The 143,286-nt window shown below is 37.9% G+C and overlaps 12 protein-coding genes and 1 long non-coding RNA gene across 24 annotated transcripts in view; 9 read left to right on the top strand and 4 right to left on the bottom strand.

Moving 5' to 3' along the window:
* The window catches only part of LOC112193364 (DNA-directed RNA polymerase I subunit 2-like), a 28,470-nt gene extending 1,085 nt beyond the window's left edge, over positions 1-27,385 (top strand). Inside the window, exons 4-6 of one of the 5 annotated variants that reach the window (XM_024333533.2) lie at positions 1-24; positions 153-227; positions 27,312-27,385. The exon at positions 1-24 is cut by the window's left edge and continues 29 nt beyond it. In XM_024333533.2, coding sequence (XP_024189301.1) covers positions 1-24; positions 153-197 — 69 coding nt within the window. In that variant the 3' untranslated portion in view covers positions 198-227; positions 27,312-27,385. Of the gene's footprint in view, positions 25-152; positions 228-936; positions 1,505-22,921; positions 23,065-27,311 lie in introns of those variants that run through there. The other 4 variants (XM_024333518.2, XM_024333510.2, XM_024333527.2 and 1 more) reach the window with 4 other exon arrangements.
* On the top strand, positions 3,297-4,492 carry LOC112193359 (probable glutathione S-transferase). Its single transcript, XM_024333468.2, has 2 exons — positions 3,297-3,634; positions 3,802-4,492. Exons 1-2 carry the CDS (start codon positions 3,305-3,307, stop codon positions 4,162-4,164), a joined length of 693 nt encoding a protein of 230 aa, XP_024189236.1. The 5' UTR covers positions 3,297-3,304; the 3' UTR covers positions 4,165-4,492.
* Positions 27,386-27,559: 174 nt separating the features above from the next.
* Positions 27,560-28,642, top strand: LOC112193352 (probable glutathione S-transferase). The gene is made up of 2 exons (XM_024333456.2): positions 27,560-27,908; positions 28,076-28,642. The coding sequence occupies exons 1-2, from the start codon at positions 27,579-27,581 to the stop codon at positions 28,436-28,438; spliced, it is 693 nt and encodes a 230-aa protein (XP_024189224.1). The 5' UTR covers positions 27,560-27,578; the 3' UTR covers positions 28,439-28,642.
* Positions 28,643-45,205: 16,563 nt separating this feature from the next.
* On the top strand, positions 45,206-45,577 carry LOC112165013 (CBL-interacting serine/threonine-protein kinase 7). Its single transcript, XM_024301388.1, has one exon. It carries the CDS (start codon positions 45,206-45,208, stop codon positions 45,575-45,577), a length of 372 nt encoding a protein of 123 aa, XP_024157156.1.
* A 1,821-nt stretch (positions 45,578-47,398) lies between these two features.
* Positions 47,399-63,522, top strand: LOC112173721 (DNA-directed RNA polymerase I subunit 2). Of its 2 annotated transcripts, XM_024311404.2 has the most exons (27): positions 47,399-47,675; positions 47,770-47,843; positions 47,931-48,050; positions 48,878-48,954; positions 49,055-49,118; positions 49,481-49,551; positions 50,238-50,315; positions 50,410-50,455; positions 50,837-51,017; positions 51,103-51,155; positions 51,284-51,357; positions 51,992-52,109; positions 53,344-53,431; positions 53,563-53,678; positions 54,634-54,761; positions 54,832-54,911; positions 57,277-57,518; positions 57,611-57,775; positions 57,913-58,077; positions 58,193-58,267; positions 58,871-58,974; positions 59,050-59,125; positions 59,430-59,552; positions 59,686-59,820; positions 61,278-61,490; positions 62,493-62,750; positions 62,857-63,522. In XM_024311404.2, exons 1-27 carry the CDS (start codon positions 47,507-47,509, stop codon positions 63,265-63,267), a joined length of 3,504 nt encoding a protein of 1,167 aa, XP_024167172.1. In that variant the 5' UTR covers positions 47,399-47,506; the 3' UTR covers positions 63,268-63,522. The 2 variants fall into 2 exon arrangements, with proteins under 2 accessions (XP_024167172.1, XP_024167179.1); XM_024311411.2 differs by lacking the exons at positions 47,399-47,675; positions 47,770-47,843 and having other exon boundaries at positions 48,003-48,050; positions 48,878-48,950.
* Positions 63,523-64,321: 799 nt separating this feature from the next.
* On the top strand, positions 64,322-75,106 carry LOC112165002 (putative F-box protein At4g17565). 2 transcript variants are annotated; one of them, XM_040507179.1, is made up of 3 exons: positions 64,322-65,021; positions 65,114-65,618; positions 74,979-75,106. In XM_040507179.1, the coding sequence occupies exons 1-2, from the start codon at positions 64,380-64,382 to the stop codon at positions 65,126-65,128; spliced, it is 657 nt and encodes a 218-aa protein (XP_040363113.1). In that variant the 5' UTR covers positions 64,322-64,379; the 3' UTR covers positions 65,129-65,618; positions 74,979-75,106. The 2 variants fall into 2 exon arrangements, with proteins under 2 accessions (XP_040363113.1, XP_024157149.2); XM_024301381.2 differs by having other exon boundaries at positions 64,322-65,618.
* Positions 75,107-80,934: 5,828 nt separating this feature from the next.
* On the top strand, positions 80,935-83,123 carry LOC112177033. The gene is made up of 5 exons (XR_002927266.2): positions 80,935-80,985; positions 81,097-81,208; positions 81,301-81,369; positions 82,307-82,564; positions 82,671-83,123. It is a non-coding gene; the product is annotated as an uncharacterized LOC112177033 (long non-coding RNA).
* A 1,593-nt stretch (positions 83,124-84,716) lies between these two features.
* Positions 84,717-85,362, bottom strand: LOC112182567. Its single transcript, XM_024321077.2, has 2 exons — positions 85,141-85,362; positions 84,717-85,005 (listed from the first exon to the last, which is right to left on the bottom strand). Exons 1-2 carry the CDS (start codon positions 85,218-85,220, stop codon positions 84,732-84,734), a joined length of 354 nt encoding a protein of 117 aa, XP_024176845.1. The 5' UTR covers positions 85,221-85,362; the 3' UTR covers positions 84,717-84,731.
* Positions 85,363-93,491: 8,129 nt separating this feature from the next.
* Positions 93,492-95,397, bottom strand: LOC112182166 ((R)-mandelonitrile lyase-like). Its single transcript, XM_024320615.2, has 2 exons — positions 94,624-95,397; positions 93,492-94,536 (listed from the first exon to the last, which is right to left on the bottom strand). Exons 1-2 carry the CDS (start codon positions 95,327-95,329, stop codon positions 93,662-93,664), a joined length of 1,581 nt encoding a protein of 526 aa, XP_024176383.1. The 5' UTR covers positions 95,330-95,397; the 3' UTR covers positions 93,492-93,661.
* Positions 95,398-104,425: 9,028 nt separating this feature from the next.
* Positions 104,426-108,400, bottom strand: LOC112193342 (stromal 70 kDa heat shock-related protein, chloroplastic). Its single transcript, XM_024333447.2, has 8 exons — positions 107,772-108,400; positions 106,861-107,113; positions 106,682-106,761; positions 106,426-106,568; positions 106,216-106,314; positions 105,879-106,068; positions 105,337-105,735; positions 104,426-105,176 (listed from the first exon to the last, which is right to left on the bottom strand). Exons 1-8 carry the CDS (start codon positions 108,285-108,287, stop codon positions 104,763-104,765), a joined length of 2,094 nt encoding a protein of 697 aa, XP_024189215.1. The 5' UTR covers positions 108,288-108,400; the 3' UTR covers positions 104,426-104,762.
* Positions 108,401-111,871: 3,471 nt separating this feature from the next.
* LOC112194233 (trafficking protein particle complex subunit 2) lies at positions 111,872-117,305 on the top strand. Of its 6 annotated transcripts, none has more exons than XM_024334479.2 (7): positions 111,872-112,022; positions 113,836-113,882; positions 114,538-114,660; positions 114,894-114,979; positions 115,082-115,143; positions 115,446-115,531; positions 116,897-117,305. In XM_024334479.2, the coding sequence occupies exons 3-7, from the start codon at positions 114,580-114,582 to the stop codon at positions 116,987-116,989; spliced, it is 408 nt and encodes a 135-aa protein (XP_024190247.1). In that variant the 5' UTR covers positions 111,872-112,022; positions 113,836-113,882; positions 114,538-114,579; the 3' UTR covers positions 116,990-117,305. The 6 variants fall into 6 exon arrangements, with proteins under 6 accessions (XP_024190247.1, XP_024190254.1, XP_024190267.1 ...); XM_024334486.2 differs by having other exon boundaries at positions 114,500-114,660; XM_024334499.2 differs by having other exon boundaries at positions 114,440-114,660.
* Positions 117,306-117,741: 436 nt separating this feature from the next.
* LOC112194223 lies at positions 117,742-122,394 on the bottom strand. The gene is made up of 6 exons (XM_024334470.2): positions 121,850-122,394; positions 121,405-121,497; positions 120,949-121,179; positions 120,308-120,410; positions 119,192-119,421; positions 117,742-118,437 (listed from the first exon to the last, which is right to left on the bottom strand). Exons 1-6 carry the CDS (start codon positions 122,167-122,169, stop codon positions 118,215-118,217), a joined length of 1,200 nt encoding a protein of 399 aa, XP_024190238.1. The 5' UTR covers positions 122,170-122,394; the 3' UTR covers positions 117,742-118,214.
* Positions 122,395-142,207: 19,813 nt separating this feature from the next.
* The window catches only part of LOC112164972 (protein transport protein SEC31-like), a 2,111-nt gene continuing 1,032 nt past the window's right edge, over positions 142,208-143,286 (top strand). The window contains exon 1 of the mRNA XM_024301347.1: positions 142,208-142,654. Coding sequence (XP_024157115.1) covers positions 142,208-142,654 — 447 coding nt within the window. The remainder of the gene's footprint in view (positions 142,655-143,286) is intronic.

The raw sequence follows: 143,286 nt of genomic DNA, 5'->3' as shown, positions 1-143,286 counted from the left end.
CTGGAGAATGAACCTTATTCAGTTGTAAGTCATGATCTGCAACCTTTTCCTTTCCCTATGTTCCTATTAAGGAATTTGAAACAGACAAGCTACTTTTGATTTGTTTGGGTTCCCATAGAGTTCAGTCCTGCTAATTTTTTCTGTTTTGGTAGGTTGGAGATGCCGTTCTCAAGGACTACATATATTTGTTCACCTAGATAAGAATGAAGACAAATCAATCTGCTCATGTTAGCTACTCTCTCTCTCTCTCTCTCTCTCTCTCTCTATATATATATATATATATATATGTGTGTGTGTGTGTGTGTGTGTGTGTGTGTGTGTGTGTGCCTGTAAGAAAAACTACAAAATCTCTTATACATAAATTAATCTCTTATACAAAATCTCTTATACATATGGCATCTAAGTTATAACCTCGGATGCCTTATATATGTAGTTTTCTGAGCATTGAGCATCAACTCTTAGTATCATTGATCATCAAACAAATGGTGTTTTAGCTAATTGCAAAAAAGTTTTGCCGGTGGCCATTAAAAGCAGTAGCTATTTCAGAATTATACTCTAAATAGAATCTACTAGCTCAAGTGCCTAGAAAGGGGAAAATAAATTAATGTGTAATTCGAACCGGTTAGAGAGGGAACATCAATCTCAAACTCAGGGCAATATGCATAGAGTAATAATCGAACAGGGCATACATTGCTTATTACAAAAATCATGCCAACACAATGGGTAATGTGATTGATCTCAATCTTCTCCAACTAGCTCCAAATGTGTTGCTTTTACTCTACCTTTCACATATAGGTTCCTTCTTTCTGAAAACCTCATGTGATACTAATATGGTATTAAGGCGTTGAGGCTACAATGGTTCATGACAATGAAGATCACATGCTCCGATATTCTGATAATTTTGCAATTAGTGTTGAAACATTCTAAGTTGTTCAGGTATGAGAATGGGGAGTCGAGTAGCCATTTCTACTGGACTTGAAAAACAGATCACGTCCATTGTTGCATTTTACTTTTCTGCACAATTCCGGGGTGTTTGAGAATAGTGTCTGATTTAGACTACGTACTATCTTGTTGCGGCTTTGCTTGTTATGATCTTAGAGATTAAATCCTCTGGACCCCGAACTGTGACGGTTACCAAAATGGGAGCAGCTGAAAGGGCATCATATCAAGAACTTGAGGGCATCATATCAAGAACTTGAGGCGCCATGTCAACTAGTACAGTAAAGGCAGCTCAACACAACAAATTCTGGTGCATTCTCCCCACTTCACTATGCAACAAAGAAAGTCTAAGTTTGAAGTAGCTTGGTTCATGAGAGCAAGCTCGGTAGTTTTTGTTTTCCTTGAAAGACTTTAATCTGAAGTACACTTTTATAGCTAGGTTTTCTGAAGGTATGTAACTTGTTTGCCTTCCAGCTAGTCTTGGTTTGAAGTAGCAGCTACATGTGCACATCGAACTACATGTAGTTGTAATGGAATTAAAGCTTAATGGGATTCATATAACATATGCATGTGATGTCAGCAGGATTTCCTAATTTCTTTGCCGCTACGATATCATAGTTTGCTCTACTAGGCTGCCTATACAAATCCTGAAAACAACCAAGATATGTACTCTCTTAACATAATTAATAGAGCCATATCTTGGGTTTTTCTGATCTAAAAGATATAAACTCAAATGCAGTCTTTCAAGACTTTCAACCGATTACGTGACACTAATATGGAATGCCATATGAACCCAGCTAGAGCTCTTCCTAACTAACTACAAAAGCCAGAAACAGAGTCATCATGTCAAATACTTGCCAGCCAAAATTTTCACACATATTTCTTCTCAAATAAAAAGATAATGGAGGACCCAGCCACTAAATGTTGCAACTTGAATTCAAAGTTTTAAGCGCACAGAGGGAAATCAATACTCAAACCAGAGAAAGGCATTGAACACAGCAAGAATTGCTAAAGAAAGAAGTGAAAAAAAAAATGTCCATTTTTCAATTTATGCAGTTCATCTTCTCCGTATGTTTCCAATTTTATCGAAAGGAACGAGAATAGGTGTCAATCGACGCAATATAGACTTAAAGAGCCTGCAAACTCTCAGGGTTCTCGATGTGGGATTCCTTTAAGTAGGCTTTCAGTCTTCCAAAGATGAGACCAGATAAGAGCATAATGTTGTAAACCACATGCCACAAATTCACTGCTTTGGAGCTTGGACAATACCATCATGGATATGAAACTCTTTGTGATTGTCAGTTTTTTTTTATCATAAAGTCAACTACTGTTGTATATTCATCTTAGATGTCTACATATATCATTTATTCTAGATATTTGAGCTATGCTAATAGCCTAATCTTAGGATAGTAACTACTGAACTATAATTGATGTAGATTGCATAGACTAATTAGGATCTCAATTGCTTAAACTTAATCTTAGCATGATATACATAATGTGCAATCTAAATGAGAAATATATCTAGAAATTCATCAACTTTTCAGTTACCGTTGACACCCTAGAAATTGTACACAAGTACTTGACTATAAGTACAAAAATTATGTGAGGACAGTAAAATCATTTCTGGTGTTTATTAATTTGTAACACCAATATGTATGCATTGATCATTCAGATATCACCATCTCAATCTCTCATGAAAAAAAAAAATGTAGAAGACATTGTCCGGTCAAGTAGTTTAGGCTATCAATACCATATGTTATATGACTAGAAGTACCTTGTAGATATTGACAAGAGAATATGGTACCAGAGCCGCCTGCACAGTATGTCTAAATTTCAAAGGGAACGAACAGAACCCTTTCTTCTAGTTACATCACACCTACCATCCAAACACTATTTACATACCCTAATCCTTTCATTTTCTCAAAACTCACTTTCACCCGCATATATTTCCCAATTGTCAATCATTTTGGAGCTTCTTAACTATCTCTTTCGTTTCAAAAAAAAAAAAAAAAGCTATTTCTCTTTCTCTCTGGTGCTGTAAAATTATGAATAGCTAGTAAAAACCAAACTAAATACTGGTTTTCACAACAATTAACAGAAAACAAGTCACAGGACGAAAGAAGATGTCAACGAAGGTGTGCTCCCTATTAATCCTCTGCCGACTTATAGCTGTTGAAGCTGAACTCTTTTCTTAGCATGTTACTTGTACCTTAAGCTATCAAACTTTATATGAGCATTTCCCATTTCTATGGCCCAAGTCGTATATGGCAACATAGAAGGTCAGAATAATAAATACAATGATGTATAGGGAGACAACAGCAAAGTTCCCTAGTCAAAGTTCTGCATAAAAAGGCCTTCAGCTGCTATGGAAACTCATTCGAAGAAAATGGCAGAAGTCAAGCTCTTCAGAACATGGTCTAGCCGTTTTGCTTTGAGAATAGTCTGGGCACTGAAGCTCAAAGATGTCCAATATGATACCATCTTTGAAGATCTCTCAAACAAAAGCCCTCTGCTTCTTCAATACAACCCTGTTCATAAGAAGGTTCCAGTGCTTGGGCACAATGGAAAATCAGTTGCTGAATCACTTGTGATCCTTGAATACATTGAAGAAACATGGAAACAGAACCCTTTGCTATCCGAAGATCCTCACGAAAGAGCCGTTGCACGCTTTTGGGCAAAATTTGGTGATGAAAAGGTAACCCAGCTGAACTACTACTATTTCTTAGCATAATCAGAATTTACTTGAACACTAGTATCGTATGGAGTTTTGAGATCAATGATATTCTATACAAGAGATGAGTAATTTTGATGGAGAATTCAATTTGTTTCATTATCTAATTATGTTTGTGATTTTACATGAAGGTATTGCCATCTATTTGGGAAGCCTTCAACAGTGAAGGGAAAGAGCAAGAGGAAGGTATTGTGAAGGCCAAGGAGAACTTGAAGTACTTGGAAGAGGAGCTAAAGGGGAAGAAATTCTTTGGGGGAGAGCATATTGGATTTGCAGATATTGCACTTGGATGGCTTGCAGAGTATGAGAATGTGTTTGAAGAGGTAGCTAGCATGAAAGTGATAGCAGAAGATGAGTTTCCATTGTTATCAGAATGGAAAAGGACTTTTGCAGATGCTCCTATAATCAAAGAGAATTGGCCTCCCAGAGACAAACTTGTCACCAGATATCAGGCTTTTCGAGAGACCAACCTCTTGAACAAGGCACCTAAATGAAATGGTTTGTGACACCAGAGAAGATTAGCAGCAGAAGACTACATGAAAATCTGTGTTTCCAAATGCAGGTCAAACTCCAGTATCAAGTACTCAAAAGGCATATAAAATTTTCTTTTTGCCAGATGGCATTAGTATGAACTAAATAAAACGTTCTTAGCAACTACTTTTCAATTATCAAACACGAAACAGAGAATGTTCTGTCAATGATTATTGTCCTAGAACTCATTTGCTAGCCAAACTAGTAGGTACTGAAGAGATTAGGAACTAGATTCAAATTCAGAAGAAGTATCCTGAAACATGATAAGCAATCAAATACATTTGCATGAAACAAGGTGTGGTACAGTAAGCTAAAAGTTACCATGAATAATCAGTCATATATATTCATTATAAACTGTGAAAACTATGGAGCCATATATGTAGAATCGCTGTAAATCTGTATGCAATTAGGATTTTATTTAATTAGGATATCCTGTAATTATGGAAAGATTGTTTCCTATTACAGTTAGACTACTCCTTTGTACTTGTATATATACCCTCATTGTGGGATGAATAGAATTATCGAATTAACCTTGAATTGAAGTATTCTTTTCTACTTGGTATCAGAGCAGGTTCAATCCTTTGAACTTGCCTGCATCCTTTGAATCCTAAATCCTGAATCCTGAATCCTGAATCCCAAAGCACACCACAAACCGCTGCGTACCACCACCATTAAAATCAAGCCATCCCTGAATTTTTGAAACCCTAGAAAAACCAAACCTAAAAAAAAAAAACAAACAAACCCCAAATTCCTCAATGGCCGTTCAACGCCGACCAGGTCCTCCTCCAGGCTTCTCAGGTCCTTCTCCACGCCGTCCTCATGACAAACCAAACCCATACGCAAACAAAAAATGTGTTGTCTGTGGGGAAGTAGGTCATACCAAGGAGCGGTGCTATGAAGTGATTGGCTACCCTGATTGGTGGGACTTCACCAGGAAACCGCGAAAGAATCCGGGCAAGGCGGCTATTGCTACTACAGAGGAAGAGCATCTCGACAATGCCTCCGCTAATGTAGCGCAGTCAGGTATGAAGGGTAAGGCTACTTTGAATAATACATGGATAATTGATACAGGTGCATCTGACCATATGACCAATGACCCAAGTCTTGTGAAAAACCTTAGACGTTCCCCTCAAGACATTGTCTCTACTGCTGATGGTACTCCAACTCCGGTCACCGAAGAAGGTTCTATTGCTTTATCTGATACCTTAACCCTTGAATCTGTCTTAGTTGTTCCATCACTAGCTTATAATCTCTTGTCTGTTGGTCAAGTTATTTTAGCTCTTGCATGTATTGTGACCTTCTATCCGTCTTTCTGTGTGTTTCAAGACATTCTGACTCGACGGATTCTTGGTTATGGTGTTAGAAGGGGGAAATTATACTATCTGGATTTGACAGAGACTGGAAAGAAACAGAAGCATCTTTTGGGACATGCTAATCATATCAATGGGGTAGAGAATGCGAAGGAAGCTGTATGGTTATGGCATCGCCGTTTAGGTCATCTATCCTTTCGTTATCTTAAGAAGCTGCAACCTCAATTGTTTTCAGTTGTTAGTGATTTGGATTTCCACTGTGACATCTGCGAACTGGCCAAGAGTCACCGTATTTCATATTCACCAAGTCTTAATAAAAGTCCTGTTCCTTTTATGAAGATTCACTCCGATGTCTGGGGTCCTGCGAAAATTCCTTCTATTTCTGGAGCTCGGTATTTTGTAACGTTTATTGATGATTGCACTCGCATGACATGGGTGTCAATACTGAAGAATAAGAGTGATGTATTTGGAATGTTTACCGAATTTCACAAAATGGTGGCAACTCAGTATCAACAATCCATCAGAGTGTTTCAGTCTGACAATGGTGGAGAGTTTGTGAATGGCCCTATGATTGAGTTTTGCCGGTCACATGGAATTGGTCATCAAACCTCCAATTCTTATACTCCTCAACAGAATGGTTTGGCAGAACGGAAGAACAGGCAGTTGATGGAAGTTGTTCGTGCTTCCTTGTTTGGTATGAATGTACCTCGATCCTATTGGGGAGAAGCAGTAAAATCAGCAGCATATCTTATCAACCGTACTCCTTCACGGGTGATTGAGTTTCAGAATCCTCATCAGAAGCTTCATACACTTTTGACCATCCCTTCTATGCCTAATTTGGAGCCCCGGGTGTTTGGGTGCACAGCCTATGTTCATATTCCCAAGCCTCAACGCAGCAAGCTTGATCCATGTGCCCGTAAGTGTATCTTTGTTGGTTATGCTGACTTCCAGAAGGGTTATCGATGTTATGATCCTCTTACTGGCACTATACATGTCTCTCTTGATGTTGCTTTTCGTGAATCCGAGCCTTACTACTCAGGGGGAGCTTCTCAGTCTTCCCTTCAGGGGGAGAGAGGTTGTGAAGGGAATCCTCGTTCTCGTTCTATTATTGATTTTGATGTCTTTGAAGACTTGGAAAATTTGGAGGATAGATTTGAAGGTAGAAATTCGGAAACAGACAATGTGACTGCCGAACAGAGCATTGTAAATTCCGAAATAGACAATGCGACTGCTGAACGAAGTGTTGCGAATTCCGAAACAGAAAATGTGACTGCCGAACAGAATGCGACTGCCGAACGAAGTGTCGCGAATTCCGAAATAGAAAATGTAACTGCCGAACAGAGTGTTGTGAATTCCAAGACGGAAGAGACAACTTTTTTGGATAGTTTAAATCAAAATCAAGACATATCTGAAGCTCACACACAAGATATTTCCCCTTCTGCATCACCAACTGAAGATCCCGGTCAGAATGATCCACCTCAGGTACCCCTAAACTGTAATGAGTCTTCTGGGTTAGAAAGTGTCGAACCTAGGAAATCACAAAGGGTTACCAAGGGAATTCCTAAGAAACAATATGAACCAGATATCAAAGCCAAAGCTAAATACCCTATAGCTAATTTTATGTCTAACCATAGGATTTCTGGGTCACATGCACTTGTTGTTGATCAATTATCTACTGTATCTATTCCTAGTAACGTGCAGGATGCATTGGCGGATCCAAAATGGACAAAGGCGATGAATGAAGAATTGGAAGCTCTTCAAAAGAATGCAACATGGGAGCTAGTACCTATGCCGGTTGGAAAGAAGACTGTAGGATGTCGTTGGGTATTTACTGTGAAGCTTAATGCAGATGGAACTATTAATAGATACAAGGCGAGGTTGGTTGCCAAAGGATATACACAACGCTATGGGATTGATTATGAGGAGACTTTTGCACCTGTGGCAAAGATTAATACTATCCGGATTCTAATCTCACTTGCAGCAAACAAAGATTGGCCCTTGCACCAGTTTGATGTGAAGAATGCGTTTCTTAATGGGAATTTGGAAGAAGAAGTGTACATGGATGTGCCCCCAGGTGTTAAGAATTACCTAAGTGACGTTGGCAAGGTGTGTAAATTGAAGAAGTCTTTGTATGGCCTGAAGCAGTCTCCAAGAGCTTGGTTTGGAAGATTTTCAAAGTCCATGAAAGCCTTTGGATACAGACAAAGCAATTCTGACCATACCTTGTTCATCAAGCGCAAGAGTGGTAAGATTACAGCTCTTATTGTGTATGTTGATGACATGATTGTTACAGGGGATGATCCGAAAGAGATAAATGAATTACAAAAGTATTTGTCAAAGGAGTTTGAAATGAAGGATCTGGGACAACTGAAGTATTTTTTGGGTATTGAAGTTGCAAGGTCTAAGAAGGGGATTTCACTTTCACAGAGGAAATATGTTCTTGATTTACTTGCTGAAACGGGGATGCTGGACTGCAGACCCATCGAGACACCCATTGAGATGAATCACGGACTTGCTATCTATCCTGATCAAGTGCCAACTGATAAAGGGAGGTATCAACGTCTTGTAGGAAGGTTGATTTATCTTTCACATACTAGACCTGATATTGCTTATGCTGTGAGTGTTGTTAGTCAATTTATGCATTGTCCTAGTGAAGAGCATATGGATGCAGTATTTCGTATTTTGAGGGACTTGAAGAGGGCGCCAGGTAAAGGGTTACTGTTTCAGAAAAAAGATGAATTGGAAGTTGTTGGGTACACAGATGCAGATTGGGCTGGTGATAAAACGGACAGACGTTCTACATCTGGGTACTTCACTTTTGTTGGAGGGAACCTTGTCACTTGGAGTAGCAAAAAGCAAAAAGTCGTTGCCAGATCAAGTGCAGAAGCTGAGTTCCGAGGTATGGCACATGGAGTATGTGAAATATTGTGGATTCGTAATGTCTTGAAGGACCTAGGTTACAAGCTTAAAAAGCCTATGGATTTGCATTGTGATAATACAGCTGCCATTGAGATTGCACATAATCCAGTTCAGCATGATAGAACAAAGCATGTGGAGGTTGACCGTCATTTTATTAAAGAAAATCTTGACAGAAAGGTTATTCGCTTTCCATTTGTAAACTCAGAGGAGCAATTAGCTGATGTTCTTACTAAAGGAGTGTCCAGGAAGGTATTTGACAGCTCAGTTGACAAGTTGGGCATGATAGATATCTATGCACCAACTTGAGGGGGAGTGTAGAATCGCTGTAAATCTGTATGCAATTAGGATTTTATTTAATTAGGATATCCTGTAATTATGGAAAGATTGTTTCCTATTACAGTTAGACTACTCCTTTGTACTTGTATATATACCCTCATTGTGGGATGAATAGAATTATCGAATTAACCTTGAATTGAAGTATTCTTTTCTACTTAATAAAAAAAAAAAAGGCGTCTTAGCTCAAAGCTAGAAACTTTTCTAGGTGGCCATTACAAATATGAATGTTATATCATAATATTGTCCTGGAATAGGACTTAATAACTTAAGTGACTAGAAAGGGTTGATATATTCATGTGTGTTGCTAGAAGTGGTCAGAGAGGGCAAACAAAATCTCCAACTTAAGGCAATACCAGTGGACATGAAAACCATCCATGTCCATTGTTGCTTTTCACTCTCTGCATGCATCATTTGCACATTCACTCCAAGGTTTTTAAAAATATAGCCTCAGATTCAGAGTGCTTTCTTGTTCGGGGTTTGCCTTTTCTCGGCAGTAATCCAATTTAGAAAGAGTGAAAGAGTTGCCGGCAGCCATTTTGTTTTTTCAGTGGGAAGCTTTTGAGCCTCTTCATAGTGAAGTGATGTGGTAAACATGATTCTGTCATGAATAGCATATAATATCAAACTCTAGTACCACATAACTTGAGGGCTCACAAAATATATTTTGTGCCACTCCCACTATCAACTAATTCAAAGGTTCGATACTATAGAAACTAAATCAAAGTTCTTGCAAATGCATTTTGATTAGGAAACATGAATCTCTAAGAAACAAAGAGTAAATATGAATACTTACCATATCAATTAAGTCATCTGTCCCGAACCTAGATTTCAGAGCCAACCAGCAGTTCCTCATTAAGCTATAACCTGCCAGAAGAAACAACATGAAACAATGGGAGGGATGAAACTAATAATCTGCATGATATATCTCAAAAACACACATGTTTTCATCTTTAAAGAAGACAATGCAGAGAACATATGCCCCAGAAGAATGTAACCGACTGAGGGTTTTCTGCAGGGAATATACTCTGGGAGTGTATCCAAGTCCAGATGAGGAAGCAGGGTCCTGTGACTGCCAAACTAGTCCGTCCTGGTCTTGATGTTACATCATAATCACCGAGGAGAGCCTTAACCTCTGGACATAGTTTGCCCAGACTCTGTAGTAGCAGTGATAAGTACATGAAATAATTCTAGGACAAGCAGAAATGAGCGTCAGTAATTTTGCAGAAACAACCACACACAAACATATATATCTTAAAGAAAGATCAAAATGCTGTAACAAATTTTATTATATGCTACATATTACAAACTTTAGCAAAATACCATGTGTTTGTGATGAGGGTAACATGAAAATTCAAAACCACATGTCAAATTCAGCTATTTGTTTTTACTCAAAATCAATAAGAAAGGGAAGTACTTGTTTCTCTTTACTCAAAATCATGTGTGTGACACACAGTGTGTCTCTCATACTAGTATACTTCCCAGATGGTATAACAGGGCAAGTTGGTAGGGAAAAGTCAGGTAAATCAGCAACGCAGGCAGCAAACAAAGACATTGAGAGGCCATATAAACTGTAATTACTTCAAATCATACTTTAAACAGCATCCATCAAGTGACTAGACAGTATTATTCATATGAATCCCAACTAAAATTCCAGCTTTCATAAAATAGTGACTGACATGGTGAAAAGTGAAAACTAGTCTCTGAATTGCTGAATATGCTCGCTGCATCCAAATACCTCAAAATCAAGTGGCTCAAAAAGCAGGTAGAAAGATCGATTTTGTGGATGATTTATTTAATTCGTGTCATGTGGAAGCATTGCTTAATATCTCTGTTGACATTAAGGGGAGAAAGGAGTTGGGCAAAATTATAGCACTGTAGTGGTATTGATTCTTGCAGTCCTTGAACCTATATCAAGGCATCAAATATTGGGGTCCAACTAAGGAATACAACAAATACAATCTAAATAAACTTGAGGCAGAGCTATTACTTTCAACCAAGTGAAACCATTCAGTTGTATATGAATCCAGATCAATTGTGTTTTGAGAGACCTATGTTTAGTTTAAAAAAAAAACATAACGAAAAGCATAGTTAGTTTTTTCTGAGGCACTACTGGCAATATATAATAAGATCGATCAAGGTAGGCAAAACTAGAGCAAGACAATTTTTCTCCCTACTGCATTTTCCCCATAGTGATGGTTTGTTTTTGCATTTTCTCACTCAGCTTTAGTATAGGATCAGTTGATTCAAACTCAGAATCAGTGGGTTCTTGGTTGCAAGTTGATTCAAACTCAGATAGCAGAGAATAAAGCCAGATTGAAGTAGTCTGGCGTAGATCATAAACCAGTGGAATCCATTACAACAGAACAAAACTGTAACGCAAAGGACTATCTAATAAAAGCATCATCGAATTATCCAATCTACTACATAAATAGTAGAGAATGAAAGCTCTCCTGAACTCTGCATCCTATTTGCATCAGTGCTTAAAATGCGACTGAAAGGTAACAATGTGCAGGAACTTTAATTTGTACTATCATGAAAAGTTACCAAGAAAAATATATATGTAAAAGGAGAAAACAAAACATCTCCCAGCAAAGCCAGATATTCAGCCTCAAAACCCAGAAACTCAGCCACACGTGACATGCAAGCAAAGCAAATAGTTCAATTCAACCATTGCATACCCACACAAAATAAATGTGTGAAAGAAATTCTCTATATCTCATCCATATCATTTCTGAAATGACAATCACAATAGGGGGAAATGATGAATAAGAAAAGAAAACCCTCAGGAATGACTGAATTCCACCAGTACACGAACACAGTCAAAAATTGTTCTTCAACCCCCCAAAAATGTCTGACAATTTTACAAAAGAGAGCACCAATCTTTCAATTGTAGTTTCCTGCATGTCTCTCAGAAAGTCAGAATAGAAAATTTTTATCATAGATGTCCGTTCTAAATATGAACTGGAATGATCAGAATGGTGCAATACTGGTTTCACTTTCAAACTTGCAGAATTATGAACTTACAAGGCAACAATCTCAGAGGTTCCATGCCCAACACTATAGCCTTGATGAGTTCTCTGTTGGAACTCTAACTTGGTTAAGATCACTTGAATGGTTCAATACCAGCTCCAATTTCAAACTTGCAGAATCATGAACTTTCAAGGCAACAATCTCAGAGGTTCAATAGGCCTAATCTTTGGACGCAAATAAGGCATCATTAGTGTACACGACAGAAATAGTTTATGGAACCCAATGAAAATGCACCCGTAATCTGACATTTATTGAAATGAATACCAGGACAGACCTTAGCAATCAAGTTAAGACTTCGGAATGCGCCAAATAAACTACATTTTAATAAACATAAGTCAGAAGGAGGCTTTTTCCATATCAGCCATCAACATTGAGTTTAACATATCCTGAAGCAGGCTTTTTCCATATTAGCATATTAAAAATAAAACTGCTAGTCACAGAAGGCTTAGATTGGACAACCCTGCATTCCTCAGCAGCATCGGAAATGATTTTCACAGGATTCCAAGATTTGTGGAAGTTTGGCTCAAAAATATATCAATTTCTCCATTTCCAAACGTACCGCAAAACAACAACAAAGAAGATGCACCATTTCATATCATTTCCAACCGGGTTTTTATCAGAGGTGGGGTCTGAACTATGTCTGACCGGACTGAATGGTACCTGGACTTTTAAAATGATCAAATAGGTACCTGAACTTCCAAAACCACATTATTAAGGTACTTCCGTCTATATTCCGTTAATCCTCCGTTAATTGCAGGGATAAATCAGACATTTCACCCAAATTGACCACTAAAATGACTGTTATAACCTTATCTGACATTTTGTCCATTTCCCTCCTTTCTATCCTAATTTCCCTCAAAAAAAATTGACTCTTCCCCCAACACTATTCATGTAAAACTTTTCATCAAATTTTACCTCCAATTATTGTCTTTCGATAAATAATAATCAACATCTCAACATCAAGTTTTCTTGAATAATTTTTATTGTTCTTCAAAAATTAGCCTAACATAATGAAATACCAAAATAATTTTATTGTCTTTCGATAAATAATAATCAACATCTCAACATCAAGTTTTCTTGAATAATTTTTATTGTTCTTCAAAAATTAGCCTAACATAAAAATTATTTTGGTATTTCATTATGTTAGGCTAATTTTTGAAGAACAATAAAAATTATTCAAGAAAACTTGATGTTGAGATGTTGATTATTATTTATCGAAAGACAATAATTGGAGGTAAAATTTGATGAAAAGTTTTATTATGTTAGGCTAATTTTGGTATTTCATTATGTTAGGCTAATTTTATTATCAAAAGACAATAATTGGAGGTAAAACTTGAATAATTTGGTATTTCATTATGTTAGGCTAATTTTTGAAGAACAATAAAAATTATTCAAGAAAACTTGATGTTGAGATGTTGATTATTATTTATCGAAAGACAATAATTGGAGGTAAAATTTGATGAAAAGTTTTACATGAATAATGTTGGGGGAAAAGTCAATTTTTTGGGAGGAAAATTAAGATAGAAAGGAGGGAAATGGACAAAATGTCAGATGAGGTTATAACAGTCATTTTAGTGGTTAATTTGGGTGAATTGTCTGATTTATCCCTGCAATTAACGGAGGATTAACGGAATATAGACGGAAGTACCTTAATGATGTGGTTTTGGAAGTTCAGGTACCTATTTGATCATTTTAAAAGTCCAGGTACCATTCAGTCCGGTTAGACATAGTTCAGACCCCACCTATGATAAAAACCCTTTCCAACCAGACAAGACCAATGAAGTTCCAAGAAAGGTTAAAAGTTCTACTAATGCTACCAGGCTTGCTAATGGAACTCCAAGTGTTAGCAGAGTAAGGACAATCTCTGAAGAGGTGAAGGAGAGGTTCAGAAGCATTATGACACAGAGGACAAACATCACAATCAGTAAAATTTCTTCTAATGCGCTGAACATTAATGAGAAGTCAGTTACCCAAATGAAAGCCTTTTGCTTTGGGGGGATATTAAGTGTCCAGAGCATCTTCCATGGAGAATTTTGAGTACTGGTAAAGTCAAAAGAAGAGCAATAAGCAGCTTGAACACAAAATAAACCATTGCAGAGGGCCCCCCCCCCAGATTTGAACATCACTGTCAGCTCCATCAAAACCAGCTGGAATATTAATAATATGTTCATTCAAATCAGAAGGAACAACACTTTTAAGTAAATCAATATTCCAACCACAATCATCCCAAAAATTCAGAAATGGTAGCATTGTTATTAATAACAGCAGGGGGCAGAGCATAGCTAACTATGCTGTGAGGCAAAATCCAATGATCCAGCCAAAACTTGATGGTTTTTCCATCACCAAAGTGCCAAACTAAACCATCTCTCAATAAGTCAGAACCAAAAACAATACTCCTCCATTGGGCAATCAGAATGAGCTATATAATTAGCGCCAGTTAATCTGCAGTCTTGCAAATATTTTTCTTGATAGATAAAAGCCCGGCCAAAGACCATTATCATTTTGAAATAATCTCCATCCAGCCTTAGCCAACATGGCTTTATTCATATCAGCGGTTTTCACAGTTTTCTTAATACCAAGGCCACCTAAGCTCTTAGGTTGACAGACCAAATCCCAATTCACTAAATGAACATATATGTTTTTTTTCTTCAGTATCTCCCCACAAGAAACTTCTATTCAACTTTGTCTAAATTATCACAAAGGAGCACAGGAAGCTTTGCAGTTTGCTTGGCATAAATTGGTATGGAAGATGTAATAGATTGAATTAGAGTGAGTCTATCTGCCATAGATAAAACTCTACTTTTCCAGCTGGCTTGTCTGCTCTGCACCTTATCAAGGATGCCAGCATAAGTGTGTTTACTGATCCTGTTATGGACAATAGGCATGCCAAGGTAGTTCCCCAGATTGTTGGTAAGAGGTGAACCACAAATTCTGCTGATCTCAAATGCAAGCTGACTGTTAGTATTTGGAGAACAAAAAACAAGAGACTTCTCAAAACTAACTGCTTGTCCAGAGAGAGAACAAAAAATATCAAGGCATTTTTCAGAGTTCTAGCTTGAGACTTAAAAGTTTCAGCAAAAACCATAAGATCATCAGCAAAAAACAAATGTGAAACTTTAGGGCCTGATTGAGAAGTGCGTACAGCCTTCCACTGATTCACATTGACAGCAGATTGGATTAAGTGGGACCGCAAGGAGATAAAGGATCTCCCAGTCTTATCCCCCTTTGGGCTTTGAAGGATCTTGTGAGCTCCCCATTAAAACATATTTGAAAGCTGGTTGATCGAAGTGATACAATGCATTATGAGCTTAACAATGGTATGAGGCAACTGAATTTCATAGAGGGCCATTTCGATAGAACTCCAACTTAGTCAATCGTAGGCTTTGGAGAGATCAACTTTCCAGGCAAAAAAAAAAAAAACCATGCTTTCCTTCAAATTTTCTGAACTTAAACAATAATTCTTCAGCAATCATGACATTATCAGAGCTTTGTCTACCAGTGACATAGCTAAACTGATTCGGACTGATCAAGTTTTCATAAGAGGTCTGATTATAACCACAATGATCTTGGAGATGACTTTATATATGGTTGTATACAAACTAATAGGCCGGAATTGAGTCATACTCTAGGGACCAGTGACTTTAGGAATCAAAGAAATGATAGAATGATTCAGACCATGAGGAATTGTAGAACTCTGAAAAGCCAATTGAACCAAGTTGAAAACCTCAGTAGCATATAAGTGCCACAGTGGTTTTGATAAAATATGGCTGGAAAACCGTCATGCCCAGGAATCTTGAGTCCTCCAATAGAAAATATAGCATTTTGCCTTCAAGCATATCTACAGGTTTATTGGGAGTGGAAATCTTGACAGTGATAGACTGGAAATAAGGGATCCGGCTCCTCTAAAGTGAGGAGGGTGTGAATTTACTTCAATTTCATAAAATCTGGATTCTCTATCTAATCTAAAGGTTCTAACAAGTGACACATCACTCTTTCACCAATTTTCTGTTTTTCGTCTAAACCACCGTTAACTTGCCGTTAATCAAAAAAAAAAAAAAGGGATTTGGCTTGGACTTGCTACGCGCATTTGCTTCTCTGTTCTTCCATGGCAACTCATCCATGGTATTGAAGAAAAGAAAGAAAAAAAAAATCGTGCTAGCTGTTATTGACTTACCATTCAATTGTTCAATTCTTTCTAGAAAGCATGAAGACATTAAAATAGTAGTTGACAAGGTGTCAAGGTCCTTATGTGCTCGCAAAGAAAGAGCCACTGAGAGATTATGTAAGATTCTTATCCAATTATGCAGGTAGTCATCAGCTTTCCCTCATCATGCATTGTACACTAAAAAACATAAAATTATGCATGTAATGCATTATCTGAAGTTGTGAACCATCACGGCCTCGGTCTAGATTCAATGCAAGTCAGTTTTTTTCTTCTTCTTCTTGCAACCATGAATTGCCATGGAAGCACCAAGAGAGCAAACGCGAAATCCCTAATTTATTTTTTTCTAGGGTTAACGGCAAGTTAACTGTGGTTTAGACTAAAAACAAAAAATTGGTGGAAGAGTGACGTGTCACTTGTTAGAACCTTTAGATTAGACATAGAGTCCAGATTTTATTAAATTGAAGTAAATTCACACCCTCCTCACTTTAGAGGAGTCGGATCCGGAGATTAGAATCAATAGAACCAACCTGTCCCTTGCTAGAATCCCAAAGAAGCCAAAGACCACCAGAAAACCCATTAGCCTCCATTATTTTAGAAATTAGGAAAACCAAGATTTCTCAAAGTAGTACTTGCTTTATTGAACTGAACCCGAGGTTCACAAATAGCAACAATATCCACAAAATGGAACATGATTAAATCAACAATAGCATTTTTAAAGTTGTCACTTCCTGCACCTCTTGCATTCCAGAATGGGACTTTCATTATTAAAGAGGATTAAAGGGAGAGAAAAACTCTCAGATTAAACATCCACTTCATCCTCAGCATTGGAGGATATGTGGTGATTATTGTCAATAGACACATCAACATTATTGTTGTCAACGGACACAACATCATTGGATTTATCGTCAGCAATGTCAGATCAAACCTAATTAACAACCACCATAGCTTCCCCATTGGAGCTATCAGCAATACTATCCTTTGGTGGGCATGCAGTGACCAAACAAAGCAAATTTATTGACCGTTGTGGACATATATTGGACGTAGTTGACCAAAGAGCTTAAAGTTGGAAATTGGGGCTTGATAAATGGATCAGTACTGGCAAGGGTTCTTCTTCTAGTTTCATAAGTCCTGCCAAAAGTGACTTTAGAAGTACCAACAACACTAGATTTCAAGCCAGGTTAGATGGTATTATATTGGTCATTGGTAATGTCAGCGAGAGGCTTTTTCAAAGTCTGGTTTTAACATTAGAAGGAGATGCAGAGCTAGAGCCAACATACTTCTTCCCTTTTTCAGTAACCGGCTTCCAAATCTTAGCAGCTAGAACTTCTACATTTTTCTTAGTATATATGGTCTTCGGTAATAGTAGGCAAGTCCTTTTTCAGACCATCTTAACCCTCATTAGTGAAATTTTGAAGTGAAGCATATTGAACCTGATTGAGTCTGCACTTTATTGTTAGGGAGTTTTATAAGCAGGCAATTTTTTGTTCTCATAAGACATCAGCCAGTATCTAGTGATCCAGGGTCCATGCCCTCCACAACTATTAGGAGTCTTCATATTGATATCAACATAAGAACCACTAGTATCCATATTATTTCTAAAATTACAATCACAAGAGGGAGGGAGGGGAGGGAGGGAGAAGCGGAATGATGAATTAAAAAAATAAAAAATATATTAAAAAAAAAACCGTCAGGAACGCCTGAATTCCACCTGGACAACACTAACACAATCAAAAATGGTTCCTCAACCCCCCAAAAATTTATGGCAATAAGCTTTACAAAAGAGAGCACCGATCTTTCAGTCTCTCAGAATACAAAATCTTTATCATAGATGTCCATTCTAAATATGAGCTGGAATGATGAGAATGGTGCAATACTAGTTTCACTTTCAAACTTGCAGAATCATGAACTTACAAGGCAACAATCTCAGGGGTTCCATGCCCAACAAGGTAGCCTCAAAGAGTTCTCTGTTGGAACTCTAGCTTGGGCAAGATCAATTGAATGGTTCAAAACCAGCTCCAGTTTCAAATTTTCAGAATCATGAACTTTCAAGGCAACAATCTCAAAGGTTCCATTCCCAACACTATAGCCTCAATCAAGAAAGATGACATAATTTCAAAAGAAATCCCTCAGGAATATCAGATTCCAGCCTAGACAGCACGAACACAATTAAAAATGGTTAACCCCAATGGAAGAGGGAGCACCAATCTTTCTATTGTCCCAAGGGAGACGACTCTCAAATCAAAACCCCATGACCTTCAACACCATCTTCCAACACCCTATTAGGAGATACAGTGATTTTTTTTTTTTATCAGATAAACAATTCAAATGCTACAACTAATATTTCGTGAGTCGAACTCACAACCTCCCACTTTCAAAGGGGAGACTATGTCACTAGAGCAAATGGTACTGGGCTGAGATACAATGATTAAGACCAAAATTTTACGTCCTTAAACAATTTGTTTTTATTTAATTTGGGAAGATGAGCGGAATTATTTTTTTATTTTTTTTATTTTCGATTTGTAGTCACTAAATAAAGTGTATTTTTATGGATGTATTAAGTACTACATGCTGGAAGGGGCTTTTGTATGATATCTCGCGCTTGACTTTGAAGCTTACTTGACTCTGTTTTCTTAATCTTTCTAGTTTCTCACTGAGTTTTTGTTTTGCTCATCACCCATTCATCTCACAGATCCTTAAGTGTTTTTTTTTTTTTTGGAAAATAGGGTCAGAACAGCTGCCCTCAAGCCTTGAATATTAATGAAACCACATATATAACATATTGTTTCAGTTGTATCAAGAGAGGTCTGATCCAGCTGAACATGGGGTATATTGGTCCGCTACTATCGCTATCGGTCTCGCTTAACTGCAAAACAAACTAAGGTTAGAGGGAAGACCTGGTGTACCGGCCTTCAACACTCCGATGCCTAAGTCAATATCGTTATAAGATAATGATAATGGAAAGCGATAGTAAACAGTTACCTTCTTTGAGTTGTTAGGGATGACCTTAATATAGGAGATTCGTAGAAGCTGGGTTCTGTTTCTTTCGGTGTGGGACGCTCGGGGTTCCCGATATTGCCCCAAAGGGTATCGGGACCCTCAACTAGGAGCTTCCTTTGCCTGTGTACTGGCGATACGAGTCTTGTGCCTCCGATACTTGTGTCTGAGAGGTATGTGTATACCAACACACGTTGTTTGGAGGGGGGCACAAACCCCAAAATACAATAAGCATAAAAAAACATCCCGAGATAATAACAGGAGTATCAACTAAACTTATGTATTCTAACAAGCACTAGTTAGCGAATAATGCATTTTTGGCTACTCTATTTGCTTTATAATTGTGTCGACACACTGAAAAGATATTGCTCACGTGAAGCCATAATTTACTAATACTATCAATTTTCCCACTATGTTGCCACCGGAAAGAATATCCGATAGCATTTAGCTAGTTTTATCCTGCCACTGGAAGGTTGCGACTATTTGACGAAGCAAGGAACTCACTGCCAGACAAGAGCAGATAAGGCACACAAAGTGTGCAGTCTGGGACAAAGCCCATGTCGCCCTACCACAATTAGGTAAGGACTTATTGCCCGCATAAAGCCACATCCCACTAAAAGTACATATCAAAATAAATAAATAAACAATTAAATAAGGGGATAACTATCAGCCCAATCTTAGAGATAGAGTTTTATTTTCTATAATTTTTTTTTGAGCTAAAATTTACACTTAAAATCAGTTGCACTTCCAAACTTCTAATTTGATCGCATGTGCCCTTGTACTCTCCAATTTGATCAATTATGGCCAATCTTTGGATCACTAATCTATCAATTTATTCATATATTGTTGTCCACTCAAACTAGTTTTTAGCCTTTAATCATGCAAGAAACACACAATTTACATGATCAAGGCTAAAAATTGACCCTAAGTGGGAATGCATTGTCACTAATTTATGAAGAAATTAAGGAATTAGTTTACTAATGATTATGATTGATCATATTAGAGAGTAACCACGTGGTGTGGTGTGGTGGACGAGCGGCCTAGTCTGGAACCCCCAGGTCTAGCGTTCGATTCCCAGCTCCACCCTGTGGCCAGCAGATTTGAGGGACCTGGGTTTGTTAACACTCAAGGTTCGTGCATCTGCGGTGCAGTGATTAGTCTGGCAATGCTGGGATACACTGCATGGGTGCGTGTGTAAAGGCTCTACTGTCGTCTTGCCCCTCAAAAAAAAAATCATATTAGAGAGTATAAGGGCATATATGATTAAATTAAAAGTGAGGGCACAGACGATTTTAGGCATAAAGTTGTAAATCTGTAGTTCTTTTTGTTTTCTTTTCTCTAGAAAATTTTCTAATTGTTTGACTTTAATTCAATAAGAAATTTGTGCCAGTGACATTGTTAATTTCGATCTTTGTTTTTGGGATCAGTCAATTCATTCTGGTTTGGCTGTGTGTGGCTTTGACATCATGATGAAGACTCTTTGTAACAAACCTAATTTTCTAACTTTACCTTGTAAGTGAAAATTCAATCAAGGAATTTATTCATTACCCTTAAACAAAGGGGTACATTTGAGATGAAATAATTATTAAATGATGAACTTAACAATTTTATCACATAAGTTTTCGTAAATTGGAACTTATATTCTTGATAGAACTACATACAGTTAAGAATATAACTGTACAATGTTCGACCGTGGCAATTCTCGTAGCACAATTACGACGGCGATAGCTTAGATCTTCCTTCTGGTCGGTGACGAAGATAAGAGTTGGTCTTGTTTTTGATTTTAGGCTCACCAAATATAGGATTGGAGTGGTGGGGGACAAGTGTTGCCGGTTCCTTGTCGGCAATGGCGGTCAGGTCTGATAGCAGCGGTGGCGCTTCAGTGATGGAAGGGTGATGGTGGTGCTGGGCGTGCAGATGTAGTCGTAGGCTGGGAGTAAGGGTTGGAGCTTCTCTACCCTTGTTCAGTTATGGGCCTATTCTGGGCCTTGTGGGTCTTGGGCCTGGGGTTTCACTCTAGGGCCAAGATGGGTTGTTGTTTATTCTTATGTTGTTTTGTTTGTTGGGTTAATAAGTTTCTACTTTATTTGGTAGGACGAGGTGGGCTTGGTCCCGGTTTATGCAACTTATGTGCCTTGTTTGCTCTAGGTAGGCGGCGAGTTCCTTGGTTGGTCAAATGGTTGCTGCCTTCTAGTAGTATGGTGAAACTAAGTGTCATTGGATTTATATTCCGGTGGCAATATAGTGGGAAAGCTGTGCTATTTGTAATAATGTTTCTTCGTAATAGAGTTATCTTTCTGGTATATCACTACAATTGTAAAGCGAATGGAGTAGTCAGTAGATCACTCTTTGCTAGTTGGTGCTTGCTAGAATACATTGTTTTAGTTGAGACTCTTGTTATTATGTTATGACGTTCTCTTGATGCATATTGTAATCCGAGGTTTAGGCACCATGTCTCTCCATATATTATGTAGTTTCATTAATCAAAATTTGATAGCAACCAAAAAAAAAAAGAATGTAAAATAAATTAATAAAAACAAAAGACACTATTTTTAAACAAACTAAACTGATAAATTAATTTAAATTAATAAAAACCAAAAAGACAAATTAAATTTAAAAAAGGCAACAAAGCTTCAGCAGCATGCTCAATTTTTCAGAGTTTAGTAAAACTAAACCAGTAGCTCCCTCACACGTGTCCCATCGTCTCTTTCTATTTTCATTTTTCTTTCTCCCTTCCATTTTCTAAACCCCCTAAACCATAAACCCCTGTTTCCCAAAAAAAAAAAAAAGCTTAACCTCTCTTCGCTCCTCCCTGCGCCGTTTTTGAGCATCAGAACGGAGAAGAGAACCAAGGCCACGATGCAGCAGAAGAGGAGAACTTCCGCCGGAGACTTAACCCACTTGCGGGAGCTGTTCCGGCACCACATAGAGTCCTTCGACAGTTCGACTACCTCATCACCGCCGGTCCCGGCGTCACGCTCCGTGACATCAAGCCCGTCCAAGTCCACAATCCTCACACCAGAGAAACCCTAAGGAATATCCTTTCTTTCATGATTCTATGCTCTTTGTTCAAATCTCTCATTCCATTACTATCACTATGATTCTGTAATTCCTTGACTTAGTATATTACTCTGGTTCGCTGATGATCCTATTCTAGGCCGACCTCAGAAGGATCGGAGTAGCGAGCCTCTCTATTCTTTTGAAGTAAGTGACGACTTCGCTTTCTTTCTCTTTTAGGATAGTATTGTATGGGTGTTTTGTATTGAGTGGTGTGTTTGTGTATCAATGTAGTGTCGACAGACTCGAATTTCCGACACGGGTAAATTGTTGGCAGACATTTACTTTCAGCGTGATGATAAGGCTCCGGTCAGAGATATATGTTTTGTACTTTTGCTTAACCCCTGCTTAATCACATGTATTTGTTCTAATTTTCGTTGTGCAATTTAAATTCGCTATATCTACTTTCATGTTACTATGCACTAGACTGGAGTCTCCTAGTCATGGTCAAAGGTCTATGTTTGAAATTTCTGGTTGCTTTCCCTCTCAGATGCATATCCAAATAGAAATATATCTTTCCCTTAAGCTATTCTGTTATATCCATCATTTTTTGTTCTGTTCTATTTGTGCAGTCTGAACTAGTTGTATACTGCATACTCCTGTTCATGTTTTCCTTGAACAAAATTTTGACTCCGAGTTTTTGTTAATAGGCTTTTATTGACACTCCTGATCGTGAAATTTTTGCGAGTTTGACATGCTGTTGTAACGAGAAATTTGAGAAAGAAAAAGGTGCTGTCGCCACTCAGCTTGTGGGTGAGAGGGTGCAAATTATTATAAATGAAGTGGCAGACTTGGCACCCATCTTCAATGTCTAGAGCACATTGGTAACATACTATTCTCTTCCCATGGTCTTCCAATGATAGGGTTTATAATGTTAGATGTATGTAGTAATCCCTTTATCTTTATCAGGCGAGGACTTTCAACCTCTAATGGGTGGACTGGAGAATGAACCTTATTCATTTGTAAGTCATGATCTGCAACCTTTTCCTTTCCCTATGTTCCTATTAAGGAATTTGAAACAGACAAGCTACTTTTGATTTGTTTGGGTTCCCATAGAGTTCAGTCCTGCTAATTTTTTCTGTTTTGGTAGGTTGGAGATGCCGTTCTCAAGGACTACATATATTTTATTTGTTCACCTAGATAAGAATGAAGACAAATCAATCTGCTCATGTTAGCTACTCTCTCTCTCTCTCTCTCTCTCTCTCTCTCTATATATATATATATATATATGTGTGTGTGTGTGTGTGTGTGTGTGTGTGCGCCTGTAAGAAAAACTACAAAATCTCTTATACATAAATTAATCTCTTATACATATGGCATCTAAGTTATAACCTCGGATGCCCTATATATGTAGTTTTCTGAGCATTGAGCATCAACTCTTAGTATCATTGATCATCAAACAAATGGTGTTTTAGCTAATTGCAAAAAAGTTTTGCCGGTGGCCATTAAAAGCAGTAGCTATTTCAGAATTATACTCTAAATAGAATCTACTAGCTCAAGTGCCTAGAAAGGGGAAAATAAATTAATGTGTAATTCGAACCGGTTAGAGAGGGAACATCAATCTCAAACTCAGGGCAATATGCATAGAGTAATAATCGAACAGGGCATACATTGCTTATTGCAAAAATCATGCCAAAACAATGGGTAATGTGATTGATCTCAATCTTCTCCAACTGGCTCCAAATGTGTTGCTTTTACTCTACCTTTCACATATAGGTTCCTTCTTTCTGAAAACCTCATGTGATACTAATATGGTATTAAGGCGTTGAGGCTACAATGGTTCATGACAATGAAGATCATATGCTCCGATATTCTGATAATTTTGCAACTAGTGTTGAAACATTCTAAGTTGTTCAGGTATGAGAATGGGGAGTTGAGTAGCCATTTCTACTGGACTTGAAAAACAGATCACGTCCATTGTTGGTTTTCACTTTTCTGCACAATTCCGGGGTGTTTGAGAATAGTATCTGATTTAGACTACGTACTATCTTGTTGCGGCTTTGCTTGTTATGATCTTAGAGATTAAATCCTCTGGACCCCAAACTGTGAAGGTTACCAAAATGGGAGCAGCTGAAAGGGCATCATATCAAGAACTTGAGGCGCCATGTCAACTAGTAAAGTAAAGGCAGCTCAACACAACAAATTCTAGTGCATTCGCCCCACTTCACTATGCAACAAAGAAAGTCTAAGTTTGAAGTAGCTTGGTTCATGAGAGCGAGCTCGGTAGTTTTTGTTTTCCTTGAAAGACTTTAATCTGAAGTACACTTTTATAGCTAGGTTTTCTGAAGGTATGTAACTTGTTTGCCTTCCAGCTAGTCTTGGTTTGAAGTAGCAGCTACGTGTGCATATCGAACTACATGTAGTTGTAATGGAATTAAAGCTTAATGGGCTTCATATAACATATGCATGTGATGTCAGCAGGATTTCCTAATTTCTTTGCCGCTACGATATCATAGTTTGCTCTACTAGGCTGCCTATACAAATCCTGAAAACAACCAAGATATGCACTCAACTAACATTGAAATAAATTAAAACTTAGGATATCCATAAAAAACCCTAACGCGCTTGGTTTTCTCCAGTGTGCCGTCTGGCCTTGTCCGACGGCACGCCCTCGTGGTGGCGTCATCGGACGGGCTTTTCAAGGTGGATGGGTCGTTTGATGGTCCTCTAGTATGCCCAGTCTGTGTGGAGATCAGATGTTGCCGGGATCAGGTGTTGGTTCGCTAGGTTCCGGACGCTATGGATGGGAAGGCCGGTGGGGATTCAGTGGTTTGTAGCGGCGGTCGTGGTCTTCAGGGTGCGATCTGGTAGGTCTCCGCCTCGGGGTCTTGATAGTGGGGATAGATCCGAGCGGTCGGATTGGCTGGGAAGTGGATTTGGATTCGACTCGCCGTTGGTTTGGCCTGGTTGTAGGTCACGGTGAAGCGCTTGTGCTGGGTTTGGTCTATCTTGTGCTGGGTTGGTTGGCACAGGTCGTGGAATGTAGAGGTAGGGGTGTGGATGGCGGAAGGCGGAAGGCGGGCGACAGGATTCCAAGGGAGCAACCGGTGTGGTGGCTGCAGATCTAGGCATGGGCTTGGGTTAAGAACTTTGTGGGACTGGGCATATGCTTTGGGCCCAAACTATTTTAATTTATATTTATGTTCTTTGTTTTTTTAATTAGAATTGGCTTGGGTCGGGTTATATGTGTTGGGCCCGTGTTGGTGGGAAGTTATTATTAGTATTCAGGGCTGGGTTTTTTTGTTTTTGTTTTTCGGTTTTTAAGTTAGCTATTGAGTCGGTGCACTGCAACTTTTGGCATAGACAATCTTCTCTTCGGCGGTCTAGAGGGTCGTTCCTGTTCTGGAGTTAGGTCAGCAGTGGTGGCGAAAATGTCTGGCTGTGGCATACTAGCATAGACAATCATCCTTGGCCTTCTAGGGGGTCGTTCCTTTCTGGTCTCGGGTTGGAGGTGATGGCGATTTGGAGCATTTGTGGATTGCTGGTGTTGACATTAAGGTAGCAATGGAGTTGGGTTTAGTTTAGTCTCAGGTCTGATGGTCCAGCATTTCACTTTGGTCGGATTCGAAGTCACAACGAGTGTAGACTTGGTCAATCAAAGGCAGGTCAGGAGGACTCTGGGTGGCGAGTTAGTGTCGACGAAGTTGTGAGTTTGGCATTCACTGCTCCTGCGCAAGTTGTCTCTGCCTTTTAGTTGTTGTGTAAGTTTTAGTTTGTAGTTGAGTCAGTCAGTCAGTATGGATTTCTAGTGTGAATTCCAGTGGCCATTTCTGTGCTAGAGATGTTGCCCAAACTCATTGTAACCAGTTCATTATTAATGAAGTCTCTTCTTGATCAAAAAAAAAAAAAGATATGCACTCTCTTAACATAATTAATAGAGCCATATCTTGGGTTTTTCTGATCTAAAAGATATAAAGTCAAATGCAGTATTTCAAGACTTTCAACCGATTACGTGACACTAATATGGAATGCCATATGAACCCAGCTAGAGCTCTTCCTAACTAACTACAAAAGCCAGAAACAGAGTCATCATGTCAAATACTTGACAGCCAAAATTTTCACACGTATTTCTTCTCAAATAAAAAGATAATGGAGGACCCAGCCACTAAATGTTGCAACTTGAATTCAAAGTTTTAAGCGCACCTGGGAGAGGGAAATCAATACTCAAACCAGAGAAAAGCATTGAACACAGCAAGAGTTGCTAAAGAAAGAAGTGAAAAAAAAAATGTCCATTTTTCAATTTATGCAGTTCATCTTCTCCGTATGTTTCCAATTTTATCGAAAGGAACGAGTCGACGCAATATCGACTTAAAGAGCCTGCAAACTCTCAGGGTTCTCGATGTGGGATTCCTTTAAGTAGGCTTTCAGTCTTCCAAAGATGAGACCAGATAAAAGATAGAGCAAGCATAATGTTGTAAACCACATGCCACAAATTCACTGCTTTGGAGCTTGGACAATACCATCATGGATATGAAACTCTTTGTGATTGTCAGTTTTTTTTTATCATAAAGTCAACTACTGTTGTATATTCATCTTAGATGTCTACATATATCATTTATTCTAGATATTTGAGCTATGCTAATAGCCTAATCTTAGGATAGTAACTACTGAACTATAATTGATGTAGATTGCATAGACTAATTAGGATCTAAATTGCTTAAACTTAATCTTAGCATGATATACATAATCTGTAATCTAAATGAGAAATATATCTAGAAATTCATCAACTTTTCAGTTACCGTTGACACCCTAGAAATTATACACAAGTACTTGACTATAAGTACAAAAATTATGTGTGGACAGTAAAATCATTTCTGGTGTTTATTAATTTGTAAGACCAATATGTATGCATTGATCAGTCAGATATGATCACCATCCCAATCTCTCATGGAAAAAAAAAATTGTAAAAGACATTGTCCCGTCAAGTAGTTTAGGCTGTCAATACCATATGTTATATGACTAGAAGTACCTTGTAGATATTGACAAGAGAATATGGGACCAGAGCCGCCTGCACAGTATGTCTAAATTTCAAAGGGAACGAACAGATCCCTTTCTTCTAGTTACATCACACCTACCATCCAAACACTATTTACATACCCTAATCCTTTCATTTTCTCAAAACTCACTTTCACCCCCATATATTTCCCAATTGTCAATCATTTTGGAGCTTCTTAACTATCTCTTTCGTTTCAAAAAAAAAAAAAAAAAAAAAAAGCTATTTCTCTTTCTCTCTGGTGCTGTAAAATTATGTATAGCTAGTAAAAACCAACTAAATACAGGTTTTCACAAAAATTAACAGAAAACAAGTCCCAGGACGAAAGAAGATGTCAACGAAGGTGTGCTCCCTATTAATCCTCTGCCGACTTATGGCTGTTGAAGCTGAACTCTTGTCTTAGCATGTTACTTGTACCTTAAGCTATCAAACTTTATATGAGCACTTCCCATTTCTATGGCCCAAGTCGTATATGGCAACATAGAAGGTCAGAATAATAAATACAATGATGTATAGGGAGACAACAGCAAAGTTCCCTAGTCAAAGTTCTGCATAAAAAGGCCTTAAGCTGCTATGGAAACTCATTCGAAGAAAATGGCAGAAGTCAAGCTCTTCAGAACATGGTCTAGCGTTTTTGCTTTGAGAATAGTCTGGGCACTGAAGCTCAAAGATGTCCAATATGATACCATCTTTGAAGATCTCTCAAACAAAAGCCCTCTGCTTCTTCAATACAACCCTGTTCATAAGAAGGTTCCAGTGCTTGTGCACAATGGAAAATCAGTTGCTGAATCACTTGTGATCCTTGAATACATTGAAGAAACATGGAAACAGAACCCTTTGCTATCCGAAGATCCTCACGAAAGAGCCGTTGCACGCTTTTGGGCAAAATTTGGTGATGAAAAGGTAACCCAGCTGAACTACTACTATTTCATAGCATAATCAGAATTTACTTGAACACTAGTATCGTATGGAGTTTTGAGATCAATGATATTCTATACAAGAGATGAGTAATTTTGATGGAGAATTCAATTTGTTTCATTATCTAATTATGTTTGTGATTTTACATGAAGGTATTGCCATCTATTTGGGAAGCCTGTAACAGTGAAGGGAAAGAGCAAGAGGAAGGTATTGTGAAGGCCAAGGAGAACTTGAAGTACTTGGAAGAGGAGCTAAAGGGGAAGAAATTCTTTGGGGGAGAGCATATTGGATTTGCAGATATTGCACTTGGATGGCTTGCAGAGTATAAGAATGTGTTTGAAGAGGTAGCTAGCATGAAAGTGATAGCAGAAGATGAGTTTCCATTGTTATCAGAATGGAAAAGGACTTTTGCAGATGCTCCTATAATCAAAGAGAATTGGCCTCCCAGAGACAAACTTGTCACCAGATATCAGGCTTTTCGAGAGACCAACCTCTTGAACAAGGCACCTAAATGAAATGGTTTGTGACACCAGAGAAGATTAGCAGCAGAAGACTACATGAAAATCTGTGTTTCCAAATGCAGGTCAAACTCCAGTATCAAGTACTCAAAAGGCATATAAAATTTTCTTTTTGTCAGATGGCATTAGTATGAACTAAATAAAACGTTCTTACCAACTACTTTTCAATTATCAAACACGAAACAGAGAATGTTCTGTCAATGATTATTGTCCTAGAACTCATTTGCTAGCCAAACTAGTAGGTACTGAAGAGATTAGGAACTAGATGCAAATTCAGAAGAAGTATCCTGAAACATGATAAGCAATCAAATACATTTGCATGAAACAAGGTGTGGTACAGTAAGCTAAAAGTTACCATGAATAATCAGTCATATATATTCATTATAAACTGTGAAAACTATGGAGACATATATAATAAAAAAAAAAAAGGCGTCTTAGCTCAAAGCTAGAAGCTTTTCTAGGTGGCCATTACAAATATGAATGTTATATCATAATATTGTCCTGGAATAGGACTTAATAACTTAAGTGACTAGAAAGGGTTGATATATTCATGTGTGTTGTTAGAAGTGGTCAGAGAGGGCAAACAAAATCTCCAACTTAAAGCAATACCAGTGGACATGAAAACCATCCATGTCCATTGTTGCTTTTCACTCTCTGCATGCATCATTTGCACATTCACTCCAAGGTTTTTAAAAATATAGCCTCAGATTCAGAGTGCTTTCTTGTTCGGGGTTTGCCTTTTCTCGGCAGTAATCAAATTTAGAAAGAGTGAAAGAGTTGCCGGCAGCCATTTTGTTTTTTCAGTGGGAAGCTTTTGAGCCTCTTCATAGTGAAGTGATGTGGTAAACATGATTCTGTCATGAATAGCATATAATATCAAACTCTAGTACCACATAACTTGAGGGCTCACAAAATATATTTTGTGCCACTCCCACTATCAACTAATTCAAAGGTTCGATACTATAGAAACTAAATCAAAGTTCTTGCAAATGCATTTTGATTAGGAAACATGAATCTCTAAGAAACAAAGAGTAAATATGAATACTTACCATATCAATTAAGTCATCTGTCCCGAACCTAGATTTCAGAGCCAACCAGCAGTTCCTCATTAAGTTATAACCTGCCAGAAGAAACAACATGAAACAATGGGAGGGATGAAACTAATAATCTGCATGATATATCTCAAAAACACACATGTTTTCATCTTTAAAGAAGACAATGCAGAGAACATATGCCCCAGAAGAATGTATCCGACTGAGGGTTTTCTGCAGGGAATATACTCTGGGCGTGTATCCAAGTCCAGATGAGGAAGCAGGGTCCTGCAGTCAATGCCAAACTAGTTCGTCCTGGTCTTGATGTTACATCATAATCACCAAGGAGAGCCTTAACCTCTGGACATAGTTTGGCCAGACTCTGTAGTAGCAGTGATAAGTACATGAAATAATTCTAGGACAAGCAGAAATGAGCTTCAGTAATTTTGCAGAAACAACCACACACAAACATATATATCTTAAAGAAAGATCAAAATGCTGTAACAAATTTTATTATATGCTACAATATTACAAACTTTAGCAAAATACCATGTGTTTGTGATGAGGGTAACATGAAAATTCAAAACCACATGTCAAATTCAGCTATTTGGCCATAATAAGAAAGGGAAGTACTTGTTTCTTTATACTCAAAATCATGTGTGTCTCTCATACTAGTATACTTCCAGATGGTATAACAGGGCAAGTTGGTAGGGAAAAGTCAGGTAAATCAGCAACGCAGGCAGCAAACAAAGACATTGAGAGGCCATATAAACTGTAATTACTTCAAATCATACTTTAAACAGTATCCATCAAGTGACTAGACAGTATTATTCATATGAATCCCAACTAAAATTCCAGCTTTCATAAAATAGTGACTGACATGGTGAAAAGTGAAAACTAGTCTCTGAATTGCTGAATATGCTCACAGCATCCAAATACCTCAAAATCAAGTGGCTCAAAAAGCAGGTAGAAAGATCGATTTTGTGGATGATTTATTTAATTCGCGTCATGTGGAAGCATTGCTTAATATCTCTGTTGACATTAAGGGGAGAAAGGAGTTGGGCAAAATTATAGCACTGTAGTGGTATTGATTCTTGCAGTCCTTGAACCTATATCAAGGCATCAAATATTGGGGTCCAACTAAGGAATACAACAAATACAATCTAAATAAACTTGAGGCAGAGCTATTACTTTCAACCAAGTGAAACCATTCAGTTGTATATGAATCCAGATCAATTGTGTTTTGAGAGAACTATGTTTAGTTTTAAAAAAAAAAACATAACCAAAAGCATAGTTAGTTTTTTCTGAGGCACTACTGGCAATATATAATAAGATCGATCAAGGTAGGCAAAACTAGAGCAAGACAATTTTTCTCCCTACTGCATTTTCCCCATAGTGATGGTTTGTTTTTGCATTTTCTCACTCAGCTTTAGTATAGGATCAGTTGATTCAAACTCAGAATCAGTGGGTTCTTGGTTGCAAGTTGAGTCAAACTCAGATAGCAGAGAATAAAGCCAGATTGAAGTAATCTGGCGTAGATCATAAACCAGTGGAGTCCATTACAACAAAACAAATTAAACTGTAACGCAAAGGACTATCTAATAAAAGCATCATCGAATTATCCAATCTACTACATAAATAGTAGAGAATGAAAGCTCTCCTGAACTCTGCAGCCTATTTGCATCAGTGCTTAAAATGCGACTGAAAGGTAACAATGTGCAGGAACTTTAATTTGTACTATCATGAAAAGTTACCAAGAAAAATATATATGTAAAAGGAGAAAACAAAACATCTCCCAGCAAAGCCAGATATTCAGCCTCAAAACCCAGAAACTCAGCCACACGTGACATGCAAGCAAAGCAAATAGTTCAATTCAACCATTGCATACCCACACAAAATATATGTGTGGAAGAAATTCTCTATATCTCATCCATATCATTTCTGAAATGACAATCACAATAGGGGGAAATGATTGTTAGAGCAAATCACTCTCCTACATTGATTTCCTCCCTCTCCACAATCAAAACTGATTGTGTAACCTCTCCACAATCAAAACTGATTGTGTAACTGTAGATTAGTTTTGAATATTTGTATTTATAGCATTGAATTCTGTTGGTAACAGTAGAGCAGATCTTAGCTATATAATTGTACAATTGTAGACATACAGATCAAGGAAAATCGATTTCAACATGGTATCAGCCTAGGTCTAGGATCCTTACATGTGTCTCATCTTCTTCTCACATCGTGTTCTTTACTCTTGCGTCATGTTTTATTTAACGAAACCAATTTTCCCTACAAAAATTTGCAGGCACACACTAATTCAGCTTCAGATCACTTCGAGTTCACTCTTCTCTCCAATCGAGTTAACATTGCACCTCCGCACACTACAAGAGAAAATGTCATCGGCGACAACCCAAAGTTGTCGTAAAAAGTCAAAATTTCTCGCTGAATTGAAAATGCGACGACTTTGGGTTGTCGCAACCAGTTGTCGCCTTATGTGTTTTACTGATTGTCAAAAGCGACGAAATTACACGGTTGTCGCTTTTCCAATATGTGACGCAATTGGTTCCTCGCATATCACAAATTGTGACACTCACAAATGTGTTACCAAAAACTATATGCGAGACTTTATATTTGTCACTGTTTTTAATATACGAGGCTTTGTTTACGTCGCATATTCCATATGCGAGGTTTGGATGTTTGTTGCATTTTCAATTGGCGACGCAATTCGTTCCTCGCATATGACATCTTGCAAGACAAGAGAGTGCGTTACAGAATGCTATAAGCGAGACTTTATATTTGTTACAATTTCCAATATAGGAGACCTTGTTTACGTTGCATATTCCATCTGCGAGGTTTATATGTTTGATCGAAAATTTATATGCGAGACTTTTTTTTGAGCAATCTGCCCAAGCCCACCTGATCACCAAATTGAGCAATCTGCCCTTCCTTTTCGCGCAGACCAACCCAATGACCTAAGTCCAAGTCTACAGCACAATGACCCAAGTTCACACTCTGGTGAAAATCCACCCTTGGCGTCTCTCGAATCAGACAGGCACTCCATCAATCTCGTGCTTCCGCTTCCTTCATCGCCAGCCCAGCTGCCCTCATCGCCGCCCACTGGTCGTGCTCCTCCAGTCTTGACTTACCGCCGCCGTCACCGACCGGTGGTTGCACCCGAGCCGCCTGCTCAGTCCACCCTCGATCAGCAACCGAACGATGACGCTCCTCCGGTCATCACCGATTCTCCTATCGTTGCAGAACCTCTGATCGCCTCTGACCCTCCATCGCCTGTTGTTGTACCTCCCCCTCCTCTACCAATTCCGGCACCAGCTCCTCCACCGATCCCGGCGGAGGAGGCGCCGCCCCAACACACCCCATGCTGACTCGGCTCCGAGATGGAATCATCCAGCCCAGAATTCGCACGGATGGCATTGTAAAGTATCCCATTCCAAAAGCTCTTTTATCTGTTATTAATTCCATGGAACCCACTTGTTATACTCAGGCTTCCAAAGAAGTGAATTGGAGAGCTGCCATGACCGAGGAGATTAATGCTTTGTTGAAAAACCATACTTGGTCCCTTGTTCCTCCCTCTCCATCTCAGCATATTGTAGGTTGCAAATGGGTGTTCCGCATTAAGCGGAACCCGGATGGCTCAGTTGAGCGTTACAAGGCTCGCCTTGTTGCCAAAGGATTCCATCAACAACACGGGATCAACTATGGTGAAACCTATAGTCCTGTTATCAAGCCCGCGACCATTCGAACTGTTCTCTGTGTTGCTGTGTCTAGGGGTTGGCCTCTCCGTCAGCTGGATGTCAAAAATGCATTCCTCCATGGCTATCTTCAGGAAGACGTTTACATGACTCAGCCTCCTGGCTTCGTCGATTCCTCTCGGCCCTCCTATGTCTGTAAGCTTCACAAGGCACTTTATGGCCTCAAACAAGCACCCCGTGCCTGGTTTCAACGCATGAGCTCTTTTCTGCTTTCTGTTGGCTTTCGACATAGTAAAGCTGACTCATCTTTATTCATCTATCAACATGGACTGCATACAATTTTCTTTTTACTCTATGTTGATGACATTGTCATTACGGGCAGCAGTGATCAGCTTCTTCACAGTTTTATTGATGCCTTGGGCCGTGGATTTGACAGTAAGGATCTTGGTCCCCTTCGCTATTTCCTTGGTTTACAAGCCTCATTCCAACGGCCTTCACATCAATCAACTCAAGTATGCTCATGATATTTTAAAGAAGCATGATCTATTACTCAGTCAACCAGTGAGCACCCCAATGTCGGCAAAGGTTGTCCTCATCACACATGATGGTGATCTTCTTAACAATCCAACTGCCTTTCGTGAGATGGTTGGCTCCTTGCAGTACCTAACCATTACACGCCCTGACATCGCCTTTGCGGTCAATTCTGTGTCACAATTCAGGAGTCAACCTCGTGCTCCACATCTCATTGCAGCCAAACGTATTCTCCGCTATGTCAAAGGCACACTAGGCCATGGTCTCCATTTTAGTCCTCAACGCCAACCTGCCCACCTTTCTGCTTACTCTGATGCCGATTGGGCTGGCTGCCCAGAATCTTGACGTTCCACTTCCGGCTATCTCATTTACCTTGGCAATACCCTTGTCTCTTGGTGTTCCAACAAGCAACCTGCCATTGCTCGCTCCAGTGCCGAATCTGAATATCGATCCCTTGCTCATTCCAGTGCCGAGACAACTTGGTTAGGCTTCTTACTATATGAATTTGGTGTCCATATTCAGTACCCCATTCGGCTTTACTGTGATAACCTAAGTGCCACGTACATGGCTTCTAATCCGGTCTTTCACGCTCGCACCAAGCACATCGAGTTAGATTATCACTTTGTTCGTGAAAAGGTAGCACTTGGGAGTCATCAGGTTCATTTTGTCCCTTCCGTCAATCAACCAGCTGATCTTCTTACTAAACCACTTCACAAGCAGCGGCATAATCTCCTGTGTACCAAACTTGTGCGTCCTAAGCCGCCCAGTTTGAAGGGGGGTGTTAGAGCAAATCACTCTCCTACATTGATTTCCTCCCTCTCCACAATCAAAACTGATTGTGTAACTGTAGATTAGTTTTGAATATTTGTATTTATAGCATTGAATTCTGTTGGTAACAGTAGAGCAGATCTTAGCTATATAATTGTACAATTGTAGACATACAGATCAAGGAAAATCAATTTCAACAATGATGAATAAAAAAAGAAAACCCTCAGGAATGACTGAATTCCACCAGTACAACACGAACACAATCAAAAATCGTTCTTCAACCCCCCAAAAATGTATGGCAATTTTACAAAAGAGAGCACCAATCTTTCAATTGTAGTTTCATGCATGTCTCTCAGAATAGAAAATTTTTATCATAGATGTCCGTTCTAAATATGAACTGGAATGATCAGAATGGTGCAATACTAGTTTCACTTTCAAACTTGCAGAATCATGAACTTACAAGGCAACAATCTCAGAGGTTCCATGCCCAACACTATAGCCTTGATGAGTTCTCTGTTGGAACTCTAACTTGGTTAAGATCACTTGAATGGTTCAATACCAGCTCCAGTTTCAAACTTGCAGAATCATGAACTTTCAAGGCAACAATCTCAGAGGTTCAATAGGCCTAATCTTTGGACGCAAATAAGGCATCATAGAGTAGTTCTTCCATTACAACTCTTCCAAAACAACTTTAGTAAATAGTCAAGGTTTAACTAGTCCCATTATTGTCATTCATCCATCATTCCAAGAAACAAAATGCAAAAACAAAGCCATCAACACACACCCACATGTGTAAACACAGAAACACAAGCACACTGGCTATTTTTTTTATATTATGCAGATTAGTGTACACGACAGAAATAGTTTATGGAACCCAATGAAAATGCACCCGTAATCTGACATTTATTGAAATGAATACCAGGAAAGACCTTAGCAATCAAGTTCAGACTTCGGAATGCGCCAAATAAACTACATTTTAATAAACATAAGTCAGAAGGAGGCTTTTTCCATATCAGCCATCAACATTGAGTTTAACATATCCTGAAGCAGGCTTTTTCCATAGTAGCATATTAAAAAGTAAAACTGCTAGTCACAGAGGGCTTAGATTGGACAACCCTGCATTCCTCAGCAACATCAGAAATGATTTTCACAGGATTCCAAGATTTGTGGAAGTTTGGCTCAAAAATATATCAATTTGTCCATTTCCAAACGTACCGCAAAACAACAACAAAGAAGATGCACCATTTCATATCATTTCCAACCAGACAAGACCAATGAAGTTCCAAGAAAGGTTAAAAGTTCTACTAATGCTACCAGGCTTGCTAATGGAACTCCAAGTGTTAGCAGAGTAAGGACAATCTCTGAAGAGGTGAAGGAGAGGTTCAGAAGCATTATGACACAGAGGACAAACATCACAATCAGTAAAATTTCTTCTAATGCGCTGAACATTAGTGAGAAGTTTTTTTGTGAGCAGTTACCCAAATGAAAGCCTTTTGCTTTGGGGGGATATTAAGTGTCCAGAGCATCTTCCATGGAGAATTTTGAGTACTGGTAAAGTCAAAAGAAGAGCAATAAGTAGCTTGAACACAAAATAAACCATTGCAGAAGCCCCCCCCAGATATGAACATCACTGTCAGCTCCATCAAAACCAGCTGGAATATTAATAATATGTTCATTCAAATCAGAGGGAACAACACTTTTAAGTAAATCAATATTCCAACCACAATCATCCCAAAAATTCAGAAATGGTAGCATTGTTATTAATAACAGCAGGGGGCAGAGCATAGCTAACTATGCTGTGAGGCAAAATCCAATGATCCAGCCAAAACTTGATAGTTTTTCCATCACCAATGTGCCAAACTAAACCATCTCTCAATAAGTCAGAACCAAAAACAATACTCCTCCATTGAGCAATCAGAATGAGCTATATAATTAGCTCCAGTTAATCTGCAGTCTTGCAAATATTTTTCTTGATAGATAGAAGCCCTGCCAAAGACCATTATCATTTTGAAATAATCTCCATCCAGGCTTAGCCAACATGGCTTTATTCATATCAGCGGTTTTCACAGTTTTCTTAATACCAAGGCCACCTAAGCTCTTAGGTTGACAGACCAAATCCCAATTCACTAAATGAACATGCTTTTTTTCTTCAGTATCTCCCCACAAGAAACTTCTATTCAACTTTGTCTAAATTATCACAAGGGAGCACAGGAAGCTTTGCAGTTTGCTTGGCATAAATTGGTATGGAAGATGTGATAGATTGAATTAGAGTGAGTCTATCTGCCATAGATAAAACTCTACTTTTCCATCTGGCAAGTCTGCTCTGCACCTTATCAAGGATGCCAGCATAAGTGTGTTTATTGATCCTGTTATGGACAACAGGCATGCCAAGGTAGTTCCCCAGATTGTTGGTAAGAGGTGAACCACAAATTCTGCTGATCTCAAATGCAAGCTGACTGTTAGTATTTGGGGAACAAAAAACAAGAGACTTCTCAACACTAACTGCTTGTCCAGAGAGAGAACAAAAAATATCAAGGCATTTTTCAGAGTTCTAGCTTGAGACTTAAAAGTTTCAGCAAAAAGCATAAGATCATCAGCAAAAAACAAATGTGAAACTTTAGGGCCTGATTGAGAAGTGCGTACAGCCTTCCACTGATTCACATTGACAGCAGATTGGATTAAGTGGGACAGCAAGGAGATAAAGGATCTCCCAGTCTTATCCCACTTTGGGCTTTGAAGGATCTTGTGAGCTCCCCATTAAAACATATTTGAAAGCTGGTTGATCGAAGTGATACGATGCATTATGAGCTTAACAATGGAATGAGGCAACTGAATTTCATAGAGGACCATTTCGATAGAACTCCAACTTAGCCAATCGTAGGCTTTGGAGAGATCAACTTTCCAGGCAAAAAAAACCATGCTTTCCTTCCGATTTTCTGAACTTAAACAATAATTCTTGAGCAATCATGACATTATCAGAGCTTTGTCTACTGGTGACATAGCTAAACTGATTCTGACTGATCAAGTTTTCATAAGAGGTCTGATTATAACCACAATGATCTTGGAGTTGACTTGATATATAGTTGTATACAAACTAATAGGCCGGAATTGAGTCATACTCTGAGGACCAGTGACTTTAGGAATCAAAGAAATGATAGAATGATTCAGACCATGAGGAATTGTAGAACTCTGAAAAGCCAATTGAACCAAGTTGAAAACCTCAGTAGCATATAAGTGCCGGTGGTTTTGATAAAATATGGCTGGAAAACCGTCATGCCCAGGAATCTTGAGTCCTCCAATAGAAAATATAGCATTTTGCCTTCAAGCATATCTACAGGTTTCCAACATTCTCCAAGCTAGTAGGATCAACATCAGGATAACCAAGATATTTTGAATCTGATATCAGTATCCCCCCTGCACAGAAAATAATTCAACGAAAAAAGTAGCAATGTCTTTCATTGATCGATATAGTAGCAGTAGACCATTGCCCAGTATTGTCGAAAAGTCCCTCAATTTTATTTCTTCTGCACCTGGTAAGAGTAGTGAGGTGAAAAAATTTAGTATTTTTATCACCATCCTGCAGCCACTTGTCTCTTGATTTCTGTCTCCAAAATAAGTTCTCCTGCTCTCTAATAACATCACACTCATTGATTAGCCGAGCCTCAAGATTCACCAGAAAGGATTATCATACCTATCACAAGCTTTGGATACCACCAATTCTAGCAAGGACTCTTTTTCTTTTTTTTTTCTCTGAAACAAATGACCAAACACTTTTTTTTTCCCAGTCTTTCAAGACAGTAGACAGCTGATTAGTTTTACGAACAAAGTCTCCAGAGGTAGATTCCCAGGTTTGAGTAACAACATTAGAAAATCAGAATGAGTTAACCACATAGCCTGGAACTTAAAAGGAACCTCAAGCCTATTCAGAGTATTGTTGGAGTCCAACTGATCGAAGAAGAATACGGGAATGGTCAGGTCTTGTCTTGGGCAGATGTCTGATAAAAGCCTCAGGGAAAGAAGCTCTCCACCTACAATTACAGAAGCCTCTGTCCAGTCTCTCCTTAATCCAATTATTAGACCAAGTGAAACAAGAACCATGAAAGCCCAAATCAATCATGGCATTTCGATTAATCCAATCTCTGAGACCTCCAAATAGACCAATCAAAGGACCACAATTTTTATCATTACTAGAAACAATCTAATTAGAGCCCACGGTAAATCATAAACATGCCCAAAAGCTTCCACATAATTCCAAAGAGAGCTTTTGATAGAGTGAGTATGGCTGCCATAGATAATAGCTAAGAAGCACGGAAACGGGTACGAGTTTCCGGATACGATACGATCGGAAACGTGGAAACGGCAAATCTTAAATGTAATAGGAAACGGAAACGTGAAGGAAACGGCAATTAAATATATATATATATATATATATAATTAGAAAAAAAATTATACTGTATTCTAATCCTCATTCTCAGCCAAAACAATAAAGAAATATTGCTTTTAATTTTTAAATAGATCGATCGAGAAGAGGAACGACCCGAAGCAGAAGAAACCCGAAGCAGGAAGAGGAATGAGCGACCCGAGCAGAAGAACGACCGACCGACAGAACTGGGTCTGGGTCTCCTCCGAGCAGAAGAGGAACGTCGGTCTGAAGACTGGGCGTCTGGGTCTCCTCCGAGTAGAAGAGGAACGTCGATCTGAAGTACGAACTAGGTCTGGCGTTTGGGTCTTCTCCGAGCAGAAGAGGAACGTCAGTCTGAAGTCCGAACTAGGTCTGGCGTCTGGGTCTCCTCCGAGCAGAAGAGGAACGACTGAAATAGACGAGAGAGAGGTCGCGTTGGTCTCCTCCGAGCAGAAGCGGAACAACAGAAAGAGACGAGAGAGAGGTCGCGATCTAGATTCCTTTTTTTTTTTTTTTTTTTTTTTTCAATTTTTCCAAGTAAAAAGTCATTTTTACCCCCACGTTTCCTATTTATTTACATTCTGGCGTTTCCACATTGGATACAGACGTTTCCAAACCGTTTCCAAATTAGGATACGCGTTTCCGGCCGTTTCCGGGCGTTTCCAACCCGTTTCCGACCCGTTTCCGCTTCCGAAACGAGAAACGCGAGCATTTTCGCGTTTCCGTGCATCATAGGATAATAGAGAGCATCCAAACAGGTTTATTTGGAATGGAAATCTTGACAGTGATAGACTGGAAATTAGAGTCAATAGAATCAACCTGTATCTTACTAGAATCCCAAAGAAGCCAAAGACCACCAGAGAAACCACATTAACATCCAAACAGGTTTATTGGGAGTGGAAATCTTGACAGTGATAGACTGGAAATTAGAGTCAATAGAACCAACCTGTATCCTGCTAGAATCCCAAAGAAGCCAAAGACCACTAGAAAACCCATTAGCCTCCATTATTTTAGAATTAGGAAAACCATGGATTTCTCAAAGTAGTACTTGCTTTATTGAACTGAACCCGAGGTTCACAAATAGCAACAATATCCACAAAATGGAACATGACTAAATCAGCAATAGCATTTTTAAAGTTGTCACTTCCTGCACCTCTTGCATTCCAGAATAGGAATTTCATTATCAAAGAGGATTAATGACGCAGTCGGATTGATAACTAGGTTTACCAGCAATAAATCTAACAAAAGGGTTATGGAGTCCACCAGAGATAAAAGAGAAAACTCTCAATTTTGATTGATAATATGATAAAATATAATTCTGTAGCCGTTTAAGGTTGCTTATATATGGGAAAGAAACCCTAGGGCGACTAACAATGAAACCCTAAAGCCCACGGATTAAAACAAAACAAATCCAAAATAAACTAGAAAATCTAAAATAAAAAGAATGTAAAACTAGCCTAAAAATATGAAATCATGAATCGGATAATTAAGACAATATATTTTGGCCTAAATCTGATAGGGCTCACTAAAGTGAGTCTTGAAGATCTCGTCGTTCCCATTCTGGAAAGCTATCATGCGTCTCAAACGGACATTCTGGCCAAAAGTTAGTCAAATCTGATTTAAAATCAAAACCTGACTTTTTGTACGAGTAACTCGAAAGGTCCAAAACCAAATCTTCTTGAATATTCTAGCGGCTAATAATCTCATTACGCGTGAGTTACCTATTTTCCAATCACTCTTCTTGATTCTACGCCGCTTCTTTGCTTTTATGGTTTTTTGGCTAAACTGGACACATTCTCATCCTACATCATTCTCCTCCACTATGAAAGAACTCGCCCTCGAGTTCATCTTGAATAAAGGACAAGAATAGGTAGACAAAAGACCTGAGAAAGAATTAGACAATTGAACCTGTGGATTATTGGCCTGATCCTCTGCAAATTTTGATGGCACAATCATGAACCCAACGCCAAAGATGAGTCTGTCATATGCATTTTGGCTCTCATACGCAACCTTCGTAGATTCGTCTCGGCTCTCAAGGTTGCATTCTTGAATGATATCCGGTTCTGAGTGATTTATTTCAAGCTCCAAGACTTCTTCATTATTAATAACCATGTCTACATGAACAATTTCATCTTTAACCTCTTCTTGGTCATGATGGATGATTTCTTGTGGAGCATCTTCCATTAGAAATTCTTCTGACTTTTCTTCAAATAAACTATTAATGTCAACAGGCAAAGAAAACTCTTTGGACTTTAACTTCTTCTCAAAAACCTTAGGAGGGTAATTCTTGATTGAAAAATCTCTAGGCAAAAATTTTTCGTTAAGAAGACCTTTCATCTTCCTCCATGTTTGAACAAGCTCTTTTCCTTGCCTCTGACGAGAACTCTGCAATTGATCCCACCAATAAGCAACATCTTTTTTTAGCTTCCGAGAAACCATCTTAGCCTGCTTGTGTTTTGGAACCTCCATGATCTCAAAGAAGTTATCCACTTCAACCTGCCAATCCAGAAAATCTTCTACACCCAAGTTGCCTGAAAAGAAAGGAATCTCAGCCTTGACTTTGTAATCCTGGTCAGCTTGTCCTTGGTGTTCATGTTGCACAATTTCTTCTTCAGACTCAGACTCTGAAGTATTAGCAACAACTTCACCACGTGGAGCCCTAACTCGCTGGCCTCCTTCCCCGCCTCTATTCTGATTATTGTTGTTGTTGTTGTTGTTCCTCTCACCCAACAATCCACGAATTTCTCCAATCTGATTATTCATGGAATTGATGGCACCGGTAAACGCTGTTGTAAGAGCTTCAATATCTGATTTCGTAACTTCACCCATTGCTACTAAAGCAAATAAAAGAGACAGGGAAGACCTGCTCTGATACCACCTGACGCAGTCGGATTGATAACTAGGTTTACTAGCAATAAACTTAACAAAAGGGTTCTGGAGTCCACCAGAGATAAAAGAGAAAACTCTCAATTTTGATTGATAATATGATAAAAGATAGTTTTGTAGCCGTTTAAGGTTGCTTATATATGGGAAAGAAACCCTAGGGCGACTAACAATGAAACCCTAAAGCCCACGGATTAAAACAAAACAAATCCAAAATAAACTAGAAAATCTAAAATAAAAAGAATGTAAAACTAGCTTAAAAATATGAAATCACGAATCGGATAATTAAGACGATATATTTTGGCCTAAATCTGATAGGGCTCACTAAAGTGAGTCTTGAAGATCTCGTCGTTCCCATTCTGGAAAGCTATCATGCGTCTCAAACGGACATTTTAGCCAAAAGTTAGTCAAATCTGATTCAAAATCAAAACCTGACTTTTTGTACGAGTAACTCGAAAGGTCCAAAACCAAATCTTCTTGAATATTCTAGCGGCTAATAATCTCATTACGGGTGAGTTACCTATTTTCCAATCACTCTTCTTGATTCTACGCCGCTTCTTTGCTTTTATGGTTTTCTGGCTAAATTGGGCACATTCTCGTCCTACATCAATTAAAGGGAGAGAAAGACTCTTTGATTAAACATCCACTTCATCCTCAGGATTGGAGGATATGCGGTGATTATTGTTAACACACATCAACATTATTGTTGTCTACAGACACATCAAAATTATTGTTGTCAACAGACACAACATCATTGGATTTATCATCAGCAATGTCAGATCAAACCTAATTAACAACCTCCATAGCTTCCCCATTGGAGCTATCAATAATAGTATTAACAACCTCTTGCAATAGTGCAATACTATCCTCTGGTGGGCAGTGTCCAAACGAAGCAGATTTATTGACCGTTGTGGACATATATTGGACATAGTTGACCAAAGAGCTTAAAGTTGGAAATTGGGGCTTAATAAATGGATCAGTACTGGCAAGGGTTCTTCTTCTAGTTTCATAATTCCTGCCAAAAGTGACTGTAGAAAGTGATTTTCATTGAGTTGATGTTTACAATTGTACACATATATAGCAGTAATAAACTGCTGTTACAATGCAGGCAATAAACTATATTTACAGCTAGAATAAAAACTGATAAGCAATTATAGCTTAGTATCAAAACAGCCTATGAACAAATCAGTGGAGAAGAATTAGATGACTTGATTTCAGGAGAAGATTTAGTCTCTCTAACAATGACTTTAGAAGTACCAACAACACTAGATTTCAAGGCAGGTTAGATGGAATTAGACTAGTCATTGGTAATGTCAGCGAGAGGCTTCTTCAAAGTCTGGTTTTAACATCAGAAGGAGATGCAGAGCTAGAGCCAACATACTTCTTCGTTTTTTCAGTAACCGGCTTCCAAATCTTAATAGCTGGAACTTCTAGTCAAAGGAAAGAAGCTGTCAAAGGAAGGAATCCCACCATGCATATCAGTTAACTGATTCTGTAAAATAGCAATGAGTTAATTGTGTATATATATTAGAACTTGATCCTAGGCCATAATAGTGGATCGAGTATGTAAATGAGATGTATAAAGCATGTAAACTGATTCATCATCAATCAAGAAATCAATTTCTTCTCATTCGATCAATTTCTCTTTAAAGTGAAGCATATATATTGAACTTGATTGAGTTTGCACTTGATTGTTGGGGAGTTTTATGAGCAGGCAATTTCTTGTTCTTATAAGACATCAGGCAGCATCCAGGGTCCATGCCCGCCACAACTATTAGGAGTCTTCATATTGGTATCAACATAAGAACCACTAGTATCCATATTATTTCTGAAATTTACAATCACGAGGGAGGGGGGCGGGGTGTACTGATGAATTTTAAAAAAATAAAAAAAACCCTCAGGAATGCCTGAATTCCACATGGACAACACTAACACAATAAAAAATGGTTCCTCAACCCCCCAAAAATTTATGGCAATAAGCTTTACAAAAGAGAACACCGATCTTTCAATTGTAATTTCACGCATGTCTCTCATAATACAATTTTTTTATCATAGATGTCCGTTCTAAATATCAACTGGAATGATCAGAATGGTGCAATACTAGTTTCACTTTCAAACTTGCAGAATCATGAACTTACAAGGCAACGTACAATCTCAAAGGTTCCATGCCCAACAATATAGCCTCAAAGAGTTCTCTGTTGGAACTCTAGCTTGGGCAAGATCAATTGAATGGTTCAAAACAGCTCCAGTTTCAAATTTGTAGAATCATGAACTTTCAAGGCAACAATCTCAGAGGTTCCATTCCCAACACTATAGCCTCAATCAAGAAAGATGACATAATTTCAAAAGAAATCCCTCAAGAATATCTGATTTCAGCCTGGACAGCACGAACACAATTAAAAATGGTTCCTCACCAATAGAAAAGGGAGCACCAATCTTTCAATTGCAATTTCATGTATGTCAACATCTTTGTAGATTGCTTTAAATCTCTGCAGCAACTGGTGCCTAACTAACTATTGAGCTATATCAATATTCTCGAATAATTTAGGATTGAAAGTTCAATGTCCCAAGGGAGACGACTCTCAAATCAAAACCCCATAACCTTCAACACCATCTTCCAACACCCTATGAGGAGATATAGCGACAGAAATTTTATGCTCTTAAACGATTTTGTTTTTATACAATTTGGGAAGATGAGCGGGATTTTATTTTTATTTTTTTGATTTTCGATTTGTAGTCACTAAATAAAGTGCATTTTTATGGATGTATTAAGTAAGTACTACATGTTGGAAGGGGCTTTTGTATGATATCTCGCGCTCGGCTTTGAAGCTTACTTGACTCTTTATTCTTAATCTTTTTAGTTACTCACTGAGTTTTTGTTTTGCTCATCACCCATTCATCTCACAGATCCTTAAGAGATATTTTTTTTTTGAAATAGAGTCAGAACGGCTGCCCTCAAGCCTCGATCATTAATAAAACGGCATAACACATTGGGCGTGAGGGGAGAGATACACAAACCCCAAAATTCAATAAGTATCAAAAGAACATCCCGAGATAATAACAGTTCAGGGGCACAAACAATTAAATTAAAAGGGCATGTGCGATTAAATTAAAAGTTCAAGAGCACAGATGATTTTAGGCATAAAGTTTAAGGCGATAAAATGAATTTATCTTTTTTTTTTTTTATTCTTTTTGTAAGAACCAATTTAACCTGTATTAAACAATTTTAGTGTGAACTAGTTGTTGTAAATTTGTAGCCACATGCACAATTTAACACAAAATGACCATATCGCCCTCAAACCAATTAAAGAGTTACAATGACTGCCATCAACATCAATCTCTCTCGTTTCGATCTCTCTCTCTCTCTCTCCCTTCTCTCTCCTCCCAACCTGAAACTCTCTCTCTCTCTCTCGGTGAAAGCTCAGTAACCCACCGCATGGCTCTTCTATTTGTCTCCGCCCTCTGCTTCTGCCACGAAAACGGCTTCGGTCACCGCAACGTCAAGCCTCAGAATCTCCTCCTCGAAGGCACCGGAAACCTGAAGGTCTCCGATTTCGAACCCTCTGACCTGCCGAAGCAGCTCAAGGACGGCCTCCTCCACACGGCTTGCAGGACGCCGGAGGTTTTGTACAGGGTCGGGTGCGACAGATCCAAGGCCGACGCGTGGTCCTGCGGCGTCATCCTCTCCGTTTTCCTTGCGCACGACGCCGACTCTCTCTCTCCCCCGTCACCGCCTGGCTCTGCCACCATCGCCGTCTTCATGCTCTCCGCAGCTAGGCTCGTCGCAGAGGAGAAAGGAGAAAGATGATTTGGTGCCCAGAGCTATTCTTTGGGTGCCCAAATCAATTTCTTTGATTGTTTTTTTTTTTTTTAAGTAATGGGGCAAAAGAGGAAAGAAAAAAGGAAAAAAAAAAGTTTTGAATGGTTATTGGGGGGCGGGGAGGGGGGGGGGAGCCCATATAGACGTCTATTGGAGGGCAATAGACATCTATTGGAGAGAAATAGACGTTTTAAATTGATATAACCTCTTCGTTTTTTTTTCTTTAATCAAAGTTTTATTTGTTTAATTTTAGAAAGATTAGTTCTCATTATGGCAACCGAAAAACCTATTGGGGGGCAATAAAAGTCTATTGGGGGGGCAATACATGGCTGATAGACGTCTATTGGGGGCAATACATGGCTGATAGACGTCTATTAGGAGGCAATAGACGTCTATTAGAGGCAATAGACTATTGGGGCATGCAATAGACGTCTATTGGGGGAAATAAACATTTCCAGTAAAAGTTCGGTGGGCGGCGGCCTGTAACCTGAATCTGGCGAAAGTTGGCCGGATTCCGACTGCGGTGATCGGGTTCCGGCGAAGTCTTCTATGGTTTCTCTCTCTTCCATTTCTCTCTCTCTCTCTCTCTCTCTAAGTTTCAAAGGGGTGAGCGTAAAATGGTATTAAAAAAAATTTAAAAACAAAAAAAAATGTTAATGGGGTATTAGGGAAGACCTCTTTAGAGTGTTTTGGGTAAGAAAAAAATTTAAAAAACTTAGTGGGATAAGAGGGAAAAAAATCTCTAAAAATGGGGTAAATAGACAAAAACCCTTCTTTCTTCTAGCAGAATTTTCTAATTGTTTGGCTTTATTTCAATAAGAAATCGTGCCAGTGACATTGTTAATTTCGATCTTTATTTTTGGGGAACAAAGGGGTACATTTGAGGTGAAATAATTACAGTTTTTGTAACAATTGTAACAATTATTAAATGATGAACTTAACAATTTTATCACATAAGTTTTCGTAAATTGCAACCAATATTCTTGATAGAACTACATATAGTTAAGAATGTAAATGTACAAAGTTCGACTGCGGCGATTCTCGTAGCACAATGTTCGACGGCGACGATAACTGGGATCTTCCTTCTGGTGGGCGCGTGACGAAGATAAGTGTTGGTCTTCTTTCTGGTTTTAGGCTCACCAAATACGGGATTGGAGTGGTGGGGGACAAGTGCTGCTGGTTTCTTGTCAGCGATGGTGGTTGGGTTCGACAGCAACAATGGCGCTTCAGTGATGGAAGTGTGATGGCGGTGCTGCCCGTGCAGATGTAGTTGTGGGCTGGGAGTAAGGGTTGGAGCCTCTCTGCCCTTGTTCAGTTGTGGGCCTATTCTGGGCCTTGTGGGTCTTAGGCCTGGGGTTTCACTCTAGGCCCAAGATGGGCTGATGTTTATTTTTATGTTGTTTTGTTAGTTGAGTCAATAAGTTTCTACTTTATTTGGTAGGATAGGGTGGGCCTGGTCGCAGTTTATGCACCTTATGTGCCTTGTCTGCTCTAGATAGGCGGCAAGTTTCTTGATTGGTCAAATGGTCGCTACCTTTTAGTAGCAGGGTAAAACTAAGTGTCACTGGATTTATATTTAAAAACAAAAGACACTATTTTTGAACAAACTAAACTAATAAATTAATTTAAATTAATAAAAACCAAAAAAAATTAAATTTAAAAATAAACCAGTAGCTCAATTTTTCAGAGATAATTAAACTAAACCAGTAGCTCCCTCACACGTGTCCCATCCTCTCTTTCTATTTTCATTTTTCTTTCTCTTCCAATTTTCAAAACCCCCTAAAACCCTAAAGTCCCAAACCATAAACCCCTGTTTCCCAAAAAAAAAAAAAAAACAGAAAACAAAGCTTAACCTCTCTTCCCTCCTCCCCCGCGCCGTTTTTGAGCATCAGAACGGAGAAGAGAACCAAGGCCACGATGCAGCAGAAGAGGAGAACTTCCGCCGGAGACTTAAGCCACTTGCGTGAGCTGTTCCGGCACCACATAGAGTCATTCGATTACCTCATCACCGCCGGTCTCGGCGTCATGCTCCGTGACATCAAGCCCGTCCAAGTCCACAATCCTCACACCGGAGAAACCCTAAGGAATATCCTTTCTTTCATGATTCTATTCTCTTTGTTCAAATCTCTCATTCCATTACCATCACTATGATTCTGTAATTCCTTGACTTAGTATATTACTCTGGTTCGCTGACGATCCTATTCTAGGCCGACCTCAGAAGGATCGGAGTAGCGAGCCTCTCTATCCTTTTGAAGTAAGTGACGACTTTGCTTTCTTTCTCTTTTAGGATAGTATTGTATGGGTGTTTTGTATTGAGTGGTGTGTTTGTGTATCAATGTAGTGTCGACAGACTCGAATTTCCTACACGGGCAAATTGTTGGCAGACATTTACTTTCAGCGTGACGATAAGGCTCCTGTCAGAGAGCAGTTAAATTTTGGCCAGTTTCCCATCATGCTCATGGTAACTGTTCTTTTCGTATATTTATCAGTGTAATTTTTTTATTGATTTAATTGTGCAAGTTTTCGTATTCCTTGAACTGGCGGTGGGTTTTCGCATTGAATCACTTTCACAATGTCCTACTGATTGCATATGCTGTGTTTCACATTTCTCCTCAACATCTGTCATTTGATGTTTCTTTTAAGTTTATTTCAAATCAATTTCAGCATCTCCAATCCCTAGTCTCATACCTCAGTCCCAAGTCTCAACACTATTCATAAGGACCATCCATCTCCAATCCCTAATCTCATATATAGGTCTTCTCTCTGTTTTTTATTTTATTTTTTATTTTTTTAATTAATCCGGGATACCGTTTACTACAATATGAATTGATGTATTATTTATTTGAATATTATCTAGTCATTAAAATTTTTATGTACATGTATCTCCTCCTCAAAATTACTCCTTTGGAATTGTATGCTTTTGGGCTTTGTGTTTGAGACGGGTTTTGAGCCTGGTCTCATTTTGAGACTGTTCCTGATTGCTTGTTGGAGAAGGGCTTTTTGGAAAACCAGTCTCAATTTGAGAGTTAGGACTGGGCTTGGAGATGACCTAATTTTTTGTTTCAGGAAGACCTTTGACATTGATTGGTGTCTAATCATTCTATGAAATAATTTGATAAATGGGTATAATGTAGGGGGGTAGGGCAAGTGAAGGAAGGGAATAACAAAGATCAGGATGGTTAGCTCATTAGGACATGCTAATTATCAACTGATATGTTGTTTCGGAGTCTTCAGCTTTAATTTTTCTTCTTGATTGGTGACAATTGATATGTTGCTTGTGCAATGCAGTCAAAGTGTTGCAACTTAAGAGGTCATGATCCTCAGCAGCTAGTTTCTTGCAAAGAAGAGTCATCAGAAATGGGTGGGTAAGTAATTTGATTTCTCTTTTGTCTTCACTAGCTGCTCTATCCTTTCTTTTGGGTTTATTTTCTGCTAATTTTTATGCTTTTTTTCTTGTGGTTATAGCTACTTCATTTTGAATGGGCTCGAGAGAGTTATTCGACCTGTTATATTGCCGAAGCGGAACTATGTAAGTGAGCCTTTCGACGTTATGCAATGTAACAACTCTTGCGATAGACCAAGTGACCAAAGTGGTATTTCACTCCTTGAAGGGTGCCCTAGTCAGGAAGTGTGGGAGAGCTAATCCCCATTTTCTCGTAAATACTTTTGTTCTGCTCCAACATTGTCCTAAAATATTTTCTGCTTTTTGTCCAGCCAAATGACCCAAATAACAGCAACCAACAAGCATCCCCATAAAACTTAGGCCTTCTTCCGCCCCCTAAGCTTTCATCTTAATGTGCTAACTAACTGAGCTAGTCGGTTACCTAATTTTTAAAGTTACCAGGGAAGTAGAATGACTTGATCAGTTTGATATTTCTATTTGTATTTCAGCCAATGAGTACGGTGCGCAATTCATTTCGTGATCGAAAGGAAGGATATACAGATAAAGCAGTTGTGATAAGGTTTTATCTCTAAGTTATACACATGTAAATTTTATTTTTATTTTTATTTTTTAATGCTGTTATATTCATCCCTGTGCTGGTGTTGGTAGTAAACATTGTGAGGCGTCGTATTTAAGATGCTATATTGATCAGACCTCTTGGCATAAATTATAAGTTGGCTTGCATGCAGATTGAATTCAAGTTGACTATTTTTATCAAATCAATATGCTAAATAATCAAGCCAATCCAGTCCAATGCAATCCAAGTAGCCATTGGATTTCTATTAAAAAGAGTATTATCTGACTGTTTGTAATGGTACAAAGTAAAGTCTTAGTAATTTGGATATCCCATCCAACTTTTCCCTCGTCAATGGATGTTTTGGTTATATATATATATATATATATATATATATATATATATTTACAGTAATATATACTGGCATATAGAAAAACGTTAATAAATTTGATATGGTTGATAATTCAGTTGAGTTAGAACATCCCTCTGCAGATTGTTTTAGTTGCTGGTCTAATGAACAGATTAGAATAGAATTGCCTTACCATCTCCCAGTCTTTTAGTCAAATTTGGTTAGGATTTGGATTAAAATTTGATCATTTGCCTTGGTTATAATGAATTGGAGTTTCAGCTTCTTTTTGGAAAGGTGTAATGTTGTTTATTTGGTTTTGATTCTCCTTTTATTGTCATGTTAGATGTGTAAGAGATGATCAGTCTTCAGTAACAGTCAAATTGTATTACCTGCAAAACGGAAGTGCAAGACTTGGTGTTTGGTAAGCAGTTTTAGCTTTAACTCTACAACTGAATTTCGGTTTGCATTTTTGAGACTTAACTAGTAATATATGTATATATAACATGATTTTGCAGGATACAGGGGAAGGAGTTCTTGCTTCCTGTGGGTCTTATTTTAAAGGTGCTTTTGAGGCTAGTTTAATATATATAACCATATATATATATATATTTATATATTGTACTTTTGCTGAACCCCTGCTTAATCACATGTCTTTGTTCTAATTTTCGTTGTGCAATTTAAATTTGCTATATCTACTTTTATGTTACTATGCACTAGACTGGAGTCTCTTAGTCATGGTCAAAGGTCTATGTTTAAAATTTCTGGTTGGCTTTCCCTCTCATATGCATATCCAAAGAGAAATATATCTTTCCCTTAAGCTATTCTGTTATATCCATCATTTTTTATTCTGTTCTATTTGTGCAGTCTGAACTAGTTGAATACTGCATACTCCTGATCATGTTTTCCTTTAACAAAATTTTAACTCCGAGTTTTTGTTAATAGGCTTTTATTGACACTCCTGATCGTGAAATTTTTGCGAGTTTGACATGCTGTTGTAACGAGAAATTTGAGAAAGACAAAGGTGCTGTTGCCACTCAGCTTGTGGGTGAGAGGGCGCAAATTATTATAAATGAAGTGGCAGACTTGGGTCTTCGCACTCATCTTCAATGTCTAGAACACATTGGTAACATACTATTCTCTTCTCATGGTCTTCCAATGATGGGATTTATAATGTTAGATGTATGTAGTAATCCCTTTATCTTTATCAGGCGAGCACTTTCAACCTCTAATGGGTGGACTGGAGAATGAACCTTATTCAGTTGTAAGTCATGATCTGCAACCTTTTACTTTCCCTATGTTCCTATAAAGGAATTTGAAACAGACAAGCTACTTTTGGTTTGTTTGGGTTCCCATACAGTTCAGTCCTGCTAATTGTTTCTGTTTTGGTAGGTTGGAGATGCGGTTCTCAAGGACTACATATTTGTTCACCTAGATAAGAATGAAGACAAATTCAATCTGCTCATGTTAGCACTCTCTCTCTCTCTCTATCGCTCTCTCTCTCTCTCTCTGTATGTATATATATATATATATGTATATGTATATGCCTGTAAGAAAAACTACAAAATCTCTTATACAACAAATATTTGTTAAGAGTAATACCTTTGATAAAGAAACGAAAGGGATCACAGGTGGTCACAAACCATAACAATCCAATGATCGGCATTGTCCATATGTTATGCTCTCACTCAAGATTCATCCTTACAAAAGACAATGAAATAAGAAATCATGTTGCATTCTTATAATGAACAAATACTTATTTAGTTCCGTTCACCTAGTGATTGTTACTGTCATTTCTGATAATGATGATGAGCCAATCTTTATGGAAAATATCACTGTTAAAAGAAAGATCATCTTACCAAATAAGATTAATCAAATAAGATTAATTTTTGAAATAAATCCTTAGGAGGGTAGTATATATAAGTGGGCATCTGTGTGGGTTCACTTTTTATTAAAGTGGTAAAGATCCCTCTCAAGAAAGAGTTCCAGTTTTCTAATTTTCTGTATTTAGATCGTGCTTTCAGTTTTCACTCTTCCTCACTATAAATCTATTTATTATTTTAGATCTGTCCATCAGTACTCACATTTCTAGTCTCTTAGATTCATGTTGCAGAAACTTTTTTCGCTTATGGATCAGACTTCGGTTCTCGACAACCCAGATTCCTTGCAAAATCAAGAAGTCTTACTCCCTGGCCATCTGATAACCATATATCTCAAGGTAGATTAAACAGTTGTTTTTTTTTCTTTAAATTTTTTTTAAAGGGATATTGTTTGTATACTTGGGGCAAGTAAAATTTAGATATCTGGTGCACGACTCTAGACTTCCGTAGTGTTGTGACTTGTGCTTGTGCCAGTGTGTGCAACACAGTAAATTCTAAAGTATTCTATGGTGCTGGAATTATGTGCATTTAGAGGAGTAGCATCTTCATTATTTGTATTTTCTGACATTGAGTTTAGTTTTCTCCTGAGAGAAAAAAAAAAAAAAAAACAACTGTGGCTTTCATCAAGTTTTTTTCAAATGCCATGATTTTTTTGTTTGATAGAAAATAATAGGAAATTAATAATGGGAAGTAAAATCAATTGGACCATACAAAAGATTTAAGTGCTTTTTATATACGTTCTTTGCTTTTTGTCCCTACATTTGTTGCTGCCACTTTGTTAATAATCGAATAAAAGTTGACTCAAATTCTTATGAAGTCAGAAGTTTAAAAATTGAAAACAGAAGGTAGGATTAGAAAGATAAAATATGAATTAGTGAAGTTGGATTCAAATAATAACTCTTTTAATCAAACATGTTTTTATATGCTGCTTAGCAATTAAGTGATTATTTCTAATAAAAAAATTACATGGTTGAACATTGAGGTCCCAGCCAATATATACTTTCAGCTAAGAGCAAAATCTATAGTGAGAATGACCGAACAGTGGTTCACCCAGTTGATAGCAGAGTCCAGTAATTTGCTTCAACAATAAGTTTTCCTTCAGTGAACTTTTAAGTTTTTCATTTTATTTCATTTTTGTTATTTTCTTTGTGAGGGCGAGATTTATGCATTTTTTAACCTTTATTCATGTTCCAATGCCCACCATTTTTTTCGGTCATAAATTCCTGCTTTGGCCGTGCAATCCTTTTCAAATAGTTGCTGAAATCAGATTTTGATTCTTGTGGTCTATGCCATGCAACATGAAGTACTAGTGGTGTACGTTTATATGAACATATGCTGCAATAACTACACACTGGTTTAAATTGTTAGTCTGTTTTGTTTTAAAACTTCTCTAGTGGGTAGATTTTCTACCCCTCCATGATCCAAAAAATGTTCAAGGGCGCACATCTAGTGACATTGGTCATTTAATGTTTTAGCTCTAGTACTACTAATGTATAAAAACCAGTGTATTATAGTGTTTGTGTTGTTTAAGTTCATTATTGGCTTCACTTATATTTTTACCCTCGCTCCTAGGAAAAATTAGAGGATTGGTTGCAAAGGACCAAAAAACTTCTTCAAGATGAGATGAAAAAGGAAAGCAACAATATCAATTTTGGCAGCGGTATGGTTTTTGGAAGTTTCCCCTCTTTCTCTTTTAACCATGCATTTGAAGTTTCCCCTCTTTCTCTTTTCTATAATAGGTGCATATTATTTTGTCACTCATGAATTGACGATTCCTTTCTGATAATGCAGTCGATAGCTTAAAAAAGGTTCTGGAAAAAAATCCTACAAGGCAAATCAGTATGGCGATTGAGAATATGTTGAAAACTGGAAGAATTAATACTCAAACAGGTCTAGATTTGCAGCAGGTATTGACTTCTGGCTTAGCTTAGTTCGAGTATCATAGTATCTTACTAAATGCATCGTTCTTCTTTTCTCTTATCAATTATAGATATTTGAGTGGTGTTTGGTTCTGGTTCTGGTTCTGGTTCTCAGCTAAGTACTTGTGTGACACAAAAAAGAGTTCTACTTCTAAGTGATATGAAGATTGTAAAAGGTCGAGTACTATAATACTTTTTTAGTGGTTACCAAGTGTATCAGTTTATGCTAGTCTAGTACCGCTTTCTGAATATGATTAGCTACTCAATTGTTGTGTAATCGGTAACTACTATATTAGTTAAAAAATGGGTTGTCATTTGACTCTCTGAATTATTAGGGTAATGTCAATCATCTCTCGATGTATGTACATATTTCTATACTTATCTTGGTTGCTGTGACATGCACTTTTGGCAGACTTTAATTGGAGTCATAAAAAGTCGAATAGGTCCCATACTGGCTATTTTATGTAGTTCATATCGCACACTGACCACAAAAGAATCTGTGTAGGTAACCGCAATAGTTTAGGGAGTAAAATGACAGAAATCTATGAAATGAAAGTGAATTCTTACTTTGACTTTATTTCATTTATCTGCTATTTTCTCTATGTTGTAAGATATAAATTCTTATTAAGGGGAATTCAATTTTTAGTGTATATAAAAGGTGATGGAACCTAACGGGATCCTCTACCCGTTTTTCAAAATAAGGTGATGGAACCTTGATTAGAAGTCTTAGTGTCCAACTTATTTGACTATATACCTGTTGCGAAAAATTAACAAAAGTACTTCAATTCTATGCCAGAATTTGATTAATTGTTATTAAATATCAAAACTTTCCTACTGTGAATCTTATTTTATTGATATATTGTAAGCATTCTACTCTGTGTTCACCAAGAAGTTGTTCATTTTATGTCTTCTAACTTTCTTTTTTCCAAAATTAATTTCTTAGAGGGCGGGCTTTACAGTTCAGGCAGAAAGGCTTAACTTTTTACGATTTTTATCGCATTTTCGTGCTGTTCATCGAGGGGCTTCATTTGCTGGGCTTCGCACCACAAGTGTGCGAAAATTGCTTCCCGAGTAAGTATTGCTTTTTAGGCTCTTCAAAATTTACTCGTTGATTATTATTCATTTTTTCTTTTACTTGCAGATCCTGGGGTTTCCTTTGCCCTGTGCATACACCTGATGGAGAGCCATGTGGCTTGTTGAACCATATGACTCGCACTTGTAGTAAGATATTTACATTTGTAAAGAATTAATTACCTTAAATGCGTAATATGAGTTTCATTTGTGCATATCATTTATGTATACATATAAAAGGACCAGAAAAACGTAAGTAACATACCCAAGTAAATAAATTAATTTCTGACCAAGCAAATATTTGCCTTTTTCTACTGAAATGAAAGAGTATTTTGTAGTTAGCACACCTCCTTCTATTCCTTTTTCTTCATTTCTAATTTTTTTTTTAAATCAAATTGTTTATTTTGTGGTTCGATGCCTGGTATGAGAGAATGAGATCTTCTTTAATGATGGTGTAGATTTTGAAGTTAATAAACCAACTATAGCTAAAGCCTCATGGCCAGACTAAAGAAGACCAATGAGCTGGTTTAAAGAGAATCAATGAGTAAGTTCAGCAGCATAAACTTGATAGGGGGAATATAAGGATCTACTTTGGGGTTGTAATAAATGCTTAGCTTCTCCTTGTATAATATTTGTCAAGTGTTTTAGAAATACTCAAAGTTAGAGAATTCATCTTGAATCAGTTCCCGAGTGCAAAGCAACCATTAGGTTTTATATATTCAACATGCCCCTTAACTTCTGGCCGAACACCAGAATAAGTCAAATGGGTGCATCAAACTTTGGGTGATATAGTGTGCGATCATATTGGCCCTAACATGTATAAGAAATTTTGAATTGCCTGCATTAATTTAAATGCCAAAATAAAGTTAAGGCATCCAACCCAAATTGGCAATGTGTGCAGAGCCCATGATATTATATAGTGTTATGGTATGCTTAAAGTAGTCTTTTGCATCCGTTTCAAAAAAAAAAAAAAGTAGTCTTTTGCGTTTTTGGCGAGCTATATGGGCCTCAGTTTCTGTTGATTTAAAAGAGTACTCTCTAATCTATTATACTGGATTTGCTAGCTTTTGTGAAGTGAAACTTGCTTCTTGAGGTTTGAGTATTTGATTTAGAGCTTTTGGCCTTCAGTCTATTTGCGAGAACTCTCGGCTTTTATTGCTTCTTGCTCTTGGTCGTGGATTTGTTATCAAGCATTTCTACATAGTGCTATTGTTCTAAAAAATCTTATTTTTCTCAACAAGAGAAAACTCTAAAGATGCGTCCATATAGTGGGCTGGACTGAGCCAAACACGTGGATCAATTAGAATGGGTGACATCGAGTATGTGTAGCCACATTTGGCTGGCATGTGGATGAATTGTTTAATCTGATGCCATTTAAAAGTTGGGTTAATCCAAAACCAATTGTACTAGTTGATAATTCTCTGCTGCAATGTACCGTGTCATGTCTTTGTGTTACTGTTATTACAATTTTGGTTATCTGTGTTATTGTTGAATCCTGTTTTGTTGGACGAGAGTTTTGTGGGCTGCTGCTCTACTATTGTCTGTACTCTTTTCCATCTTAGTTTTAGTTCTCCATTTTGTGACATGGGGGAGTAAGTTGAGTTTGTGAAAAGAGTTGAGAGTAAGAGACGTAGAAATTAACACACAGCTTCTTTCAGGATAAGCAGATTCTTAAACTTTAATATACCCAAGACCAAGAAGTACCCCAATCTGACTTTGTCTAAAGGTTCTTCACATCAACCTTTTATAATCTTCAAAGCTTCTTTCCAATGACAGAAGTGATAGCATTATGTCATGCTATAACACTTCTTTACTTTCCACAATTATATGCCATTTGCTATTCACTAAGCAGAGCAGAAGTCCTTGGAATTCTTACCCAACTTTCCCCAAAATATAGAAAGAAAAGGTTTCCGTATTATCACTCTTTGTATTTTTTATTTTACTCATTCCCAGCCACCCATCCCATGATGCCAGTGAAGTTGGAACTTATGCCTCCACAATGTTGGTTCTGCAAATAACCAACAAACCACAGCTCAATGCATGAGAACTCCCCTGAAGATTCCAGTGACTTTTTCCACCACTGCTCTCTAAGTTCAAGAAAAAGCTGGTACCATCAGCAAATTGGATATGATTTCCAACCTTTCTCAACCGTTCAGTTATTTCTCCATTCTTTGAGTGATTGGTTTTTAATTTTTCTCTTTTTGAAGATTCTTTTCTTAAAATTAAAGTTGTTTTTAAATATTGTTATGTTCTGGGCATAACTTCCAATCAAGCAAAGTTTCTCAACTGTCACGATATATTATTGCTCGAATGGAGCCATTTCTAGAGAAATTGTGCAAGATGTCATGGCTTGAATTTAAACACTGATATGTGCATTCCAGTAAGCTACTAATTAATATGGATGTATTTTAGTACTGTTTACTGATGTATACTATATTTCACACTAAATAATTATATATGTGTGTGTGTGTGTGTGTGTGACCGCCAATAACTCATTCCATCTTACTTATATCAGGAATTACATCGTACTTTGATGCACAAGGGAATATTAGAGATTTCTCTAAGATTCGAATGTCTATTCTTAATGTTATGATCGAAGTTGGAATGACACCTTCACTGCCAATGTTGGTTCATGCCGGTCCTCCTGCGGATCTTTCTGTTCTTTTAGATGGTCGTCTTGTTGGTTATATATCTTCCAAACAAGTTGAGAGAGTTGTGGCTCATTTAAGGAAGCTGAAAGTTTCAGCTGCTTCAGTGGTCTGTTTTTTATCCATTCATTTTTTTACTCCTTTTAAACCTTGATGTTTGTTACATTTGAACTGATGTTTGTGAATTGATATGTGCCTCAGATTCCAGATGACTTGGAAGTGGGATACATTCCTCTCAGCATGGGTGGGGCATATCCTGGTCTCTACCTTAACACTTCTCCTTCTAGATTTGTTCGGCCGGTTAAGAATATTTCGATTCCTGCTGTTGAAGGTCAAAATATTGAACTCATTGGGCCCTTTGAACAGGTTAGTACTGTATTTCAGGTTACGTTCCTACCTCGATAAGAATTACTTGCTACTACTTGTCTGCTTTGATCACAAGGTCCTTGCATCTAGGAAACCAATAGAATGATTGACTACCTCATCCCTATGTGCTACATTAGGTGTTCATGGAAATAAGATGTCCTGATGGTCGAGATGGTGGAAGGAAAGATGCTTTCCCTGCAACTCATGAAGAAATTCATCCAACTGGGATGCTCAGTGTTGTTGCTAATCTTACTCCCTGGTCAGAACATAATCAGAGCCCACGAAATATGTACCAGTGTCAGGTTCTTATTTGTTTTGCCTTCAGTCTCGTTGGTATTGATCTATATAATGCTTTTGCTCTTTGTTGGAATTTGGTTACTGTGAGATTTGTTACATTCCTTTTATTTTGAATTATAGATGGCAAAACAAACGATGGGTTTCTCATTACAAGCACTTTGCAATCGTGCAGATCAGAAGTTGTATCATCTGAAGGTTGGTTCTCTTCAATCGCTTGCTATTAGTCTACTTGATATTTAAATATAAAGAATGAAATCTTGTCATGCAGTCACTGCTCCATATATATTTCATCATAAAGTACCAGAAAGACAATGGGTGTGGGTTGGCACTACTGTTATACAAAAGGGAGGAAGAGGAAACAATTAATAGTTATACATATTTTATGTAGAAGATGTTTTACTAATGAAAAAGTGATTAGCACTTTACTTGGAATTTAAGATCCCATTGAGAGATTTTGGCATTTTGGCTTTGTTTTTATTTCTCTGGTGTAGCAATGTCCCATAACACAACCTGTTATATTCTTTTTAAAGTTTTTCTTATCGAGCCAGCATGTTAAGCCAGTTGTCTATCTTCAGCATTTTTCACTCTACTTGTTGAATGTTACTGCAAGATTGTTCTCCTTATCTTTGCACCTTTCTTGTGCAAGGAATGCATGTACCGTAATACTGTTTGTTTTGAGCAAAAAAATCTCTTATTTGTTTGTGCACTACTTCATTATCATTACTACTCATCATGAGTTCTTTATGACTCTTTAAACCTCACCCTATTTCTTTGTTATGTTGGAAATGGCATTGTTAGACTCCTCAATCTCCCATCGTCCGCACAAAAACGTATACGAATTACTGTGTAGATGAATATCCAACGGGCACAAATGCAATCGTTGCTGTATTGTCGTATACCGGGTGAGAACTTTGACCATAAGGTATGTTAGTTAATCCTTTGTAGTGTTTATCAATCCAGTCTTTTATGACATGTAGGTATGATATGGAGGATGCTATGATTCTGAGCAAGTCATCTGTAGATCGTGGAATGTTTCATGGACTAGTATATCAGGTTTGTCACAAAGTTGTACATGGTTTTTTATTTTTATAATTTGGGCATTATTGTTTCATATAGAGGATTTGGGTATGTCTTCTGATCACCTAAACTACATGATTAACTTTTTTGGGCCTAAAATTCTCCTAAAGGTAAATTATTTTTATAGAAATACCACGATGGAGTCTGAACTTGAGCATCCAAACTCTCTCTCTCTCTCTCTCTCACACACACACACACATCAGTAGATGTATGAACTGGTGATATGGTTTTCTTGTGGTTGAACCTGTACTCTTACTGATCCAATCATGGGTTTTGGCAGACGGAATCCATTGACTTATCTGATACAAAGGGTAGTAAATCCCAGAGATTGTTCAGGAGAAGTACCACTGATAAGTCACATCATTCTTTGATCGATTCAGATGGTCTTCCTTATGTGGGTCAGGTTAGATTTTATGTTCTGGTTTTTATCTTTTTTGGATATTATCTTGTTATGTTAAAACCAGATAACTGCGATTTTGCTTTGAAGCTGGCCATAGAGTAATTATGCATTGACCTTAATCTTTGTTAAATTTCAGACAATAAAACCAGATGAACCCTATTATAGCACTTATGATGAGATAAAAGGTGCCATAAGAACGACCAAACGAAAGGGGTCGGAGCCTGCTATTGTTGACTATGTTGCTATTGATGGGAAGAAGCATCTTCAGAAGGTGAGTGCAGAACATTTTTTGCTGGAGATTGAGATTTGTAAGTTAGTATTTGATAAAATCTCAAGCTAAAACCATGATTAAACCAATATAGAGCTGGAATTCAATTAAAGAATCTTCTTTGTGTTGCTATTGTTATAGATAAAATCACTAATTCCGAGTATATTGAATTTTGCCAGATGTAGCTAATTGATGTGCATGATATATCAAGGTTGTAAAATTAGCTTTATATTTGGTGTTCTGTACACAAAAACCCATGCTTTACCTACCACTTGAGAAATGGGATTGAACTTTTTGTTGACCAAATTTTTGGCCCATAGAATTTAAATCCTTGTAGTTTTTTTATTTTTTATTTTTTTAATTGCTGAAAATCTGTCTTTTTAATGCCGAATCCGTGGTGATGGAGCTCAGTATGACCCAGAAAGCTCAGTGTCTGTATACAAAAATATAATGTGGTTTTAAATCTTGTACGACATAGAAGAGTCAATATTTGCCGATTAACAAACTTGTGAAGGTTCTGCATGCATACATTGTTTTTCTTTTTGGTTGAAAATGTCTGAAAACATCTAACATCTCCAACTTGTTTTAAATAAACAATTTGTAAATGTATCAAACAACCCTAAGAATGATGGAGGGATTGATATGTTTGTTAAAGTGGGTCAAGGGAGCTGATCTAAGCTGGGTTGTTCCAAAAGGGTGTTATGAGTGTTGAGAATGCAGTTCAAATGGGTCTGAAAGGACAGCTAAACTCATAGGAATGCAGAATGTTGGTCGGTTATTGTGTTATTTGTATAGAACGAACCAGGATGATTTTCTAAGACTTTCCAGGGATAGGTTTGGAAAGCTTTAGGATCAGTTTAGTTTTGGTCTGCGCTATGGGTGTTTGACTCTCGTGAATTGAGACATTATACCCTATCATGGAAAGCTGCAGTATGTTGATGTATTGTTTTTCCTTGTTACTCTCGTGTGCTCTTAGGCTTGATTGATGATTTCTTGTCCTCTATTGTACTTTGTTGCCCTAAAACATGATTGTAAATATGTATATATACTTGAGATAATCTTTGCAGATCTTTGGTAAAATAAAATCTGGGGATAACTTGTAATTGATTACAATCAATTTAAAACAAGTATTTCAGACTCTATATCTTTTATATAGAAGGTTCATTATGACCAGGAAAAAAAAAAAAACTCAAATTCGTTTCTCAAGCATTAAAGGTCTAGCTTTTGTCAACTTCTTGCTTTTACCACATATTTTTATTCCTTAATTTTTCCCATATGTGTATTATACTAAAAGTAGCGTCAAAGTGCTTTAAACTTCTAGTGGGTTATATTAGGGCTATCTTGAGACCCTTAGGTCAATCAATGTTGAAAAGAAAAGCACGGATTCTGTGTTGCAGGCTTACATTTCCTGTATTATCTTTTATTTTATATTTACCTCTACCTTTTCTTTTTTGGAGCAGGTGAACATAAGGTTTCGGCACCCTAGAAACCCGATAATTGGTGATAAATTTAGCAGCCGACATGGACAAAAGGGAGTTTGCTCCCAGTTGTGGCCTGACATTGATATGCCATTTTCTGGAGTTACGGGAATGCGACCAGATCTTATTATCAATCCACATGCATTTCCTTCAAGAATGACAATAGCCATGCTTTTGGAGTCCGTTGCTGCAAAGGTACTCTGGACTTACAGAAATCCTTTTTAAAAATATGCTGGTATCTTATGGAAAGTATGCACACATGTAGGCTAGAACAATCCAGATGAAAAGATAATCTGGAAAAATATAAGAAGACATAGGTGTAGTTGTTACCTGTAAAATTGAGGTTGTTGAAAAAGAAGGCTTAAATCTTCCGCAAGTGGTCTATTTCTCTTCTAATTTAAAACTAGCATGATGCAACTCATGCATTGGCAGCTGTTATAGCATTTACTAAATGTTTTATTGCATGTCTATATGTTTATTTTGTCACTTTGTGTGGTCTTGTACTATAGGTTTGTTTAGAGTGGTTTGCAATTACTTATACTCTGATATCCTTATCTTGTGTTCCTTAGTGTTTCCATATTCCTACTATTAAATGGTATCTCTTGCTGAGAATACAAGTGCAATTTGATGATAGATAGACATAAACTTTTCTTTATTGTTCCCTATAAATATATCACATATAGGACTGCTCTGCACCTGATCTGTTTGCTTCATAATACGAGCTATTAGGGTACTCTAATTGCCAAACACCTTAAATGAGCTCACTAATTTTATTCAACTTAAAAACCTGAGCCAGCTCAAAACAACCAATAAGAGCCTAGATTTTTTTATTGAAGAGCATGCCAGAGGCTCTTTTCAAATATGACCAGAATCACCTTGATATGACAAGTGCATTCGGAAAATACTTTTACCAAAAGATCCCGAGTGCTTAATTGCAACTGCAAAATTAATCGCATCTTGACACAATCGAGAATTGAAACATTACAGACTAAAATTTTGATGTGACCCCTTCATGGATACTATCTCTTTGGTTCCTTTTGTTATACATTCTCTGTATGCTCTTTCACTGTATATGCTTCATTGCTTTTGTTAGAAAATGGAGTTAACTTTCAGATGCAGTTCATTCTGAGATTGTAGTTTAGTTATTCTGTTTAAAGGAGATGAAATTATGCTGATTTTTTTTTTTTTTTGCCACAGGGTGGTAGCTTACATGGAAAATATGTTGATGCGACACCATTTGCTAATTCAGAGGAGAAAGTTAATGAAGAAACTAATGGAGAGAAATCCAAAACCCTTGTTGATGAACTTGGTGAAATGTTAAAGGTTAAAGGGTTTAATTACCATGGTGCAGAGGTATTGTACAGTGGCGTCTATGGAACAGAACTCACGTGTGAAATCTTTATTGGTCCTGTTTACTATCAACGATTACGGCATATGGTTTCAGACAAATTTCAGGTTTAAGATTCTCAGAATAACTCCTTTCACCGAGTAACTGAGCAAGAATGTTTTCTCTGTTTTTGATTATCAGTTTCCTTGCTAAATCACTCTGTTCCACATGCAGGTTCGCTCTACGGGAATGGTAGATCAAGTCACACGCCAGCCTATCAAAGGACGAAAACGAGGTGGCGGTATACGTTTTGGTGAAATGGAGAGAGACTCCTTGCTTGCACATGGGGCAGCATATTTGTTGCATGATAGACTTCATACATGTTCTGATTATCACATTGCTGACGTATGTTCCCTTTGTGGATCCATCCTAACAACCTCATCAGTCCAGCCACAAATACGGGTTCGTGAAATGCGGGGCTTGCCCCCTATGAGAGCTCCCAAGAAGGTGACTTGCCATGCATGTAAGTCGAGTAAAGGGATGGAGACGGTTGCAATGCCTTATGTCTTTAGATATTTAGCAGCTGAGTTAGCAGCTATGAACATAAAACTGACCCTCCAGTTGAGCAATGCAACTGGAGCTTGATATCTTGCAAGAACCTAAAACCTTAAGCGAGGACTGAACAGCACTGTAAAATGTCATTTGAGTTGGATAGAGGGTGGACTGAAGTCTTTGCACATTGAGGAAGTTTAGGAATAGAGAGCTAACGAGTTGTTTAGAAAATGTGTGCTAATGAGTAAAAGTGTAAAACAATGGTTTACTGTATTGTTGTGGAGGAGAGGGATATCTGTCAGGAGAGGCCGTGGTTATCTATGAATGAAAGGGACTTGATTTTTCATATGTTGTGCTAAGATCATCATATTTATATTCCTGGGATCATCACATTGATGGTCTTTAGGGTTCATTGATCGACCACACATGATACCCCAGGGAACTCCATATAAAAAATACAAATCGTCTTAGTAATTTCACATATTAGTTCAGCACACTAAAAAGAGTAAAGATCTTGGAACCAGGACTCAGGGCCTGGGGTCTCGTTAAATACGGATCTCGTATGTAGGGATTCCTTGCACCAATCAAACCACTAGTCTCAATAAGTTGGATATATTTCGACCTCTTTTTTCTGATGAGGACAAAATTTTGAGACTACATGATCCATCAGGTTTGCTCAAAACTTGGTATTATTTGCAATTTAATTTCTGGCTTATCAGATAGCTGAATGAATGAGTTTTAGTCTTCGAATTGTGATCAAACGCATATGAAAAGTTTGTGATTGAATTAATGTATGATTCTATTTTGATCTTTCTATGGAGACGTGACGTGGACTACTAGTTCGGTCGAACTAGGATTCTTACACCACTTAGAATCCAAGGAAATCAAGTTTTGTACTAGTTTTGGGAACCAAATCACCTAAAGATTTGGTTTTCCCAACCTAACCTGCATTGTTCCATTAATATAAATCAACGTACTGTATCTGGATTGAATTTGATTCAACCATGTTTTCAAATGTCAATAACGACATGGTGATCACTCAAAAGAGAAGACCAAGGTCAAGGTGGTCTGAGCTCCCTACAGAACTACTAGAGTTGATCATGAAAAAGCTTGCTTCTGTGGACATACTTCGCTTTGAAGCTGTCTGTTCTTGTTGGAATCAAGCTGCAAAATCTTATATCTCTGCCCCATATTTCACACTCGACATGCCTCAAACCCCATGGCTTATGATTCCTGGTGGTGAAGAAAACCATGTCCATACTCGCCGCTTCTTCAACCTCGCAGAGTTCAAGTACTACACTATTAAAAACGCGTTTGGAGATATTCCTGATGCCTGGTGTGTCGGTTCATCACATGGGTGGCTGGTCCTTACGGAGGAGAAAGGAACTGCTTGTCTTTTAAATCCGTTTTCTGGAGATAGGATTGAACTCCCATCAATACGGACACTGCATCCAGTCATAAGCAAGGATTATATCGCCAAAGCTGTCACCTCCTCCAAGCCACCATCGTCGTCATCCTCGTCTTCCAGTAAGGACTTCGTTGTTGCAATAATACTCTACTCTAATACGTGGATAACGCAACTTGCTTTCCATAGGCATGGAGACGATGCATGGACTGGCTTCGGCCAGAAGGGTACTGTCTATCATGACGGTATGTTCCACAGTACTAGTGGTCATTTTTTTGCATTGGCAACCGATTGCTCAGTTGAGGTTTGGGACTTGAGGAAATGTTTTCCCATAAAAACACTTCATCTGCAACCTTTTCGACACCGCCAATTAAACAATGACGATGATTTCAAATTTGATATTCAGAATTATTTGGTGGAGTCCTTGGGTGAAATTTTGTTGGTGAGGCGATTTATAGTGACGAAAATTTTTTATCATAAGGACCTACCCGATGTTATTCGTCCCTATAAAACCTCTCACTTTTATATCTACAGGCAGAAGTCCACTAGCTTAGGGTTCGAGTGGGAGAAGGTGGAAAGTTTGCACAATCGGGCTGTGTTTCTGGGTGGAAATCATTCAATGTCGTTATCTTCCCAGAACTTTCCAGAATGTGAAGAGAACTCAATTTACTTCACAGATCATAGGTGGGAAATGAACCCTAATAAATGCTTATCTGGTAAGAAGAGAATTGGCTATGGGGGTCATGATCTTGGAGTGTACAACGTGAAAGATAATATTATGAAGCCAATGCCATGTTATTTGACATTTGATCGCTGGATTATAAATCCACCACCCTTTTGGATTGTTCCTGATATAATCCATGGTTTTGGTAATGGAAGCTGAATGTTTAAGAAAGCAACGATTATACAATTCACAAGCTCTACTTGGCTGGAAAAAGGAGATTATTGGGGCAATTAATTGTTAGCTTGCAGAACTATAAATTTCTAGAATAGATCAGGTTCTAAATTACCAAGGTTCTAAAAGTTGTATGTTGTAAATGTAAGTATTTTGGGCAATTACCATTCAATACATGATTTCCCATTGTCACAAGGAAACCGGAGCTTCAAGGAAACAAAGAGGAAGATGTGTTCAAGCAGAATTGACTCACTGATCTTGGTTTTAATTCTCCAAATCATGCTGCACATTTTTAATTGATTTACATATCTATTAAATTGATTTGGTGTATTTTTGCATTAAAGACTTCTTGCATGCAAAACAAATAAGTTTTGATATCTTTCTATATCTATCTTATTTGGTGTTTAAAGAAAAAGATTTGTTTGAGGGGGAGTCTTGCCTCTTGTATAAAAGGCTTCGAAACTAATGCATTTGGTTAAGGGTTTTCATCTGCAGCATAAAAACGTTTTGTTCATTCTTGAACTATGTTTTTTTCGTCAAAACCATTTTCTGAAAACTCTCTTTATTTGTTTCATGCTTTATTCTGTGTTGTCTGGCACTTTCATAAATCTTTCTCAAAGATCAGTGAGACATTGAAAACAAGAAAGATCAGTGATTTGATTAGAGTTGATAGATTGAAGATCAAGTAAATGCTAGATCAGTTGTAAATCAAGTTAGCATCTGTTGCTAAGTGATTGTGTATGTTATGAACAACACAACTTGTGTACTGTAAACTCTTTTGATTCATATTGGATTGATCTTTCATGTTGGCTACGTTAAAAGCCACGCAGTGAAGTTTCCTCAGTGGAGAGGTTTACATTGCATTAGCAAATTCTGTGTCCCTATTGTTAAAATACTTTTGTAGTAAAATTGTTCTTTGAGTTGTATCGCAATATCGTTCCATTTGGTATTTTCATTTGGCATCAGAGCGGGTTCTAGATTATTCTAGTAGATCGCAGGGACGATGGAACAACATCGAGATAGGGCTGCTGGTGGATCTGTTAATAGTCCTCCATGGTTTGATGGAGGATGTGAAAAGTACACTCAATGGAAGATATACATGAAGTCATACTTGTATGCACAAGATGAACATGTATGGAACATTGTGGAAAATGGTTGGAAGACACCAATAATTCCAGCTAAAGGCGAGGGCTCATCAATCTCTATTCCCAAACCACGGAAGGACTGGACTGACGTAGAAGTACGTGATCTTCAAGCCGATTTCAAAGAAAAAAATAGCATCTTCACCGCTCTCTCAGAACGTGAAAAACTGAGAATTAGTCACTGCGACACTGCAAAACAAGCTTGGGATCTGCTGCAGACTACATATGAAGGAAACAAAAAGGTACGTGCTCAAAAACTGCAAGGTCTGATATATGAATTTGAAACTATGATCATGGGAGAGGAGGAAACCGTGGATGACTTTCATGGTAGAATTCTAAAGATTACTGGTCAATGTCGTAGTCTAGGTGCCCCTTTTGATGAAGACAAGGTAGTCAAGAAAATACTTAGAGCCTTACCAGAAAAGTTTCACTCTAAAGTCACTAGTATTGAGGACTCATTTGACATTGATGAATACCCTTTGGATGAACTCATTGGAAATCTAAAGACTTATGAACTAAGACTAAAACCTGAAAAGAAATCCAAAGGTGTAGCTTTTAAGTCTGTGAAAGGGAAAGAAGAGGAAGATGAATCACTTGATCTTGCTCTTCTGACCAAAGAATTCAAAAAGTTTCTTAGAAATAAATCCTCCTCTCAAAGCTTAAATGTTCCCAAGAAAAATTTTGTTAACAATGATAACAAAGTTAGAGGGAATTTTAGAGCAAACAAATCTGGAAAAGTAAAATGCTATGAATGTGGTGGCTATGGCCATATTTCTACTGATTGTGGTAACAGGAAGCATGGAAATAGCAACAATAAATCCCTCCTCTCGACATGGAGTGATGATGAACCTCAGGAGATCAAAAATGTTGCTTTCGTATCATCTCTTTCACTTGAATCTGAAAGTGATGAAGAATTCTCAGATGATGAGACTAATGTCCGCTGCAAACAACTCTATAAAGCGTCAAAAGCCACATTAATAAAAAATGCAGGTTTGGAGGATGAAATTGTGCGACTAAAAGCTAAATATGAGAAGTTGGAACTTGCATGGAGGACCTCTCAGAACACGTGGGAACAAGAAAGAAACAAACTCATAGAAGAGCTACAGAACTCACAAAGCGACGAGAGTTCTCAGACCTGGAAGATACAATGCACTTAATTGAAAAACACAATCAAGATGCTTGAACTTGAGGTAAAAGGACAACATGCTCTAAACTCAAACCTACTAACTGAAAATGAATCATTGCAGAAAGAGTTGAAGTCCACTCAAGAGAAGTTCACAAAGTTTGAGATAAGCTCTGCAACAGCATCTAAGTTATTCAACTCCGGAAAAACTCACCATGATACATTCGGACTTGGATATTCTGGAGAAAGCTCCAAAGGCACACACTTTGTGAGAGAGTCAAATTCGAAATTGGAGAAAGATGATCCCATCACTCAAGTCATCAAAGACTCTGTTACAAGGGCTGACAAAGAACCAAAATCTTCTCAGAATGTCACTCAGGTAAGGTTGAATCAGATGCCTTCTACTAGTCATAAAAGGTATGCGACTTTTAAGTCCTTTATTCCTACATGTCATTACTGTGGCAAGTTAGGACACATTAGACCAAGATTCAATGAGAGACTTAAGTCAATTCCATCTGGTGAGGAAAAGCTATCTGTAAAATCTTTACATTGTGAGCTTTGTAGATACCTACTAGCATGACTAGTTTGCTATCTCACCAAGCATAATTAACACCCTCTTTGGGACACCCACAAGCCATGGTGAGGCCCAACCACTACTTGCATCTTGTAGCCCTATGTTCAAGCTACGCTACGGTATCCGGAAGTCGCAAATCCGTTGCCGGGAAGCCACCTTTCCGGCCTTGCCAAGTTGCCTCCACAATATGCTTTTCTAGACTAGAATAGTAACTTTGAGTCCCACATCTAAGAAAATGTAAAGGAGATGGCTTCCTTCACCTATAAAAGGAATGCCTCCTCCCACTTAAACATCCACTCCATTACACACTTTGTAATGCACTTGGGCCGCAAGGCTCGACACACTAGTGTAACATTCAAGTGGACGTAGTTTCCCGCTAAGGCGGGAGATGAACCACTATACATCTTGTGTCACTCTCTCTCTCTCTTTCTAAAGCTAACTAGAGATCCCATAGATCCCTAACGTTAACAAGCTTAAAGAGCAGAAAGAGTTTATCAACACACTGGCTAGTCTGATTACTAAAGCAAACATGCAAAATAGAAGTAAACCTGTCTGGATTAGAAAGAACTTAAATAAACTTCATTCTAATCACTCTGATTCTACTGACTCTATTAATGATGTCTGCCTCATGACAAGTGTAAGTATAGATAATTCTTCAGCATACACTGAAGCAACTTGCCTGGTAGCACTCACGGCCTTGGCAGATAAGCGAAAAGATTTTTGGTACGTGGACAGTGGTTGCTCCAGACACATGACTGGAGATAAAGCTTGGTTTATCTCATTCGAAGATGAAAGCACTACGGGTTCAGTTACTTTTGGTGATGGGAGAAAAGCAAAAATACTTGCTCGGGGAACAGTCAATACTCCTGGAATTCCTAATCTAAAAAATGTCTTGTATGTAGAGGGTTTAACTGCCAATCTAATAAGTGTCAGTCACTTGGCTGATGATTATGAGGATGTGTGGTTCAATAAGCAAAGATGTGTAATTCTTGATAACAAGGGAGAAAATATTATGAGAGGTAAGAGATCTTCAGATAACTGTTATCACATTCAATCTAATGAATCTCTAAATTTACAGGATTGCTTGACTGTGAGATCTGCCGAAGAAATATTTGAAATATGGCACAGAAGACTGGGGCATGTAAACTATCAGGATCTACTCAAATTATCCACTAAGCAGTGTGTCAGAGGTCTACCAGCACTAAGTGGTAAGATCGACAAGATATGTGGAGAATGCAAAATCGGTAAGCAAACCAGGTCCCCTCATAAAACAATAAACGCTGCCACTACCACAAGAGTTTTGGAACTGTTGCATATGGATCTCATGGGACCAGCCCAAACAGAAAGCATTGGAGGTAAGAAGTACATACTTGTGATCGTTGATGACTTCTCCAGGTACACTTGGGTTAATTTCCTAAGAGACAAGGCTGAAACCTTTGAATCATTCAGGGGATTAAACCAAATAATAAAAATTGAAAAACAGTCCACGAACATGTGCTTAGAAAGAGTAAGGTCAGATAATGGAACTGAGTTTAAAAATACTGCTTTTGCTAACTACTTTCATGAGTTAGGTGTTTCCCATGAGTTTTCAGCCCCGATCACTCCACAACAAAATGGAATAGTCGAGCGAAAAAATAGAGTGCTGTTAGACATGGCAAGGGTAATGCTACATTCTGCTGATCTAAGCTCGAACTTTTGGGCTGAGGCTATTAGTACTGCATGCTACACCATCAATAGAGTTTTCTTCAGACCTGGAACTGACCAAACAGCTTATGAGTTGTGGAAAGGTAAGAAACCAAACATACACCACCTTCGTGTGTTTGGAAGTCCCTGCTACATATTAAGAGATCGAGAACAACTCGGAAAATTTGATGCTCGAAGCGATGATGGTATCTTCCTCGGATATTCTACAAATAGTCGGGCTTATAGAGTCTATAACAAAAGAACCAGGATTGTCATGGAATCTATCAATGTGTCTATTGATGATTCCTACATTAGACAGGAGGAAACCTTTGCAGAAACATCACCCACATGCAAACCAGAACCAGAAGACACATCAACTACTAATGAACAGAGAGAGAATGCTGACAACATCTTCGAGCCAGTTCCTCAAGCAAAAAGAGGGTTCAAGCAAGTCCAAAAGGATCATTCACGTCAAGACATTCTTGGACAAATCTCAGATGATCTCAAAACCAGAAGCCAAATTGCTCCACAGGTAAGTGTAGATGAGGTAAGTCGAGGTAATGCTTTACTTTGTTTCATTATAGAAAATCAAATAGCTATGAATGTCATATCTCTGTGTGGGTTTGTTTCCCTAATTGAACCAAAGAATATCAAGGAAGCCCTACTAGATGATGATTGGATTAGTGCCATGCAGGAAGAATTAAATCAATTCACTAGGAATGATGTGTGGTACTTGGTACCAAGACCTAGAGACTGTAATGTAATAGGCACTAAGTGGATTTTCAAAAACAAAAGTGATGTGAAAGGCAATGTAATCAGAAACAAAGCTAGACTAGTAGCACAAGGTTATTCGCAGATTGAAGGTCTCGACTTTGATGAAACTTTTGCCCCTGTTGCAAGATTAGAATCAGTGAGATTGCTTTTGTCTGTTGCGTGTCACCTAAGAATCAAACTGTTCCAAATGGATGTCAAAACTGCCTTTCTGAATGGTGTGTTGCAGGAAGAAGTCTATGTGGAACAACCTCAAGGTTTCCAAGATCCACATAATCTAAATCATGTTTATAGACTCAAGAAAGCTCTTTATGGTTTAAAGCAGGCACCACGAGCTTGGTATGAAAGACTCTCCACCCATCTGGTGGAAAAAGGGTACACGAGAGGATCAATTGATAAAACATTCTTTATAAAACATGTGAAAAATGATCTTATCATAGCTCAGGTGTATGTTGATGACATTATCTTTGGTTCTACATCTAAATACCTTGTCAGTGAATTTCAATCGGTCATGGAAAGTGAATTTGAAATGAGCATGTGTGGTGAGCTAACCTTTTTCCTTGGACTGCAAGTGAAGCAACTTGATGCAGGTATCTTTCTCACTCAAACCAAATATGCTGAGAATCTAGTCAAGAAGTTTGGACTTGAATCCAAGAAAGTGGTTACAAATCCCATGAGCACCACTACAAAACTGAGCGAGGATCTGAATAGAAAATCAATCGACTCCACTCTCTATAGAAGCATGATTGGCAGCTTACTGTATCTAACTGCTAGTCGACCTGATATTTCATACAGTGTGGGAGTGTGTGCTCGATTTCAAGCAAATCCCAAAGAATCACATTTGGAAGCGGTCAAAAGGATCATCCGATATATCTCAGGTACAATTAACTGCGGCATTTTCTATACTTTTGACACTAACGTAGAAATTGCAGGCTATTCTGATGCTGATTGGGGTGGAAACCTAAAAGATAGAAAAAGCACTTCTGGAGGTTGTTTCTTCATTGGGAATAATCTTGTTGCTTGGCACAGCAAGAAACAAAACTGTATTTCTCTGTCTACTGCTGAAGCTGAATATGTCGCAGCTGGAAGTTGCTGCACACAAATGCTTTGGATGAAGCAAATGCTTCATGATTACGGCATCACTCAAGGTAAGTTGTCTATTTTTTGTGATAATACCAGTGCTATCAATATTACCAAAAATCCTGTTCAACACTCTCGAACAAAACACATTGATCTGCGCTATCATTTTATTCGAGATTTGGTTGAGCAAAATATACTTGAGTTAAGCTTTGTGCCCACTGAGAGTCAACTTGCTGATTTGTTCACTAAGCCTCTTGACACTGCTAGTTTTGAAATGTTAAGAAATGCTTTGGGAATATGCTCCACGTATTAAGACAATCTAATGTGTATCCACTGTTGAGAGAGAACATTATGATCTTAGTGTGCTTTGACCACTGTTGTTAGTGACTTGTACATTTTTCTCTGGACACTATTGTCATGCCTTATTCTGGACAAATATGGTGTACTCATGGTTCGTATCTTAGTCAGTTATGCACTTTCACTTATAGCCTATGTGGTGGCATGCTCCTTGTTTATTGTCTAAGAGTTTCAGTGAACTAGGCGAACTAATTAAAACTGCTCAAATAACTCATTCCATCTTCTCAAAGTAATCAGGTCCTAGTTGTGGTGAACTTTCTAGGATTTGTAAGAAACGAGAATGGATTATTCTATCCCATCTCTCCTAGTAATCAGGCCTTAGTTGTGGTGAACTTTCTAAGGTTTGCAAGAAACGAGTTGGTGAGTGATCTGTGCACGAAAAATCAATAAAGCAGACAACTACTCGAGACTTTCTCCATGGTGCATCCTTGTTATGTTTAGTACCCTAAGAATATCTGTTCTGGGAGTTGCTGAGAAAAGTCTTGTTACATGAGTTCTAAGTGTCAAAAAAAATAAAAAGGGTCTATGACTCCAATACGTGCTTGGGAACAATGTTTTCCACTCCTTTTAAGAAATTTTTTTTGAGCGTAGTTCATATGTTTAGTTCTCTTACTTCACTACTTCTCTTCTTCACTAAACTTGTTTCGAAGCCCCATATACTGGTTACACTCACTTTAATCACAAGTTTTCTTCCTAAGGTCTAACTATGAGTACCCATTCATTTTGTTGATAGAATACATCATGCCTGCTGTTCTGACCTATGTTCTCTTCACTGCATGATTTGTGCTCTCTGTGCTTCAACTATGCTATATTTTCTCCTCTCATTATGACCATTGCATTAATTACTTGGATACTATACCGACGGATATATTGTGTGCTATAATTGAAGATTGTGGGAATCCATGGTTCTCTCGATATCTATTCTGGATTGCCATCTGTTTGTATTCCCTTTCCTTACTGGTTCAGCATAACGTGAGGGGGAGATTTTACTTGCATGTGTGTTTCTCGGAATTATACCTTGCAATAAATTTTCCTTCCTTTGGACGCTATCACTGACCGACGCGTCTCTTGATTTTCCCTAACCTACTGGTTCGATATATATCTATATCTCTTTCGGATTTCACTCTGCCTTGTCTTAGTGTGCAGACTTTCTCACTTCTTTTTCTCTCACCATGGTTCGCACTAAGATTACTCCTCACCGCGGAGGCCATCGGCGCCTTCCTCCTCCAGAGGAGGGGCGCCAGGCCGCAGCCAGAGCCGGTATTCTTCATCCAGGCATGCCCCGTGAACGAAGTAGAAGTCCTCCTCTTCGTCCATCTCCTTCTAGTGCACCTTCTGCTGTTTCTCTTGAGAGTCTTCGCGACCTCATTCTGGTCACTGACTGGCGGGTTGCAAATCTCACCACCGACATGGATGACATGCACTCTCTCCTCGTTCGCACCAACCATGCTCTCAGGGAAGTTCTTCAGGAAATCCGAAACATGCAGCGCCACCCTCCCGGGTTTGACGCTCCTGGTCGGTCCATGCCTGTGCCAGAGGCCGATGATCAAGCAGACAGCAAAGGTTCCATGGACACCGAGGACTTTCAGGACACCGTGACCAAAATGCTGGAGGAGTTTGACGTGCCTTCCCATTCAAAGGGGGAGAATTAATTTCCATCTTTTCATCTTCTTCTTTTCTGTTTCTGTTTTTAAATTTTTCATGAACAATATTTATTTTTTGGTTTGAATTTGTAAGTGCATAAGCACAAACTACTTGGGATGCTTATTTTTGGATGAATATTATTATTATGTGATAATTGTTTTAGTTACTTGGATTTGGAAAAGGATGGAAACTGATTCCTTAATCCAAGTAGCCATCCTTGTTAGTGATTAGTGTTTCTCTGTGAAAAACTAACATGCAGGACAAAAAGATGAAAAATCATGTGTTGAATGGGAATGCCCAAAGGGGGAGATTGTAAGTATTTTGGGCAATTACCATTCAATACATGATTTCCCATTGTCACAAGGAAACCGGAGCTTCAAGGAAACAAAGAGGAAGATGTGTTCAAGCAGAATTGACTCACTGATCTTGGTTTTAATTCTCCAAATCATGCTGCACATTTTTAATTGATTTACATATCTATTAAATTGATTTGGTGTATTTTTGCATTAAAGACTTCTTGCATGCAAAACAAATAAGTTTTGATATCTTTCTATATCTATCTTATTTGGTGTTTAAAGAAAAAGATTTGTTTGAGGGGGAGTCTTGCCTCTTGTATAAAAGGCTTCGAAACTAATGCATTTGGTTAAGGGTTTTCATCTGCAGCATAAAAACGTTTTGTTCATTCTTGAACTATGTTTTTTTCGTCAAAACCATTTTTCTGAAAACTCTCTTTATTTGTTTCATGCTTTATCCTATGTTGTCTGGCACTTTCATAAATCTTTCTCAAAGATCAGTGAGACATTGAAAACAAGAAAGATCAGTGATTTGATTAGAGTTGATAGATTGAAGATCAAGTAAATGCTAGATCAGTTGTAAATCAAGTTAGCATCTGTTGCTAAGTGATTGTGTATGTTATGAACAACACAACTTGTGTACTGTAAACTCTTTTGATTCATATTGGATTGATCTTTCGTGTTGGCTACGTTAAAAGCCACGCAGTGAAGTTTCCTCAGTGGAGAGGTTTACACTGCGTTAGCAAATTCTGTGTCCCTATTGTTAAAATACTTTTGTAGTAAAATTGTTCTTTGAGTTGTATCGCAATATCGTTCCATTTGGTATTTTCAGTAAAGATTATGAGATTGTCAGAGATGAGGATGCCATATTTTGAAAACAAAAGCCATTTTTTTCGAAATATCGATCAGGTAATATTGAGAATGAATACATGTCGCAGTAATATCACTCTGTAGTGTCTGTGGAGATATATATATTCCATTATGCATGGTTGTTTTGTAACTCTATAACTTCGTTCACGTACAGATTACACCAATGATATTATATTAATTGTATCATTTATTCAAAATTAATGCGCAGCACATACATGTGTGTTCGTATATATATTTATGATAATATGTCTTGTTAGATTATGTGTTTTCCATCGTTTCCTAATTGACAATATGTCTCGCTCAGAAGTCAGAATCTACAGATCCAGCGTAAATTGTTGAGTTCGAAGTGCTACTTAACTGGTTGATTTGGTTAATAACATGTTGGTGATGAAAAATTCCGATTAGGAATTTGACCCAACAATTAATGCGGACTGGAGTGGAAGCTGAACCGGGGACAATCAAGAGGTTTCAATTTGTAGTTGACTTGATGTTGACGAAGCGCAGACTCCCTTTAGTTTCCTCCCTCTGTAACCTCCCTATGCGAGCTCCCTCCGTAACCTCCCTATGCGATCTCCCTCCGTAACCTCCCTATGCCTCCGTAACCTCCCTTCGTAATCTATCTTCGCTCTGTCACCTCTCTATGTAAACTCCCTATGTAACCTCTCTCCGTAGCTCCTCTTCGTAATCTCTCTCTGCTTCTTGGCTTTGACGAAGAAGCGGAGTCTCCTCTCTGTCATCGGTATGAGAGAGGAGGAGGGGCTACCTGCAAAAGACCCTCCGATGCCTAAGTCAGTATTTTTCTAATTGAGGTCTCGACTAGAGTTCGATGCCATATGTTGGAGGTGAAAAATTCCGTAGAGGAGTTTGACCCAACAATTAATGCGAACTGGAGCGGGAGCTGACCTGGGGACAATCGGGAAGCTTCCTTCGAGCATTGACCTGGAGTTTGATCGTCGGCTCGAGGAGAAGAGGGAGTGCCTGCAGAAAACTCTCTGATGCCTAAGTCAGTGCGTTTCTTAGTAGTGGAGTAGAGAGAATTGGAATTTGATGGATTACCTGGACGACGAGCCTTCTTTTATTTAGGCGATGACTTACTTGGGGAACAAGCCGCCATTATTTCTGCTTTTATGACTGCATTTATTTACACACTTATAATGATAATTATTGCTGCACTAATAACAGTTAATCATTGCGTACTTACGACCGTCATTCATTGCATATTTATGACAGTCATTCATTACGCACTTATTGCGCACTTATAATCATAATCATTGTGCGTAGTTATTGTCGTAATAATCGCCGCATTCATGACTAAAATTTAACGCCATACTAACTGCGGAGTTAATCGCCTTAATTGCATGCCCAGCAGAATTTGACCACTCCCACAATGCCCCCAAATTTTCTCTTTGGACACTCGTCCTAAGAGGAAATTTCCATTCTCTAGCTGCTTCAAATCTTGCCTTGAATATTTCCTCGAGCCCTGGCCGTCCCGATTCTTTCCTCGAGCCTTGGCCGCCCTGATTCTTTCCTCAGGCCCTGGCCGCCCCGAATCTTTCCTCGGGCCCTGGCCGCCCTGAATCTTTCCTCGGGCCCTGGCCGCCTCGATTCTTTCCTCGGGCCCTAGCCGCCTTGATTCTTTCCTCAAGGCGAAGATTCATTTTCAGCATGAGACATGGAATTGCCCCCATTTCCCTTTAAATCTGATCAACAACATTTTATTCTCCATAGCCACCGGCCTTGGGTATTTACTCTGGCCACCAGCCTTACACATACATTTCAACAACACTGACCACAAATATATTTCAAATATAAAAAGAAAAAGTCAGAATATGATTATTAAAGGAAAGAACGCTAGTCTACGTTACCCAGACTTTTGTCACTTCGGGCTTGTATTCCATCACTCCCAGTCCATAGTGACAGAAATAGAATCCCATCAGAGGCAGCTTCCACCATCACTTTTTAGGGAAAAGTGTTTCCCACAGAATGCGCCACTTGTTGGAGGTGAAAAATTCCGTAGAGGAGTTTGACCCAACAATTAATGCGGACTGGAGCGGGAGCTGACCTGGGGACAATCGGGAAGCTTCCTTCGAGCATTGACCTGGAGTTTGATCGTCGGCTCGAGGAGAAGAGGGGGTACCTGCAGAAAACTCTTTGATGCCTAAGTCAGTGCGTTTCTTAGTAGTGGAGTAGAGAGAATTGGAATTCGATGGATTACCTGGACGACGAGCCTTCTTTTATTTAGGCGATGACTTACTTGGGGAACAAGCCGCCATTATTTCTGCTTTTATGACTGCATTTATTTACACACTTATAATGATAATTATTGCTGCACTAATAACAGTTAATCATTGCGTACTTACGACCGTCATTCATTGCATATTTATGACAGTCATTCATTACGCACTTATTGTGCACTTATAATCATAATCATTGTGCGTAGTTATTGTCGTAATAATCGCCGCATTCATGACTAAAATTTAACGCCATACTAACTGCGGAGTTAATCGCCTTAATTGCATGCCCAGCAGAATTTGACCACTCCCACACCATACCTGGAGGTTATGCTTTCCTTTTATAGGCGGCTTACAACTTGGGCTGCAAGTAAACTTGCATGGCAAGATACCGATAACTTGGATGGCAAGCCACCATTAAGGCCGCACTTACTCCTATAATAACCGTCATTTATTGGCGGCTATGATTGCCACACTAAATGCATTAACCGTTGCATTTATGGCTACATTAACTGTCGCATTTACTGCTGTCATTACCTTTCTTTAATTGCCTTGATTGCATTGTCAGATTTGTTGACTACCCCCACATAACATTTGCATTATATCTCTGCCTGTTCCTCCTGCAGAAAGGTGAAATCATTTGGGATCATTGTGGAGCGTTCTGCCTAGATATACTAACACTCGGTTATGTGCCGCATTTATTTTTTAATTTTTGAAATTAGATTCAACTTATATTAAGTTCAGGGGATACAAGGAATATAAGTACATACATTTTAAGGCGATAGCCAAGACATAAACAGTTACCTACTAATGAGGTCGGTTGCTTGCAACAGTCGCAAAAGCAAACTTAGAGCATCTCCAGAGGATAGGTTAAATTTCTTGTGCCCAATTCAAATTTGAAGGATGACATGGAAATTTGACATTTACTGAAATTCTACACCAACCCATAGGTCAAATAAATATTATTAGTTTATTACTTACTCTCTCTCTTCCTCGTCTGTTTCTCTCTTTACTGTTCTTCCTTCTCTTTCTCTATTTCCTCTGTTCTTTCTGAAAATCAGAGCTTGGGATAAGGCAGATCAAGGACTTGAAAATCAGGTAAACTTGGGATAAGGTAGATCAGAGACGGTGGACGTTATGTAGTTCTCTTTGAAAATCAATTTTTTCTCTCTGTCTCTATCTTCCTCTCCTGTTTGGACTGTTTGGATTGTTTCTCTCCATGTTCTTCACTTCTTCTTTTTTCAATTACTAATCAATCATCCTAGCGACCTAGCCACCTAGTTCTCTTTTCAGAGACCATTTTATACCCAGCGATTTCCGGATTCGCTGCAATTTTCAGAAACCCAAATCCCATTATAAAAAACAAACATCTATCTTCTCATCATATTGTTTCCATCTTCTTTCATTAGAAACAAGGCAAACGCTTAGAAGCCCAGAATTATAGAAAGGAAATAATATCAGAACTGGAAAGGAAATAAGATTTGATCTCTGGTTTCATGCACAGTTGGGTAAATAGAGACAGCGAGACAGAGAGAGGAGAACGCAGGGAACAGAGTGAGGCGAGAAGAAAGAAATAATAAAAAAAATAAAAGACAGAGGGAGCTGCGTCTGTCAAATTTGACAGAGGAGGGCTATATGTCAATTACATGTGTGTATGACATATGAGTTGGAGCAGTGTTTTATCAATCAATTATTACCGTTGGGCACGCCACGTGGATTTGACCTCTCCATTGGAGATGGTCTTATAATCCAATAGAAAGAAGTGAAAAATTATCTTCACTTCTTCTCAAAGTCTCAAACATATTCTAAAGGTGGCCTTGTTAAAATCTTGTTCAGATAAAACCCATTGGGACAAAATTCTAAATTGAGGAAAAAGTACACCCACATAAAAAGAGCCAAGACTGTAGTTGACCATTGTCATCTCGAATTGAGACATCTCTCGCTTGATAAGATGATGAGCCGCAAACAACATTAGCAGGTTGATAAACATAGATTGAAAGAAGCAACTTGAATGTGGGACATCTTCTAGTATCAACGTGGACACTGATCTGATCAATTAATAAGCTATGTACATAACAAATCCGTGGCAATGAAATCAATTACCTTATGGGTAATAAGGAAATCCATAAGTTTAGTGGAGAGAGGGGGGAACTAATTTTTCTAAAGGGAAAACATCACAAATGATGTATGAACTTTAGACATTTCAACACTTTGGTGTACCAACTTTATTTATTTATTTATTAATTTTTTTTTTTTTGCAAAGATAACAGAAAATTAACGACGTACACCAAAATGAAAGATTAAAGCAAACTTGATAGACCATTCTGATAGTTATGAAAGTTGATACACCAAAGTGTAGAAATGCCTAAAGTTCATACACCATTTGTGAAGATATACCTTTTCTAAAATTAGAGCATTTGGGCATTTCCCCCTTTTTTTAATTTTTAATTTTTTATGTTTTATTTTTTTATTATTAAGCTCTTGCTCCTTGGGAACGTCTCTTACAAGTGCTAACTAATGGCATGCATACAATGTCTGTGGAGGGTTCAGTGATCATGACATAATTTGTGGTTCAAGATATTGAATATTTTGCTTCTATTTTCAAGCATGTTTATCAAAAAGCAAATTTAGTTGCAAATGTTAGTACGAATTTGTCTAATTCTAGATTTAGCTTTTATGTTCGATCAAGTAAGTGTAGTAGTAGTTGTTGCAGACAAAATAGAAGGAACGAACGAAACTAACCAAAAGATAAAATTATTCGAGAATCAAATTTTACTATGAATGCTGTCGCCGGTATCAGTCCATCTCCGACATTCTAAACGCAGGAAGACTGCCGACAAATTTGTTAAATGTATTTACAATTTCGATTTTTTTTTAAATTTGGTTGCTTTAATTAGAGGTTTTATGTAATTTATTATTTTTCTATAAAAGAATTATTATTGAACTCTCAGAATAACCAAAATGCCCCCGTCAGCTATGTAATTTGCCAATTTGGCACTGAGAATTTTCGTCAAAATTAGAATTACAGTTGGGCAAAATGTAATTTCACTAGCTCGAATAAGGTAGAAATAGATGAATGGTTGGACTGGAGCTCTCTCTCCGATCAGATTCCAGTTGTGAAACGAATCAATTTCTCAGTTTGAAACGAAGATCATGTTGGATTGGAGTCGACTCCCAGCCAAGGGACAAAGGCATGTATCTCCTCTCCCAATTTGTTGTATTCTAATTCAATTTGCTCTGTGATTAATCTATATTTGGATATGAATCTCTTGGGATTTTGGTTTGGGTTTCAGATCTTACTCTGCGTTTAATCATATTCAAGCTCCTAAGTGTAATTGTTGAAGCTTGTTTGTTTTACTTGAGTGGTTGTGGGTTTTGTTATCTGGGCCCTAAATCAGTGTGAAAATAAGGAAATGGATTTTCTTTTTGCGTTGTCAATTCTGGTTTGATCATGTTTGGAATTGCATTTTGTTTCTTTTGAAGCCGAGTAAGTCTGGGTGTTACAAAATTTCTGAATTTAATACATTTCATTGACACAGTGACATACTGAGCTGCGAACTAGAGAAAGCATTTTTTTTTTCCTGGTGTGTTATTGTTCTTGGTTTTTATCCAGGAAAATTGGGTTTTGTTTGTTTTCTTGAAAGTTTTTGGTGGCATGATTATCTCATATGGTTTCTTGGCTATTTGGGATTTGTAGGGTCGCAGTTGATAATGGCTCAGGCAGGAAAGCCACTTTGATTAAGGTGATTGAATTTCTTGAGTTGTCTCTGCAAGCATTTCGAAAGGATTGCTCTCTGAACATCTGGTTCTTTGGTTTTTATTTATTTATTTATTTTTTTTGGAAGTTTTCGCAGGTAGATAGTGCAATAAGTGTGGAAGCTTGCTACAAGTGGTTCAGGTTCGGAAATTTGAGTATCATTATAAGAAGGGCTTCCATTTCTGCAGATGGGGATTGGTTCATGGATGGTAAGGTTTTGAGTTCCAATTGCTGTAATTGAGCTCTCAGTTTTTGGTTTCTTTGTGGCTGAGTTTCTTGGTTTGAATGGTGTGTTTTGCAGTGTTTCTTCATCACTGATCGATAGGGGAATAAGCTCTGTGATGATGGAATAGCTGAATGCGTTCAACAGGTAAATCTTCAATATTAATCCCTTTTTAATCCACTTTGTGAAATAGACATCTGATTTACAATGAAGGGACCCTTTTTTATTTTTATTTTTTTATCTGAAAATCTCATTGACATAGGGAAGAATGCAGCTTGGTGATTTTGTATATGCTATAAATTGATGGAATTTTTGGTTTGCTTTTTTTTTTTTTTTAATTGCAAGACTATTATAGGTTCTGTGGTTGGACTGATATAAAAAGATTATATGGTTTAAGCGGAATACAGTGTTTTTGCATATTGTTAATATCTTTGGTTTATTAGCTAATTTTACATTTTGCTTTTTTTAGTTAATTTTTGGGTTCAACTAAACTTTAGATGTGAGCAAATTTGATTTGCTGTTTTTGCTTTTAAGAGGATCATAAGAGCAGAGCTCTAGGGGCTTTGATTAGGTCTGTCTACATTTGCATGCCTAGGATTTGGTTTCCCAGAATTGCTGATAATGGATGAAACAATATTGAGCATACTGTAATGAAACAATATTGAGCATACTGTATTGCTAGACATGTTACTTCGGGTAGATTTTTTTATTGAAGAGCATGCCATAGGCTCTTTTCAAATATGACCGGAATCGCCTTGATATGACAAGTGCATTTCGGAAAATACTTTTACCAAAAGATCCCGAGTGCTTAATTGCAACTGCAAAATTAATCACATCTTGACACAATTGAGAATTGAAACATTACAGACCAAAATTTTGATGTGACCCCTTCATGGATACTATCTCTTTGGTTCCTTTTGTTATATATTCTCTGTATGCTCTTTCACTGTATAAGTGTATATGCTTCATTGCTTTTGTTAGAAAATGGAGTTAACTTTCAGATGCAGTTCATTCTGAGATTGTAGTTTAGTTATTCTGCTTAAAGGAGATGAAATTATGCTGAATTTTTTTTTTTTTGCCACAGGGTGGTAGCTTACATGGAAAATATGTTGATGCGACACCATTTGCTAATTCAGAGGAGAAAGTTAATGAAGAAACTATTGGAGAGAAATCCAAAACCCTTGTTGATGAACTTGGTGAAATGTTAAAGGTTAAAGGGTTTAATTACCATGGTGCAGAGGTATTGTACAGTGGCGTCTATGGAACAGAACTCACGTGTGAAATTTTTATTGGTCCTGTTTACTATCAACGATTACGGCATATGGTTTCAGACAAATTTCAGGTTTAAGATTCTCAGAATAACTCCTTTCACCGAGTAACTGAGCAAGAATGTTTTCTCTGTTTTTGATTATCGGTTTCCTTGCTAAATCACTCTGTTCCACATGCAGGTTCGCTCTACGGGAATGGTAGATCAAGTCACACGCCAGCCTATCAAAGGACGAAAACGAGGTGGCGGTATACGTTTTGGTGAAATGGAGAGAGACTCCTTGCTTGCACATGGGGCAGCATATTTGTTGCATGATGGACTTCATATATGTTCTGATTATCACGTTGCTGACGTATGTTCCCTTTGTGGATCCATCCTAACAACCTCATCAGTCCAACCACAAATACGGGTTCGTGAAATGCGGGGCTTGCCCCCTATGAGAGCTCCCAAGAAGGTGACTTGCCATGCATGTAAGTCGAGTAAAGGGATGGAAACGGTTGCAATGCCTTATGTCTTTAGACATTTTATGAGGATGGTTTCATCAAATGACATTTTTTTTTAATTAAAAAGACATATTTACTAAACAATAAGATAAATAAATATCTAAAGAACTCAAAAACTTCATCTCTTCCAATCTTGCGTCTTCTGCATTCCCAGATTTGTTTTACAAGAACCCAATAACAGATAAAAAATTTTAAGTTTAATCTTGAGGGTCAGTGGTTTGTTGATTGAAACTCAATGAACCCAATGGAGTAGCGGTGTTGCCAAGCACGTTTGGTGGTTGGAGATCTTCAAGCCAAGATCTGAAAAAAAAATGAACCCTTATCAGTGATATGCGTGTAATGAAAAAAATGAGTTTTGAGTAGTCAAACACTTGAAAGATTTTGGTACATGTGATATTTTCTACCATCAATTGAACTTGATCTATAACATTAGAAAGACAATGGATAATCTACACCAGCTCGACAACTTAAACAGAATTTAACCAATTCATCAGCAAAGAAAAGAAGATCCAATTGAGTGGAGACTCAACAAGAAAGAAAGTTTCTCACAGGCGAAAAATAACCTCAAATACCAAGACGGCTAGACCTAACGTGATCTCCAAGGCAAGTCCTAAATGGACTTAATTTCTCCTACACTTGCCGATCTACTTTCTGAACAAACAGTGTGTTTGCTTTAAAGATTTTATTTATTTTCGGTGTGACTCGTCAATCAAGAAACTTCCTTGCACGGTTGCACCAGCTTCTATATGCATCGTTATCCTTCGCGGGGATTGAGCTTCCAATAACGCACTGAACTATGCGAACAATGATCTTCCTCGGTGCTTCAGTCTATATTCCGTAATTTCCGTTACATGCAGGGGCAAATAAGAAATTTCACTCAAATTAACCTCTAAAATAACTATCATAACCTCATATGATGTGGATAAACATATTTCCATCCTTTCTATCTTATTTTTCCTCCAAAAACAATTTACTCTTTCCCCCAACACAATTCATGTGTGAAACTTTCCATCATATTTACCTCCAATTATTGTCTACTGATAAATAATAACAATAGTCAACATTCCAGCATCATGTTTTCTTGAATAATTTTTATTGTTCTTAAAAAATTAGCCAGAATTCTAATTAATTTTTACAAAAGTAAATTTAATGGGAAAAAAAAGTGATTATACAACAAAATATTCTGAAAAGAATCAAAAGATGAAGCATAATGACCCTAATAGGCAAGACATGCATATTATCTGACAATAAAATAATAAAATTACAAAAATTACAGTAACTCAACCAAGTGATTATCTTAACACAAATAGACATATTAAATTATATAAAAACAGTATTATAATCACCTAAAAAACAGTATTATAATAAAGATTAATAACTACTGCACAGATTGCAGTTAGCAGGCCAAGAGAGTCTCATAAAACTTTATATTAAAAAAAATAAGGAAATTGATCCAAATGGTACCGGAACTATTTCACTTTATAAACTTCAGTATATCAAGTTTCAGAAATGTTAGAACGGTATCTGAGATTCATGGCCCGACCGAATATATATACCTGGGGCTGTCAGCTCCGTTACAGAAGCTAGCAGCTGGCATATTTTGATCATCAAATGACCAATTTACCCTTTATTCTTTTTTTTATTTTTATTTTTTCCGTCAGTTCTTCTTTCTTAGATCCTCCGTTGAGTATTCTCAAAAAAAAAAAAAAAAGATCCTCCGTTGAGGGTGGATCCAAATCTCAATTCCAAATAGAGAAGTCTTCCTTTTTGCCTTCAACTTTTCTCGTTTCGTCTCCATCTCTGACCCTTTTCTCCAGCGAAGATGGGTACTCTTCTCGTTCAGGTACCTCATAACCTTCTCCCGCAGAGATCGAAAGAGGAATCCAAAAGCTGCTCAACACAAACTTGAATTCCTCAGACAAACCCTGAACCCAATTCCCTTTGTGCCCGCTAAAAATCTGTAACTTGCAGCGCCATGAGGAGCTCCTGAAGCGGCTAGGCCTTTGGGACTTCCTACACATCAATCAAACCATAACAAACCTCTAAATCTTATTTCCAATGGCAAATTAATACTTCACACTTAGAAATCGAACAAAACCAGAACGAAGAAACAGTAAAAAAAAAAAAAATCAAAGAAACTTGAAGAACCTGCTTGAGTTCAGGTCTAGAAAGCTTGGACATGGCGAAGAACTTCGCGCCTTCGCTACCAGTAATCCGACCATCTCCATTTAAAAACCAGAACTAACAAAAACGATTGAGTGCTCATTCAATCCAAAGCGGTGTCGCATTAGAAGTCGAAACAGGGAAGAAGAAGAAGATAGACAGTCACATACTTGAATCGACAACGTTGAACTAGTTTATGTAAATTTTCTACTACTCTTTCGAGACGACCCTGTAGGACCAAATGATGTAAAGAAAACAAAAGCAATACATCAAAAGAACACAAAAGACAAATAGCCATAGAACATAAATCTCATAGTGGGACATTATGATTACCATTGTTTAGAGGTTCAATATATTGTCCAGCAGCCATCTCCTAAACCCTAAATCTGAAGAAAGATCTTCAAAAATTGAGTTACACACTACTTCATCTAGGAGTTTTGCTTGATTTGTTTCAAAAATTCTAGGAGTGTGATGAGCTGCATAAAATCTAAAACCTTTAGACTTTTCACAATATCCAATGAAGTTACAACTAACTGTTTTTGACTCAAGTTTCTGTGTTAATGCACTTGGCATTTTTGCCTCAGCTTTGCATCCCCACACATGGCAGTGATGCAAGCTTGGTTGCCTACCACACCAAGTCTCAAATGGTGTCTTTTCTACAGCTTTACTGGGTGCTCTATTGCAAATATAATTTGCAGTCTTTAAGGCTTCACCCCATAAAAATTTAGGCAGACCACTAGCGCACATCATACTCCTAACCATATTTAGAAATGTTCTATTCTTTCTTTCTGCTTCTCCATTTTGTTGAGGATTATATGGAGTGGTATACTGGGCCTTAATGCCTTGTTCCTGAAGGTATAATGCAAAAGGTCCCTTTTGCTGGCCTGCGTTAGAGTATTTTCCATAAAATTCCCCTCCCCTATCAGATCTCACAATCTTTATTTTTGTTTCTTGCTATAGTTCAACTTCAGTTTTAAAAATTTTAAAAGCTTGAAGTGCTTGTGATTTTTCTGATAGTAAGTAAACATAGCAATATCTAGAACAATCATCTGTAAAGGTAATGAAATAGGAATTTCCACAGATAGTTTTATGCTTAAATGGTCCACAGATGTCAGTGTGTATGATTTCCAAGAGTTTTTGACTTCTTACTGCAGTTTTCTTACTTAAGTTAGTCATCTTACCCTTGTAACATTCTATACAATCTGACAGATCACTAAAATCTAGTTCAGGTAGAATTTTATTCTTTATCAGTGTTTTGAGTCTATCTTTTGAAATATGCCCTAATCTTCTATGCCACAGATATGCAGATTTATCATTAAAGATGGTTCTTTTAACACCAATAACAATGTTATTGCTTAATGTGTTTTCACTATTTTCAATCAACATGATTTCTTGTTTAGCTATAGAACAGTTTAACTGCAAATAATCATGCATAAAAACTCCACATCCAAGAAATTCTGAACCTTGAAAAATCTTTATTCCATCAAAAAATAAACACTATCTAAAATAAGAAACTTTCCTAAACTCAAATCTAACTTCAAAGTACCAATGGCCTTGACGGCAACCTTCATGCCATTGCCAACATGCACTGAATCTTCATGCTTCCTTGGAGCTCTCCTCCTTGTTAAACCCTGCAAGGAATTGGTTACATGAATTAGTGAGCCTGAATCCAACCAATATGTATGTGGTTTAACATTAATGAAGTTTATTTTCAAAGAAAACATTGACTATGTAAAGCAGAATTATTTAAAACAAAATTAGAATCAATTAAGTAGTTCTTACCCTTTTTGAACATCCACTTTTTGAAGCCTTCACACTGCTTCTTCATGTGCCCAGTTTTCTTGCAAAAATAGCACTTAATCTTTAGTAGTTTTGCAGCAGCAGTCTTCTCAGTGGGTGCCTTAGCAATGGCCTTTTTGGGTTTGAACTTGTTTTGATTCTTTCCCTTGCCTTTTCCTATCAGATTCACAGCAGTGGTGGGTGCACTTTCCTTCCTCATCCTATCCTGTTCATCAACACAAATGGAAATGAGCTCATCAGCATCCCATTTCTCCTTGAGAGCATTATAGGTGGTCCTCAGATTACTGTAAGTATTGGGGAGAGAATCCAGGGCTACATGAACGACTTGGGCATCATTGACACTCATGTCCAGATCTCTGAGTTTGTTGTTGATGTCAATCAACTCCATAATGTGGGTTCTGACACTCCCCACTCCACTGAATTTGAGATCATTGAACCTTTTGGATAGTCTTGCAGCTTCAGCCTTGCCACTTTCCCTGAATTTTTGAGCTATGGCCTCCAGAAAGTCCACTGCATGTTCTGGCTCCTCAATACAGCCTCTAACGGTGTCAGAAAGGGTGGTCCTGATGACATTCTTGGCCATTTTGTTAGCCCTGTGCCACTCTTTATAAGCCTTTTTGTCCTCTTCAGTGCTTTCTTCATCCAGCTCATAGGGCTGTTCTTCAGTGAGACATAGATCCATGTTCTAATTCATTGCCAAATAGAACTCGACTTGGTTCTTCCATTTCTTGTAATTCCAACCAGTCAAAAGCTGAATTTGTCCTAAGATGACAACCTCAGTTCCTGAAGTAAAACATAAAACATAAGTGTAAGTCCATATCCTGTGTATTATTTATACTGCATAAATTATGTGTTTGAATCATTAAAAACTGAAAAATAGATGACAGTAACACAACTAAAACAATCCCATATTCTGAAGATATACCAGATAACACCTTTGTGGCATAAAATCTGATAACTAAATTTTCTATATCATTATTCCATGTTCAACAATTTTATATATATATTGAAAACAGTCAACATCTTTGGATAGAGAAAAGTTTCAAAATATCAGAAAATAAAATCATAGAACATGCATAATACTGCTACTGTATTTAAATCTCCATATGTAAACACTCCTTTGGGAGCCAAAATATAAGCAATTTAATAACAGTAACACAATCTCGATCTTGTTAGGCTGAAAATTTTCTAGAAACAATAGTGAAGGTTACTTTGTGCAACAGAATCAATATAATCTCCAGAAAATCATAAGACCATAAGTTAAACTTAAGTTCCACTGCGAAGATATTAACAAGACTGCAACTTTAAAATTGGGAGACATTTATACTTAATTCTTGTCAAAATTCACAGCAGCATAAACAGGTAATCATCATATATAAATCATTTCGAAATTTTTGATGAAATATAAACACACATGAGTCTCTCCATCATCAGCTGCAGAAAATATTAGCGGAAGCAAAATTGAAAGAGATCTACAGACTCATGATTAATTGCAGCCCCAAAAGAGAAGAAAGAACCATTTTGCTGTTTTGAAACATATAGATAACTAAAAAAAAATTTCTGAATGCCCTTTTATTCTTATCTCGGGCAGGACCCGAAGCTTTATTGACTGTAGACCAGGCTGTGCAAGGCGTAAAACAAAACAGTACTGAAGTCTATTTTAAAAGATGCACAGACTAGTACTTTAACTACTTTAATCATGAAGCGTGCATAAATGTTCAGTGGCTAGCACGTTCTATTATATTTATAAGACATATAGGCATCAAGATATCTTTAATTAAGCAATAGACTAGTACTACAACCAACTAGTGAGCCTTTAGATAACGTACAAAAACTGCATATAGAGATAAAAGTAGAAAAAGGTTTTGTGTCCTTACTAAAGCCATGTGCTCTGATACCAATTTGTAGGACCAAATGATGTAAAGAAGAAAAAGTCTTGGGTAGGGGCTGCCACGTGGTAGGGCAGTGCGGCCCACCAATCAAAACTCAAAAAAAAAAAATTCTTGTTCCAAAACTGTTCTCAATTTGCAAAATAAAATACCCAAAATACCCCCTGCTAGGCAGTGATTGGAGGGCCTCACTGCCCCACCACGTGGCAACCCTACCTAAGACCTTCTCTGTAAAGAAAACAAAAGCAATACATCAAAAGAACACAAAAGACAAATAGCCACAGAATATAAATCTCATAGTGGGACATTATGATTACCATTGTTTAGAGGTTTAATATATTGTCCAGCAGCCATCTCTCTGGTCTTCAGTAACAAAAATCTCAGCAACAGCTTTTACAACCACAACCGTTCCTTGTCTGCACAGCAACTCCAGAAGCCTCGAAAGCCAGAAGCTACTAACTCCAGAAACTCCAATGCACCAACACAGAACCAGAAACAAACGAGAAGAACAAGTCTTCTATGTTATACTACTCTAAGCTTTCAGAATGGGACTGAACTCAATGCTAAAAACGTGTAGTTAACACAGGGACTTAATCTGCTATATATAGGGGCCAGTATCAATCTTGTGCTGATCCCATAAGGAGTCCAAGATTTCCTAAAGATTTCATCTGCAGATACTTGATGTTTATCATGTCTATATCCTTACTGTTAATCAGGTTCATTAACAAATAAGTCTCCTACTTCAAATGAGACATAATTTCAAATTGATAACAGAATAGAGTTTTAGATATGTATTTCTGTTAATTAGTTTCTCATTAAATCAAAACTATTATCTGAATATATTTAGATAATGACAAGTTCAAATTATTTTCCAATAGACCCGATCTCCATTTCTGCGATTTGCCCAGTTTTGGGTTTCAGAACCCAATTTTTCAATCCCTTCTTTATTAATGATTTTCCCCAATTCTGGGTTTCCTTCTTTTGGCAAAACCCGAATGCATCTCGACAAATTGGGCGTTGGTGGGGAGGATGATTTTCAGGGAGGCAGATTATGTTGTGAAGGAGAAGAACAAACTGGGAAGAGAGACAGAGAGAGAGGAAAAATGCTTAGAGAAAAAAAAAAAAATATATATATATATATATATGTATATATGAAAGGATGAAAATACCCTTCAAAAATTGTCAGATGACAACTTTCGTAATAGAGCTAACGGCCCCAGGTACATATATTCGGTCAGGGTATGAATCTCAGATATCGTTTTGATATTTCTGAAACTTGATGTACCGAAGTTTAAAATGTGATATAGTTCAGATATCATTTGGACCAATTTTTCAAAAAATAAAAAATACAAAAAATGAAATAAAAGAATTGGAGATATCATCTCAATTCTTGTTTGGATCAGGTAATGCACAAAATCCGATTGGGTGAAGGATTTGACTTCTATCCAGAGGAAAAAAAAAAAAAAAAAGGTGTAGACACTACAAAATCTATATCAATATACCCATCAACAAAATGAAATTAGAAAACAGTTGCATGCTATTTCAGTTGTTGAATGAAAAGGTATAAACAAGACGAGGAAGTTGTTGTGACTGTAACAGTACTAGTCCCATGTAGGCCTCATCATTTAGCCCTTCGGCCCTAAGCCCGCCCGGCCCGTAGGGCGGAAGCCCTACCCGGCCCTTGCATTAGGGCGGGCCGGCCCTACCCTTTCTCAAATAGGGTAGGGTAAGGGTCATGAAAATAAAACCCGGCCCTACCCGTTTGAGCCCGTTAGGGAAGCCAGCCCAATTAAGCACTAATAATTTTCTATTTTTTAAATATGTTTCTCTTTCGTCTATAACATACAACTTATCTATTTTTTGTAATTGATTTACTAGCTTTATTTTCTTTAATTTTTATTTCCTTTGTTAAACAACAGTTAATTTTGGGAGATTTAGAGAGATATTTAATTAAATATAACCATCTTAACTAATATTTATAAATGCTATAACTTATAAGTTAATTCCAATATATATATATATATATATATATATATATATATTAAATATGATCAACAAAAAATAATGAGTCTTGTATTACCTATCTAACCATTGAGCCACATTTTGAGATAAAAAATAAAAGTAATATATTTCTTTTTGTTAAACAAATTAAGGCTCATTTTGGCCCTATTTGGCCCTATTAAGAAGGCCGGCCCTTTCGGCCCTAGTGGCTCGGGCCTTTCAGGCGGGTAAGGGTTAGCATATTTAAGCCATGGCCAGACTCTACCCGGCCCTAAATTTTGTTGACTTTGACTAGGCCCGACCCTAAGTCCTAAAATTTAGGGTAGGGTCGGCCCTAGCCCGGCCCATGATGACCCCTAGTCCCATGTAAATGTAAGTGTGAGCTGAGGAAGTTATTGTAAGATTCAATGAAAAAATCCAGCTTTTTACCCAAGTTGAAAGAAATTAAGACCTTTTTGGGGCGAATGATGATGCCAAAGGAGGAGTCTAGAGATGAGGCCGATGACCTCAAATCAAGACTTGAGGTGAGAGACCCATTATGATTTGAATCCATAAGAGCAAGATAGCTTATTAGGTAGTATGGTTCAGATTAACATACTGTTAAGCATAATAATGTAACGGGTACAAGCGATTCACTTCCAACAACTGAGTTGCTACGTTCTTAACAACCCACAATTGCAATTCACCAACTCGAGCTGAAACACAATTTTCTCATATCAAAATTTATAACTAAACAGAGCCTTGAGAATTAGATTTTCGAAACCAAGAGAAGATCGAACTTGGAGACGTCGAAGCCCTGGGTGATGACTGATGTGAGCGAGCAAGCGTGTAAGAGCTTCTCACTTGCTGACGTCTTCAGGGTCATCGTAGAGGATAGGGGTGGGTTTGCGAAACCGAAAACAAAAAAAAACCAAGCCGAAAGCCGAATCGAAGCCGAAAAAACAGCACAGAAAAAAAAAACTGAAATGGTTCGGTTTTCAGTTTCAGGGTGTCAAAAATCGATCCGGACAGAACCGAACCAAACTTACTAAACCGACGTTGTTTTTTTTTTTAGTTTTGATCAGAAACCCTAGAGCGTCGCTATATAAATAGTCCTCACTCAGCCTCACGACATTTCATTTCAGCGTCTCTTCTTTGGCCAGTCTTTTCTTCTCCGCTGCTCTGTTCATCAAGGCTCTTAAGGAGTCGGATCACGACATCAAGAAGCAAGAACATGAAGACCAAATCGATGGCCAAGACCTAAGCCGGATTGTGAAGGAGAATCTCTTAGTTGGGTGCACGATTGATGACAAGAACCCCAAGGATTTGCAGCAAGAGATTATCGACGGCGACAATATGAATTCAAGCTATTTCAGTTTCAAATTTCTTTGCTTTTGATAATTTGGGTTCAAATTTGTTTTGGGTTTGTCTTGATTTTGTGCTGGTATGAATTTAATGGCAGGAAATGGATGAGCTTGTTCATGATCTGGTAAAGAAGGCTTAAGGTAGCAAGGACACATTTCATATTGGTTAGTAATTAAGTTCCCTTTTCTGATTCGGTATACGTTGTTATTTGTTTCTTATTGAATTTGTTTCTTTGAATTCAATGTGTTCTTGGGTTATGAGTATGGATATCTAACCAGCTATGCTTATTTTGATGAGGTGTTTCTTTGTAGTATTTGATTATGTAGTCGAGGGTAAGAGCTTAACAAATGTTAAATAATTTTTTTTTTTTAACCGAACTTGAACCTAACCGAACCAAACTGGGTTACTCTCGAAAATGTTAAACCGAACCGAAGTTCTAGTTCGGTATGGCTTGTTTCTTGATTTCAGCTGAAAACCAAACTGAAGTACCGAACCCACCCCTAATAGTAGAGGTGGGTGTTGGTGCCAATTCAATTTAAGGAAATCAGGAGACACGTAAGCCCACATATCTTATAAGAATCAGTAGAATTACAAGCATGAACAGAAATAGGACCCCATTATATCCAGCCCGCCGTAATAATAGAAAAAATGCATTGGCATCAATATAAGTAACTTTGAGGCTACCATCTACTAATAAACAAATGCATAGACACTATTATATAAGTAATAATGAGACCATGCAAGTATATATCCAACCCAAATATCTCCCACAGACACCATTAGCCGATTTGTGCCCGGTAATTGGTGGTATCAGCCCACTTTTGTGGTAGTGTCTCTGTGTGCGTGTGTGTGTGTGTACCTTCTAGTAAGGGATCCTTCTTTTTTTGGTCTTTTCTAGGGATAGGGCATTAGACCAATTTTTTCGATCATATTTTGGCATCTCAACCGTTCAGTTTTTAAGTCCTAATGTATAGATCACTTCTACAAATTTTTAGCCAAATTGATTATCGTTAAGGTATTCAAAGTGGTGATTTAAGATTATAAGTACGAACAGTTATATATATATATATATATATATTTTTTTTTTTCATCTTCTTTATGCGTTGTTTTTTCAATTTTCATCATATTGAACTTGGAATTTGTCATTCATTCATTTTTTTTTTTTTTTTGCAATGAGTGATAGCAGAGGAACAACCTCTCTAACACTCCAATTTATTAAGCCAAAAAAAATACGAATGACAATGGAGAGGGACCTAACCAAAACCTCCAAAATAAACAAGTAAAACAAACAAGTCAACGAAATCTAAACTGTGGAAGACCCAAAACATCACTCTCATAGAACGACAAGAGAAATGGAGGAGGCATATCCCACCATACTTGCTATGACAAAGATGTTCCATACTTGCTCATTCATTATTAAATTATGCATAGGCTGCTGTTTTATTTAATTTATGGGATAAACTACAAGCTGATCAGGTTATGGGATTGATAAAGGACGCATCTTTTCTTTCTTGAAGAATTTTGAGCCCTTGGTATCTTCCAAGCATCAGCACAGTGGCCATTGGGTTTGTGCCTGGTGATTCCAGGAAGGTTGACCCATCGATCACTCTCAAGCCTTTAACACCATAAACCCTATAATTCTTGTCAACCACTGACCCCACAGTGCAACCACCATGGTAGTGCCAGATGGTACTGATAGTCGTCTTGCAGAGTTTCTGGAGCTCGTCTTTAGTAGGCATCGGCTTGTTTCGGTATTCATTCGAACCCAATAAGGAAGCAATTGATTTGGACCTTAAAGCTAGCTCAAGCAGCTCGGTCATCTTCACACATTCTGCCAAGTCTTTCTCGCTTGATAGGTAGTTGAACGTCACTGATGGGTTTGCTCTGGGGTCAGTGCTGTTGAGTTCAAGCTTTCCTACGGATTCTGGGAAGGCAAGTTTGCCAATAAAATAGCTAACAAATGTTCCATTCAAGCTAATAGGTATGATTGCTGCCTCGATTATGATTTTGAAGTCATCTGCTATACCAGCAACTTTGGCAGGGTCTGGTGTTGGATTTTGCTGGTTGTAGTTGACAAAGACTTGAATAGCAGTATTGTCTTGCATTCTCTCTCCTACTCCCTTCAAGTTGAGTACGAGCGGGATTTCAAAGTTTTTAAGGTGTTGTTGAGGGCCAATGCCACTTAACAACAAAATCTGAGGGCTGCCTAAAGCTCCTGCTGATAGTATCACATCACCCCATGAACCCGAGTTGTCTGGCTGGTTGAGGTAAGCTTCATAAGTCTGGTGTGAGCTGCCATCACTCTTGATGAATCTTATACCTCGAGCTATCTTCTCATCTGTGGTACCTGCAAAACCATTTACATTATTAGGAACAGAGGGTTTATCTTACATATTGTACATTAGATGCTATTTTAAAGAACTACCATGCTTACCAGTTCTTTGAAAGATAACTTTGTCTACGGTTGCATTCAAGAGAACTGTGATCTTGCTTGGATTTCCTGCCGGTAGAAGATCAGCTGGTAAGTGTCTTCTTCCCTGGTTATCGAACGAAGTAGCACCAATTTTTGTTCCCTGAATATGCTCCAAACTGAAACCATTATAGGGGAGAATTCCAGCTTCAAGAAAGCTAGACTCAACAGCATGCGACCATGGAGTCAAATGATCAGGTTTAGAGATGAATCTAGATTCCACCCATTCATAAGCATCCTTTACTCCCTCATTACTCCAACCAACCTTTTTGACAAAATCCTTGCTTGCTCTGCCGTAAAACCCAGCATTGATAGCAGCTGATCCTCCTAGCACTCTTCCTCTGAAACTGGGGACACCATCTGTCGAGACAAAGCTTTGTGCAACTGATGTATATTCATTAGTTTGGAGAAATGGGAATCCGAAGTACTTCTCCTCTAAGATGAAGGGGTCTCCGTAAGGCGAGCCACCTCGTTCCACCAACAGCACTGAGAATTTCTCAGACAAGGTTGCAGCTAGGGGGCAGCCCGCAGTGCCTCCGCCAACAACAATGTAGTCGAAGGACCTACCGGCTACTTCTTTGACATTTGAAGTCATATAGGGGAACGTTTGCTCCGAAGAACATATAGCCAAGTGAACAAATAGAAGCAACAGATGCAATGAAAACCCCATCACTATGAGTGTGATGAGCAACAGTAGAATTGTAGAAGCTTCAAGGCTGGTAAGTGAAAGTGAGTTAACATATGGGGAGATGTATATATAGTTTCAGGTTCTTAACTGTTCTTCGGTGCTGGTAGCATATAATTGTTGAATAAGCATAGTTTCAAGTAATGGTAGCATATAATTGGCTAGCATATAATTGTTGAATAAGCTTAGTTTCAAGTGCTGGTAGCATATAATTGTTGAATAAGCACTGTTCTTAGTCCAGTTCTTGACTGTTTTTCAGTTCTCAATTTCTCATCTTATACTCTTGCGGCGGGGCCTACCATTGCCAATGGTGACTTGATCGTTATTTATAAGTTTATAACCGATTCTGTTTCACACCATTGTCAACAATGGTGATTAGAAATTTTAAATTAAAAAATAATAATAATACAAACATGAAACCGTTTCACAAGTGAGGGATGTGCATCAAAAGCCCACCGAGTGAAGCATGTTTTAGACAAGAAGGAAGGAGGCATTACTGGCGAAGCTTTTGCATTATTGGCAAACCCATGATCCCGTCCACAAAAAACTAATAATTTTGCAGCTTCAAAACTTGAAATTGACCGGCATTATCCTCATAAGCTTTTGCAATTGTAACCGGAGTGTATGAGACGAGCCACCTGGTTAGACTTTGCTAGCAACATGGTTAGACTAGTTAGACTTTGCTATGCAAAAGGTCACAATCGATTTGATGCATGCGATCATCCAATGCATCAGCCTGCAGAGTGCTGTTAATGAGTTAATCACAAGACTTCTTGAAAATGGTTAGACTAGTTAGACTTTGCTATGCAAAAGGTCACAAACTCACACTCGTTCACAAATCCGCGACATGTTCCAAGTGGAAGCCGATAAGGGGCACGAGAAAAATAAGTAATTATTGGACTCAGGATCACTTTGATAGCCAACCACAACATGGAACCAACTCATTGTAGGAATGTTCTGACTAAACCAAAGAAGAAGAGCCCATGGGACCTTCGGAAGAGTTCCACTTGAAACCACCCAATAAGCAGAAGCCGCCACCTTCAATTTCGGTTAATTATGCTAGTAGAAGTGATCAAAGCTATGGGAAATCACCAAAAATACCGACGTGCACAGTGGCCGAACCTGCAAAAAATCCCAATTTCTCCAAATCTCAACCAAAATGAAATTCAAGTGCAGAAGCGTGTAGAGCTCGACAAGTTGACCAATTTTGATATCTGAGTTGAAATCGAAGGTCGCCGGAAAAGGAACAAAACCCACCGTGAAATCCCTACACCATCTCTCCTTCGATTCTCACTCATGCTTCGTTGTTGGGACAATCCGACACCACAAGGACGTCCACGATGTCAAGAGGAAGCTACGGCCACCAGTTGAAGGTCTCGAAACGGCCGGAATCTGGAAAGCTCGCCGGAAATCCATGAAGCTTCTCCCCTTCGATTCTCCTTCCTCACTTCGCGACTTGACAAACGAAGACCACCAGGTCGGTAGCAGCCTCACCATTCCCTAAAAGACCCGAAGCCGGCGTCATGGGTTCAAAAAAGATAACCTCTTTCCCCTCCTCGCCACAGTTCAACTTCGACTGGCCGGAACTCATGTTCGTCCCTGGCCCAGTTCCGGTCTTCAGTTCTCAGCCCCAGTTTTGGGCGTCCGAGACCAACCCGACCACCGCTGCGGCTCTCTCCGCAATGTTTCATAAAGATCCACACTCGCAGTCAGCGAGTCGACAAAGAAAACGCAAAAAAACCTCTCTCCCCACCGATTGGGATCTTTTTTTTTTTTTGGATATATGGAGACCAAAAGGTCCAACAAAAGCTAAAAACAAATTACATCTCAGAATTTATAATCCTAATTCTAGGACTTTCACACAAGTCATCAAGCAAGCTAGGAATAACTTGTGAAGGGGGTTGCTCCATGAATTGAGTTCCAATCTCTTCATCCAAACCAGCTTTGGAGAGAATGTCGCCAACCTGATTTACTTCATGATAGACATGCTTAAGATCATAGCTGTGCAATTGTCTTTGGAGAGCTTGGCAACAATGAATAATAGTTTTTAAAGGGTGCAAATCATCCACACCTTGCTGAACTAGGGAAACTAACACATGAGAATCACTTTCCACTAGAAGATGACTGCAATGGGGAGAGAGAGAGTCATTTGTATTCCCAAAAGTAATCCCCAAGGTTCCGCTTGAAGGACAGAACCGCAACCAAGGTTAGCATAAAACCCAGAAATCCAAGCACCAGTGAAATCTCTCAAGACACCACCAGCACCAATTTTCCCATTAAGATTTCTAGCACCATCAACATTTAATTTAAAGTAATGCTCAGGAGGTTTCTTCCACAACAAACTAACATAAGTTTTACTGGACTGTTGCGGCTTGAAAGTATTAGCAGATTTCCATTCCCTGGCAGAATCAATAACAACTTTCACAGGATTAAAAGGATAGTGAAACCCCTCATCGAACACCATTTTATTCCTCCACTTCCATATGTGCCAACATGTATAAACAAATATTGAACACCATTAGAGATTGCCATAACAGATTTTCCTGCATTGAGAATTAGCAAAGAACCACCCATACCAATCAAGTTGCATAGTCCTGGAAATAGAATCCAAGCATATAACACTATTCCAAATCATCTGGGCAACAGGGCAATCTCTAAGCAAATGTAAAATTGTCTCAGGTTGGTCATGGCAAACAGGACAATAACAATTAGTAGTAATTCTTCATTTAACTCTTTCAACATTGGTGAGGAGTTTACCATGGCAGACCAACCAAAAGAAATATTTCAGTTTAGGGGGTATTGGTAACTTCCAGAGAAAAAACCAGGGAAAATCCATGATATTTTCTTCCTTCACCAAATAGAGGTAAGCTGATTTAACAGTAAAATGGCCATTACTTGTTCCTCCCCAAATCATTTTGCCTGGACCACAACTGTGAAAACCTGGAGGAATTCTAACAATTCTATTGACAATATCATCACAGAAGTGAAGTTTAAGGAAATTTATATCCCACTCACCATCATTCCAACAATCTTTGACTCTAAGACAATCATTGACAGTAGCCCGACTCAGAGTATGTCGTAGAAGTGGTCCATCAGTAACCCACTTCTCATACCAGAAATTGGCTGAACACCCATCACCAATTCTCCAAACTAAACCTTCCTTTAAGAATCTGATTCCATGAACTATACTCCTCCAAGTACTAGAACTTCTAGAAGAACAACCATTTTCAGAGTGCAACAGAGGAATATCTTTCACATATTTCTGATGTAAAACCATGCTCCATAATCCTTCATTGTTTTGAAACATCCTCCATCCCACCTTGGCAAGCATAGCTTGGTTCATGTGTCTAATATTCTTAATCCCCAATCCACCGAACCTCCTTGGTTTACAAACTAAATCCCAATTAGCAAGGTGAACCTTCCTACTGCCATCATTATCTCCCCAAAGAAAATCTGTGGTCATTTTCTCAATAGTGTCACAAATAGAAGCGGGAATCTTAACAGTCTGCATAGCATAAACAGGCATGGTAGAGATAACAGAATTAATTAGAGTTGTTCTTCCCGCAAGATTTAACAATTTACCTTTCCAACCAGCCAATCGACCCTGAACTTTATCGATGATGGAGGCATAAGTGTGCTTGGTGACTCGAGAGTGCAGCAGAGGCATCCCCAAGTATTTGTCGAGGTTGGTAGTAAGAGCAGAACCACAAATGACACTTATATTTTTAGCAAGCATCTTATCAATATTAGGAGAACAAAAAAAGCACAGATTTATTGTAACTCACTTCTTGACCAGAGAGCTCACAGAAAAATCAAGGCACTTCTTTAAAACTCTAGCTTGATCACAAGTAGCTTCGGAGAATAATAGCTTAATAAACAAAGTAAAAAAAAAAATTCAGTTTTTATTTTTAATTTTTAATTTATTCATTTAGGATTTAATAGAGGGGAAAAGACTTTTTGCCCTCATTATGTGACTCACGTATCTTGCATGTGGTCAAAATTAACGGCGCTGTGACAGAAAATGACCGCAGGTATGATGGAGATACGAAAAGTTGAGTCTGGGTATTACTTTGATAACTTTGTAAGTTCGGGTATCATATTGTCAGTCACCCAAGTCTCCAGACACTGTTGGCGCAAAATACCCAAAAACTAATAATTTTGCAGCTTCAAAACTTGAAAATGACCTGCATTATCCTCATAAACTTTTGCAATTAGCCATCTGGTTAGACTTTGCTAGCAACATGGTTAGACTAGTTGGACTTTGCTATGCAAAAGGTCACAATCGATTTGGGCATCCAATGCATCAGCCTACAGATTGTTGTTAATCACGAGACTTCTTGCAAATGCCACGATATTCCTACATACTCATGTTTCTTGAGGGCTAACAATCCCGTCTATTTCAAACTAGAAAACAAACAAAGTCGCTCTAGTATTTTCGAGGGGCCAGCCAGTTGAAAATAATCCCGTCTATTTCAAACTAGAAAACAAACAAAGTCGCTCGAGTATTTTCGAGGGGCCAGCCAGTTGAAAATCAAATCTTCTAGGAAGGCCACATACATTAATCTTCATCTCATCTTTTAATTTAACAAATCTTTGATGTTGAAAAACATGCATGACAGAGTTATTCTTAGTTTGTTTAATGCACTCCCTTGAATTTAACAATACTAACTAGTTGAATACAAAAAAAACCTGCATACATAAAACTATCTAGAAGTTGATATACGTTAAACTAATTGAAATTGAAATGTTCCTATACTAGCAGTGATGCTAGCCACTACATCAGAACGAAGAAACTTTTGAAATACAAAAATATAAGCTTGGTGCATATCCAATTTGATAAAGAAGAAAAAATGCATACCCTGCTATTCATGTCATTGGTATTTGGTAGATCAATGCTAACCATGGATTTCTGAAAGTAACATAGCCATATTGACAATAAACAATACAGAAACAAAATTGAGTAAGAAATAGCACAAAAGGAAATGAAAATCGCAAAGCCAAGTCTTGATTATGGCTAAATATAATCCCAAATATCAATCAGTATAATCTGATTCAATTCAAGCATTAATTGTTGCAAGCTTTAGCAAGTCTTGGGGAAGTATCTGAAAAGAAGGAAAACCCAGTGAGAATCAGAAAACAGCTTCAGTTCATACAAACATGAAAGCAACCAAATTGAGAGATTAAGTACGAAATGGGATATAAATAAGGATCTACTTGACTGGTGGAGGCCTTGGATATCTTGTTGACACTCGTCTATGGTTATATATCATCCATATTAGCTCCCTTGTGTTGCAACTTGAAATGACTATCAACTACAAATTACACGTTACCAAATTCCATCCTTTGTTAAAATGAAATGAAAAAGCAAATGAGCCAACACAAAAAATTGGAAAAGAAGAATAGAGTTTGCGAATTTCTGACCTTCACATCACAAAGGATGTCAAAAGGGGAGATGATAGAATCTGTCAACTCAACATTGTGGAAATGATTTTGACGAATCATATGTCAACTTTGTATAGTCTGAAACAAGAATGATGACATCTTATTAAATTGGTGTTACGGAGCTATTTTTAAGACAAATGCATGTAAATGGAAAAGAAGCATTGAAAAATTCAATATTAACTCCTTTTCTTCTTGCATGATTATCCAGCCAATAAGAATACCTGGACACATGTAGGTTTGTAAAACATTTACCTGCTCAATATTGACAGTAAAGGGTCCTTTTGATTGACACTGTGGGCAAGAACCAACTTAACTTCTGAGAATTCTAAAAGAATAGCCCCAAGACTGATTTGTTACAATCATACTCTACTTAATGCAACTGGGGAAACAACTCAGACCAACGGGTCACAACCCCTCCAGTATGAATAATGGTGTTCAAATGAATCAGCCTGCACATCATTAGAGCATGATGAAACTAAGCTAGCTAGATAAATTGCTTGTAATTGATCTCCAGACTACACTTATTCGCTGCAAATGCAACAGTGAATTGTCTCATATTATGAAATAATGTGATGCTTTATGTAGCTTACAGGACCCATTAAGATAAAAACCAACACACGGACTGCAGTTAGCAGGCCAAGAGAGTCTCACATCTAAAAAGAAAACTTTATATTAAAAAAAAAAATGAAATAATAGAATTGGAGATATCATCTCAATTCTTGTTAATTAGGATCAGATAAATGCACAAAATCCAATTGGGTGAAGGACTTGACTTCTATCCAGAGGAAAAAAAAAGTGTAGACACTACAAAATCTATATCAATATACCCATCAACAAAACGAAATTAAAAAACAGCTGCATGCTATTTCAGTTGTTGAATGAAAAGTTATAAACAAGACGAGGAAGTTGTTGTGACTGTAATAGTACTAGTCCCATGTAAATGTAAGTGTGAGCTGAGGAAGTAGTTGTAAGATTCAACCAGAAAAAAAGCCAGCTTTTTACCCAATTGAAAGAAAATACATGCCTTGATGTATGAAGAGGGGTTCATTATTGAGTTTTTTTAGAGACCAAAAGACAGGAAACCTGAAGCTTTGATAGATGCTACCACCAGTTTGTGAATTGATGACCTGAACACCCAAGAGACACCTTACCTTGCCACTGTGGATATTTATGTTCTTTATAGGAAAGTGATGTTTCATATGCTTCAAGAGAAGTTTTCACAAGCAAATGATTTTGGCACTGCAGTAGTTCAGGTTGCAACCTATACAAGCTTGAGAGTCACACTTGGTTGTCAAATTTTCCAGCAGTTCAACTTTGCAGTTTAAGTGATGATGAACATACACTAGGCTCCCTGCTGATTAACAGAGCTAGTGCACTTCTTCTGCTTATGGTCACACAGATTGTCCACATTAATAGAGTTGCGAACATTGGTCTTGAGCTCTGCACAGGTTTGAGAGTTATCAATTTCAATAATAACATGATTCATTCTAAACTATTGATTATGCCTTTGCTTGTCATTCCTGCAATTGTTTCTATCTTTGAGGATCAATATTGTTGGTATGTTGATTCATCAACGACAGAACATGAATCAGATTTTCTTGAGAAAGGAGGTGTAGAGAATGTGCACAAATAGGGTTAGTACAAACTCCAGATTGTAACAAAGGCTATAGTGGGAGTTGATTACAATTTGCAAGCTCCAACTCTGAAAGCAATGGGGCAAGAGGGTGTAGAAAATGGTATTCCACTTGTCTTTGCACCTAATATACTGGACAATAAAGAAGGTGGACTTATTGTAAACGTTGAAGATGTGAGAGATGATGTTGTTTCTTCAAAAACTCAAGGAGCAATTCCTCAGAACCATGGCCTCATAATCTAACCATTTGAGTATGTAAAAGTAAAGCAGACTAATCTTTAACCTTTATGTTATGCACAAATACTATACATTTTGTTGGTATCTTATCTTCTTATGTTTGCCTTTAATGGAAGCCGAACTCCTGTCAGGGACAAGAGACATGGCACACAAAGCCGACTTATGACCAGTAATCTATACAATTGTGAGGTAACTATCATAATCATACTATACCGTGGTTTCTTGAATTAGCTTTTCTTAGTTCCTTGTATAGTTCATTGGATTTGGCAAGTTATATGTTTCTTGATAATTTTTCATTGATTATCCAATACTAAATTCTGTCCACTGTGATATATTGGGATGAATTTAAACCTCTTATTAAAAAACAGAATATAACAGAAACTAGACACTTTCAATGATTAGTAGTTGACATATATCAGTTTAGGTGTATTTATAAGAAACCTAACCATTCTATGTAGGTTGTTTTACCTCTGTCATGAAATCAATCATCTTGCCTTTTTATCTTCTTTCTTCTTTCTTCCTGCTGTATACAGTGTGAAGGCAGCTAGAAGCACAATGTCCTACAAACTTTGAAATACTTAAATCAATGAGTCTTAGCGATCCAGTATGTCTTAGTTTGTGATGAAGTGCATCTGAAATGTTCACCTACCTTCTGTTTGATAAAATGACTCTTACTGTGGTCCTAATGAAAGTGTGCGTCTATCTGTGTGTCTCCCATGTATAATTAACAATCTGCATGCTAAACTATAACATTGAAAGCAGTGCTGATATTTTTTCTTTCAGCATTCTCATAAAATGGAGTTTCTATTGGTCATTGAAGAATGAAACCCCAATATATGATTTAGGCAATTCTCTTCCTAACTATCGTTTTCTGTGTTCAATGACTAATTTGATATAGCTGGTACAAGGAGTCCAGCTGAACCACCCAGATCAGCTTCTTTCATCAAGCAACACAGCCTAGCCCGAGTTTGTATTGGTAAATTTCGGGTCAGCAGGCAACAGGAGCACCCACGTTCTATTTGAGTGTTGACGGGATTCTATCTTAAAAGAGCTGCAGTGGCGCTGGAAATTCGAAAGTAACCTTCAATGGAGCAAGAAGAGTAAATGAATTTATAGCCGTCTGCTGGAAACAGAGGAGATGCAGACAAGCAAAAGGAATTTGGCCTATTACTACACTTATATGTACCATTGAAATGGTATTAACATATATCATTCTGCAAACTATTTATATAGTTCAAACATGCAGAAAATTTACATAGTTGAGCCGCATCCTTTCAAAGAAACAAATATTGGTTTTATTCACACTAAGAAGCAATTTTAGAGCTCTCAACACCGAAAATAATATGAGATAAGAACTTACCATGAAAGAGGGCTTGGAGTTTTATTTATCAGTAAAAGCTTTAGAAACAACTGTTCACTTCAATCACTAACTCGTTCCACACTACCACAACGAGAAACTTCTGTTGCTCCCAACTTCATGCTTGTCGATGAGATCCATATTACACAGGCCCATGGCCACCAAATAACAGGTACAATAAATGAGAAGAAAAAATATGGTCAATGACTTGCTAGTATTCAAGAGGCAAATCAAGTATCTCAGCTATCATCTGATCAGCTCTCAACTTGGCCATGTCTAGGGCTCTAAAGCCCTTGACAAGCAGATGCACTACAATGGATTCATCATTTCGCTCACACAAAAGCACCCGGGCAGAGAAGAAACGCTTGCAGGGGGATGAAAATAACATTGCGTTCCATGGAGTTCCAATATATGACGAAAAAACCAAAGCAATAGGATTATTATTGGGTAGAGAGAAGACACACTCCCTTAGTGAGTTCATTGTTCAGCATTTGAATGGACTTGCTGCTAAAACAATGTGCATGGATCAATCCAACATCTTGCTTTCTCACCCTAATCTAAATTCAATAAAGTAAACTTAACGATCTTCAATCATCTAGCAACAATGTATCTCATTCTCCATCAAAGCAAAAATGGCCACAATTAACCACAACCACCACATCGAATCCTGCCACAGTTGATTCTACTCTTATACACATTTACTGACCAAGAAATTAAACATTTAATGACTATCTACCCAACCACTGTGCTCACTTGCTGTCAGTGAAATCTGCATCAATCACATCTCCTTCAGGTCCCTTGCCTGATGAGGATGATGATTCTGCAGGCCCATCTTCAGCACCGGGTGGTGTTGGCCCTGCACCTGCACCAGGTGCACCAGGCTGGTTGTAAAGGGATTGTCCAAGCTGCATAACTTCCTGGTTGAGAGCAGCCATGGCATCCTTAATAACTTGGGTTGAACCCCCAGAAATCGCCTCCTTGAGCTCTCCAAGTTTTGCCTCAACCTTCTCTTTAACTGGGGCTGGAACCTTGTCTCCCAGCTCCTTCAGCTGCTTCTCAGTCTGGTAGACAACAGAATCTGCCTGATTCTTTGTATCAATGGCATCTCTCTTCTCCTTGTCCTCCTTTGCAAACTTCTCTGCTTCACTAACCATTCTTTGCACCTGTATGTTTCACGAAATTTTCAGATATAATTCAAGACTACAAACATAAATAGCTGTGTACCAAAGAGCACAACATGCATAGACTCAGTCTCCAAATCATACATCACAAAGCCAACCATTTTTCAGCTCTCTAATCAACTACATCAAATACAGTACGTACCTCATCATTAGGGAGAGTGCTAGCACCAGTAATGGTAATATCCTGCTGTTTGCCTGTGCCCTTGTCAACAGCAGCGACAGAGAGTATACCATTGGCATCAATGTCAAACTTCACTTCAATTTGAGGAACCCCACGTGGTGCAGGCGGGATGCCATCCAGACGGAAGCTACCAAGAGATTTGTTATCTCTAACAAATTCTCTCTCCCCTTGAAGAACATTGATCTCCACACTTGTCTGACCATCCGCAGCAGTTGAGAATACCTCTGACTTAGAGGTAGGTAGAGTGGTGTTTCTTGGGATGATCTTTGTCATGACACCACCAAGGGTCTCCAAACCCAGTGACAGTGGTGTCACATCCAACAATACAATGTCGCTTACATCTCCAGCTAAGACACCAGCCTAGAATCAGGCAAATAAAAGCAGCAGTAATCAGGTAGCCATAATAGTAACAGAAAAACCAATAACTATGAAAGCAACACAGTCTGAAGATAATAATTATACATGTGTAATGTTATAAATTGTTGAAAGAAATTATGTCCCACCTGAACTGCAGCACCAAGGGCAACAACTTCATCAGGGTTGACTGTAACATTTGGTTCCTTCCCCGTCAACTTCCTTACAAGCTCCTGAACAGCAGGTATACGTGTTGAACCACCAACAAGTATTACCTCATCTAGGTCTTTGAAGGAGAGCTTTGCATCCCTCAAGGAATTTTCAACTGGTGTTTTAACTCTGAGGTAAAATATAAAAGAAACATTCAGTATTTGGATTGCAAAATGTCCATGGATTAAACTGTTATAGAACAAGATTAAACTGTCATAGAACAAGAAGAATCGGGTAAAGATAGCACTAGAAACCTATTACAACAATAGTTCATACCTGTCAAGGAGATCTGAGCACAACTCCTCAAACTTGGCTCTAGTAAGGGTTGTCTCAATATGCTTGGGGCCATCCGCAGTAGCAGTAATGAAAGGCAAGCTGGAACAGAACATTTATGGCCAATAAAAGACTTTAAACATACGGAAAGTGACAAAATTTGAAGTATCCATCCAGTAATATTCAAATGTATCTCAGATAGCAGGAACCCACCTAATGTTTGCCTGTGTCAAAGATGACAACTCCATTTTCGCTTTCTCAGCCGTCTCTGTCAGCCGCTGAAGAGCTTGTTTATCCTTCAATAGATCAATTCCTTCATTTCTTTTGAAGTCTGTAGCAAGCCAATCAACAATCCTCTGGAAAACATAACCAGCATTATTAGTGTTTGTATCACTTCACCCAAAGGAGAAAGTCTTGATCAAAAGGGAGTATGACATCAGAGAGAATGAAAAAGAAAGCAACTCCTGACCTTATCAAAATCATCACCACCCAAATGTGTATCTCCAGAAGTCGATAGCACTTCAAACACACCATCACCAACCTCCAAAACTGTGATAGAAGAAGGACAAAGGTAATTAGTATAAGGTTTCAAATCAACATCGACACAGACGGCTAAAGGCAACATATCCCAGTAACAAACACCATTACCTGAGACATCAAAGGTACCACCTCCAAGGTCAAATACCAAGATAGTTTCATTGTTCTTCCTTTCAAATCCATATGCTAATGAAGCAGCAGTAGGTTCATTTATGATCCTCAGAACTTCCAACCCAGCAATACGGCCAGCATCTTTGGTAGCAGTTCTTTGAGAATCATTGAAGTAAGCAGGCACAGTTACCACAGCTTTGGTGACTTTATCATTTAAAAACTTTGAAGCGTCATCCACCAGCTTTCTCAAAACCTAATTCAGTGGTAAAATGAGATTAACATTAGCAAAACCAAAGCCAAAGCATTGTTTTCACAATAAACCAAATCCTATCAACAGAATCATGTAGTTTTATTCAACAAAAATATGTACAGAAATGTTTTAAGGATAAGTGACGCCAAAAGGTTTGTAACAATGACCCCTAACCCTAACACATAATGCATAAGAAAAAGAAACATGAAACAAAGTTCTATAATTCGTAATCATTCAGATAATCCATTGGCCACCAGAACACCATAAAGCTACTAAACCTGTGCGCAAATGGGTAGGAGAGCTTTTCCACCCATAACTGTAGAGCATTCTCTCCCAAAGACACAGGCTTCATACCTAAATCTTTACCAACAATCTCTCTAGCAACCCAAATACGCACTGGTATGCCAATTTTCCATCAGAAATACAACCCCCCCCCCCCCCCCCATAGTCTCGGAGTTGCTGCTATTCAATATGCAACTCTCCATACAACTCGGTTTAGGTAAGCAAACATGTATGAGAGCTATTCAAACCCATTACGTTACACTTTTTTCCCAGTACTAATACGACAATTTTCCACACTTGAATAATCAGAAACATACAAATTACCACAAAAATCTTATCTTGACGAAACTTGAACAAAATGTGATGTAAAAAATTATACCTGAGCAGAAATTTCTTCAGCTGCAAACTGTTTCCCAATAGCAGGGCAATCAAGCTTAACATTCCCATTCTCATCCCTCACAACCCTATACGAAACCTGCTTCGACTCTTCGTCAACCTCAGACATCTTCCTCCCAATGAACCTCTTCACCGAAAAGAAGGTGTTCTCCGGGTTCACAACGGCCTGCCGTTTCGCAATCTGGCCCACAAGCCTATCGCCGTTCTTCGTATACGCCACCACGGACGGCGTCGTTCTCTGCCCCTCGGCGTTAGTTACTATGGTGGGCTTCCCACCCTCCATAGCGCCGACGGCCGAGTTCGTGGTCCCCAAGTCGATGCCGACGACTTTCTCGTTGACTATGCGGAGCGGTCCGGCGCGTCGTACGCCGTTGGACCTGAGGCTGACGAAGCCCCTCAACGGCACCGTTTGGCCGAGTCTCTGACCTAAAAACAGCGTCTTTGGGGAGGCGAAGTTGGGGGCGGTGCCCAGGACGTTGATTTGAGCCGAGCAGGCCATTTGTGAGCGGAAGATTGGGAATTTAGGGTTTTGAGAGAGGTGGAAAAACCCTAACCCCTGAACTGAAAATGAGAGAAGAAGGAGGCTTTTGAGAGAGATTGGGTTTCTCTGAGATACAAGTGAGAGTAGATATAGGGTTGAGAGTGTGGGAGGGGTTGGATTACCTACAACAAGACTCGTATCTGCAGGCGATTTCTTCTCCGCGTGCCACCTCATCAATAAATCATCCAACGGTCCACAGTTTTCTTTGAAAAAATAGGTTAATTCATTTCTTATCATAACTAGAACAGTAGATTCTTGTCTCGGATCCAGCTCCTTCAGGACCAAGCAACTAGCCAAACTGACAAAGTATCACTTATTACAAACAAATTAAGCTCGTTTTCCTAAAAGCGATACTATAAAATGGACAAAAATTTAACTCTCCTCCCAACAATTCTTATCACTTAGAGAATTCAATTATTCTACAACTAAAAAAATTAAAAATTAAGTGAAAAGAATTTTTCTACACCGACAATACAAATGAACTAACAGATGTAATAGATATCAATTGTTGATATTTATAGGCAGTCTCATTTTAATAAAAATATATACTTAATGTTATCCAACCGTTCATTCATGTTGGTACACTGAATACTATCTCAAATCAAGTAAATCTTTTTTTTTTTTTGTCTGGCGAATCAAGTAAATTGAATAGCTAAGATCCATTTCATAGATAAAACAAGATTAAGAAGAGACGATTAAAGACAAATTGATTGGGAATTAGTTGGACAAAAGACACACAAAGTGCCTATAGATCGGGACGAACCCACTAAAACGGGAGGATTTAATAAAAAATAATAATAATAACTAAATAAAAAAGAAACACGAACCAAAATTGACACATCATATTTAAAAGAAATACAAAAATAAAATAAGAGTTTTGTGAGGGTGAATTTGTGATTTGGACCTTTGCAGCAAGACCCTCTTGATTAAGCAAGACTAGGCCCAAAATTGTTCAAAGGTTGGACCTGATAACGACTTCGTTGTAACCCGCTAGATGATAACAGCAGCTATTTGGCTTGATGATAACAGCAGCAATTGAATTAGATTTCACGAGAACAGAGCCTATAGGTGGATATGGTGTGGGAGCTAGATGCCTGGGAGTTTAGCAAAGAGAGAGAGTTCCAGCAATGGCATGATTTCTGGGTTTTGGATTAAGGTTGATTGGGAGAAATTGATGGCTAAAGATTCAGAGATAGAGATTGACCTCTTGCTTGATGTTTCTGGGCTGTTGTGGCTTCTTTTCCAACGGCAATGAACTCGCCTTTTATAGCGGAGGTAGACGGGGAAGATTTGTGCCAAGAACCAGAGGTTTTGAAAGGGTATTCTCAGTTTTGGTGGGATCATTCAAATGGTGGGATCATTCTAAAGCTTTCAGCTTTTGTTTTCCCCATGAAACCAAAAGAGTGAAAGCTTGCTCTGGCTATGAGGGTGAAGATTGGTGGTACAGGTATAGGACGGTGATGGGGATCCCAGATTTTGTGTTGCTATGATCTTTGAGGGTTCCTAATCCCCTAATTTCTGCTATTGTAAATTGTGATCACGAAAATCTAAGGGTTATTGGAAGTTGAAGCAGGATTTCGGAAGATACGAATTGGAAAACTTTTCCATAGATTCGGGCTCTTATCGGAAAGGGTGAAGCAATAATCCCAGCAGCAGCTTGATAGAACAACGTTTCTAGTTTGGGAAGAGGACGATTCCAACGAGTTTTGGGCTAGAGACTGGTGTAATGGACTTTGGGTAGGGAAGTGACTCTAGTGGGCTCTAAGTCTTGTTGGGCCTGCTTTCATCTCTCCACTAACCCATGTTAAGATATTGGTCCTTCAAGCATGAATTTTGGTTCCCAAGTCCAAAATTATCGATGGGCCTTATCATAACAATGGGCCTCCCATGATCCGCTACCTTCCACACCACATCCCGCCGTATAAGCCCCAAACGTAGCTTGGGTCTACGCGTATCGCATGGTAAATAAGCGTGTTGGCTCCTTTGAAAATGCATGTCAATTGTTTGAGTATTTGGGCTTCTCGTATCGCTTGCTAAATAGAGAACTTCCTTTTGACGTGAAATGGGCTTGCTTGAAGGCCCAATTAGGTTACGAGGTTGATGACTCGTTCCCTTTGCCTGGCACTAATTAAATTTGAACTTGTGGAAATTTGGGTATCAACAAGTTTCAATAGAGAAATGACGTTGTTGGTTACTCTTCTATTTTGTGTAGTCGGATCGGAGGCATCGCTAGCTCTGAAGAAGAAGAAGAAGAGCAATGGCAACGACGGTGTGTTTCATTATCGTGAGCAGAAACGACATCCCCATTTACGAAGCTGAAGTGGGATCTGCGGCCAAGGTATCTTTATCCTTGCTTTCAATTGAAATTGAAATTTTGTGATTGATTCCATACTCATCCACAATGTCAATGCCGTTCTTTGATTGGAGATTTACTTGATTTGAGATAGTATTCAGTGCACCAACATGAATGAACGGTTGGATAACATTAAGTATATATTTTTATTAAAATGAGACGTACTGCCTATAAATATCAACAGTTGATATTTATTACATCTGTTAGTTCATTTGTACCGTCAGTGTATAAAAGAATTTTTCACTTGATTCTTAATTTTTTCTAATTTGTCCGTAAGTGAATATGAGCAACTTTAGTTTCCTCATATGCACAAAAGCTTCAGCATTGAAGGATCGGTCTTCCTGGTTGTATGAACATACATCTGATATCGATCAATATCATTTTGTATGAACATACATCTGATATCGATCAATATCATTCTATCGACTGACATACGAAATATGCTGCACTTTTGTCGAAGAACACACACGACAATAGCGACAAAATATTTAACAACTGGGCGAATCAAGAAATAAATAATTCTCGAATCAGTAGATTCGAAAAGATGAAGGATATGGCCAGCTGTAACATAGGCTGAAACCACCAAATCATTAAAGCGGTCTACTGCCTTCAAATAACTGCACCATTTCAATTATCAAGAATGAAATGCTTAGTAATAAGAGTAACAACTAACAAGTTAGAAGGTTCAAGAAACGAAATGTACAGAACAAGTGACTGACATGGCACTGGTAGTCCAAGCAAGGTCCTGAACAATATCCAGAGCTGCATGTAATATGAACTGGTGAAGCTGAGCAGCATCTTCTCTCTGTAAATCAATTCTCAACTCAGTACAACATCTCACCCATATAAAATCAAGCAAGGAACCTTGAAGAAACCCATTTCAGATAATTGAAGAAGTGAAGAAACCCAGTTCAGGTAATTGAAAAAGAAGACAAAATTGGCTAAGTAAATCGAATAGCTAAGATCCATTTCATAGATAAAACAAGATTAAGAAGAGACGATTAAAGACAAATTGATCGGGATGAACCCACTAAAACCGGGAGGATTTAATAAAAAATAATAATTTACAATATACTAAATCTCAGTTGCCCGGTTTCCTGTTCATCACTGTGCACAAAGTGGAGTGACGCTTTTGCCCTTATGTTTCTCTGATTTACGGGATGCCATCGCTTTATAATCAAGTCAAATACACGTAGATTTCGTTCGTGGTTTCTAGAGGAAGTACAGTCGAAACAGGGAGAGCGAGAAAGAGACCGAGCGAGAGTGGTGATTTCATTTTGCTGCGAGGGGAAAGAAGATCTGTATTCAGATCGGTGGAGAGAAAGCGTTTTGTATCGAAGGTATTGTTTCCCAGATTTCTATGTTTTTTTCGTTTTTGTTGGGGGTTTTTTGTTTTCTCTTTTGATTCATGTTATTGACTCTGGGTTTTCGGAAATTGGGAATTGAGTTTGATCACCTTTTACGGTTAGGGTTACTGAATTGGGTTTTTTTTTTGGGTGATTGAATTTGGCTCTGTAATTTCAGAGTTTTGATTCTGAGTTTGTTCTGTTTATGCTTAATTGAAGAGTTGGCTAAGATTTAGTATCTGCCGAGGCCTTTAAGTATTGTAATAGCAATATAATTTTTTTTTCCAAATGTGGTTCAGTGCTGTGTTCATATGGTAGAGGAAGAAGAGGAGTAATAGATATGAGTTTGGTTTGGAGAGTAGGGATTGCAGGTTGGGAAATTTGTGTTTTTTGCTGTTGTGTTCTTCTTCTTTTAGTTTTGTTTGTGCTGGGGTTAGAGATATAGGTATTTGAGTGGAATGGTTTTATCAATTTTGGTAACTTAAGAACTTTGTATCAACTTTGGTGTTATATGACGATCATAATGAGAACGAATTGGGATGTGATGGTGGGATTATATATATATATATATATTTGGTAATATGATATTATAAGCAGCAGCAGCATATTAATTGTTACTACTGTAAGAAGCAAAGATTTTCACTGTCTGCAATCTACAGTGTGTCAAAACTTTTATTAGGAATGTGTTTCCAAAGAGGCAATCTTTTTCCAAAGCTTCTCTTTCTAAGTTGAATTTGAGTTTAGGTTTTGGTTTCTCCAATTTTGGTTATAGTTTTGAGTTTAGGATCATGTTCTGGACTTTGCCTTTTGACTGATACAGATTGTGATCTTTTGAGTACTTTGTTTGTCCTGCACTTTGCAATTTTGATGGTTGATTGAAAAAATTAGAAGATAGAGATTTCAGTTTTTTTTTTTTTTTTTGGTTAAAAAATTTTCAATTCCTTTTATGTTCTTTTTTTTAAGCTGAGTTCACTGTTTTCAATTGTTCATCGGACACGGGAAATGACGTAGCTGTCCCTGGCTTTGGGTTTGAATCACAAAATTGCTGTAGGTGTTTTTGGGGAGTCAGAAAATTGCTCTGTGTGTGTGTGTGTGGGGGGGGGGGGGGGGGGTGGTTTGGGGAGAGCATGTACTAAAGATGAGTTGAGATCGGGGGTGGGAAATGACGTGGTTGTCCCTGCTTTTATTGACGTAGCTGTTCGGTATGTGGGTGAAAATGTGAAATCCCTAATGCGGTGGACTTTTGTGCGAGGTAGAGATAGAGATAGGTGATATTCAGGGAGGATAGAGGCTGAAACAGGTGAGAGAGGGATCTGGGTTTTGACTAGAGTGCTATCGAATTTTGTGAGAGGTAGAGATAGAAGATAGAGAGAGGTGATATTCAGCAAGGGTAGAGGCTGAAAGAAGTGAGAGAGGGATCTGGGTTTTAAGCAGAGTGTGGAAATTTCTACTTGGTAGGTCAATGTTTTCTATACTTTCTGTTTGGGTTTTGGTGGAAATTTGTGATTACATATTTCAATATATGTGTTGGCCTCTCTGTTATTTGTGTTGAAATCTCTGTTATCTGTTATCGGTACCGGAATTTCTGATCTCGGTGTTTTTGGGTTGGATTAAAAATGTGTTATTTTTGTTTTTGGATGTTCTTAAGTTATGTTAGATTCTGATTTTTATTGGGTTATTTTTTTTCTGAATTTCTCAGACATTAGATAGTGGCTTGCTTGATTTGACGAATTTTTATATGTCTTCTGTGATTTCATATGATTATACTACTTGATCTTATTGTATAAGAAGTGAATCTATTTTTCAGGTAACCTAAGGGACGTGAGAGTTTAAGCCCCTGAAAAACTAGAACAGGTTTGATTTCGAATGAAACTGTTTTGCTATTATTGTTTTCTGAATTTTTATGTGGTGCAGTTTTTACGTAATTATCTGCTGTTGTTAGTTTTCAAATGATGTGATTTGTTATGTTCTGCAAATTTTGTTTGCCGTTTAGTTTGATGTGTGTAGTTAATTGGAGTGGCTTGAAGGGATAACTTTTGTTTTTAAGGATTTAAAATTTTTCATTAATTTGTATATGCTTTTCATAAATGTTTTCACTATGTAGACCTTTGCTGGATACTGATTAGTTTCCTACTATGCGCTAATGATGTTGTCTTCAATTTTGTTCGATTAGAATCTCGGGGATATGTGATGATAATTGTTTCTTTCTGTTAGGAACTATTTATGGCAATTATGTTTGATTAGAGTCCAGTGAATCAAAATAGTATTTGATTGGTTCAGACTTGCAATTTGTAATATCTAAATATTTGTTGTTACCATCATATCTTTGATGTGTTAGTCTTAGGAATATGATTTGATCTTTTCATGATATTGTTAGACCCCAGAAAGTGAATTTAGTTTAGGCTTGGCAGATTCAGTGTTGACACAGCATATTTAAAAGAAATACAAAAATAAAATAAGAGTTTCAACAGAGAAACGACGTCGTTGGTTGCTCTTCTATTTTATGTAGTCGGATCGGAGGCATCGCTAGCTCTGAAGAAGAAGAAGAGCAATGGCAACGACGGCGTGTTTCATTATCGTGAGCAGAAACGACATCCCCATTTACGAAGCTGAAGTGGGATCTGCGGCCAAGGTATCTTTATCCTTGCTTTCAATTTCAATTGAAATTTTGTGATTGATTCTAAACTCATCTACAATGTCAATGCCATTCTTTGATTGGGAACCTTAGCCAATTTTGGTCTTCTTTTTCAATTACCTGAACTGGGTTTCTTCACTTCTTCAATGATCTGAAATGGGTTTCTTCAAAGTTCCTTGCTTGATTTTATATGGGTGAGATGTTGTACTGAGTTGGGGATTGATTGACAGAGAGAAGATGCTGCTCAGCTTCACCAGTTCATATTACATGCAGCTCTGGATATTGTTCAGGACCTTGCTTGGACTACCAGTGCCATGTCAGTCACTTGTTCTGTACATTTCGTTTCTTGAACCTTTTAACTTGTTAGTTGTTACTCTTATTACTAAGCATTTCATTCTTGATAATTGAAATGGTGCAGGTATTTGAAAGCAGTAGACCGCTTTAATGATTTGGTGGTTTCCGCCTATGTTACAGCTGGTCATATCCTTCATCTTTTTGAATCTACTGATTCGAGAATTATATATTTCCTGATTCGCCCAGTTGTTAAATATTTTGTCGCTGTTGTCGTGTGTTCTTCGACAAAAGTGCAGCATATACGAAAATGTCAGTCGATAGGATGATATTGATATCAGATGTGTATATTCATATGTTTTCAGTAGTTCCCCAATTCATTGCTGCTGTTACTGTCTAGACTCTAGAGGGATAGGTGTTTTCATTTTGTTTATGAGCTACTTTGTTTTGTGAACACATTCCACTTTGATATTTTCCTTGACTAGAAACACATACACGACTTATGCTGCTTCATGACTCCCGGAATGATGACGGGATTAAGAGCTTTTTCCAAGAGGTTCATGAGCTTTATATCAAGGCAAGTTACTCCTTACCAGCCCCCTTTCTAAACTTCCACGTTACAGTTCCATGATATGTTCTTAAAGTATGACAGACATGTTCTTTATGCATTTCCGCACGTGTATTATAATTTCTTATCCTGTAGCCATAGGATGGTAAGAAATGAGTATAGGCAGGTTATGTATGTTCTTCCATGCCATTCTGTAATTACAAAACTTTAAATGTCAGATAACCATGTTTAAATAGTACACACTAATTGTCTGATGAAAAGTCCTGTCATCCTAAGATACTATGTACTTACATTTCCTGAATTAATTTGGTTCATTCATGATGCATAGATGAACACCTGTTCTGTGAAGACCACTTCAAGATCAATGTACACTAGGAACTAAAAATTGCATGGGAGAAAATATAAAATAACAGAAAACACATGGGATTCCAATTAGTGATTGTCATCATTGGCCATGTTGAGGAGAAATACCAGCTGGTGGTATCTTGGCTGAATCACACTTCAATTCCTCCATTTCGCATGCATCCCTTTTGTTTGCTCAGGATAGATCAGGATCCATATTTTTTGTCATCCTTCAGGAATTCTTGCTACCAAAAATTTAATCAAACTGGGAACTGTTTGGTCAGTTGATTACTAGGAGCATTCTACAAAGATTAGATGACCAAACAATTTTTGAATTGAGCTGATTTTTTGCAAGGATAGTTATCAAAAACAATCTAATAGATGTTCAGCGTCATGATTGAATTGCATTGCAAGTTGGTTGGGGTGAGGCTATCCCAACTTTCTTATCAGAGTATGGCTCTTTTGATGAGGACTCTGCATTGGCAGATAATTTTCTTTGTGTAAAGTCTGCTAGAGTTCAGCTATGATAAGTGATAAACAAAGGTTACATTTTTATATTTGTTTGATGATAGAGACCCGCGGAGTTAATCCTTTGATACACATAATAGGTAACACATAGGTTCCTGTGTAAAGGGTCAGTTTTAGATCCCCCATATTGTTTTTGTCTACTATGCATACCTTTTTTTTCTTTTTTCTTTGAAAGGCTTTGCACATATACTTGCAAGATTTTAGCTCTATAATATAATACAATTGTAGAAATATAGGGTATCCTGCGTTCTATTTTGTAGCACAAGTTTAAGATATCCTTTCTTGAATCAGGGGTTTCTCTAAATGCACTTTTTGTTCTAAAGAGCGTGTAATACCTAAATCTACAATGAGAAACCAAATTACAAGCTGCCAACGAAAAGGACAACCAAAAATAATAGTTGATTATTGTGATTCACTTATGAGGGTTATTAAATGAATTTTACTGTCCTTAATTTCCACTATATAGACACTGGTTATTGACCAGAGTTGTTTGTGAATTTGCAGACTCTTCTTAATCCGACCTACTTGCCTGGTTCACGAATAACATCATCACATTTTGATACCAAAGTTCGTGCCCTTGCACGAAAGTATCTGTAGGGCTCATGCATCTTGCAAGTGGACAACCTCTTGATTTTATTTCAGAGTGAGGTCGAAGTTTCCAAATACAGGGTATTCGAAAGTCTTTTCCCCATATTTGTCCTTCTCAGGATTTTTCCTCATGATTGTCACTTGTAAACTATTGATGTTATAAAGATCTTTAGTTCCCCATATTTAGGGTGCTTGTGTATTACAAACCTCTTGCGTATTGTGTGCATACAAATATCCTCACGGATTGATGATTATTCTGAAGTGGTGCTGCATATATCTGTTATAACCAATAAGGTTAAATGCAAGGGGATTTAATTGAAACTAATTACTACTTGAGAGTTAAATATCAATTGTAGAGAACATATCCCAAACACACCCAGCAGCACATTTTGGTTGGATACATAATTTCAAGTGAAGTTTTCATATGCATTTCAGGACAAATAAAAAAGAAAAGCCTTATGGGAAGACCAAGACTCAATCAATTGATTTAAAGCTTTCAATGACCGGAGAGATCCGCCTGGTCTCACCGAACCATCATGTGCTGAAAGAAAACTTGAATGCTTATATGACTTTCGAACACTAATTGGCAACCCTATTATAGGGTGTTAGAATGGAGTCATGGATAACAGACTGATGAAGCCACCATTGACGTGCGATGATGATGAGGCTGTGCTATTGATTATTTTCAAATTTGAAGCCATCATTTGATGTGTCGGTTGAACTTGTTAAAAAAAAAAAAAAAAAAATTGGGACAAGCAGGATTTTCCTTTGTAAATCGGGATCAAAGATCCAATATTACACAAAACACAAATGAGGTATCTATAAAGATCCCCAGAAAAAAAAATAATAATAAACAAATAAACTTGAGCATCTATGCCTAGCTCTCTAGGCTCTCTTTGTACCATATAGTATAAAGTCCAAGTTAGTGCAAAAATGTCTGGAGTTTGGAGATGTTCAGTAAAGAACAGTCGGAGATCGCTACCTCATTTACATCACAGGAAATCAAGAGCATATACAACGCTTCTCTGAGTTGCCCCCTCCAAAATACAGATAAACAGGGGATAGAATTGGATTGTAAGGACAATAATATTTTGAGCCTGCAATCTTCCCCCACCATATTGATTTCAACAGGAAGCTTGTGTGGCAAGCCATGTGAAGCTCAGCTGGTATTGCACAACTAGAGTGAGCACTGCCATTAAAAAGTGCGTTGGGACCTATTGCATAAGCAAAATTTTCAGCTTCCCTCTTCATCCATGGTGTAGACTGGTATTTGCCAGTTCTTGGTGTTCTTCTTGGGGTCGTCCGTAAGATGGAGATCTGTATCATCTTCTTTGAATGTGCTAATGAATGTTTTAGCACCCATCCAGATAAGCCTTTCAATCATGAACAATTGGTAGTTATTCTCAATCAAGGGTTCCAACATGTGGCTATAATTTGATGAGTATGCCAATTTGTATCTGCATATACAGGTCAGCAATAATCATCAGTATCAGCTGGGGCGATTACTTTGAAGCCACAGAGACCTTTAGATTGGCTGAGTTATAAAGACAATTAATAATAAATGGGTTAAACTAAATTAATAAATGAAAAACAGCACTATAACCCAGTTGATACTAGAACTCAATAAATAAAACTCCCCTTCTTAAATAAACACAAAAAAGTTGAGACTGCTTTGTGAAACTCAAATCAGTGTTGGTACTTCTAATTAGGAAATAGTATGTGGAGGTACACAGAGTGCCAAAATATTCAAAGTTCACTGAAAATGCATATCTAGAGATAAACCTCAGAGGTAAGGACAAAATAGCCTGGTCTAATCCTCATGACATGATCAACCATGTGCTCTAACGCCTATTCCAGTATCGATTAACTTAAAAGGCTCATAAATTACTCTGTCTAGTATCAGTACCAACTGTTCAAAAGTTTGCACTAAGAAACCAAGTCAAAAGTTCTTGTCAAATGCATTTTACTCACTAATCTTAAATCATCCCTACTGAGGATTCTCAGTCAATTGCTAAACATGAATAAAAACTTAGATCTCATAGAAAACCTAGCAGTTCCTGATGATTTCTTAGGTTGGTGGTAACATGCTAGAAGTAATAACATGAAACAGTGTGAGGAGCAGACCATAACATTATATGCATGATACATTGTTTATTCTGGCAGACAAACACACAGGTTGATGGTGCGGAGAAATGCCCAAGAAAGATGTACCTGACTGAGAGAGGTGAAAAGAATCCTGGTGTCCTTTCATTTGAAGCAATGTAAAGAGTTCGTCCAGGTGGGACCCATTTTTTAATTCTGCGGAGAATAAACTCAGGGCGTGTGTCCCTGTCCAGATGAGGTGAAAGGGTCCTCTCAACACCATTCCTGTCCCTCCTGGTCTTAAGTCTATCTCCACGACGAACATGAATGGCATCATAATCACCAAGGATTGCCTTAATCTGTGAAAATAATTTGGTCAAAGTCTGTAGTAGCACCTGATAAGCTAAATGCTATAACAAACTTTTATTATATACTACATATTACAAACTTAAGCAAGACAGAAATATAAATGAGTTTTCAATCTCATATAAGGTTGATTACATCTCAACTTTTTATTCCATGAGGTTGACTACCACCACAAACTGTAACTTTCTTTTGATGCTGTTGTAATCTGGATTACATAAAAGCTCAAAATCACATGTCCAGTTCAGCTATTTATCCCTGGTCTTCATAGGAAATTCTTGTTTTATATTATGAAAATGACATGTATCCCATTTCATTTGTATTTACTATCATTCTCTTACGATTTACACTCTTCCTCAACTTGGAATTTCTTTTTAAATTTTAGTTTTATTGCCCTGAACTTGATGAGTTGCAGCAGTCTATTATTTTCTTTTTCTACCTTCTCACATGCACAAAATCACAAGTTCTCGGAAATTTTGTTCATCAGCATTCATTTTTCTTTGACAAGTGATCTAATACCTAACATCTTCAAGTTCCCAAAGTTTCACTAAGAATGAAAGAAGATACTTGATATCCGACTAAGAGACGCTAAGAAGAGAGCAAATAAGTTAAGGTATCCATAATAGAGGCAACCATCAAACATTATAACAGATTGGAGAGACAATCAAATAGTTCCCAAGAAGAATTTCAGCTTTTGTTAAAAAACTAATAGACATGCGGATAATTCAGTGCCAAATTCTTCAACATGTTCATAAATAGAATCCATATATCTCAGAATCATGATGCACGAATAAGCACACAAAAGAATGAGCAATCATGAAGAAACTTTATGCAACTCTCAGGTGTGAAAATAAGACTTCATGGGATTCACATGATACATACCTTCTCAGCTGCATTCCTCAGTTTCTTTGCTGCCCTCGAGGGGAGAAAGGAGTAGGGCAAAATTAAAGCACTATGGTTGTTTCGATTCTTGCACTCGGCAAACCTATATGAATACGTAATTAATTCCTCAAGAAAGATTGAAGTCTGACTAATACTCATAAACTTAACCAAAGGTAGCATACTTGAAGAAACACATGTCAATATTTTCTGTGCTAAAAGAAATACCACAGACACAAACCAAATGAATCGAACAGACCTAGTCAAACCACATTATGCAACAGTTTACAAACCCAGATCCTATCTTGACTTTGAAACTCCATTGTCAATCAACATTGACTCAGTTAATTTATAAAAGATGAGTTAACAAGAAACAAGAGCTATAGGTTCATATCTAGTGACTCTATAACTGGTCAAGTGGTTATCTAAAACATAACTAAGACATTAAACAGGGGGCCACTGGAACAGGGTTGGCTCTCCAGGTCAGGATATATAGTTATATCTTACATCAACCAATAAACACATTTATTTTTTCTTTGGTCTAAAATACATTTGTTCACATCTCATATGAAAAGAAGAGGTTTCCCCCCAAGGAACAAATCTTAAAGATATAGAGGCTAAAAGAAAATGGAATGAGAACTTACCATGAAAGAGGGCTTGCTGTTCTGTTTATCAGCAAAAGATTTGAGAAACTACTGTTTTTGAGATCAACACGACTAACTCGTTCCACATGAGAAACTCCTCTATCTCCCAACTTCATGCTTGTTGTTAGCACCTGATACCACATTTTTGAATCGTCTAAAATTACTGGTACAGTCTTCGATATGAAGTCCATATCATACAAAGAGTCCATGGAACAAGAGTTTGCATCCCAACTACCAAACAAAAGGAAAGGCAGTTCACATTGTATGTTATATGCATGCTAATTAATAAAAAGAGTGTATACAAATAGATTATGGGGGTAACTACCCATGTGTGAATATTATATTTCTCAGAAGATTAAACACATGAAGCAAATAATTAATACATTTTAGGTAACAAGTATAAGTCTTCCACAGACCAAAAAAAAAAATAAATTAATTAGGAGGTAAACAACTTACTTTTCTTCTGAACTTGCATTATCCGAGTGATGAAAGATCCCTTTCTTATTGTGTATTGGATTGATGCACATTCTGGAAGGCATTACAAAAGTCCTGCACACAAGATTACATAAAGTCACCGCCATTCAGTAGATTAACCAGGTTTCGAATCTAGATGAGCGTTCAATTACAGGGATTACTTTAGACGACGATTATATCACAAGAACCATCCTAACAGAAGCTCACATAAAATCACTACATTTCTGCCTTGATGGCTTTCTCTCCTACCTTGTTCACTCTCTTCTAGTCTATTCTATTCGAACACAAACCTTCTCTTGTTCTAATACGAATGTACCTATCTTTCGAAACCCAGCATAACCTTAGTATAACAGCAAATTGTCCGAAATAAAGCATAAACTCGAAAAAAGCAAACAGAAATCAAATGGAAAAGTGAGAATGTAGGTACCTGCGGAGGAAGATGGCTTCTTCAAGAGCACAGCGGAGGCTGGACTCTTGGTGGGCGAGGCCCTCACAGGACTGGCAGTGCTTGCCGGGGCAGTCGATTCGGGTACCCCAGTAGAGGTACTTCTCGTGGCTGTGGTTGATCAAATTGGGGACAGTCTGTAGGGTTTTGAGGGAGGAAGAAGAGAAGGCATTGGTGGAACTGAGATAGGAATAGAGGAAGACGAGAGCAATTGCGGCTATGCAGATGGCGAGGAAGATGATGGGGGAACTGGGCCCAGATTTGGGCTTTGGGGGTCTTCTCAATCCCATTGGAGACAGCATTGCTTGTTATTGTTTGTCTCAACCCTCTGAACTCGCGTCCGCATCAATCCTGGGGGGTGGTCGGAGCAGTGGAGAAGCGCAAAGGTGGTGTTGGGTGGGGAGCGGCAGTGCAGTGGGAGCAGGGTGAGGGTGATTTGGTTGGGTTGAGATATCTATTTCCCAAATTTGGAATCCGTAGTTTATTTCTTTGCATCTGATTTTGAACCATCCATTAAGTAGATTTAGATTAATGTTTGATATAGTTTGATATAGAAATATAATTCGAAGCTAGTCTACCAATGTATAGAATTAGTCTAGCTGTGAATCGAATTAGTCTACTTAATATATCGGTACATATGTCTACTTGGATATATGAAGTGAGAGTGAGAAGTATATGGAGCGATGCAAACACATCAAAGGAAAACAATGAAGCCAAACAACATGCACCGTAGCATTTCTAATTTTAAAGAGTAACCTGAATATGACTAAATGCCTTACGAACATAACTAGAAGCCAAAAGGTCAAAAACTGCACTGCTTATATCAATTCAATAGTAAAATTGTAATAGCAACCGTAACCGTAACCAAAAAATATACCCAATATTTGCCTGTGTTGTGTTCTTGGATATATATATCAGTACTTGATAGACAAACCATATTCATAAATAAAAAATCTTTACTGTCCTCTTTACCAAAAAAAAAAAAAAAAAAAGGAATAATCTATACTAATTTTTTTTTGAAATATAATCTATACGATAAATGAATTAAATAAAAGAAGGGCAAAAGCGTAATGGTACAAGCAACTGTGAGGATTATACGGACGGCGAGGATTACACTAACCGTTAAGGTTCTCCCACTAAAAGCAAAAACTGTTTAGCATTTTTCATTCTCGGTGCCTCCATCCATAGGTAGAATTGTAGAAGTCGTTCTCCTCCTTCAATGTTCCCCTCATAACGATTGCAAAGATCAGTGAAAGGTATATTTTTCTTTCTCTATCAATTATGCTGGATTTCGCTAAAAGTTCGAGAGGTCTACCAGGACATTAATTTTCTTCTTGCACTGTTCTTCAATACAGGGTAATCCATTCTAAGCATGTTAACATTCTTAGTCTTTTGCTTCAATCAATGCACCATATTTTTTTTTAAAACCAATCAATTCAGAAAAACAATAATCCTTGCATATAATTTAGTTCAGGAGATTAATTACAAAAGAAAACAAGCAATCCAATAATAGAAATAAACTAGAAAACAATACACACTCAATCATTGATAACACCAATCACTCAACAACTACAACCCACGTCATTTACACAAAATCATCATGCAGATCATCTCACATATCACCACACTGGTTATCACATAATATTGTTTCCTCATCTCCAACAACCTCAAAACAATAACTAAATTATTTTCTAAATATTGCTTTCTCAACTCAAAATAGTCACCAAAATCATGTCTACTTCTTTCAACACTCAAAGCCGACAAAACCGTCTTTTCTTTCTAAATTCATTTATTTTCCTCAACATCACATTGCACAACAAATTAAACTGAACACAATTCCACCATGGTATATATATACATAGTCATCCACTCAGGGATGCCACTAATACCAACTATAATTCACAAATACAAAACCCGTGAAAAAATCATTTTTATAATAAAACTTCATTTTACTTACCTATGAACCATAGACGATCAAGTTCATATAATTTAAAACAAATATTTTATTTCTGAAAATGATTTAACAATTAAACAAATAATTATGAATAATAAAGTAATTCCGTTTATAAATGAACCTCATGAGATTTACTAACCTCTAAATCCCGCTGCGTCTTCTCTTACAGCTGAGATAAAGTACAGAACACTCTCTGTCAAACATCTAAGTAAAATAAGGTCTCAACTTAGCACACGATTTAAAAATGAAAGTGGTTACAATTCAAACCGAGCATTTGAACCCAAAACCGAAGATTTCGTCAATTGAGATAAAATTTCCTCCAAGACCTCTCAAGCTCTTCGGAACACTTCTAGGATCAATTTCTCAAAATTATAAGACAATCCAACGGTCAGATACTCAGATCCTCACGGATCGCAAACTGAAAAAAAAAAAAAAAAAAAAAAAAAAAAAAAAAAAAAAAAAAACCCTGAAATTACGTAAATCTAGCATGCTTCAATTTATCACAGAATGACCTCATGATATATCGACAACCTCGTATCAACAAGCAGGTGACAACCACGTTCAACCTCGTGTGCCACCACACGCTGCCGGTAATGGTTGAACATGGGTTCCACGCGCTGCCGGCAACTCCCAAATTGGATCATGATACCTATGCAAAAATCTTCCCCACAACATGTGCAACAACTTTCACAACTACACTGAAGTCAGATTATAAGCCATTTGGCTGAAATTTACCTCGAAAGGAAAGGGGCCGATTGAAACCCTAGATTTCAAATTCAAATCTTCGATCTCCACACTTCAAATTGTTTCAAGCCGCTTGGAGGGAAGAATCTATGTCTTCTGGGCTTCAAAAGCCCTCAAGAATCATCGCCGGAGGTCTCCGAAATCGTGAGTTCCGACAAAGCCTTGACGCAGAGCCGCCACAAAGCTTCTCCTCCTTGCTGCACCTTCTACAGCTCGAATCATGCAACAAGGCTACCACAGACTTGTGGAGGGAGGTGAGATGAAGAGATTGGGACCTGTGGCGTAGCCAACGGTGGCCGAACGGCTGAGATATGGCCTGAAGAAAAATCGCGGCGATTTCCAGTTGGGAGAGAGAAATCCGGATCGGGTTTCCTTTTTTGGAAACTAGGTATTTTTCTGATTTTTTTTTTCTAAATTTTTCTATTTATCCAAAAAATGAAACTTTTCCCGTTGGCGATAACTTCATCATACGAACTCTGATTTTCGCGTTCCGCTTGTCCACGAACTTGTATCGACGCGTTCTACGACTTTTGTGAAGTAAGTTTTCTAAGAAACCCAATGAATAAAAAGTCAAATTTTTGACCCCTCGAAAATAAAACGTTTCGAATAATTATTCGTCTGAAATAGTTCTGCTCTACCCTCGAACCACGAAATCGTTCTAACGAGTACTTTATTAATTTTAGGAAATTCTAAGAATTTCCTGAAATTAAAAAAGAATTTCTGGGGTATTACTCCTACAACCTGATAGCCATGACGTTAAAATACCTTATAGCCATGACATTATATAACATACCTCTAGAATTGGTAACTCATAAATCACATAGTAATGAGGTATCTAAAACTATATACCTTTTGACAATTTATCGGAAAAAACTCATAACATAAAATTTATCAGAAAAAACTCATAACATAAACCAACATACCTCATATCTAGACCTAGAAAAATACCATGTTATGTTTGTGTCATATTAAGTTTGTTTCATATATTTATCATGAAACATAATAACAAATCATTAAGCTACCGCGTGGAGGATGCTAGAACCAAAACCGAACTATTAAATTTAGTGTTAACTGTTAAAAACCATTAAGACCCTTAAAGAAAATCACTAAATCGTAACTTACAAAATCTTATAAATTTAGTGTAACATAAGAATCACATGTAAACCTTTTTCTTTTTGAAAGTTGAGAGTTGAGGTTGTTGTCGTGAGAATTTACAAAGAGATTACGATGAATTAGAGAGATGCATTAGGGTTTCTAAAATATATCAGACAGAGAAACTCAAATTTACAAGAATACCTTTATACTATTGGTTGTAATCGTGTTAATGGTTAATACTAAACCAAACCATAAAATTCATGTTCTTATCGTGATGACTCTATATGGAACCAAAATTATAAACCTCAAACCAAATACTTATAGTTTCATTTGTGTTAATGTAATGCGCAATTTTACTGGTTCTCCTCATGTCCATGAACATCAGTAAATATGATACCTTTGGAATATGTACACAATGAAATCCATTGCACAAGAAACATAAATTATATAGTAATGATGCCACGCCCCGAATTTCATATAAAAGAATTCAAAATAGAAACACGATAAATTAACAATCCAAAAAGAACATTCAGGAAAATTTTCATTCAAACTAAGCAACAAAACAAACCGAGCTCACAACGTCAATACCGACTCATTATTTAAAGTCATATATTACATTATAGAGAGATTACAAATTAAACTAAACAACAATTCAATAAGTAAACACACCCACCACACTCCCTATATAGGGAAAGACTAAAATCAAAGTACACTTCTAAGTCCACGCTACGACGAAGGTTACTCGTTACTCTCACATGCAATAATGCCTACACTATGGAATAGTGCATCAGGTTGAAACAACAAACCTGGTAAGCTTTTGCAAGCTCGTGTGAGTAAACCCTATTAACCACAAAACACCTTTTCGACTCAAGGCCAACAAATCAACACAATGGTTATTTTCCAAAAGCAAAATCCTTTTCTGTTTAAGTGAGCACAAGTCACCACAGTGACAAACCAAATCATTTGAAAGCTCAACAACAAATCAAAGAAATCACTCATTTCCTCTCGACAGGAAGCATTTATCACCACGACGACATGATAAAACATTTCTCGACTCACTACAAGTCTCATCTACAATTGCCCTCCCAAATTGAACTAAATAAAACCAGTAATCCCTGCTTAGAAAATTAGTTTAGCAGATCACCAAAATCATAGTAATCCCTGCATTTAGTTTAGTTTAGGAGATTACATTAAAATAAAAAAATAGAAATCATAGTAATCCCTGCATATAGTTTAGTTCAGGAGATTATGAAAGAAACAAGCAATTCAATAATAGAAATAAACTAGAAAACAATACACCATCAACCATCGATAACAACAATCACTCAACTACCACAACCCACCTCATTTACACAAAATCATCTCACAGATCACCACACTGGTTATCACATAAGATTGTTTCCTCAACTCCAACAACCTCAAAACAATAAGTCATTTTCCAAATATTGTTTTCTCAACTCAAAACCATCACCAAAATCATACCTACTTCTTCCAAACCTCAAAGCTGACAAAACCATCTTTTCTTTCCAAATTCATTTATTTTTCTTAACTTCACATTGCACAACAATAGTGAACTAAACAATGAACCTCGTGAGATTTACTCACTTCTAAATCTTGCTGCGTCTTCACACGCTAACCAAGATAAGCATAAATCGCCGCAATCCGCTCAACACAATTCTATCAAGTACCTAATCACACACGGTCTCATCTCAGTACACGAATCACCACAACAATTAAATTTCAAATCTCCCAATTTGATCAAAAATCTGAAAGTGATGCCAATCAAGGCGAAACCTCATCTGAGACCATCCAAAGTCTCTGGAACACTTCTACAGTCAATATATCAAAATTACAAGTCGATTGGATGAAAACCGATCGAACTGAACACCCTAAAACTTTGAAAATTCAGAACTTGCTCATACGATTTCCAAAAATTACAAACTATATATCAAAATGCTCGTATCGAGGAGTAGATCACAATGAGTAGAAACTGCCCCAAAGGTGGCCTGAAGTCGCAGGAAAATGCTGCCACAGAAAGTGGCAGAGTCGCTACCGACCTCCAAATTAGGTGGCGAGACCTATGCCGAACTCTTTGTCATGCCCTGAATTTCAAATAAAGAAATTCGAATCCAAAATGAGATAACTTAACCAATTGCCCGAAATACATAGAAACTTTTTCAATTTAATTCGAGCAACCACTTAACCAAAAACATAATGTCAATAAAGACTCAATCACTAAAGTCGAATATTACATCATCAAGTATTTACAAAACTCGAGAGAACTGAAATACAAAAGTAAGAGCTCACTAGGAGCCTATGACAAACAGCAGTACGATAACAAAATAGGTTATGAACCTAACACTACTGCACTACACTCCTCGATCTCAGCCTTGGTGGTCCTGACCTGCAGGAATAACTGCTACACCATGGAATAGTGCACCAGGTTGCAACCAACAAACCCCGTAAGTTTTTGAAGCTCGTATGAGTAATCTCAATTAAAATGACTCACGTCATGCATGCTTATAATTTCTTAGCTCGTGAGATAAATTAAAACAACAATATTTAACTCCACAAACACAACAAAACATACAATCACACTAGGTAAAAATTAGTAATCCCTGCATAGAAAATTATTTCAAGAGATCACCTAAAATCACACAATTCAAATTATAGCAACTCCTGCATATAGTTTATATAGTTCAGGAAACTACATTGAAACAAACAATTCAAAAGGCTGTAATCCCAACATATAACTTAGTTCAGGAGATTACATTAAAATCAAACCATTCAAATAAAACCGAAATCAATAATAAAATCAAACAATTTAAATAAAGCAGAAACTACGTACCCTTTCAACTCCATTAAGACGATCCCACAAAATGACTTGTTTTCAAAACTCGATAACCTTACCTCATAAGGGGTGACATACATCACTACAGTGACAAAATCATATTATTTTCAACTCACAATTTAATATGAAATCAAGTCCCTCCTCGAACAATTAAAAGAAGAATACACCCCAAATTCTTTTTTAAAAACATGTACTCATGAGTCGCAAGTAACCTGCTTGTTACCCTCATGACATACATTGGCAGACAGACTATAGCTCTAACTGAATCGTAACTTAAAATACTAGATGGAACAATAATTGTATAGAACTTCTCACATAGGAATTTATCTAACGAAAATATAATTCATAACACGGAGAATTGCTGACGCAGTGTAAACCTCTCCATTGAGGAAACTTCACTACGTGGCTTTTAACCTAGCCAACACAAAAAGATAATCCAATATGAAACACTAGAATTTACAGAATACAAGTAGTGTTGTTCTCAACAAACACTTTCACTTAGCAACACATGCTAACTTGTTTTACAACCGTTCTAACTTCTAATCCACAAATCTAGATAATCTATCTTCAACTTTCCTTGCTCTCGAATGAATCACTGATCTTGATAGTAAATATGAATGATTATGCAATGGAAATACACGAAACAGGTAAAGAAGGTTTTTCAAAAATGATTTGAACAAGTGGTTCAAAAGTGGACGATTTTATGCATTCAAAAACCCTACATAGAACTTTAGTTTTTGAGACCTTTTATAAGGGAGACTCCCCCTTAATCGAATCTTGTCTTAATTATCAATTAAGATAAATATAGGAAGGTTTTAAAACTGTGTTTGAATAAACAATCGAAACTTTCCTAACCAAGATCAATCAATATCTCAAATTGATATGCATGATAAAAACTTTTTAATGCAAATGAGAATATTGAATCAATCTAACCAATATGCATATCAATTAAAATCATGCAAAATGATATGGACTGAATACCATATTTGAACTCAAGATCAGTGAATCAATTCTGCTTGATCTTCTCTTCATGATCCGATTCTGTGATCTTCCTCTTTGTGATCCAAGTCCACTTCATCTTTTGTTTTCCTTGTGACAATGGGAAACCATGCATTGAATGGTTATAGCCCAATATACTTACAATCTCCCCCTTTGGGCATTCCCATTCAACTCATGATTTTTCATCTTTTACCCTGCATGTTAGTTTTCACAGATAAACACTAATCACTAAACAAAGAGTGCTACTTGGATTAAGGAATCAGTTTCCATCCTTTTCCAGATCCAAGTTGCCAAAATAAAATTACTTAGAAATAATAATAGAAAGCATCCCAAAAGTATCTTTGCTTATGCACTTACAAATTCAAAAGAAAATAACTTTTGTCCATCAAAAATTAAAAATGCAGAAAACAGAAATAACAAAGAAAAATCTTTACTTCTCCCCCTTTGAATGGGAGGGCACGTCGAACTCCTCAATAAACTTGGTGACAGTGTCTAGAAACTCCTCTTCATCAATGGAATTCGAGCTCTCCTCTGGTGCGACAGGCTCCTGCATGGCGTTGGATGGATTGGGAGCGTCAAACCCGGGAGGGTGGCGCTGCATGTTCCGGATCTCCTGCGTGAGGGTGGTCAGAGCATGACGAGTACAAACCAGAAGGGAATGCATGTCGTCCATGTCCGTAGTGAGGCAGGCAATTCGCCAGTCAGCCACCATGATCTGGTCACAGAGACTATCCAGAGAGACAGAAGGAGGAGCAGCAGAAGAGGTACCAGAAGATGAGGAGCGAAAAGGAGGGCTCCAACTGCATGCATGCTGCATGCCGGGATGGAGAATCCTGGCTCTGGCAGCGGCCTGACGGCCTTCCTCTGGAGGAGGCAGGCAGCGATGTCCACCAAGTCGAGTTGTTTGCTTTGTGCGAACCATGGTGAGAAAAACCAGTTAATGAACGAACCTGCACACAGAGACAACCAAGAGTAAAATCCGAGGGAGACAAGAGAGGCTATATATGGAATAGTTAGGTTTAGGGAAAACCAAAGAACACACCGATTGGGATAGCGTCTCAATTGAAGAGAGAAGTTATGACAATTTATTTTTCCTAGAAGTACGCATGCAGAGAACATCTCCTCCTCAACTTAGGCATAATCATTATGGAAATTAAGGACAGTCAGATGGCCATTAAGGAAGGAAACGAAGAGACAAAAGATAATCGTAGAATCGGCAATTATATCAGATGATCGTTTCCTTTGCTAAGAATCAAGACAATGAATGCATAGGTCATATCGAAGAGAGAAAAATAGCATAGTTTAATCACAGAGAGCACAAATCATGTAGTGAAGTGAACATAGTTCAAAGTATGGAACATGATGTATTCTATCAACAAAGAGAATTGGTACTCATATTCAGACCTTAGAGAGGAACTCTGTGATAAAAGTGAGTAGAACCAGTAAGTGGGGCTTAGAAACACGTTTAGTGACAGAGAGAAAGAGTGAAATAGGAGATCGAAACATATGAACTAAGCTCATGAGATCTCCTTAGAAGGGGTAGGAAACATTGTTCCTAAGCACGTATTTTATTTGAAGTCATAGACCGCTTTTATTTAGTGACAAGTAGTACTTATGTAACAAGACTCTTCTCAGCAACTCCCAGAACAGATATTCTTAGGGTACTAAACATGACAAGGATGCTCCATGGAGAGAGTCTCGAGTAGTTGTCAGCATATTTTATTTTACGTGCAAATATCACTCACCGACTCGTTTCTTGCAAACCTTAGAAAGTTCACCACAACTAAGGCCTGATTACTCAGAGAGATGGGATGTAGGTATCCATTCTCGTTTCTTACAAATCCTAGAAAGTTCACCACAACTAGGACCTGATTACTTTGAGAAGAGGGAAGGGATCATTTGAGCAATTCATGTAGTTCACTTATTTCACTGAATCTCTCTGGATAGTAAACAATGAGCAGGCCACCACATATGCTATAAGTGAAAGTGCATATGAGGATTTGCTGAATAAGATACTAAACATGAGTACACAATTTTTGTCCAGAATAAGGCAAGTCAACAAAGGATACATAGCGGAAAGTATGTACATTTCACTAGTGACTGTGGTCAAGGGATACTAAGATCACAAATTTCTCAAACAACAGTGGATAGTCATTCTTGTGCCTTAGTGCTTAGAACATATCCCAAGTGCATTTCTCAACATCTCAAACCTAGCAGTGTCAAGGGGCTTAGTAAACAAATCAGCAAGTTGATTTTCAGTGGGCACAAAGCTTAATTCAAGTATGTTTTGTTCAACCAAATCCCTAATAAAATGATATCGAAGATCAATGTGCTTTGTTCGAGAATGTTGAACAGGATTCTTAGTAATGTTGATGGCACTGGTGTTGTCACAAAAGATAGACAACTTACCTTGAGAGATGCCATAGTCATGAAGCATTTGCTTCATCCAAAGCATTTGCGTGCAACAACTCCCAGCTGCAACATACTCAGCTTCTGCAGTAGAAAGAGAGATGCAATTTTGTTTCTTGCTATGCCAGGCAACCAAATTGTTGCCTATGAAGAAACATCCCCCTGAAGTACTTTTTCTATCCTTTAATTTTCCTCCCCAGTCAGCGTCAGAATATCCTGCAATTTCTACATTAGTGTCAAAGGTATAGAAAATGCCACAGTCAATTGTACCTGAGATATATTTGATGATTTTTTTGACAGCCTCCAAGTGTGATTCTTTGGGATTTGCTTGAAATCGAGCACACACTCCCACACTGTAGGAAATATCAGGTCTACTGGCAGTTAGATACAGTAAGCTTCCAATCATGCTTCTATAGAGAGTGGAGTCAATTGATTTTCCATTTAGATCCTCGCTCAGTTTTGTAGTGGTGCTCATAGGATTTGTGACCACCTTCTTGGATTCAAGCCCAAACTTCTTGATGAGATTCTCCGCATATTTGGTTTGAGAGAGAAAGATACCTGCATCAAGTTGCTTTACTTGCATTCCAAGGAAAAAGGTTAGCTCCCCACACATGCTCATTTCAAATTCACTTTCCATGACCGATTGAAATTCATTTACAAGATATTTAGATGTAGAGCCAAAGACAATGTCATCAACATACACCTGAGCTATGATAAGATCATTTTTCACATGTTTTACAAAGAATGTTTTATCAATTGATCCTCTTGAGTACCCTTTTTCCACCAGATGGGTGGATAGCCTTTCATACCAGGCTCGTGGAGCCTGCTTTAACCCATACAAGGCTTTCTTGAGTCTATAAACATGATTCAAATTATGTGGATCTTTGAAACCTTGAGGTTGTTCCACATAGACTTCTTCCTGCAAGGCACCATTTAGAAAGGCAGTTTTGACATCCATTTGAAACAACTTGAATTTTAGGTGACAAGCAACAGACAAAAGCAATCTCACTGATTCTAACCTTGCAACAGGGGCAAAAGTTTCATCAAAATCGAGACCTTCAATCTGTGAATAACCTTGTGCTACTAGTCTAGCTTTGTTTCTGATTATGTTCCCTTTTTCATCACATTTATTTCTGAAAATCCACTTAGTGCCTATTATATTGCAGTTTCTAGGTCTTGGTACCAAGTACCACACATCATTCCTAGTGAACTGATTTAATTCTTCCTGCATAGCACTAATCCATTCATCATCTAGTAGAGCTTCTTTGACATTCTTTGGTTCAATTTGGGAAACAAAACCACACTGAGATATAACATTCATTGTTATTTGATTTTCTGTGATAAAACAAAGTAAGGCATTACCTCGACTTACCTCATCTACACTTACCTGTGGAGCAGTTTGGCTTCTGGTTTTGAGACCATCAGAGATTTGTCCAAGAATGTCTTGACGAGAATGATCTTTTTGGACTTGCTTGAACCCTCTTTTCATTTGAAGAGCTGGCTCGAAGATATTGTCAGCATTCTCTTCCTATTCATCAGTAGTTGGTGAGTCTTCTGATTTTGATCTGAGAATAGGTGATGTTTCTGCAAAAATTTCCTTCTGTCTAGTGTAGTAATCATCAATAGACACGTTAATGGATTCCATAACAATCCTAGTTCATTTGTTATAGACTCTATAAGCACGACTATTAATAGAATATCCAAGGAAGATACCATCATCACTTCGAGCATCAAATTTTCCTAGTTGCTCTCTATCTCTCAATATGTAACAAGGACTTCCGAACACACGAAGGTGGTGTATGTTTGGTTTCTTACCTTTCCACAGGGCTGTTTGGTCAGTTCCAGGTCTCAAAAAGACTCTATTTATGGTGTAACATGCAGTACTGATTGCCTCAGCCCAGAAGTTCGAGCTTAGGCCAGCAGAGTGCAACATTACCCTTGCCATGTCTAACAGCACTCTATTTTTACGCTCAACTATTCCATTTTGCTGTGGAGTGATCGGGGCTGAAAACTCATGGGAAACACCTAACTCATGAAAGTAGTTAGCAAAAGCAGCATTTTTAAACTCAGTTCCATTATCTGACCTTACTCTTACTAAGCACATGTTGGTGGACTGTTTTTCAACTATCATTCTTTGGTTGAGACCCTTGAATGATTCAAATGTTTCAGCTTTGTCTTTTAGGAAGTTAACCCAAGTGTACCTTGAGAAGTCATCAACTATCACAAGTATGTATTTCTTACCTCCAATGCTTTCTGTTTGAGTTGGTCCCATGAGGTCCATATGTAGCAATTCCAATACTCTTCTGGTAGTGGCAGAGTTTATTGATTTATGAGGAGATCTGGCTTGCTTTCCGGTTTTGCATTCTCCACATATCTTGTCAGTCTTACCGTTTAGTGCTGGTAGACCTCTAACACAATGCTTAGTGGATAATTTGAGTAGATCCTGATAGTTTACATGTCTCAATCTCCTGTGCCATATTTCGAAGGTTTCTTCGGCAGATCTCACAGATAAGCAATCCTGTACATTTAGAAGTTCATTAGATTGAATGTGATAACAGTTATCTGAAGATCTCTTACCTCTCATAATATTTTCTCCCTTTTTATCAAGAATCACACATCTTTGCTTGTTCAACCAAACATCCTCATAATCATCCGCCAAGTGACTGACACTTATTAGATTTGCAGTTAAATGCTCAACATACAAAACATTTTTTAGATTAGGAATTCCAGGAGTATTGACTGTTCCTCATGCAAGAATTTTGGCTTTTCTTCCATCACCAAAGGTAACTGAGCCAGTAGTGCTTTCATCTTCGAACGAGGTGAACCAAGCTTTGTCTCCAGTCATGTGTCTGGAACAACCACTGTCCACATACCAGAAAACCTTTCGCTTGTCTGCCAATGCAGTGAGTGCTACCAAGCAGGTTGCTTCAATATATGTTGAAGGGTTATCTGTACTTACACTTGTCATGAGACAGACATCACTAATAGAGTTGGTTGAATCAGAGTGATTAGAATGAGTAGTATTCAAACCCTTTCTAATCCAGACAGGTTTATCTCTATTTTTCATGTTTGCTTTAGTAATTAGGTTAGCCAATTTGTTGATAAGCTCTTTCTGCTCTTTAAGCTCACAATGTAAAGATTTTACAGATAGCTTTTCTTCACTAAAAGGAATTGACGTATGTCTCTCAATGCATCTAGGTCTGATATGTCCTAATTTACCATAGTAATGACATGTAGGAATAAAGCATTTAAAGGTTGAGTACCTGTTATGATCAGTCGAAAGCATTTGGTTCATTCTTACCTGAGTGACATTCTGAGAAGGTTTTGGTTCCTTGTCAGCCCGTGTGATATTATCCTTGATGACTTGGGTGACTGGATCACTTTTCTCCACTTTTGAACTTGACTCTCTCACAAAGTGTGTGCCTTTGGAGCTTTCTCCAGAATATCCAAGTCCGAATGTATCATGGTGAGCTTTTCCGGAGCTGAACAGTCTAGATGCTGTTGCAGAGCTTATTTCAAACTTTGTGAACTTCTCTTGAGTGGACTTCAGCTCTTCCTGCAATGATTCATTTTCAGTTAGCAGATTTAAGTTTAGAGAATGTTGTCCCTTTACCTCAAGTTCAAGAATCTTGATTTTGTTTTTCAGTTCATCACATTGTATCTTCCAGGTCTGGGAACTTTTGTCACTTTGTGAGTTCTGCAGCTCTTCTATGAATTTGTTCCTTTCTTGTTCCCAAGTGTTTTGAGAAGTCCTCCATTTAAGCTCCAACTTCTCATTCTTAGCCTTCAACATTACAATTTCATCTTCCAAACCTGCATTTTTGATTAATGTGGCTTTTGATGCTTTATAGAGTTGTTTGCAGCGGACATTCGTCTCATCATCTGAGAATTCTTCATCACTTTCAGATTCCAGTGAAAGGGACGACACGAAGGCAACATTTTCAATCTCCTGATGTTCATCATCACTCCATGTCGAGAGGAGGGATTTATTGTTGCTATTTCCATGCTTCCTGTTACCACAATCAGTAGAAATATGGCCATAGCCACCACATTCATAGATTTTATTCTTCCAGATTTATTTGATCGAAAATTTCCTTTGATGTTGTTATCATTGTTAACAACATTTTTCTTGGGAGCAGTGAAATTTTGAGAGGAGGATTTATTTCTAAGGAATTTTTTGAACTCTTTGGTCAGAAGAGCAAGATCAAGTGATTCATCTTCCTCTTCTTTCCCTTTCACAGCCTTGAAAGCCACACCTTTGGATTTCTTTTCAGGTTTTAGTCTCAGTTCATAAGTTTTCAAATTTCCAATGAGTTCATCCAAAGGGTATTCATCAATGTCAAAAGAATCCTCTATACTAGTGACTTTAGAGTGAAACTTTTCTGGTAAGGCTCTAAGTATTTTCTTGACTACCTTATCTTCATCAAAGGGGGCACCTAGACTACGACATTGACCAGTAATCTTTAGTATTCTACCATGGAAGTCATCCACAGTTTCATCATCTCCCATGGTCATAGTTTCAAATTCATATATCAGACCTTGCAATTTTTGTGCACGTACCTTTTTGTTTCCTTCATATGTAGTCTGCAACAGATCCCAAGCTTGTTTTGTAGTGTCGCAGTGACTAATCCTCAGCTTTTCACGTTCAGAGAGAGCAGTGAAAATGCTATTTTTGGCTTTGAATTTGGCTTGAAGATCACGTACTTCTACGTCAGTCCAATCCTTTCGTGGCTTAGGAATAGAGACTGATGAGCCCTCACCTTTAGCTAGGATTATTGGTGTCTTCCAGCCATTTTCCACGATGTTCCATACATGTTCATCTTGCGCATACAAGTATGATTTCATGTATATCTTCCATTGAGTGTACTTTTCACATCCTCCATCAAACCATGGAGGACTATTAACAGATCCACCAGCAGCCCTATCTCGATGTTGTTCCATCGTCCCTGCAATCTACTAGAATATTCTAGAACCAGCTCTGATGCCAAATGAAAATACTAGATGGAACAATAATTGTACAGAACTTTTCACATAGGAATTTATCTAACGAAAATATAATTCATAACACGGAGAATTGCTGACGCAGTGTAAACCTCTCCATTGAGGAAACTTCACTGTGTGGCTTTTAACGTAGCCAACACGAAAAGATAATCCAATATGAAACACTAGAGTTTACAGAATACAAGTAGTGTTGTTCTCAACAAACACTTTCACTTAGCAACACATCCTAACTTGTTTTACAACCGTTCTAACTTCTAATCCACAAATCTAGATAATCTATCTTCAACTTTCCTTGCTCTCGAATGAATCACTGATCTTGATAGTAAATATGAATGATTATGCAATGGAAACACACAAAACAGGTAAAGAAGGTTTTTCAAAAATGATTTGAACAAGTAGTTCAAAAGTGGACGATTTTATGCATACAAAAACCCTACATATATAGAACTTTAGTTTTTGAGACCTTTTATAAGGGAGAAACACTCCCCCTTAATCGAATCTTGTCTTAATTATCAATTAAGATAAATATAGGAAGGTTTTAAAACTGTTTTTGAATAAACAATCGAAACTTTCCTAACCAAGATCAATCAATATCTCAAATTGATATGCATGATAAAAACTTTTTAATGCAAATGAGAATATTGAATCAATCTAACCAATATGCATATCAATTAAAATCATGCAAAATGATATGGACTGAATACCATATTTGAACTCAAGATCAGTGAATCAATTCTGCTTGATCTTCTCTTCATGATCCGATTATGTGATCTTCCTCTTTGTGATCCAAGTCCACTTCATCTTTTGTTTTCCTTGTGACAATGGGAAATCATGCATTGAATGGTTATAGCCCAATATACTTACAGTAACCATACCCCGGCCAAGGGCATGGTTCCGATAACCCACGCTCGGTCACTACTGTGGCCCTCGATACAAAGACCAAAACATTTAAAAAGTCACACAAGACTCAAAATGTTACACAACCTCAACATTTTCCAAAACATTATAATTGACTCGATCACCAATGTGATAAAAGGTCCTTAGATCGAACATTTGAAAGCCCACTTGATTGAAATATTTTCCTCAAGCAAAACACACTTTTACACAATAATCAACACATCATGATAATTGTATGCTCGTAAGAGAAATGCTCGAAATAACCATTCAATCAACTCTCAATGATTACTTCAACATTGTCACACCATCCAATATATATATATTTCACGTATATCTACACACACACACACAGAGTCATTCACGCAGGAATGACCACTAATACCAACTATAGTTCATACGTAATAAAACCAAGAAATTCATTTTATACTTAAATTCATTTTTTTACCTATGAGTCGTAGCCCTATGAACCGTAGTTGATCAAGTTCATATTATTTCAAACAAATCTTTATTTTCGAAAACGATTTACAATTATCAATCAATTCCGACTATTAAATAACTCAGTTTGTAACTGAACCACGTGAGATTTACTCACCTCTAAATCCTGTGGCGTCTTCTCTTACAGCAGATAATGTATCGATTACGCTCATTCAGTCACCTAAGTACAATACGATCTTAACTTAGTACGCGAATTGAAAATGATTATATTTCGAACACGCATTTGCCCTAAAATCTCGAAAGTAATGCTAATTAAGGCGAAACTTCGTCTGAGACCACCCGAGGTCTTTGGAATACTTATACGATCAATATATCATAATTACAAGTCGATCGGAAGGCCGGATCCTCACGGATTGAAAACCGATCGAACCGAAAACCTAAAACGCTAAAATTCATAACTTAATCATGCGATCTCCTAAAATTATGCATTGTACATCAATACGATCGTATCAGAGTGTAGATTAAAAAGAGGAACATAAACTATTCCTAGAGTGGCTGGAAAACACCACCGCAGTGGCGGCGCTGCTGCCGGCCCAAAGTCGAAATTTGGCCAAACTTCCTAAACAAAAGATATTCATCTCAACTCGAATTACAACTTTCCCAACTACACCGAAGTCAAATTATAAGCCAATTGATCGAATTTTACCTTAGAACAACTCGGGGCTGATTGAAACCCTAGATCTTCAAAGCTTTGATTCATCCTCCACAAGTGAAATTGTTGCAAGCTACCCTGGGAGAATCCTTCCCCAGCCTCTGGGTGACAAAACCCCTCAAGAAATTCCACCTATGGTGGCTGGAATCTTCAACTCCGACCAAGGTGATTTGCAACTCGGTCGCCCTACTTCTCGGCCTTGCAGCGCCCTCCACAGCTCGTTTCTTGGTCCAATTCTTCCACAGACCTCTTGAGAGGATTGTGGTGAGCAAAACCCACTTTGAATCGTGTCCTATGGTGGCCGGAGGACGGAGAACGACGCCGGCAAAGGGGAGAGGCGAAACCGGGGTCGGGAGAGAGGAGAGAGAAAGAGTTTTTGTTTATGGACACTTTCTAATTTTATGATATTTTCGGATTTTTTTCATATTTAACCAAAATAGAAATTTTTTTCGAAGGCCATAACTCCTTCATACAAACTCTGATTTTTGTGTTCCACATATCCACGAACTCGTATCGACACACTCTACAACTTTTGTGAAGAAAGTTTTCATAGAATCCAAACGTATAAAAACTCAACTCTTGAGACGAAGCATTCCGAGCGAATAATTGTTTGAAATACTTTCCTCCTCCACCTTCGAACCACGAAATTGTGTTATCGAACATTTAATAGTTCCCGAAACATTTAGAAATTAATAACGAATTTCTGGGGTCTTACACCGAATGGTTGGTCTCTTCTTCTTTGGAAGGGAGGAAGAACCCTTGAAGAAATCAAGTAATTGGTTGTTGGTGAATACTTCCAATACTCAGGTAAGCTATCTCAATTTCCTGATAATTGATTGTTGGCTTCTTCAAATTTGAATCTTTAATTTCCCAGCTGGTCTATAAAATATGATGGTTTCTGAAGTAGTTTGGTGGTGCTTTCCGAAATTCAATGTTGAATTGATGTGTGTATACACATATATGGATTTAATCATGATTATCTAAAATTGCATTTTCTCTCTACTTTCTGTTTTGTCATGAAGACATTTATATTGTCGACTATATATCTAGAATGATCTTGGTCGATTGGGTTTTCTAGATAGCTAAATTACAAGTCTATTCTCTTTATAATTACAAAATTTGACAAGTTAAATGCAAAAGGTAGATAATTCAGTTGTTTACTAGATCTGTGCACAAAGGGCAGATAATTTTGGAGCTTCTGGGAATTGAAGGAGAAAGAACACAGTGTTAAAACAAATTGATAAGTTTGGGCACATAATTATGCGCAGTGATAATTATGCACAAAGGGCACATAATTGAAGCTTTACATTATGTGTTTACTATTTTGCCACACGTACCTCATCCAGTTTCTGAGTTTTTCTTTGCAATTAACAGAGATTGATATGCATTTTTTTAGGTCAGATATCTGTTACTCTGAACAATAGAAGAAAGGGTGTACTTTTTGAATTCAAAATCTGATGATTTCAAGGGGGACCTCAAGTAACAAATTCAGATGAAGTTTTTCTTGCATATGAAATGAATGGAGAGGTAAATTATGAACAGCTTTGATTTTGTGGGTCATTGTGTGTGTTGCTGTGTTCAATTTCTATCTTGATTTTTAGCTTATGTAGATCCCTTAGTTTCTCGATTAAATTCATCCATGACGCTCACATGGTCATCACAAGGTTGATGATGCCATGAGCAAGAAGTGACTTCTCTTCTTCGTGGTACTAGACGCAAAACCTGAGGCAAATTTTTGCCTTTTTCCTCTGTTCTTAGGTGATTCATTTTTCACTTTAGATTAATTGTTTAAAGCGTCAATTTTGTGTTGTTTTGTTTGTAGTGTTCTTTGCCTCCTCAAGTGGGAAGGAGTTGGGAAAGTGGAAATCCCCATGAGGCTGTAGATTTCCGGGGTTTGACCAAAACCCAAGTGAGCAAAACTCCCCAAGTTTTGATTCAATTGGTCTGTTTTGGATTTGATTGCTGTGTGTGAGTAGAGTAGATTCATTGTTAGAATACTTCAGGATTTGAACTGTGCATGTGTTTTGGTAAGAGAAAGTTTGAAATTTGGGTTTTACAGAAAAGGAAAGATTATATTTTTATCCCTATTAGAACCACAAATTCTTTGCATATCTCTTCCTCAAATCAAGCTTCAGTTACAACAACCAAAACTCCTCCATTAAATGATTTATCTCCAGCTTGATATTGTTGTTGTCAAGGATCTGTTATGGCTAGAGTTTAGCATCAGTTACAAGGCTAGGATTGAGCAGCTTAATATTGTTGTAATTACAATTGAATGCTTTCTGTAAATGTAATCATGTATACTGCTATATATTGTAAATAGTGCAATTGCACAAGTTAATGAAAATCAATTTCTTCATGGTATCAGATTAGGTCTCGGATCCTCACCTGTATTTTCTTCCTTCTCTGTCTTCTTTCCTGTCATCCATGGCTCCTTCTTCCTCTTCCAACCCCTCTACCCCCACCCAAAACACTTCTCAGTTCATCAAACTTACTGAAACCAATTACTTAGTATGGCTACGATAGATCAAACCTTACCTCCGTGGTGCCAATCTTTGGGGCTATGTGGATGGCACCATTCCAGAGCCAGCCACCATCATCACCACTCCTGCCACCAACGCTTCTCCGGCTACAACTATTTCCAACCCTGAGCATGAAAAATGGGTTACTGTTGATCAACAAATTGTGAGCATTCTCAATACCTCCTTAACTAAAAACATAGCTCGTCTTACCGTTGGATTCGACACTTCCAAATCCATCTGGGACTGTTTGTCTAGCCATTTTGCTCAGAATTGTGCTGCCAGTGCCACAAGTCTCAAGCTTCAACTTTTCGATCTCCACAAGGGCACCCAAACTGTTGATGCATATCTCCAACAAGCAAAGTCCATTGTTGACTCTCTGGCCTCCATCAATCAACCAGTTTCTGATGCCGATCTTGTCGTCGCCACACTCCATGGCCTTGGTCAAGAATACCTCATGCTGCGTACGGCGCTTGCCCAGTCTACTCTCCTTGATTTTTCTGGTCTCCGTGCAAGGATCTTAGCCTTCGAAGCTCAACAAACTGTTCGTCCCGCAGATTCCCCTGCTTCGGCCTTATTCCATCACGGTTCCGCCGTTAAAGCCCAGCCACGAATGGATCTCCAGTCCTGTGGTCCTCCGCCACGTCGTGATGGCTGACGCAGCTTCACCGATGGACGCCACTACCACCGCCGTCATGGAGGTGCGTCTCGCCCTTTCCCCACTATGCCATCGCAGTCCGTCTTTTCTCCACCCGGGTCTTCTTCTTCTTGGCCAGCACTTCCTAATTGGCAGAGTGGGCTTTTAGGTCCAAGTCCACAGTGGTGTCCGAATTGTCACACAAATCAGCATCATCTATCGCAGTGTCCACATCGTTTCACTGGTCCATCCACTGCCCCTCCCTTTGCTGGTGCCCATTTTTTGGGTGATCCTAATTGGTATCCTGATACTGGCGCTACTCATCACATGACGGCAATGCCACTTCAACATTCTCAATCTTATGGTGGTCCTTATAACGTTTATATGGGTAATGGTGATTCTATGCCAGTCACTCATTCTGGTAACCTTCCATTCTCTATAGGCAATTCTAAATTCTCCTTAGAAAGTGTCTTGTGTATACCTTCCATTCGTAAAAATCTCTTATCTGTTGCTCGCTTCACTAAGGATAATCTTGTCTTTTTCTTATTTGCTCCTGATTTTTATCAAATTCGTTGCTTACGCACTGGTTGTCTCCTTTTTTAGGGCCCTTGTAAAGATGGGCTATATCCTCTTCTTTTGTCGTCCAACCCAACAATTCTTCATGCTCTCGCTCCTCCCTCTGGCACAACCGTCTGGGCCATCCATCTTCTACTGTCTTAGATTATCTCAAGTCCACCATTGGTTTCACTTCTTCTTTTCATACTTTTTGTCGTGATTGTGCACTTAGAAAATCACACCAATTACCTTTCCCATCCAATAATGTATTTGCTTCCGAACTTTTTCATATTATTCATAGTAATGTGTGGATATCTCCTGTGTTGTCGGTTAGTGGCTTTAAATACTATGTTGTGTTCACCGATGAATTCTCACGTTATACATGGATATATCCTATGCGCCGCAAAAATGAGGTTCTCTCGCATTTTCAAACTCTTGTTTCCATGATTCGGAATATTTTTAATGGGGCTATTAAATTCCTTCAGAGTGATAATGGTACGGAATATGTAAATAATGCATTTTCTCATCTTTGCAAGTCTTTGGGAATACAACAAAGATTCTCCTGTCCCCATACACCGCAACAAAATGGCCTCGCTGAACGCAAACACCGC

The sequence above is a fragment of the Rosa chinensis genome, chromosome 1 (genome assembly GCF_002994745.2).
Source record: "Rosa chinensis cultivar Old Blush chromosome 1, RchiOBHm-V2, whole genome shotgun sequence".
NCBI lineage: Eukaryota > Viridiplantae > Streptophyta > Magnoliopsida > Rosales > Rosaceae > Rosa > Rosa chinensis.
Note: the sequence above shows the minus strand (reverse complement) of the source record. Positions and strands in the feature narration are given on the sequence as shown.

Bases quoted from the DNA above. Each gene is read 5' to 3' on its own strand.
- LOC112165013 (XM_024301388.1), top strand. From the start codon at position 45,206: ATGGCTCTTCTATTTGTCTCCGCCCTCTGCTTCTGCCACGAAAACGGC.
- LOC112193359 (XM_024333468.2), top strand. From the start codon at position 3,305: ATGGAAACTCATTCGAAGAAAATGGCAGAAGTCAAGCTCTTCAGAACA. The intron at 3,635-3,801 runs GTAACCCAGCTG...TTTTACATGAAG, and splicing joins CAAAATTTGGTGATGAAAAG to GTATTGCCATCTATTTGGGA.
- LOC112193342 (XM_024333447.2), bottom strand. From the start codon at position 108,287: ATGGCCTGCTCGGCTCAAATCAACGTCCTGGGCACCGCCCCCAACTTC. The intron at 107,114-107,771 runs GTATAATTTTTT...CCACTGAATTAG, and splicing joins CTGAAGAAATTTCTGCTCAG to GTTTTGAGAAAGCTGGTGGA. The intron at 106,069-106,215 runs GTATGAACTATT...ATTTTACCTCAG, and splicing joins TGCTCAGATCTCCTTGACAG to AGTTAAAACACCAGTTGAAA.
- LOC112165002 (XM_024301381.2), top strand. From the start codon at position 64,380: ATGCCTCAAACCCCATGGCTTATGATTCCTGGTGGTGAAGAAAACCAT.
- LOC112182166 (XM_024320615.2), bottom strand. From the start codon at position 95,329: ATGGGGTTTTCATTGCATCTGTTGCTTCTATTTGTTCACTTGGCTATA. The intron at 94,537-94,623 runs GTAAGCATGGTA...ATGGTTTTGCAG, and splicing joins AGTTATCTTTCAAAGAACTG to GTACCACAGATGAGAAGATA.
- LOC112182567 (XM_024321077.2), bottom strand. From the start codon at position 85,220: ATGGAGATGGTCGGATTACTGGTAGCGAAGGCGCGAAGTTCTTCGCCA. The intron at 85,006-85,140 runs GTTCTTCAAGTT...ATTGATGTGTAG, and splicing joins CTAGACCTGAACTCAAGCAG to GAAGTCCCAAAGGCCTAGCC.
- LOC112193352 (XM_024333456.2), top strand. From the start codon at position 27,579: ATGGAAACTCATTCGAAGAAAATGGCAGAAGTCAAGCTCTTCAGAACA. The intron at 27,909-28,075 runs GTAACCCAGCTG...TTTTACATGAAG, and splicing joins CAAAATTTGGTGATGAAAAG to GTATTGCCATCTATTTGGGA.
- LOC112173721 (XM_024311404.2), top strand. From the start codon at position 47,507: ATGCAGCAGAAGAGGAGAACTTCCGCCGGAGACTTAAGCCACTTGCGT. The intron at 53,432-53,562 runs GTATGGTTTTTG...CTGATAATGCAG, and splicing joins CAATATCAATTTTGGCAGCG to TCGATAGCTTAAAAAAGGTT. The intron at 58,268-58,870 runs GTTGGTTCTCTT...TGGCATTGTTAG, and splicing joins AGAAGTTGTATCATCTGAAG to ACTCCTCAATCTCCCATCGT.
- LOC112194223 (XM_024334470.2), bottom strand. From the start codon at position 122,169: ATGCTGTCTCCAATGGGATTGAGAAGACCCCCAAAGCCCAAATCTGGG. The intron at 121,180-121,404 runs GTAAGTTGTTTA...TTTGTTTGGTAG, and splicing joins AATGCAAGTTCAGAAGAAAA to TTGGGATGCAAACTCTTGTT. The intron at 118,438-119,191 runs GTACATCTTTCT...CTGTATATGCAG, and splicing joins TTTTCACCTCTCTCAGTCAG to ATACAAATTGGCATACTCAT.
- LOC112194233 (XM_024334479.2), top strand. From the start codon at position 114,580: ATGGCAACGACGGCGTGTTTCATTATCGTGAGCAGAAACGACATCCCC. The intron at 114,980-115,081 runs GTCAGTCACTTG...GAAATGGTGCAG, and splicing joins GCTTGGACTACCAGTGCCAT to GTATTTGAAAGCAGTAGACC. The intron at 115,532-116,896 runs GCAAGTTACTCC...GTGAATTTGCAG, and splicing joins TTCATGAGCTTTATATCAAG to ACTCTTCTTAATCCGACCTA.